Source organism: Coregonus clupeaformis, chromosome 36 (genome assembly GCF_020615455.1).
Source record: "Coregonus clupeaformis isolate EN_2021a chromosome 36, ASM2061545v1, whole genome shotgun sequence".
In the NCBI taxonomy this organism is placed as follows: Eukaryota; Metazoa; Chordata; class Actinopteri; order Salmoniformes; family Salmonidae; genus Coregonus; species Coregonus clupeaformis.
Genome location: NC_059227.1, coordinates 13,844,523 through 13,988,701, shown reverse-complemented (window position 1 = coordinate 13,988,701; position 144,179 = coordinate 13,844,523). Strand labels below are relative to the sequence as shown.

At 44.1% G+C, this 144,179-nt stretch overlaps 1 protein-coding gene across 2 annotated transcripts; it reads left to right on the top strand.

Annotated features, from left to right (window-relative positions):
- Positions 1–54,565: 54,565 nt before the first annotated feature.
- On the top strand, positions 54,566–129,934 carry prima1 (proline rich membrane anchor 1). Of its 2 annotated transcripts, none has more exons than XM_045211193.1 (4): positions 54,566–55,616; positions 63,007–63,157; positions 89,995–90,118; positions 128,528–129,934. In XM_045211193.1, exons 1-4 carry the CDS (start codon positions 55,524–55,526, stop codon positions 128,625–128,627), a joined length of 468 nt encoding a protein of 155 aa, XP_045067128.1. In that variant the 5' UTR covers positions 54,566–55,523; the 3' UTR covers positions 128,628–129,934. The 2 variants fall into 2 exon arrangements, with proteins under 2 accessions (XP_045067128.1, XP_045067127.1); XM_045211192.1 differs by having other exon boundaries at positions 89,992–90,118.
- The last annotated feature ends 14,245 nt before the right edge of the window (positions 129,935–144,179 follow it).

Sequence of the window (144,179 nt, the reverse complement as noted above, 5' to 3'; positions counted from 1 at the left end):
TGTGTAGGTGTAGTGTTTCATGACGTTCCTTTAGTATATTGTAGCTCATGCAATGTCAGGTCACAAAATGTCCTTGTTCCAACATTGCACTTTTCTTTCTGTTGATTATATTTAGATAGGAAAAAGGTCCTATGAAACTACTGTGCAAATTGGGATGATGGACAAGTTCCCATGGTACAAGCACTATCCCTGCTGGTGGAATAGAATAATACAAGAGCTGTCGATCACTCTTAATAGCGCTTGTAGTAGGGTTAAGTTGCCCCTAGATGCTGATCCTGGGTTAGTTTTGCATTTCCCCCCACTAAGTGTTAAGGTTAGGATTGTGGGAGTGGAACCTGATCCTAGATCTGTACCTAGAGGAAACTTTACCCCGGAGCTATTAGGCTTCTACCCCAGAAGCGGGACATGGGCCCTGTCTAGAAACACCCCAAGGCCCTACATCCTATGCAGTTTTATCTCTGTTTTGATGCATTGATTTATTAAACTTTAAGCACCTTTGGGATCTCTCAATGCTCCAATAGATCCAGCATGCAGACTCTGATACAATCTGCCTGATTTATATTTTATAAGTAAATGGGGGAAAATATGTATTTAATTATTTATTAATTTGCATGGCCTAATAAAAGAGAAAACACAAGGCAAAGATCAAGGTATGAATCATTAATGACGTTCCTCAGCATTTTTTTATTTTAATGGTAGGTTTATTTGAACAGTGAGAGACAGAATAACAACAAAAAAATCCAGAAAAACACATGTCAAAAATGTTATAAATTGATTTGCATTTTAATGAGGGAAATAAGTATTTGACCCCTCTGCAAAACATGACTTAGTACTTGGTGGCAAAACCATTGTTGGCAATCACAGAGGTCAGACGTTTCTTGTAGTTGGCCACCAGGATTGCACACATCTCAGGAGGGATTTTGTTCCACTCTCTTTGCAGATCTTCTCCAAGTCATTAAGGTTTCGAGGCTGACGTTTGGCAACTCGAATCTTCAGCTCCTTCCACAGATTTTCTATGGGATTAAGGTCTGGAGACTGGCTAGGCCACTCCAGGACCTTAATGTGCTTCTTCTTGAGCCACTCCTTTGTTGCCTTGGCCGTGTGTTTTGGGTCATTGTCATAATGGAATACCCATCCACGACCCATTTTCAATGCCCTGGCTGAGGGAAGGAGGTTCTCACCCAAGATTTGACAGTACATGGCCCCGTCCATCATCGCTTTGATGCGGTGAAGTTGTCCTGTCCCCTTAGCAGAAAAACACCCCCAAAGCATAATGTTTCCACCTCCATGTTTGACGGTGGGGATGGTGTTCTTGGGGTCATAGGCAGCATTCCTCCTCCTCCAAACACGGCAAGTTGAGTTGATGCCAAAGAGCTCGATTTTGGTCTCATCTGACCACAACACTTTCACCCAGTTCTCCTCTGAATCATTCAGATGTTCACTGGCAAACTTCAGACGGCCCTGTATATGTGCTTTCTTGAGCAGGGGGACCTTGCGGGCGCTGCAGGATTTCAGTCCTTCACGGCGTAGTGTGTTACTAATTGTTTTCTTGGTGACTATGGTCCCAGCTGCCTTGAGATCATTGACAAGATCCTCCCGTGTAGTTCTGGGCTGATTCCTCACCGTTCTCATGATCATTGCAACTCCACGAGGTGAGATCTTGCATGGAGCCCCAGGCCGAGGGAGATTGACAGTTATTTTGTGTTTCTTCCATTTGCGAATAATCGCACCAACTGTTGTCACCTTCTCACCAAGCTGCTTGGCGATGGTCTTGTAGCCCATTCCAGCCTTGTGTAGGTCTACAATCTTGTCCCTGACATCCTTGGAGAGCTCTTTGGTCTTGACCATGGTGGAGAGTTTGGAATCTGATTGATTGATTGCTTCTGTGGACAGGTGTCTTTTATACAGGTAACAAGCTGAGATTAGGAGCACTCCCTTTAAGAGTGTGCTCCTAATCTCAGCTCATTACCTGTATAAAAGACACCTGGGAGCCAGAAATCTTTCTGATTGAGAGGGGGTCAAATACTTATTTCCCTCATTAAAATGCTAATCAATTTAGAACATTTTTGACATGCGTTTTTCTGGATTATTTTTTTGTTATTCTGTCTCTCACTGTTCAAATAAACCTACCATTAAAATTATAGACTGATAATTTCTTTGTCAGTGTGCAAACGTACAAAATCAGCAGGGGATCAAATACTTTTTTCCCTCACTGTACATCTACAGTTGAAGTCGGAAGTTTACATACACTTAGGTTGGAGTCATTAAAACTCGTTTTTCAACCACTCCACACATTTATTGTAAACAAACTATAGTTTTGGAAAGTCGGTTAGGACATCTACTTTGTGCATGTAATTTTTCCAACAATTGTTTACAGACAGATTATTTCACTTATAATTCACTGTATCACAATTCCAGTGGGTCAGAAGTTTACATACACTAAGTTGACTGTGCCTTTAAACAGCTTGGAAAATTCCAGAAAATGATGTCATGGCTTTAGAAGCTTCTGATAGGCTAATTGACATCATTTGAGTCAATTGGAGGTGTACCTGTGGATGTATTTCAAGGCCTACCTTCAAACTCAGTGCCTCAATGCTTGACATCATGGGAAAATCAAAATATATCAGCCAAGACCTCAGAAACAATATTGTAGACCTCCACAAGTCTGGTTCATCCTTGGGAGCAATTTCCAAACGCATGAAGGTACCACATTCATCTGTACAAACAATAGTATGCAAGTATAAACACCATGGGACCACGCAGCCGTCATACCACTCAGGAAGGAGACGCATTCTGTCTCCTAGAGATGAGCGTACTTTGTTGCGGAAAGTGCAAATCAATCACAGAACAACAGCAAAGGACCTAGTGAAGATGCTGGAGGAAACAGGTACAAAAGTATCTATATCCACAGTAAAACGAGTCCTATATCGACATAACCTGAAAGGCCGCTCAGCAAGGAGAAAACACTGCTCCAAAACCGCCATAAAAAGCCAGACTACGGTTTGCAACTGCACATGGGACAAAGATCGTACTTTTTGGAGAAATGTCCTCTGGTCTGATGAAACAAAAATATAACTGTTTGGCCATAATGACCATTGTTATGTTTGGAGGAAAAAGGGGGCTGCTTGCAAGCCGAAGAACACCATCCCAACCGTGAAGCACAGAGGTGGCAGCATCATGCTGTGGGGGTGCTTTGCTGCAGGAGGGACTGGTGCACTTCACAAAATAGATGGCATCATGAGGAAGGAAAATTATGTGGATATATTGAAGCAACATCTCAAGACATCAGTCAGGAAGTTAAAGCTTGGTCGCAAATGGGTCTTCCAAATGGACAATGACCCCAAGCATACGTCCAAAGTTGTGGCAAAATGGCATAAGGACAACAAAGTCAAGGTATTGGAGTGGCCATCACAAAGCCCTGACGTCAATCCTATAAAAAATTTGTGGGCAGAACTGAAAAAGTGTGTGCGAGCAAGGGGGCCTACAAACCTGACTCAGTTACACCAGCTCTGTCAGGAGGAATGGGCCAAAATTCACCCAACTAATTGTGGGAAGCTTGTGGAAGGCTACCCAAAACGTTTGACCCAAGTTAAACAATTTAAAGGCAATGCTACCAAATACTAATTGAATGTATGTAAACTTCTGACCCACTGGGAATGTGATGAAATAAATCAAAGCTGAAATAAATCATTCTCTCTACTATTATTGTGACATTTCACATTCTTAAAATAAAGTGGTGATCCTAACTGACCTAAAACAGGAAATTTTTACTAGGATTAAATGTCAGGAATTGTGAAAAACTGAGTTTAAATGTATTTGGCTAAGATGTATGTAAACTTCCGTATTTACATCTTATCCGACTTGCCAAAACTGGAGTTTCCTCTGAAATAAAGCGATATTCTATTCTATTAATTTATATTATATTCTATTGAGTTGAAAAGAGAAAGAATGAGAGAATCAGGCGATGCAGAAAGGGCTAAAAATAATCTGACCCTACGGTAGAATGATCCTTTTTAGACAGATTTGTACCTGTGTTTATCAAACATTCAGATCCCTATTTTTAGAGTGCATTTTAAGAACAGTGCTCTATGATGTTTTATACAGTACTGAAGGCTAGATTTAGAGCTAGCTAACAATAGATTCCCGCTAGCATATTTAGATAAACTGTGCTGTTGGGTTGACAAAGTAATGTCTGGATTGAATTTGTCTGAAAGATATTCAGCAACTCTTGTAGGACAATGGAAGTTAAATATGTTGATTTTCTCATAATTATTTCCTTTTATATTTATATTATATATTTATATTATATTTATATTATTAAAGTGTTTTCATCATATTGTTTTATGTTTTGCTCTTTTATCTCATTTTATTATTTAACCTATATGTTTTATCATTTGTGTAGCACTTTGGGCTGCAATGTGTATAAGAAGTGTTAAGCAAAAAAAGCTATTATTATAATAATTATTAATAGTATTATTAATGTATTAAACGATGTATGAAGTATTGCTTTTGTCTATTAAACCTCTTCAGACTTGTCATTTCCTCAAGGATGTATGGAAGGAAGGAAGGATCCATTATAAGTATTCGAAAAGGCTGTTATAGAAGACTGTGGGTTGAATGGGGGTTGTAGTTCAGTCCAGTCCATATCTGTTTGATATGTGTAATCTTTACAGACATCAAATTCTGCACCAGAGATTAAAATAATATCAACCATAGGACATACATATACAAGGTTCAGAATGTTCATTCAGTGTAAATACAGCTCAGCACAAGAAATGCACTTATATTGCCCCACTAGAGGGCAGTATAATGCTGGGTTATATACAAGTGAGTAGTGTAGACGTTGCCCTAAACACTGACACAGGGTCAGATATTTTGCCATTCCATTAAATGTCAGGGTTAGAATTGAGGGTAAAGTTACCTGATCCTAGATATTTGTGTCAACTTCTGGTGCACACTTCCTACTGTTCCCTCGACAAAAAAAAAAAAGTTGAGAGGAGAGCTCTCTCTCAACTAGTAAAGGGCCTTGTGATGTGTTAACTAGGGGCCACAGTCTTCATGACTGACACCCTAGATGCCCAATACCAATTTGTCTGCTAAATCTGATAGGGTTGAATAGGTTAAGCAACATGGCAAAAATTACATTGAGCCTATCAGAGGGCACGGTGGAGCTACCCCCATATTGCTTTCACGAATCCAATCCTTTCAGAACTATACCACTCAGTGGGGGAAGGTAGGAGCCAGGTCATTAAATTAATCTAATAAAATTGTATTTGTCACATTCTTCATAAACCACAGGTGTAGACTAACAGTGAAATGCTTACTTACGGGCCCTTCCCAACAATGCATAGAGAGATTCTTCAAATAGCCACCCTTTGCCTTGATGACAGCTTTGCACACTCTTGGCATTCTCTCAACCAGCTTCCCCTGGAATGCTTTTCCAACAGTCTTGAAGGAGTTCCCACATACAGTGGCTTGCGAAAGTATTCACCCCCCTTGGCATTTTTCCTATTTTGTTGCCTTACAACCTGGAATTAAAATGGATTTTTTTTGTATCATTTGATTTACACAACAGCATTGTGAAACAAAGAAAACTTGAGCGTGCATAACTATTCACCCCCTCAAAATCAATACTTTGTAGTGCCACCTTTTGCAGCAATTACAGCTGCAAGTCTCCTGGGGTATGTCTCTATAAGCTTGGCACATCTAGCCACTGGGATTTTTGCCCATTCTTCAAGGCAAAACTGCTCCAGCTCCTTCAAGTTGGATGGGTTCTGCTGGTGTACAGCAATCTTTAAGTCATACCACAGATTCTCAATTGGATTGAGGTCTGGGCTTTGACTAGGCCATTCAAAGACATTTAAATGTTTCCCCTTAAACCACTCAAGTGTTGCTTTAGCAGTATGCTTAGGGTCATTGTCCTGCTGGAAGGTGAACCTCCGGCCCAGTCTCAAATCTCTGGAAGACTGAAACAGGTTTCTCTCAAGAATTTCCCTGTACTTAGCGCCATCCATCATTCCTTCAATTCTGACCAGTTTCCCAGTCCCTGCCGATGAAAAACATCCCCACAGCATGATGCTGCCACCACCATGCTTCAATGTGGGGATGGTGTTCTCGGGGTAATGAGAGGTGTTGGGTTTGCGCCAGACATAGTGTTTACCTTGATGGCCAAAAAGCTAAATTTTAGTCTCATCTGACCAGAGTACCTTCTTCCATATGTTTGGGGAGTCTCCCACATGTCTTTTGGCGAACACCAAATGTGTTTGGTTATTTTTTTCTTTAAGCAAAGGCTATTTTCTGGCCATAAATCCCAGCTTCGTGGAGTGTACAGCTTAAAGTGGTCCTATGGACAGATACTCCAATCTCCGCTGTGGAGCTTTGCAGCTCCTTCAGGATTATCTTTGGTGTCTTTGTTGCCTATCTGATTAATGCCCTCCTTGCCTGGTCCGTGAGTTTTGGTGGGCGGCCCTCTCTTGGCAGGTTTGTTGTGGTGCCATACTCTTTCCATTTTTTAATAATGGATTTAATGGTGCTCCGTGGGATGTTCAAAGTTTCTGATATATTTTTTATAACCCAACCCTGATCTGTACTTCTCCACAACTTTGTCCCCTACCTGTTTGGAGAGCTCCTTGGTCTTCATGGTGCCGCTTGCTTGGTGGTGTCCCTTGCTTAGTGGTGTTGCAGACTCTGGGGCCTTTCAGAACAAGTGTATATATACTGAGATCATGTGACAGATGATGTGACACTTAGATTGAACAAAGGTGGACTTTATTTAACTAATTATGTGACTTATGAAGGTAATTGGTTGCACCCAATCTTATTTAGGGGCTTCATAGCAAAGGGTGTGAATACTTATGCACGCACCACTTTTCCGTTATTGATTTTTTTATTGATTTTTTTCATTTCACTTCACCAATTTGGACTATTTTGTGTATGTCCATTAAATGAAATCCAAATAAAAATCAATTTAAATTACAGGTTGTAATGCAACAAAATATGAAAAACGCCAAGGGGGATGAATACTTTTGCAAGGCACTGAGCACTTGTTGGCTGCTTTTCCTTCACTCTGCGGTCCGACTCATCCCAAACCATCTCAATTGGGTTGAGGTCGGGGGATTATGGAGGCCAGGTCATCTGATGCAGCACTCCATCACTCTCCTTCTTGGTAAAATAGCCCTTACACAGCCTGGAGGTGTGTTGGGTCATTATCCTGTTGAAAAACAGATGATAGTCCCACTAAGCCCAAACCAGATGGGATCACAGACAGTGTCACCAGCAAAGAACCACCACACCATAATACCTCCTCCATGCTTTACGGGGGGAAATACACATGCAGAGATCATCCGTTCACCCACTCCGCGTCTCACAAAGACACGGCGATTGGAACCAAAAATCTCCAATTTGGACTCCAGACCAAAGGACAAATTTCCATCAGTCTAATGTCCATTGCTCGTGTTTCTTGGCCCAAGCAGGTCTCTTCTTATTATTGGTGTCCTTTAGTAGTGGTTTATTTGCAGCAATTCGACCATGAAGGCCTGATTCACACAGTCCCCTCTGAACAGTTGATGTTGAGATGTGTTTGTGACTTGTACTCTGTGAAGCATTTATTTGGGCTGCAATTTCTGATGCTGGTAACTCTAATGAACTTATCCTGTGCAGCAGAGGTAACTCTGTGTCACGGATTCTGCCGAGGCTGCTCCTCCTCCTTGCTCGGGCAGGCTTCGGCGTTCGTCGTCCCCGGAGTACTAGCTACTGCCGATCGATGTTTTCGGTGTTTGTCTTGTTTTGTCTAGATTAGTACACCTGTTGCCTATTAGTTTTGATTGTTTAGCCTATAATTTCCCTTGTTTCACGTTTGGGTTTTGTGTGTTATTGTTGTATGTCTAGTTGATGTTTCGGCCTAGCTACTTCTCCAGATTACGCATATGGGGTTTTTCCCTCCAGTGTTGGAGACGTTTGTTTTGTGCGTAACTTTCAGTAAAGTAGTCAACCTGATTCTCTGTGTCCTGCGTCTGACTTCACTCGCCGCGTACACATCACCTCCTGACAGAATAACACACCAACATGGAGTCAGCAGGATCAGCGGTACCGACGGAGTCATTGGAGGAACGCGTCAGCAGCCAAGACGCCATGATCCAAAGACTCGGCACCGCCATGCAGGATGTAATGGACACTTTGAGCCGATGGTAAAGAGGAGGTTTGCCCACACCTCCTCCTACAATACCACCACCATCGGCCAGACCCATCGTTCCATCTCCGGAGTCCAGTGGGATTCGGCTCTCGCTCCTGAGGGCTTATGATGGCACCGCAGCCGGGTGTCAGGGTTTCCTGCTTCAAGTCGAACTCTACCTGGCAACCATTCACCCGGCGCCCTCGGGATACGAGAGCGTTTCCGCCCTCATCTCCTGTCTGTCCGGCAAGGCATTGGAGTGGGCCAATGCTGAATGGAGGGGAATAGACGCCGCCACCGTCAGTTATGCGGAGTTCTCCCGCCGCTTCAGGGCGGTTTTCGATCATCCCCCAGAGGGGAAAGCGGTGGGGGAGCGTCTGTTCCACCTCAGACAGGGGAAGAGGAGCGTGCAAGAGTTCGCACTGGATTTCCGGACTCTGGCGGCCAATGCGGGATGGAATGAGAGGGCCCTCATCGACCACTATAGGAGCAGCCTACGGGAGGACGTTCGCCAAGAGTTGGCCTGCAGGGACACCAACTTGAGCTTCGATCAGTTGGTGGACATGTCGATCCGTCTGGATACCCTGCTGGCTACCCGCGGACGTCCGGAGCTGGGGCCGTCCATTCCATCCCCCAGCACCTCCGAGCTGAGCCCTATGGAGCTCGGGGGTGCTGGTGCTAGAGAGAGGAGGAGAGAGACCCGGAGAGAGGCCGTCCCCTGCACCAACTGTGGCCGTAGAGGACACACTGCGGTTCGGTGCTGGGGAGGGTCTCCTAGGGATCGAGGCAGCAGGTCACGCACTGATGAGTCATTCCAGGTGAGTAAGCGCCCAACTCACCCAGAGCTCTCTGTTGTCCACTTGTGTATCCAAGTTGAGTTTCCCCAGGTTTCATCTCATTCCCAGCATAAGGCACTAGTCGATTCAGGAGCAGCTGGGAATTTTATTGATCGTAATTTCTGTTATAAGTTAGGGATTCCCCTCATACCAGTAGATGTGCCTTTCCCTATCCATGCCCTAGACAGCCGTCTTTTGGGGTCAGGATTGATTAGGGAGGTCACGGCGCCAATTAAGATGAAGACGCAGGGGGGTCATGAGGAAATTATACAGTTGTATCTGATCGACTCTCCTGCGTTTCCCGTGGTGTTGGGGCTTCCTTGGTTAATATCTCATGACCCCAACATTTCGTGGCAACAGAGGGCTCTCAGGGAGTGGTCTGATCAGTGTGTCGGGCGGTGTATAGGTGTTTCCGTAGGGGCGACAATGGTGGAAAGTCCGAACCAAGTGCCCGCACTGCACATTCCTCCTGAGTATAATGATTTGGCACTCGTCTTCAGTAAGAAGAGGGCGACTCAATTACCACCTCATTGACAGGGGGATTGTGCGATAGACCTCCAGGCAGGCGCTGCACTTCCGCGTAGTCATGTGTATCCTCTGTCTCAAGAGGAGACGGCGGCTATGGAGACATACATCGCCGAATCTCTGGGACAGGGATACATACGGCCCTCCACTTCTCCTGCATCCTCAAGTTTCTTTTTTGTGAAGAAGAAGGATGGAGGTTTGCGCCCGTGTATTGATTACCGTAGTCTCAATCAGATTACTATTAAATACAGTTATCTGCTCCCTCTGATTGCGAGTATGACGGAGTAATTACACGGAGCGTGAGTCTTCACAAAATTGGATCTCTGGAGCGCTTACAACCTGGTGCGCATTAGGGAAGGAGATGAATGGAAAACAGCATTTAGTACCACCTCGGGTCACTATGAGTATCTCGTCATGCCATACGGGTTAATGAATGCTCCTTCAGTCTTCCAATCATTTGTGGACGAGATTTTCCGGGATTTGCATAGGCAGGGTGTAGTGGTGTATATTGACGACATTCTAATATTGTCACGCCCTGGCTCTGGGGACTCTTATATGTTGAGCCAGGGTGTGGATTTTCTATGTGTTATTTTCAATGTTTTGTTCTAGTTCGTGTATTTCTATGTTGGCCAGGGTGGTTCCCAATCAGAGGCAGCTGTAGCTTGTTGTCTCTGATTGGGGACCATACTTAGGCAGCCTGTTTGGCACTGTTATTTGGTGGGATCTTGTTCCGGAAGGTTTGTGTTCAACCCAGGACTTCACGTATCGTTTGTTTTGTTGTTTTTGGTTCGTGTTGTTGTACATTTAATAAAGGAATGTACGCATATCACGCTGCACCTTGGTCCGCATCTATCGACGACCGTGACAGAAGATCCCACCATAAAAGGACCAAGCAGCGTGCCAAGCAGGAGGAGTTGGCGATGTCCCTGGTGGGCGAATGGTGGTCTTGGGAGGACATATTCGCGGGCAGAGGGCCCTGGGCAAAGGTACAGGCCCTGGCAAGAGAGGAGAAACGGCACCAACCGTGCCGACGACGGACACGCGAGAGGCAACACCAAGACATTTTTTGGGGGGGGCACACGGCATGGACGACGGGGCTGCTGGAGGCAGCTACAGGGCGCATCGGCGATTTAGGAGAGGAGGCCACCAGGTTTGGGGGGCTGGAAGGGTGGTTGGCGGAGCCTAGAGGTAGAGCAGAGCCAACTTCCCGTACTCAGGCTAGGCAGCGTGAGACTGGGCAGGTTCCGAGTTATGCGGAGCTACGTACTGTGCCGCGAGTGTTCCGGCACAGTCCTGTACGTCCTGTGCTAGCACCACGCACGTGTCGTGCTAAGGTGGGCATGCAGCCAGGACGGGGTGTGCCGGCTCAACGCTCGTGGCCTCCAGTACCCCTCCTCGGTCCCGGATATCCTGCGCCAGTGCCACGTGCTGTAGTGTCAGTACGAGTGCACAGCCCTGTACGTCCTGTGCTGATGCCTCACACAGAGTGTGTGGAAATAGGCATTAAGCCAGGACGGGTTGTGTCAGCTCTCCGTTCCAGACCTCCAGTCCGTCTCCACAGTCCAGCCCGGCCTGTTCCTGTCCCTCGCACCAAGCCTGTGGTGCGCGTCATCAGCACGGTCCGGCCTGTTCCTGCTCCCTGCACCAAGCCAGTGGTGCGCGTCGCCAGCCCGGTCCGGCCTGTTCCTGCTCCCTGCACCAAGCCAGTGGTGCGCGTCGCCAGCCCGGTCCGGCCTGTTCCTGTCCCTCGCACCAAGCCAGTGGTGCGCATCGCCAGCCCGGTCCGGCCTGTTCCTGCTCCCTGCACCAAGCCAGTGGTGCGCGTTGCCAGCCCGGTCCGGCCTGTTCCTGCTCCCCGCACCAAGCCAGTGGTGCGCATCGCCAGCCCGGTCCGGCCCGTTCCTGCTCCCCGCACCAAGCCAGTGGTGCGCGTCGCCAGCCCGGTCCGGCCCGTTCCTGCTCCCCGCACCAAGCCAGTGGTGCGCGTCGCCAGCCCGGTCCGGCCTGTTCCTGCTCCCCGCACCAAGCCAGTGGTGCGCGTCGCCAGCCCGGTCCGGCCTGTTCCTGCTCCCCGCACCAAGCCAGTGGTGCGCATCGCCAGCCCGGTCCGGCCCGTTCCTGCTCCCCGCACCAAGCCAGTGGTGCGCTGCCGTCAGCCCGGTCCGGCCGTTCCTGCTCCCCGCACCAAGCCAGTGGTGCGCGTGTCCAGTCCGGCACGGTCCGTGCCTGTTCCACCCGGTGGCTGGTCCGGCACCGGTCAGCTGCTCCACACCGAGCCAGAGCAATCCGCTCCACCGATGTCCAGTCCAGCTCCGGCCAGCGGGGCCAGACCAGACCAGGGGCGCTACGGGGGGGTAGAGAGAGAGTCCGCGTCTTTGGGGGGGGGGGGTACTGTCACGCCCTGGCTCTGGGGACTCTTATATGTTGAGCCAGGGTGTGGATTTTCTATGTGTTATTTTCTATGTTTTGTTCTAGTTCGTGTATTTCTATGTTGGCCAGGGTGGTTCCCAATCAGAGGCAGCTGTAGCTTGTTGTCTCTGATTGGGGACATACTTAGGCAGCCTGTTTGGCACTGTTATTTGGTGGGATCTTGTTCCGGAAGGTTTGTGTTCAACCCAGGACTTCACGTATCGTTTGTTTTGTTGTTTTTGGTTCGTGTTGTTGTACATTTAATAAAGGAATGTACGCATATTACGCTGCGCCTTGGTCCGCATCTATCGACGACCGTGACAAATATACTCTGCTACACGAGCCGAGCATGTGGCCCTGGTGCGTCGGGTGTTGGGTAGGCCGTTGGAGCATGACTTGTATGTGAAGGCGGAGAAATGCCTGTTTTTCCAGGAGTCCATCTCCTTCCTGTGACATTGGTTGTCCGCGTCAGGGGTGGAGATGGAGATTGACCGCGTTTCAGCCGTGCGTAATTGGCAGACTCCCACCACGGTTAAGGAGGTGCAGCGGTTTTTGGGTATTGCCAATGACTACCAGAGGTTTATCCGGGGTTTTGGACAGGTAGCAGCTCCCATCACCTCCCTGCTAAAGGGGGGCCCGGTGCGTTTGCAGTGGTCGGCTGAGGCGGACAGGGCGTTTAGACATCTGAAGGACCTGTTCACCTCGGTTCCGGTGCTGGCACATCCGGACCCCTCTTTGGCGTTCCAAGTGGAGGTGGACGCGTCAGAGGCGGGAATTGGGGCTGTACTGTCTCAACGCTCGGGCACACCTCCTAAACTCCGTCCCTGTGCCTTTTACTCTAAGAAGCTCAGCTCGGCGGGACGTAATTATGACGTGGGGGACAGGGAGCTGCTAGCTGTGGTTCAAGCCCTAAAGGTGTGGAGGCATTGGCTTGAGGGGGCTAAACACCCTTTTCTCATTCTGACTGACCATCGTAACCTGGAGTACATCCGGGCAGCTAGGAGACTGAACCCTCGTCAGGCTAGGTGGGCCATGTTTCTGGCCCGGTTTGTCTTTAAGCTCACGTATATACCAGGGTCACAGAACGTTAAGGCAGACGCCCTGTCCCGGCGATATGACACAGAGGAGAGGTCCATTGAGCCCACTCCCATACTTCCGGAGTCTTGTCTGGTGGCACCGGTGGTGTGGGAGGTCGATGCTGAGATCGAGCGGGCGTTACGTACCGACCCTACTCCTCCTGAGTGTCCGGAGGGGCGGAAGTACGTGCCACTCGAGATCCGTGATCGACTGATTTATTGGGCTCACACGTCACCCTCCTCTGGTCATCCTGGTATTGGCCGGACAGTGCACTGCCTTAGTGAGAAGTACTGGTGGCCAACATTGGCAAAGGACGTGAGGGTTTATGTCTCCTCCTGCTCGGTGTGCGCTCAGTGTAAGGCACCTAGACACCTGCCCAGGGGGAAGTTACAACCCCTACCAGTTCCACAACGGCCGTGGTCTCACCTATCGGTGGACTTTGTCACGGACCTTCCCCCCTCCCAGGGGAATACCACTATTTTGGTCGTTGTGGATCGGTTTTCTAAGGCCTGCCGTCTCATTCCAATGCCGGGTCTCCCTACTGCCCTACAAACTGCTGAGGCCCTGTTTACACACGTCTTCCGGCACTACGGGGTACCTGAGGATATAGTGTCTGATCGGGGTCCCCAGTTCACCTCTAGAGTCTGGAGGGCGTTTATGGAACGCTTGGGAGTCTCGGTTAACCTTACCTCGGGTTTCCACCCTGAGAGTAATGGGCAGGTGGAGAGAGTCAACCAGGATGTGGGTAGGTTTCTGAGGTCCTATTGCCAGGACCGGCAGGAGGAGTGGTCGGGGTATATCCCCTGGGCAGAGATTGCCCAGAATTCACTTCGCCACTCCTCCACTAATCTGACTCCTTTTCAGTGTGTGTTGGGGTATCAGCCGGTTCTGGCACCCTGGCATCAGAGCCAGATCGAGGCTCCTGCGGTGGATGAATGGTTTCGGCGCTCAGGGGAAACATGGAACGCTGCGCATGTCCATCTGCAGCGGGCTATCCGTAGGCATAAGGCGAGCGCCGATCGCCACCGCAGTGTGGGTCCAGTGTATGCACCTGGAGATCGAGTCTGGCTCTCGACTCAAAACCTACCCCTTCACCTGCCCTGCCGGAAGCTGGGTCGGCGGTTTGTGGGGCCATTTAAAGTCCTGAGGAGATTGAACGAGGTATGTTACAGGTTACAACTGCCCAATGATTATCGCATTAACCCCTCGTTCCATGTGTCTCTCCTCAGGCCGGTGGTAGCTGGTCCACTCCAGGAGAATGAGATACGAGAGGCTCCTCCACCCCCACTAGACATCGAGGGGGCTCCGGCGTACTCAGTCCGGTCCATCGTGGATTCGAGACGTCGGATGGGGGGTCTGCAGTATCTCGTGGAGTGGGAGGGGTATGGTCCGGAGGAACGGTGCTGGGTGCCTAGGAGGGACATCTTAGATCCCTCCCTCTTGACGGAGTTCTACCGGAGTCATCCCACTCGCCCTGCTCTGCGTCCTCCTGGCCGTCGCACGGCTGGAGCCGCGCGTCAAGGGGGGATACTGTCACGGATTCTGCCGAGGCTGCTCCTCCTCCTTGCTCGGGCAGGCTTCGGCGTTCGTCGTCCCCGGAGTACTAGCTACTGCCGATCGATGTTTTCGGTGTTTGTCTTGTTTTGTCTACATTAGTACACCTGTTGCCTATTAGTTTTGATTGTTTAGCCTATAATTTCCCTTGTTTCACGTTTGGGTTTTGTGTGTTATTGTTGTATGTCTAGTTGATGTTTCGGCCTAGCTACTTCTCCAGATTACGCATATGGGGTTTTTCCCTCCAGTGTTGGAGACGTTTGTTTTGTGCGTAACTTTCAGTAAAGTAGTCAACCTGATTCTCTGTGTCCTGCATCTGACTTCACTCGCCGCGTACACATCACCTCCTGACACTCTGGGTCTTCCATTCCTGTAGCGGTCCTCATGAGAGCCAGTTTCATCATAGCGCTTGATGGTATATGCAACTGCACTTCAAGAAACGTTAAAAGTTCTTGAAATGTTCCGTATTGACTGGCCTTCATGTCTTAAAGTAGTGATGGACTGTCGTTTCTCTTTGCTTATTTGAGCTGTTCTTGCCATAATATGGACTTGGTATTTTACTAAATAGGGCTATCTTCTGCATACCTTGTCACAACAACTGATTGGCTCAAACGCATTAAGAATGAAAGAAATTCCACAAATTAACTTTTAAGAAGGCACACCTGTTAATCTTTTTATTTTTACATTTTTAAAGCAATACAAATACATTAAGTTTCAGAAGGTCCAGCAATGCAATGAAATTGAATATTACACAGGGCTGTGAATCGTGTAGCCCTGAGCTGGTGGATGAATGGTTCTTGCGTTTTTGCTTGCTGGAAGTACTGCATGTATTACTATGAGACGTGGCTGTATCTAGGGGCATTTTTATTTAGCTGAGCCTGCTAGCTAGCTAAATTTGTTAGCTAGCTAGCTAGCAATTGCTGTGAAGTCTCCGAAATTATTTGAAATAACGATTGAGGTTGCTATGTAATCTAACTCAACACTTAACTACTACAAATTCATTTAAATTACAATAAATAAAGGTTAACTTACTCATTTTTCTCTGTCCAGTGGCACCACAAGTGGGCATTTGATTTGCAAACCATCACATGTGCGCTTACTGCACAACAGAAACAGAAACATCACTAACCAAACAACAGAGCAGGGCATGCACACTGAATTAAAGGGCAACTACACTCTCTTAGATTTTTCCCAGAACTCAAAATGTATGCCCTGATATGGTTAAAGCATTGTTGTGAACACAGAACATCAAATTTGGTCGTTTTTCTATTACAAACGTGTGAAAACACTGGGGGAAAACCAGAAATCCGAAACCTGGAAAAACAAAACCGAGAAAATGGAATTTGAAAAAAAAAATATATATATATATTTTAAAAGGCCAACATTGAGGTCAGGTCCAATATTGGCTATGCACCCAAGAGGGAAAGAGGTTGGGCCTTCTTATAAATGTTTTAGAGTAATATAATATGTACAATTTAGCAGACGCTTTAATCCAAAGCGATTTACAGTCATGCGTGCATACATTTTTACGTATAGGTGGTCCTGGCAATCGCACCCACTATCCTGGCATTGCAATGCTCTACGAAGATGCATGACAAGGTTATAAATGCTTTGTGAAGCCTCAATTTAATATGATTTATAAAGCCTTTATTAAGCGGTGCTTATGCCAAACTTTATAAAGCACAGATTTATGTCATATTTGACATAGTGGGTTATGTCACATTTGACATCGGTGGTTATGCAGTTATAGAGCATGACATACGGTTATAGAGGATTTGTGACACACTTATGTAGTGTTTGTCTAAGGCACTGCATCGCAGTGCTAGCTGTGTCACTAGAGATCCTGGTTCGAATCCAGGCTCTGTCGTAGCCGGCTGCGACCGGGAGACCCATGGGGCGGCGCACAATTGGCCCAGCGTCGTCCAGGTTAGGGGAGGGAATGGCCGGCAGGGATGTAGCTCAGTTGGTAGAGCATGGCGTTTGCAACGCCAGGGTTGTGGGTTCGATTCCCACGGGGGGCCAGTATGAAAAATATAAATGTATGCACTCACCAACTGTAAGTCGCTCTGGATAAGAGCGTCTGCTAAATGACAAAAATGTAATGTAAATGTAAAATGTGTTTATGAAGGCTTTGTGAAGGCTTTATGAAGCCTTTATAAGCTGCACGTCATTTAAAGCGGGACCAACTGTTCTTGTGCCTGTGTAATAAAACTGTAATTACTTTTGGATCAACATTTTATTGCCCTCAGAACATCCTCAAATCGTCGGGGCATGGACTCTACAAGGTGTCGAAACAACTATGGGAAGCATTGGAGTCAACATGCTGGCCCATGTTGACTCCAATGCTTACCATAGTTGTGTTAAGTTGGCTGGATGTCCTTTGGGTGGTGGACCATTCTTGATACACACGGGAAACTGTTGAGCGTGAAAAACCCAGCAGCGTTGCAGTTCTTGATACAAACCGGTGCGCCCGTCACCTACTACCATCCCCCGTTCAAACGCACTTAAATCTTTCGTCTTGCCCATTCACCCTCTGAATACACAATCCATGTCTCAATTGTCTCTAGGCTTAAAAATGATTCTTTAACCTGTCTCCTCCCCTATCTGAAGTGGATTTAACAAGTGACATTAATAAGGGATCATACTGTAGCTTTCACCTGGATTCACCTAGTCAGTCTATGTCATGGAATGTTAATGTTTTGAATACTCAGTGTATGTGTTAGTCATTTTGAAGCTGCAAAAGTGGTCTACTCTAATGTTGAGGTGATTCCATGTCCGTCATGTATTTCATTCTAGGCTATAGGCTATAGTACGATTAATATCTAAGAGCCCTCCAAACCATGTGTTTATGATCATATATTTAGACTAATTCAACTAACTGCTGTAGTTTTTGTTTGTAGTTCGTCAAATATTTGGCAGCCATTAAATAACTTAAAATATTATTTGGTTTTCTGAGAGGTATTCAAAATACTTTCAAATAATATTTGTTTTACTGAAACCTGTATTTGAATATCAAAGAAAATAGTTGCCTTTTAGTTGAAACTCTATATAAACTATACCTTGAGTATTTGAAAAGTTGTTATTTTCAAATAAACTACAAAATTCAACAATTTTCTGCCCAGGTCTTCTACACACCAGACACCAAATCCCTTACTAATGAAGCCTAGATGTGTTTCAATATATAATAGTGAACTCAATTCTAGTGACATTGCCATCAGAGTATTCAGAACAGGCATTATGGCTATGTCCCAAATGGCACACTAGTCCCTATTAAGTGCATTACTTTTGATCAGGGTCCAATGTCCTAGTCTGCAAAGGATTCACCCCAAAAAGTACTCAAGAAAATATTATATTCTGCTCCACAACAGGCAACCTGATTGAGGCAGAAGTTGTTCCTAACCACACACAGATTATCCTTCCTCCAAGCCTAATCTCAACCATTAGGGAGATGAAAACATACAGTGGGGAGAACAAGTATTTGATACACTGCCGATTTTGCAGGTTTTCCTACTTACAAAGCATGTAGAGGTCTGTAATTTTTATCATAGGTACACTTCAACTGTGAGAGACGGAATTTAAAACAAAAATCCAGAAAATCACATTTTATGATTTTTAAGTAATTAATTTGCATTTTATTGCATGACATAAGTATTTGATCACCTACCAACCAGTAAGAATTCCGGCTCTCACAGATCTGTTCGTTTTTGTTTAAGAAGCCCTCCTGTTCTCCACTCATTACCTGTATTAACTGCACCTGTTTGAACTCGTTACCTGTATAAAAGACACCTGTCCACACACTCAATCAAACAGACTCCAACCTCTCCACAATGGCCAAGACCAGAGAGCTGTGTAAGGACATCAGGGATAAAATTGTAGACCTGCACAAGGCTGGGATGGGCTACAGGACAATAGGCAAACAGCTTGGTGAGAAGGCAACAACTGTTGGCCCAATTATTAGAAAATGGAAGAAGTTCAAGATGACGGTCAATCACCCTCGGTCTGGGGCTCCATCCAAGATCTCACCTCGTGGGGCATCAATGATCATGAGGAAGGTGAGGGATCAGCCCAGAACTACACGGCAGGACCTGGTCAATGACCTGAAGAGAGCTGGGACCACAGTCTCAAAGAAAACCATTAGTAACACACTACGCCGTCATGGATAAAAAATCCTGCAGCGCACGCAAGGTCCCCCTGCTCAAGCCAGCGCATGTCCAGGCCCGTCTGAAGTTTGCCAATGACCATCTGGATGATCCAGAGGAGGAATGGGAGAAGGTCATGTGGTCTGATGAGACAAAAATAGAGCTTTTGGTCTAAACTCCACTTGCCGTGTTTGGAGGAAGAAGAAGGATGAGTACAACCCCAAGAACACCATCCCAACCGTGAAGCATGGAGGTGGAAACATCATTCTTTGGGGATGCTTTTCTGCAAAAGGGACAGGACGACTGCACCGTATTGAGGGGAGGATGGATGGGGCCATGTATCGCAAGATCTTGGCCAACAACCTCCTTCCCTCAGTAAGAGCATTGAAGATGGGTCGTGGCTGGGTCTTCCAGCATGACAACGACCCGAAACACACAGCCAGGGCAACTAAGGAGTGGCTCCGTAAGAAGCATCTCAAGGTCCTGGAGTGGCCTAGCCAGTCTCCAGACCTGAACCCAATAGAACATCTTTGGAGGGAGCTGAAAGGTGCGACAGCCCCGAAACCTGAAGGATCTGGAGAAGGTCTGTATGGAGGAGTGGGCCAAAATCCCTGCTGCAGTGTGTGCAAACCTGGTCAAGACCTACAGGAAACGTATGATCTCTGTAATTGCAAACAAAGGTTTCTGTACCAAATATTAAGTTCTGCTTTTCTGATGTATCAAATACTTATGTCATGCAATAAAATGCAAATTAATTACTTAAAAATCATACAATGTGATTTTCTGGATTTTTGTTTTAGATTCCATCTCTCACAGTTGAAGTGTACCTATGATAAAAAATTACAGACCTCAAAATGCTTTGTAAGTAGGAAAACCTGCAAAATCGGCAGTGTATCAAATACTTGTTCTCCCCACTGTATATGACCCTGTGTCAGTGGTTAGGGGCATCTTCTACTACTCCATAAAACCTTGCACGGGGCCCCGTGTAGCTCATTTGGTAGAGCATGGTGCTTGCAACGGCAGGGTTGTGGGTTTGTTTCCCACGGGGGGCCAGTATGAAATAAATAAAATGTATGCACTCACTAACTGTAAAACGCTCTGGATAAAAGCATCTACTAAAATGTAAATGTCAAAAATGTAAGAGAACAATGATACTTGTAGATTGTCAGCCTGGTCACAGATCTGTTGGTGATATCATGTCAACTCCTTGTCATGCCAAACATGCCTTGTAGTAGCTTATCTCTGAACTTTCTGTCATCTGTCATCTGAAACCTGCTTGCTTGGGAATAGGGAGGAATTTGTTCTACAGATTACAATAGACATAAGTAATCTACAGTCTAAATTCTGGCAATGGATTACACATGGAAAATGCTATTGTTGAAGGTCTCTATGGCTTATCATTTGATTATTAATACATTATTAACATTTACTCAGCTGCCTAATTGCATCTGACAATGGCAATTAAGTGTTTAGACATAACATATGTATAAAATACCTTACCCTGGTCCACAGTGGTGGCCAGTAGTAACCCAATAAGTAGGACAGACGCTGGGGAAACAAACAATATGAGAAGACAGCCTTGTCAGCCTCTCTCTCCACCCCTCCATCCCTCTGCTGCAGCAACAGTTAGAGGACCATAGGCTGCCATTACTTCTAAGCCTGATTTCATTAGCCCTGATAAAACCTGCTTGTAAGATTTCATTTAGATCGGAGTAGCCCATTTGTCTGGGCAGGGAGGAAGACATTCCGGCCAGGCTATATACAGTTGAAGTCGGAAGTTTACATACACCTTAGCCAAATACATTTAAACTCAGTTTTTCACAATTCCTGAAATTTAATTCTAGTAAAAATTCCCTGTCTTAGGTCAGTTAGGATCACCACTTTATTTTAAGAATGTGAAATGTCAGAATAATAGTAGAGAGAATTATTTATTTCAGCTTTTTTTCTTTCATCACATTCCCAGTGGGTCAGAAGTTTACATACACTCAATTAGTATTTCGTAGCATTGCCTTTAAATTGTTTAACTTGGGTCAAACGTTTCAGGTAGCATTCCACAAGCTTCCCACAATAAGTTGGGTGAATTTTGGCCCATTCCTCCTGACAATAGCTGGTGTAACTGAGTCAGGTTTGTAGGCCTCCTTGCTCGCACACACTTTTTCAGTTCTGCCCACAAATTTACATTTTAGTCATTTAGCAGACGCTCTTATCCAGAGCGACTTACAGTTAGTGAGTACATTACTTTTTTTTTTATTATTCATACTGGCCCCCCGTGGGAAACGAACCCACAACCCTGGCGTTGCAAACGCCATGCTCTACCAACTGAGCTACATCCCTGCCGGCCATTCCCTCCCCTACCCTGGACGACGCTGGGCCAATTGTGCGCCGCCCCATGGGTCTCCCGGTCGCGGCCGGATACGACAGAGCCTGGATTCGAACCAGGATCTCTAGTGGCACAGCTAGCACTGCGATGCAGTGCCTTAGACCACTGCGCCACTCACAAATGTTCTATAGGATTGAGGTCAGGGCTATGTGATGGCCACTCCAATACCTTGACTTTGTTGTCCTTAAGCCATTTTGCCACAACTTTGGAAGTATGCTTGGGGTCATTATCCATTTGGAAGACCATTTGCGACCAAGCTTTAACTTCCTGACTGATGTCTTGAGATGTTGCTTCAATATATCCACATAATTTTCCTTCCTCATGATGCCATCTATTTTGTGAAGTGCACCAGTCCCTCCTGCAGCAAAGCACCCCCATAGCATGATGCTGCCACCCCCGTGCTTCACGGTTGGGATGGTGTTCTTCGGCTTGCAAGCAGCCCCCTTTTTCCTCCAAACATAATGATGTTCATTATGGCCAAACAGTTATATTTTTGTTTCATCAGACCAGAGGACATTTCTCCAAAAAGTACGATCTTTGTCCCCATGTGCAGTTGCAAACCGTAGTCTGGCTTTTTTATGGCGGTTTTGGAGCAGTGGCTTCTTCCTTGCTGAGCAGCCTTTCAGATATAGGACTCGTTTTACTGTGGATATAGATACTTTTGTACCTATTTCCTCCAGCATCTTCAGAAGGTCCTTTGCTGTTGTTCTGGTATTGATTTGCACTTTTCACACCAAAGTACGTGCATCTCTAGGAGACAGAACGTGTCTCCTTCCTGAGCGGTAGGACGGCTGCGTGGTCCCATGGTGTTTATACTTGCGTACTATTGTTTGTACAGATGAATGTGGTACCTTCAGGCATTTGGAAATTGCTCCCAAGGATGAACCAGACTTGTGGAGGTCTACAATTTGTTTTCTGAGGTCTTGGCTGTTTTCTTTTGATTTTCCCATGATGTCAAGCAAAGAGGCACTGAGTTTGAAGGTAGGTCTTGAAATACATCCACAGGTACACCTCCAATTGACTCAAATGATGTCAATTAGCCTATCAGAAGCTTCTAAAGCCATGACATCATTTTCTGGAATTTTCCAAGCTGTTTAAAGGCACAGCCTACTTTGTGTATGTAAACTTCTGACCCACTGGAATTGTGATACAGTGAATTATAAGTGAAATAATCTGTCTGTAAACAATTGTTGGAAAAATGACTTGCGTCATGCACAAAGTAGATGTCCTAACCGACTTGCCAACACTATAGTTTGTTAACAAGAAAGTTGTGGAGTGGTTGAAAAATGAGTTTTAATGACTCTAACCTAAGTGTACGTAAATTTCCGACTTCAACTGAATCTATCGAATGGAATCTGGGCCTCATTTCGTTATGCCGCTCCCCTTGTCTGCTGCTATTTGCATGACATTGCCGCATATCGGTGATGACTTTCAAATACGGCCTTTTGCAAGCTAAGGCTTTGTCCGAGTGCTTCTCCATCCTTTGCCTATTGTATGGATAGATGGACAACAGATAGAATTTGAGAGTTTGTCAAATATGATTCTATTGAAATGTATCAAGAAGAGAGGGAAATGGAAGATAAGACAAGGCAAATGTGGATGCCCTTTACCAGGTCTATCTGTATTTATTAACCATTATTCATCCAGTTTAGTCTTTTTGAGATAACGTATTTTCTTGCGAGAGAGACCTGACCCAGAATTTGATCTCTGTTATTTGCCGTGCTTCAGTGACTCAATTTCCTAAATAACCCCAAACCCATTAACCAGCCGTCCAACAACATCTCTAATTGGATATGAAACAGGCTGATACAGTCCAGTGCTGTCCAAATCACTGCAACAAGAACAACCATATTTTATAATGACAAGATTACTCTTCAACCCCCCCTCCTTTAACCGTTAGGGGGATACACAAAAATGACCTTAGATCAGTGGCTACATTCCCATTATCCCGAAGTGTATACTTGTACACTCCCCGTCATTGATTTAAAAGTAATGGGGTGCTGTGAGGAATATGGTGGAAACTCAGCCATGCTTGCATCGATCAGATGCTTTTAAATGCATGAGGGGGAGTGAATGAGTGCACACTTCTGGAGAATGGTAGAAAATTGGAACGCACCCAGTGTCTATACACAATCTCCGTCATCCTATCCCATGATACTCAGGTCTTATCAAAAGGTGGTAGAATTGAGCTGTTACTACTGGTCCATCCGTGTAATGGTAAAGCACATGATTTGGGGTTGGGTAATCTGATCCTAGATCTGTGGTTAGGAACTTTTACCTTCTGTTTTTCTTAATGCCAGAGGACATCAGCCTCTCATGCACAGCCTTCCTCCTGTAACCATGAGCCATTGCTCTTTGCTCCATCCATTGGGCTGTCCTTTGGTCCTGAAGCTGAGGTGACATCTGCACATAGGCTCATTAACCAGCATTTTATGTAATCGATGTCACAGGAGGTACTCTGTCTGCACCCCTCCCTCCCCCATTGAACACCCACCCCACTCACCCCTCTTGCATCCTCCTCTGTATACAGTGTGGCAGACAGACTGGCAGTCAGACTGGCTGCCGCTGGAAACTGCCAAGATATCCTGAAGGGGACCTGAAAGCACTGAGCACCAGGGTTATTCCACCTGGTTATTTGATTGTCCAATGCAGCCCTTTTTAAAATCTCAATATCAAATAATTTCTGGGTAACAATTAAGTACCTTACTGTGATTGTTTTCAATGAAAATAGCTTCTTAGCAAAGCACAATTTCTCAAGCAAGAATTTAGCTAGGACTGTCTTGGAGTGGTTTGGAAAACTGAAAACTGGCTATTGGCAGAGAGGTTTGGAATTCTCTTTCTTATTGGTCTATTAACTAATTTACCACCTGGTGATGTCACCAGGCAGGCCAAAACTCCATCCCACCAAAACAGGCAGACATTTCAGGCAGTCTTTTCAAACAGCTCTTACACTAAAAGGGCATTATCATCATTTTCACAATTTCACAGTATTAGTCAACAACACAGTGTGGAAATATATAGAAAACACAGGGAAATCACGTTTTTTTTTTACTGCACTGGGCCTTTAAGAATCAGATAGGGCTGGGGTTGCAGTTAGATGCTGTATTTTTTTGTGCACACAGTACAGCACGGCACATCAATCGCCTGGGGAAAAACCACCTGGGGAAAAATTGTTTACTGAAATAACAAATGTGACGCATCCTCATCATCACTAGGGAAATAAAAAATATATGTTCTGTAGGCTAGTGTAGGAATCTGTAGGAATACGTTCTGTTAGCAATATGGAGGCAAAAACGAAAAAGGCTTGTTTTTTCTTGTTTTGGACAGACATTTTTATGGTAAGCAGACTCTCATTCCCCCCCTCATTTGCTCAACAGTTAAGTATGGCATCCAAGTTAATTAAGTCTTGAGAAAAGAGTCCAGCTCTTTCTATGAGTCTCATGTGCTAATTTACGATTTACTGGGACTAAGAAGGAATTTTCAACTGTGTTGTCAGCAATCGACTGCTTGAGAAAGAGCAATTAATTTTTTTCCCAATAACCTAGCTGTCAAACTTTTGTGGTGACCCATTGCCTTTCTAGGGAGTGGCTGGTGCTTCACTCTTAGAAATAAGGGTACGGTTAGGGTAGTGTATTGTTCCCTGGGGTACAAAAATATCAAAATACACATAATGTACCTTCATAGGTACACATAATGATTTCACATGGCACTCTTCAATACATTTTAGGGTACATGTGCGGATAAAGAGGATAATGGTACATTTTTGTACCCAATATTTTGAACATAAAGGTACAATAATCACACTCTCACTCTCAAAAAAAGGGGTACAGTCTGAAGGTACATTTCTGTTTCCCAGGGTACAAACGTATTTTGTGTACCCTCAATACCCTCAATTCCCACCATAAGTTACAATGATGAATGTTTGCCACCTAAAAGGAACTAATGGCTTTGTAACTGGGGTGGTACCCTAAAAAGTCTAATTGTTTTTAATATCTGTGTTTTTGCATGTACATTTATTGATTGATTAATCTTATGCTATCCAAAGATAAATCAATCAAATTCTAAACTAATCCAATCAGTTAGTTAGATCTTTTGCACCCATTACTAAGGTAGTCTCCTCACAATGTTACTAACCCTGGCAGTCATTCTGAATGCAGGTTGCGGGTGAATACAAATTCCAACTGTTGGATATCCTAACTCTGACTGGATTCCAATAAGAATTACACATCACTTTGCAAACCAGCAAAATGTGACTTGCAGGTAGGTTTGCAAAATTCTGGTAACTTTCCCAAATTTCCCAGGTTTCAAGAAATCCCGATTCCTGGAAATGGGAGGGAATAAGCAGGAAATCCTTCAACCAGGATTTCTTGAAAATCTGGGAATTTTGGGAGTTACTGGAATTTTGCAACCCTACTTGCAGGTCTGATGTGGCCTGTAAACCATGAGTTTTAGGCTACTGTATTAGGGTAAAATTAGGCTTCAAAATAAGGCCTTATGAAATATTTAATGTATTGTCATATAGAGTTTAAATTAAATGATAACATACACCTAGGAACTCACTTGGTGAAGTGAATTAATGAATTAATTCAACAACCATGTCTCTGTCACTATCAAATACAGTCATGGGTGGTAACTCTACAATTCACTCAAAATGGCAAGGCACACTGCGAAATTATATTGGTGGGGGCTTGGCTTTCAGTTAGTTTTTTTGCCCACCCGTGAGTGGAAGTGTTGTACCAGTTTAAGTGGTCTATGGTAGAGGTACATTTTTGTCACTTACTAGGTACATATGGCTTTGTCACTGTGGTGGTACCCTATAAAGGCTACATTTACCTTTTCTAACAAAACATTTTGTACCTGTGGACTATATGTAAGAAAGGTACTATCTGAGGTATCAACTGGGGTACAATTATGTACCTATAACTAAAGGTACAAAGGATGACCTTACACGGTACCACCCCAGTGACAAGCGGTTCTACCCCTCTAAGAACAAATGTAAACCTTTATTTCTGAGAGTGTATGCTATATAGCAGGGGTATTCAACTCTTACCCTACGAGGTCCAGAGCCTGCTGGTTTTCTGTTCTACCACGTAGTCCCGTGTAGCTCAGTTGGTAGAGCATGGTGTTTACAACGCCAGGGTTGTGGGTTCGTTTCCCACGGGGGACCAGTATGAAAAAAATATAAAACATTTATGCACTCACTAACTGTAAGTTGCTCTGGATAAGAGCGTCTGCTAAATGACTAAAGTGTAAATGTAATTAATTGTACCCACCTGGTGTCCCAGGTCTAAATCAATCCCTGATTAGAGGGGAACAATGAAAAATAGCAGTGGAACTGACTTCGAGGTCCACAGTTGAGTTTGAGGGCTATATAGAATGCTGTGCTGCTAGTAACATACAGTAGTACTGTATCTCCATCATAATAATGCAGGCTTTGGGACGACAAAAGTCATTGTTTTATGTAGGAGTGTAAAAAGACTGAAAAGTTAAAGATAACTTTTGATCCCCATTTTAACTCAATGATGGTGTTTGCAAGAGAGACGAGAGATGGGTGATACACATCAGCTAACAATGACGCATCTCTCTGTTTCGGTAACAATTCTCTACCCATCCCTCTTGCCCGTGCTCACTTTCTCCATCCAAAAGGAGAGAGAATGTTGATAAATTCTCATATTAGGCCATGCAGGGTAAACTCCCCTGGACCCTGGAGATCAATGGTGAGTGGGTTGGTGTGTGTTTGTGTGCGTGCGTGCTTGCTTGTCTTTGTGTGTGTGTGTGTGTGTGTGTGTGTATGTGTGTGTGTGGGTGTGTGTGTGTGTGTGTGTGTGTGTGTGTCTGTATGCATGCATTTGTTCTGTAATTTACCTCCCCAATACAGGGTTTCATTGATCGGGCCCCGGCAGAGACCAAAATTAAGACAAAGTGATGAAGTGGAGGCGGTGGGTTGTCAATGTCCCTGTGTGAGCCTTATGGCCTGTTGTCCTGTCACAAACAAATGACAGGTGGGGGACTCTGGAATGATAAACACAATCTGTTCCCAAAACACACTCCATCATGGTTAATGGGGGAAGTTGGCGGCTTGAATGGGGAAAGCAAAGCAGTTTTGGCCTCAGTGCTATCGCTCAGAAGAAGTGGTAAGTAAGGAGCGGAGATTGCTAATCTAACCATTAAGGCGATAGGAATACAGGGGCATCATGCATATGGCATTTTAGAAGATTTTGACATCAATTTCAATGTCTTTGTATGTATTCTATTATACAATTCTAGCTAGATCTGGGTTCACACTCTAGCTGTGCTTGATTGAGGTTGCCTGTCTGGTGCAATTTGGCACTTCACTTGCCTTCCCATTTGTACTTCAGGCAGGCAAGATTTCAAATACTTTTTGAACACAGGAGATCTTATACTAACCATCCCTCACTTTTTTTCCAGCTACGGATGGATGAAACAGAGGGACATGAGTGACAAAAGAGGAGCTAAGTCTGGTCTGGTCAAGTGTTAGCACTGCAGACTCTGGACTAACTCTAGCGTAGCGGCAGAGGGTTCGATCCCAGTGATCACTACTTTCATGTCTTCTCCCTATCTGCTTTCCCCAATCATTCATGACTTCCTAAGAAGTGCTAACTAGATGTATTATCAAATGTATGAAATGCTTATCATCGGCATTGGTATACAAAGTCGGACTACCTGATTCCGTCGTTACAAAGCCAGTCCAGCATTAGGAGAAAAGTCTGGTCCATCTGCATTTAGCTAGTGTGTGTCACAAAAGGACTTGTAATAGACTAGCGTCCTGTCCAGGAGATGTACTTGTATTTCAAGCTGCCTCACGCTACAGAAACAGGAGATAGGCTCCTGCTTTATGGGTCGTTCTGGCCTGGAGAAGGCTACTTGTCACCGAAGAGAACCATTGATTGAAGGTTTTTATTCGGAATAAGAGAACAAATGACAAACCCCAATGAATAATCTAATTCAAGTAACAAGGTCACACCTTTGAATAAAAGGGCAACTTCTGAGGAGACCTAGCACCATAATTCAAAATGAAATTGGACCGTTCCTAATCTAAATGTTAATCGAGCTAAGGTTTGATGTTTTGGTTTCAGTTTTATGAATTGGCGATGGACGACATTTTGATTCTGTTGTTTCCTGTCTGGCTCTGTGATGCAAATGGTGGTTAATTGGTCGAATCGTTTACAACCTTAAACATTAAAGAGATAGAGCTTTGATCCTGAACCCGGACTTGTGGACATTTCCAATGAGTTCTCGTTGCCAACAAGCAAATCTGTCCTTTTGCATTGAAGTCTTACTGAGGGGGTTATAAATGTTTCACTGCGGTTCCTTTCGTTTTGGCCTTGCGTCAAAAACTTGGATGGCCTTTCGGTTAAAGGGTTTGTTTCTCATTGCTTTGAACCCACAGGATCAAATAAAGGAGGAAACAGGAGAGAGAGGAACATAAGCTTCAGTCATCCAGGATGGCACTGACTTCACCAGTATCCTCTGCATACATTAAAGTTACAGCAGCAGCCCCATGACAAGAAGTAGGTACTTTTCTCAAACCACTGATCCACGGTCAGATGTCTCCTCTGCCCAATGGTTAGGTTTGAGGTGGAGGGAATCTGATCCTAGATCTGTGGGGCAACTTCTACTTTGTGCTAAGGACAGCTATGTTTTACAATGGCTGTCAGGATGTGCCAAACCTCATTATGTCTCCTGTTAGTTATAACAATTTCAAGGGTATTCTGCTGGTGGCTGGGCCCCATCCTCTCCAAGTAGGCAAAATGTAGCAGCCATAATGTCATCATTTTCTGGGCTGTAGAGAAATCAGATATATAACCTGAGGTGCGTTCAGCAAGGGAAATAGTTCATGAACGGTAGCTAACGTTAGCTACAAACTTTCGCTAATGTTAGCGAACAGTCTGAGAAGTTAGTGTGCGGCGAACGTAAGTGTCTGTTCTGGGTCTGTCTACCACTACAAATAATAATGTGGCCATGTAGGGTTTCTATTACATGTAGTATGAATAGCAAAGTAATTTGCAGTTTGAATATTACTGCTAAAAACCACAGTAATGCTTACAAAAAGGAGCTATTTGGGGCTTCACTGTAACATTTTTGAATTTTCATTCAAATCCTTCAAATGAAATTGTTATTAAGTAACATGTTCGCCGCAAACAGTACCCTTGTTGAACTCACCTCTAATGTCATAAAAGATGTCAGAATGATGTCATTGCAGCCAGTTTTGCCTGCTGGGCTCCCTGTTCTAAGGTTAGCTTTTTGTAGGTCATTGGTAGTCTGTCCACATTTAAAGGGATAGTTCACCCAAATTACAAATGTATATACATGATTTGTTTTCTTACCTTTACATAAGAGACTGCAATCTAAGTGCATGTTAATTTGCAGGCATATGCAGATAAAAGTAGCCTATATCTTTGTGTCTATTGATATTCATGAGTATGTTTATGACTCCTTACTGTGTGTGTGTGTGTGTGTGTGTGTGTCTTGTGTCAGTTCTACTGTCCTTCAGGGTACGTAGTTATTTGCGGTCAGGTCACTTTGACATTTCAGAACATTATGCCTATGTCTCAGCCTACCTACTTCCTCATCCATGACCTTTCCACTCACACACACATACTGCTGACAATGCGTTGAGTCAGGGAAGGCCAACACCAAGGGCAATGGTGAAGTGCATTCCACAAGCATCTTATACACTCAATCTCAAATTATCAGGATGTTTTTTTCTGAAATTGTGTCTCAAGAGATACCAATCATCGAGCAGCAGACATTTTTCCCATCAGGCAGTATGTTATGGTCTGTCGTGTTAAAGGCACAATCTGAAATAATTTCCCATATACAGTGCCTTCGGAAAGCATTCAGACCCTTTGACTTTTTCCACATTTTGTTACATTACAGCCGTATTCTAAAATTGATTAAATAAATAAAAATCCTCAGTAATCTACACACAACACCCCATAATGACAAAGCAAAAACAGGTTTTTAGACATTTTTGCAAATGTATTAAATATAAAAAACAGAAATACCATATTTACATAAGTATTCAGACCCCCTTGCATATGAGACTCGAAATTGAGCTCAGGTGCATCCTGTTTCCATTGATTATCCTTCAGATGTTTCTACAACTTTATTGGAGTCCACCTGTGGTAAATTCTATTGATTGGACATGATTTGGAAAGGCACACACCTGTCTATATAAGGTCCCACAGTTGACAGTGCATGTCAGAGCAAAAACCAAGCCATGAGGTAGAAGGAATTATCTGTAGAGCTCCGAGACAGGATTGTGTCGAGGCAGAGATCTGGGGAAGGGCACCAAAAAATTGCTGCAGCATTGCAGGTCCCCAAGAACACAGTGAACTCCATCATTCTTAAATGAAAGAAGTTTGGAACCACCTTCCTAAAGCTGGCCGCCCGGCCAAATTGAGCAATCGGGGGAGAAGGGCATTGGTCAGGGAGGTGACCAAAAACCAGATGGTCACTCTGACAGAGCTCTAGAGTTCCTCTGTGGAGATGGGAGAACCTTCCAGAAGGACAACCATCTCTGCAGCACTCCACATGTCAGGCCTTTATGGTAGAGTGGCCAGACAGAAGCCACTCCTCAATAAAAGGCACATGACAGCCTGCTTGGAGTTTGCCAAAAGGCACCTAAAGATTCTCAGACCATGAGAAACAAGATTATCTGGTCTGATGAAACCAAGATTGAACTCTTTGACCTGAATACCAAGCGTCACTTCTGGAGGAAACCTGGCACCATCCCTACGGTGAAGCATTGTGGTGACAGCATCATGCTGTGGGGATGTTTTTCAGTGGCAGGTACTGGGAGACTAGTGAGGATCGAGGCAAAGATGAACGGAGCAAAGTACAGAGAGATCTTTGATGAAAATCTGCTCCAGAGCTCACAGGACCTAAGACTGGGTGAAGGTTCACCTTCGAACAGGACAACGACCCTAAGCACACAGACAAGACAACACAGGAGTGGCTTCTGGACAAGTCTCTGAATGTCCTTGAGTGGCCCAACCAGAGCCCGGACTTGAACAAGATCGAACATCTCTGGAGAGACCTGAAAATAGCTGTGTAGCCACGCTCCCCATCCAACCTGACAGAGCTTGAGAGGATCTGCAGAGAAGAATGGGAGAAACTCCCAAAATACAGGTGTGCCAAGCTTGTAGCGTCATACCCAAGAAGATTCAAGGCTGTAATTGCTGCCAAAGATGATTCAACAAAGTACTGAGTAAAGGGTCTGAATGTACATTTGAAGTCTGAAGTTTACATACACTTAGGTTGGAGTCATTAAAACTCGTTTTTCAACCACTCCACAAATGTCTTTTTAACAAACTATAGTTTTGGCAAGTCGGTTAGGACATCTACTTTGTGCATGACACAAGTCATTTTTCCAACAATTGTTTACAGACAGATTATTTCACTTATAATTCACTGTATCACAATTCCAGTGGGTCAGAAGTTTACATACACTAAGTTGACTGTGCCTTTAAACAGCTTGGAAAATTCCAGAAAATGATGTCATGGCTTTAGAAGCTTCTGATAGGCTAATTGACATCATTTGAGTGAATTGGAGGTGTACCTGTGGATGTATTTCAAGGCCTACCTTCAAACGCAGTGCCTCATTGCTTGACATCATGGGAAAATCCAAAGGAATCAGCCAAGACCTCAGAAAATAAATTGTAGATCTCCATAAGTCTGGTTCATCCTTGGGAGCAATTTCCAAACACCTGAAGGTACCACGTTCATCTGTACAAACAATAGTACGCAAGTATAAACACCATGGGACCACGCAGCCGTCATACCGCTCAGGAAGGAGATGAGTTCTGTCTCCTAGAGATGAACATACTTTGGTGCGAAAAAGTGCAAATCAATCCCAGAACAACTGCAAAGGACCTTGTGAAGATGCTGGAGGAAACAGGTACAAATGTATCTATATCCACAGTAAAACGAGTCCTATATCGACATAACCTGAAAGGCCGCTCAGCAAGGAAGAAGCCAGTGCTCCAAAAAAGCCATAAAAAAGCCAGGCTACGGTTTGCAACTGCACATGGGGACAAAGATCATACTTTTTTGAGAAATGTCCTCTGGTCTGATGAAACAAAAATAGAACTGTTTGGCCATAATGACCATCGTTATGTTTGGAGGATAAGGGGGATGCTTGCAAGCCGAAGAACACCTTCCCAACCGTGAAGCACGGAGTGGCAGCATCATGCTGTGGGGGTGCTTTGCTGCAGGAGGAACTGGTGCACGTCACAAAATAGATGGCATCATGAGGAAGGAAAATTATGTGGATATATTGAAGCAACATCTCAAGACATCAGTCAGGAAGTTAAAGCTTGGTCGCAAATGGGTCTTCCAAATGGACAATGACCCCAAGCATACTTCCAAAGTTGTGGGAAAATGGCTTAAGGACAACAAAGTCAAGGTATTGGAGTGGCCATCACAAAGCCCTGACCTCAATCCTATAGAATATTTGTGGCCATTATTATTCTGACATTTCACATTCTTAAAATAAAGTGGTGATCATAACTGACCTGCATTTTTTACTAGGATTAAATGTCAGGAATTGTGAAAAACTGAGTTTAAATGTATTTGGCTAAGGTGTATGTAAACTTCTGACTTCAACTGTAAATGTAATATTTCAGTTTTTTTGTTTTTATAAATCAGCAAAAATTCTAAAATCCAGTTTTTGCTTTGTCGTTATGGGGTATTGTTTGTAGCTTGATGAGGGGAAAAAACAATTTAATCAATTTTAGAATAAGGCTGTAACCTACCAAAATGTGGAAAAAGTCAAGCGGTCTGAATACTTTCCGAAGGCACTGTACAAATATACCCATTGATTTTTTTGTTCTTGAATTTAAATTCCAGTTATATCTTATCAATGCCTCATGAGCTTAGTACAACTGTCTTTTTTTAACCGAAATTATAAGGTTGTATAGTGTGGCTTTAAACCAGCTATATGGAGTCCAGTTGTATTCCTGCATGGTCGGAGAAGCTCTACTTTGGCCTGGGCTGTGTGGGTCATCTATAGGGCTTAGCATTAGTGTTGACCAGTGACAGTATTTTAATGCCTAACACTGACCTATAAAGATAATACCACACAGCAAGTTGACCTGGCAGAACAATAATGGCCGTGGGCAATGCCACTGAGCATTGAGGCAGAAAAACACTGGTGTCCTTTGACCTGAAAGTACATCATCACTCAAGTACGCTGACATGAATAGAACGATTGTCCATTTATGTAGCGTCTTACGCAAACCCAAGGACACTTCACAAGAGTCTTGATTATAGAGCACAGAATATTAAATGCAACAAATATAGTCTACATTGAAAAGATGAAGTCAAACAAAGATGAAAAGGTAAGTAATGCGAGACACTTTGTGGAAAGCACATTGTGGAAAGAACATTATCACAAAGTGCTGAAGCGTTGACAGATTGTGTTTCAGAGTCACAGTTAAAAGGGAAGCTAATTCAAAATCCTAATTCAAAACTGCAGTGACTGGGTGTGTGGAAGCAATATGGTGGAAACACCACTTGTAGCTGATCGTCACCTGACCCTAGGTAACCCTGTAGATCTGAGAGGATTGGATGAGTATTAGCATTTTGGTAACAGTTTCATCATGCCTTGTGGCTGAGCAGATGTCACCATTAGGGTTGCAAAACTACCGGTAATTTACCAAAGTTACCAGCATTTTCTGTAATTTGGGTAATAAACATGTAATAGGCCTATATGGCAATCTATGTAACTTTGGTCATTTATACTTGAATAACAAACTAAAAAAGTACTCATATAAAATGTTATTTTGTTCTTAATCTTTATATCTGTTTGTTTAGTCTGATTTTTTGTTTTGACTCCTGTTTTTCTTCTTCTTTTTTCTACAATTGTAAAGCGACTTTGGGTCCTTGAAAAGTGCTATATAAGTCCCATGTGTTACCTATTTATTGCCTTACCTCCATAACTTGCTACATTTGCACACACTGTATATTTTCTGTTGTATTTTTTTGACTTTATGTTTTTTTACCCCATATGTAACTCTGTGTTGTTGTTTTTATCGCACTGCTTTGCTTTATCTTGGCCAGGTCGCAGTTGTAAATGAGAACTTGTTCTCAACTGGCTTACCTGGTTAAATAAAGGTGAAATTAAATAAAATAAAATAAAATCTGTGGCCATATTGTCCATTAGTTCTAGTGGATAGACCATATGGTTCAAGAGAAAATAGCCTAATTAATGAAAAAAGCATCTAATAAAAAATTGCATCATATTCAATTAGCTCTGCAACTCTTCCAACTGTTGACTTTTTTTCACAACTGCAACCAGTGTGGCACCAAAACATGTACCTCAGACATACTGACATAGTAAAATAAATAAAAGTGTGTAAAATATTATTTAATAATTATGAAGTAGACTATGGATTTATGATTATTTAATTATTATTATTTATTATTACTATTTATTTTATTAGAAATAATATTATTGTATGTATTATTATTTAACATATTATTTTAATTAATAGTAATAATATATGCCATTCATTAGAAGCTTGGTATTTAATGCCGAAACCCTCAATTTAAACATCAAAAGTATTCACAAGTTAATGGGTTATATTTAGGATAATGTTTTACAAGTTTGTCATACATTTATTTTATTTTAAAGTCCTCTTATTTTATTATTTTACATGTCATGAAAATTCCATAAAATAAAGTTACCAGTAATATACCCTCCCTTTGTAACCCTAGTCGCCATATTGCGTTCACTTATCCAATGCTCTCATACTGTATCTACAGGAGTGGAAACAAAGTAGAGAGGGGAGAAGTGTCTGTTTGGAATTCAACAAAAGTGTGTGTGTGTTACGTGAAACTTCTTCACTTGTTTGACACAAAGTGATAATATTTCATTGACTAAAATAAAAAATGGAATTGAACCTAAACTTGGTCAGAATGGCTCTGAACAGTGACTTATGCAGCCCAATCCAATGAAGACAAGTTGTTATTATGTATACCCTGTGAAAGTGATGGCCACTTCCGCTTCCGTATCATTTCCCATGCTGTTTGAACGGGCTTCAGAATTCTATAACAAAATTCATGACAACTTAGTAATTTAAGACATACAGTGAGGGAAAAAAGTATTTGATCCCCTGCTGATTTTGTACCTTTGCCTACTGACAAAGACATGATCAGTCTATAATTTTAATGGTAGGTTTATCTGAACAGTGAGAGACAGAATAACAACAAAAAAATCCAGAAAAACGCATGTCAAAAATGTTATAAATTGATTTGCATTTTAATGAGGGAAATAAGTATTTGACCCCTCTGCAAAACATTACTTAGTACTTGGTGGCAAAACCCTTGTTGGCAATCACAGAGGTCAGACGTTTCTTGTAGTTGGCCACCAGGTTTGCACACATCTCAGGAGGGATTTTGTCCCATTCCTCTTTGCAGATCTTCTCCAAGTCATTAAGGTTTCGAGGCTGACGTTTGGCAACTCGAACCTTCAGCTTCCTCCACAGATTTTCTATGGGACTAAGGTCTGGAGACTGGCTAGGCCACTCCAGGACCTTAATGTGCTTCTTCTTGAGCCACTCCTTTGTTGCCTTGGCCGTGTGTTTTGGGTCATTGTCATGCTGGAATACCCATCCACGACCCATTTTCAATGCCCTGGCTGAGGGAAGGAGGTTCTCACCCAAGATTTGACGGTACATGGCCCCGTCCATCGTCCCTTTGATGCGGTGAAGTTGTCCTGTCCCCTTAGCAGAATAACACCCCCAAAGCATAATGTTTCCACCTCCATGTTTGACGGTGGGGATGGTGTTCTTGGGGTCATAGGCAGCATTCCTCCTCCTCCAAACACGGCGAGTTGAGTTGATGCCAAAGAGCTCAATTTTGGTCTCATCTGACCACAACACTTTAACCCAGTTCTCCTCTGAATCATTCAGATGTTCATTGGCAAACTTCAGACGGGCCTGTATATGTGCTTTCTTGAGCAGGGGGACCTTGCGGGGGCTGCAGGATTTCAGTCCTTCACGGCGTAGTGTGTTACCAATTGTTTTCTTGGTGACTATGGTCCCAGCTGCCTTGAGATCATTGACAAGATCCTCCCGTGTAGTTCTGGGCTGATTCTTCACCGTTCTCATGATCATTGCAACTCCACGAGGTGAGATCTTGCATGGAGCCCTAGGCCGAGGGAGATTGACAGTTCTTTTGTGTTTCTTCCATTTGCGAAAAATCACATCAACTGTTGTCACCTTCTCACCAAGCTGCTTGTCGATGGTCTTGTAGCCCATTCCAGCCTTGTGTAGGTCTACAATCACAGATTGCTTCTGTGAACAGGTGTCTTTTATATAGGTAACAAGCTGAGATTAGGAGCACTCCCTTTAAGAGTGTGCTCCTAATCTCAGCTCGTTACCTGTATAAAAGACACCTGGGAGCCAGAAATCTTTCTGATTGAGAGGGGTCAAATACTTATTTCCCTCACTAAAATGCAAATCAATTTATAACATTTTTGACATGCGTTTTTCTGGATTTTGTTGTTGTTATTCTGTCTCTCACTGTTCAAATAAACTATAGACTGAGTGGGCAAACGTACAAAATCAGCAGGGGATCAAATACTTTTTTCCCTCACTGTACATTTTTAAAATAAAAGTTTGTGGATGAATTTACTTCTACCAGATGCCTTTTTCAAGTTTCAAGTTTCAAGTTTTAATGTCACATGCACAAATACAGTGAAATGCCTTTCTTGCAAACTCAAAACCCAACAATGCAATAATCAATTACAATGTATTTGTCACGTCTCCTCCCGTTGCTCCCCTCCGGCGCTCTGATTCGCCGGTCTACTGAGCCACCGGTCTGAGTGCACCACCTCGGCAACACCGGAATGGAAACCCAACGCACCCTAATCACCTCCAGCGCACCTGCACCTCAACATCTCATCACCTCCCCTATATAGCCCTGGACTGTTCAGTGTTGTGTTGTTTGTGATTGTTAGTGTCTTGTCGTGTACTCGCTCTTTGTTGTTCTCTTGCTCAGTGTTACGTAAACATTGACATTGTTGATTCCTGCTTCTGCGTCCTGCCTCTTCGTATCCTCAGTACTCGTCACAGTATTACTAGAAAAAACACACAAGAAATAAGAATAAGAAATATGAAATGCACAATAAAGTAAGTAAGTAAACATACTATATACAGGAAATATTTAAAGTCAGTTCCAATACCATATTTACATGTGCAGGGATACTGGAGTGATGGAGGTAGATATGTATAGGGGTAAGGGGACTAGGCAACAGGATATAAGATAAACAGAGTAGCAGCAGCTTGCATGTGAGTGGGTGTGTAGAGTCAGTATAAATGTATGTTTGTTGTGTATGAAGTTTTTGCACTTAAAGACCATAGCGCTAAGTTTTAGGCATTGATGATGCAATCTCTATAGCACTCCACACTTTCCCACCTGGACAAGAGGAACACCTACGTGAGAATGCTATTCATTGACTACAGCTCAGCATTCAACACCATAGTGCCCTCAAAGCTCATCACTAAGCTAAGGATCCTGGGACTAAACACCTCCCTCTGCAACTGGATCCTGGACTTCCTGACGGGCCGCCCCCAGGTGGTAAGGGTAGGTAACAACACATCTGCCACACTGATCCTCAACATGGGGGCCCCTCAGGGGTGCATGCTCAGTCCCCTCCTGTACTCCCTGTTCACCCATGACTGCATGGCCAGGCACGACTCCAACACCATCATTAAGTTTGCCGACGACACAACAGTGGTAGGCCTGATCACCGACAACGATGAGACAGCCTATAGGGAGAAGGTCAGAGACCTGGCCGTGTGGTGCCAGGATAACAACCTCTCCCTCAACGTGACCAAGACAAAGGAGATGATTGTGGACTACAGGAAAAAAAAGAGGACTGAGCACGCCCCCATTCTCATCGACGGGGCTGTAGTGGAACAGGTTGAGAGCTTCAAGTTCCTTGGTGTCCACATCACCAACGAACTTTCATGGTCCAAACACACCAAGACAGTCGTGAAGAGGGCACGACAAAGCCTATTCCCCCCCAGGAGACTGAAAAGATTTGGCATGGGTCCTCAGATCCTCAAAAAATTCTACAGCTGCACCATCGAGAGCATCCTGACTGGTTGCATCACCGCCTGGTATGGCAACTGCTTGGCCTCCGACCGCAAGGCACTACAGAGGGTAGTGCGTACGGCCCAGTACATCACTGGGGCCAAGCTTCCTGCCATCCAGGACCTCTATACCAGGCGGTGTCAGAGGAAGGCCCTCAAAATTGTAAAAGACTCCAGCCACCCTAGTCATAGACTGTTCTCTCTGCTACCGCACGGCAAGCGGTACCAGAGTGCCAAGTCTAGGTCCAAAAGACTTCTCAACAGCTTCTACCCCCAAGCCATAAGACTCCTGAACAGCTAATCATGGCTACCCAGACTACCCAGCTAATCATGGCTACCCAACTACAAAAGTTGAAAAACTACAAGGCTGAGGGGGTAGTCAATTCCTGGTTACTTTCACAGCGTACAGTATTATAGCCTTTTCTCAATTGGATTTTCTCAACTCCTGCGTCCTCTCTCCTCCGTCCTCTCTCGCCTCCTTTTGAAAAAGGTCAAAGGTTATCGAGGAGAGGCGGCAAGGAGAGGGAACGTGGATGAAAATGCGTTTTTCTGAAATAAAACTCTCCTTCTCCACTCCCGTGTCATCAGGCAAATTATGTTTACATGGGTGGATGTGTAAAGTGATAAAAACGAATTAAGTTAGTTGTGCAAGACATTTCATAGATAAAATGATAAGTAGCATATTGTTTTTAAATGTGTGCATGCTTTTCTCCTCCTACAAAACAAAAGTTGATTCAAAGAGGGTGTAGCAGGCTTAGTTAGGAAGGACTTACGTAGGATACACATTAGGCTTGGGCGGTATACCGTATATACCATATACCGGGTATATGGAAAAAGCCACGGGATCAACTATGTCTTTGAAGAGTCACTCACTGTTGTGCGGTATGCGCCAGGTGATCTAATTATAGTATGGAATTCACAACTAAATGTTTGCCAGCTAGATATCTTATAACTATTAAGTTAACTGTCTAAAATGTGCTAAATGCTCTGCAGTTGTGCATTTGGTTTGCTAATTTAATAGCTAGTTAGCTATCTAGCTAAGTGGTAAGCTTCTTCCCAAATCAAGTATTTGCTTGGTAACAGCAGAGAATCCCCTCCTGGATCAAGAGCTAATATTTGTTTGGTGCGTGCCGCAAACTGTGAGTAGCATTTTTTTGTTACTTGTATACTTAGCATTTAGTTAGCATTCTCTATGGGATTTGACATGTACTTCTTAGCATTGCTAATCTTCGGATTACAGAGTATCAGTGGGGTTTAAAAACAGCGCCCCCTGTGTTCAGTGCTGGTATTACAGAATATCCCGGTATGGCACAAGGTCGGTATGAAGGTATAATAATAATAATATGCCATTTAGCAGACGCTTTTATCCAAAGCGACTTACAGTCATGCATGCATACATTTTTTTTGTGTATGGGTGGTCCCGGGGATCGAACCCACTACCTTGGCGTTACAAGCGCCGTGCTCTACCAGCTGAGCTACAGAGGACCATGACAATCTGGATACCACCCAAGCCTAATACACATGACTATCCTCGATGAAAGGTGGCTATTGAGGAGGGGAGGACACTCTTCCATTCGCCTACTAACAAACGGACAACTCCTTGATCACTCAACCAGTTATCGGTTTCCGGGTCAAGGAGGAGAGAGGGTGGAGGACAGACTTTTGGCCAAATGAGAAAACGCCTATGTGATTGTGATACTTTCTCACAATTCCTTGTTAGGAACGTAGCTTTATTCAGTTGACCCACTGACTTAAAAAAAAACTCTGGCCCACTTTTTTATGCCAAGTCCCAAGAACTTATTACAACTCGCAAGCCTGCGACTCACACAATGTAAACATTCTCCAGGGTCTGGTCTCTAATTTAACCATTCTCCTATTTGTTTAAAATGTGATTTTGTACTGCTACAGTGATAAACATGAAAATAAAAGCTTATTCCCAATTAAACAAATATACCCTGCCTTTCTGTCATTATTAAAACCAGTGACAGTTGGTTCAGGTTCTTTCAATCGCATTAATCTCTCTACTCCACCTGTCTGTCTTGAGCTTTCGCTAGCAAACTTGCAAACTTGCAACATTGTATTGACTGGTTTCAGCCCGCTAGCGAACTTGCAACATTGTTTCAACTGTGCCCTCACAGTTTCCTGCGCTGATGAGCTTGGGACCAACACAGCTGTATTTGTGTCCCGTATCAGCCCCATTTCAGGTGTCCCGACTTTTCCTTTGACAGAAAATCCCCATTTGTCAGCAAGACGCATCAATTAATTTAGGACACAAGAGTGTAGGCCTAATGACAATCGCAGAATGTCATTACACTTTTGGGTGTTTTTTAACAAATGTCTCTTTCCCTTCATCAAATGGCGGGTGCACAGTGCACTGTTTGGATGCTGGAATTAGGCCAATTTTGGAGTGGACGAACATGTGCAGGTAGCCTGCTTTCTGAAGTGATTTGTTTGACAATTAGATAGGAAGTCCCGTGAAAAAAATAGAGACCCCCCCCCGAATGTCACAGTATAATTCGCAATCTGTGTGAGAGTCAGAAACCATCACCGTAATGTAAGGACTTTGATTTGAGAGGTGGTGCCTGGAAACAGTGTTGAGGGTACCCTTCTCCCCCATAGTAATTCTAAAAGCACTCAGGTCCCCATTGTCAGTAAAGAGCCATTATCTGTATCTCTTGTTCACAACTTGACCATGGAGGGCTTTAGCGGCAGCACTTGCAAGCCATTTTCTGCCTAGATGTAATTTAAACATGACATTGGAGCTGAAAGAGATAGATAAACCCACTCCAGGGCCTAGCCATGGTGGTCAAATAGGGGAGCTTAATAACCTGATAGGAGGGATTCACCAAGATGAGACAGGCAGTTTGAAGGGCAACACTAGCCATTAGAAATCCTCTGCATAAGCCCACTTCAATAGAGTCTGTAATTGCTTAATAACGTCAACAAGCAGAACCACAACTGTACATAAGCCAGTATAAGAGCAGGTTGCCATTGCACAGGATACACACAAGAGATCTGTGAGCTGAATCAGGAGGGAGCGGCACTCGCTTAGCAAGCAGCATGACGTCGTTACAAATGGTGCCTTGACTGCAGTTGCGCTCAGCTCATTGCTGGGGTCGCTGTGGAGTAAGTTTGGTGGGTGAATGTAACACATGGGGATGTGTGTCAGCCTGAAGTGTTCCCACTTGCGCCGGCGAAAAGCTAGCTTTTCACCTGGCGCGACTGGTAAGACACTTCGGGAGGACGATCACGTGCTAGCAAGGCAGAGGTCCTGGTTTGTGCCTCGGTGTGTGCTGAATCAGGAGGAAGCGGTACTCGCTAAGCAAGCAACCTGACGTCCATTACATAAGCAGTCTATGGACAAGGTAAGACAAGAATTCATGCTTTGGCCACTGTCACAATTTGTAATTTGGGTGAACTATCCCTTTAAACATGCCCTGAGGCTCAACCATGTCCCAGTCCATCTTCGCCCCAAGGAGATATCCAGTCAGCAGATATGTTCACTGTTACTGTCCCATAGCCTCCGGCCACTCAGTCTCACTTCCAGGGCCCCTAATTCTATTTGGATGGGGTACTTTGATGTTCCAGTCCCTTTGCATCCTTGCATTTGCTTTACACTGCGCCAGAGAGAGGAATGAGGCTTGGCTTGATTAAAAAAGAAGAGCTCACTTCAGTGGCTTTAGGTACCTTTCTGGGCTGAGTAATGAATTCAGACTTCAGAGAGATGATGAGGCGGTGAGGGGGAGATAATATTACTAGTATTAATGTATTCAAATATATTATTATCTTTCTCTCCTGTTTAAATTATTTCAGGAGGAGCTAAGGGTAAAAATAAACCACATGACATGACACAGTTTGGTCCATGAAACTAAGCTGGTCTAGTTAAAGCCCACGATGAAGATATTATATAATAACACAGTGCATTCGGAAAGTATTCAGAACCTTTGACTTTTTCCACATTTTGTTACGTTACAGACTTATTCTAAAATGGATTAAATTGTTTTTTCCCCCCTCATCAATCTACACACAATACCCCATAATGACAAAGCAAAAACATGTTTTTAGAATTTATAGCAAAAAATTTTGCGACTGCACTTGAAGAAACTTTCAAAGTTCTTGACATTTTCCGTATTGACTGACCTTCATGTCTTAAAGTAATGATGGACTGTCGTTTCTCTTTGCTTATTTGAGCTGTTCTTGCCATAATATGGACTTGGTCTTTTACCAAATAGGGCTGTCTTCTGTATACCGCCCTACCTTGTCACAACACAACTGATTAGCTCAAATGCATTAAGAAGTAAATAAATTCCATAAATTAACTTTTAAGAAGAAATGCATTCCAGGTGACTACTTCATGAAGCTGGTTGAGAGAATGCCAAGAGTGTGCAAAGCTGTCATCAAGGCAAAGGGTGGCTATTTGAAGAATCTCAAATATAAAATACACAGTATTTGGACACTTTTTTGGTTACTACATGATTCCATAAGTGTTATTTAATAGTTTTGATGTCTTCACTATTATTCTACAATGTAGTAGGGCGGCAGGTAGCTTAGTGGTTGAGAGCGTTGTGCCAGTAACCGAAAGGTCACTGGTTCTAATCCCCGAGCCGACTAGGTGAAAAATCTGTTGACGTGCCCTTGAGCAAGGCACTTAACCCTAATTGCTCCTGTAAGTCGCTCTGGATAAGAGCGTCTGCTAAATGACTAAAATGTAAAAAATTGTAAAAATAAAGGAAAACCCTTGAATGAGTATGTGTGTCCAAACTTTTGACTGGTAGTGTACGTATGGTTTTATAGTCATGTATATTGTTTCCTTGAAAAACACTTAATCCCCAAATTCTACTACTACCTTCATGTGTTTTTATGAGTATATAACTCCCATTGGCGCACGTCCACTCTGAGCGCAAACTAAGTGAGATACATAAAACTGTCAGCTGATTTCACTTACACCAAAATGCAGCTGTAAGTCTTAGCTGCACACTCCATTACTCGCTGATGGAACGGCCTGTCTGGGCCCACGGAGACCCATAGCTTATCTAGGAGGAGGCAGCGAGCCCGAGCCAACCTTGTGCAAACCCTCAGAGGGTGGTGAAGGAGCTGTGATGGGAGAAAATGTCCTGAGGAAAGGGTGCGTTGGTGATAGATGGTGTTGTGACAGGTCCTCGTTTCTCTCGCAAGCTTTTTGTCAAGTCGTGGACTTAAGAGGGAGTCAGCAGGTCAACAGCTCTGTGATTTACGGCCTCATTCGGGCAATCGATTCCGACCAAGGTGGGGGCAGGAGGGGGTCAGCCAGCCCAGCAGCCACCAAAAAGCCAGCTCCCCTCTCTACATCTTCTCAGAGAGCAAAAGCATACCATTTCTGAGAAGAGAGAGTAGCACTGCCAAAGGCACGTGTAATCTTATCAAGTGGAACGATTATGCTGGAGCAGAGCCCACTCCGGCTCCTATGACAGCACCCTGAAGTAATAAATAACATAAATTGAACCGTAGGTCCCTAAAAATTGGTTTCCCTGTTAACTGCACTTCAGAATTACACACGACGTCTGGTTGCTCCTTACAAAAAAGTCCCACTCATCATACTTTTTAAAGATTAGTTTGATAGATAAATGCCTTTCTTTGTCCTCAGACTAAATTAAGCTCTCTTCTAATCTTCCCAGTTTGCCACAGACAAGTTTTAATTACATTTCCTTCGGAAAAGAAAGAGAAAACAAAAGACTTGGCAATAGTCTTGCATGGGTGGTCAAACCAATTGTGTGAGTGTAGGTGATAACAAATGTAATTTCTCCTCAGCATTCTAGCTTAGTGTGCTTCAAGATGGTGCTTCTTTCTTTCTTTCTTTTCTGTCTTCCACATCAGGACAAGCTTGAGTCAAAGAGAAAAAAGCACTTCAAAGAAAGACAAAATAATGCGCAAATGTCTGGTTTGGCGAGACAATTTTATCTCACATTACAGAAAAGTGATTTGAGGTGCATAATTTTTTATAATGCAGTTCAGTAGCACCTAAAATGGCACTCTTTTCCCCCAGCAGCCTACTTCTCACAGAGCAGCGATCAGATTGCCATTTAAGGCCTCAGCTGCCCATGCTTCCATTACAAACACGGCTGGCTGCTAGGAGAGGCAACCCGTAGCCGAGGTGGACACGGAGTGGGAGTATTGATTGCATTGACATTTTAGTCATTTAGCAGACACTCTTATCCAGAGCAACTTACAGTAGTGAGTTGATACATTTTCATAGTGGTCCCCCGTGGGTATTTAACCCACAACCCTGGCGTTACAAGTGCCATGTTCTACCGTACCAACAGATCCACACAGGACCATATATATCATATATTGATCAAAACAAAAGGCAGTCTGCAGAGCTTGATAGCGCCATTCAGATCCGTCCAATTTCAGTTGTAATTGTAATTGGTCAGTGTAAAAAGTCTTAAAAAACAGGAGCGCTCAGCCAAGTGTAGGCAGTTAGTACATCTGGGCAACCCTACTCTATTGTGACACTTCTCTTGTAATGTAGTGACACAGCAGATAACGAGTTAGCTCACAGTAAATCTACAGTAGTGTCCAGTGAAAGAGAGGTCAGACTGAAGGTTGTCATGTGAAAATACCTCCTAACGTTATTATAACGTAAGACAAACCACTTCTCCAGGGTGTACTAACAGACATCTTGGTCGACCAGACCTCATTTACAGCTAATGATGTCACTGGGGAGCAATTGAGACGGTGAAACTATTTAATCGCCTTAAATCCACTTTTCTTTCACCTCATCATTTTGGCATTTTCAGTGTCATTAAAATGGTTTATTTACCGTCGGTAAACTTGGTTGACGGTTATGGTCTCAGGGCAGTCATCACAGGAGTTACGGCAATGATTTCATTTGGACTTCTCCCTCATAAAACAGACCCGAGGAGACATTTAAAAGGTCCGTCAGCTTTATAGCTGTAAAGATGGCGCCAATGTCGTGGCACGCAGATACTTCACTGGTGCCATACAGTTCTCCCCATCGTCATCTGTATCAGCTAGAGTCACCCTCCGTGGCATCATCGGTTTCGGAGAAAACTTGACTCGTACCTTCTGAGGGATGTCAAGGGACATTTTAAGGAGAGAGAGTGAGATAAAGTATTAACATTGACAAACAGGTTTGAGAGGGGGGGAGTGGAGGGAGGAATGAGAGGAAGAGAGACGCCGATCTTAATTGAGCCATGGCCTAATGGCCTCTACTCAATTGAATGAACTATCAGTCAAATCTACCTTAAAGGTGCAAAATGCAGAAATCGCTCCGCCATTTCCTGGTTGCTAAAATTAAAATAGTTTGCCTAATTTCAGTTTATGTGACAAAACAAGCAGTCATTGTGTAGAGAATCATTGAACCATCTAAACCGCTGTGAAATATATTTTCCATAACCAAAATATTATATTTTCAGCTGCTTGAAGCTGGTATGCAAAACCAAAAACGAAAGATGCAAAAACAAAACTTAAGAATGGGAAGCGAATAAATAGCGCACATAGAACATATCTACAGCTTCTTAAACTTGCTTTCAATGAGAACGACAAATTCTATGTGAATTTGGTCAGGTTGCCCAAAAAGTGACATATTGCCGCTTTAATGTACACATCACTCTTCAATCAGATTATGTCACTCTTTCAGCTGGGTCAGCAGCGCAGACAGAGGGAGGGAGGGAATGTGGGAGGAAGGGCTTGAGAAAAAAGGGCCCTCGCTGCAGACCCAAGCTCATCTCGGGTTCCTGGCAACGTTTGAGCAGCGCCAAGCTGCCCGTCTCCTATCCGTCTCCCTCCTCGACTGCCAGCTTTTAATCTCCCCCGGAGTCCCCCCATGCCTCCCCTAATGAAATGGCATTGACTCGGCCTCTTGCCTATCACTAATGGCAAGCCCTCATTTGCCTTGATGAAGGTCAGCAGCTTCCACTTTACTTTCTACCGGGGGGAGGGTCCAAGCAAAGTAAAGTAGGTTGTCTAGTGTCTTTGACGCTTTACATTTGAAGAGAGCAGAAACCAATAACAGAAAAATTGCTCTCTCACTTAGACTAGCCTTGGCAAGTTTGGGAATAGTGCTAAATGTTTTGGCCCCACTGCTTCAGTCTGAGTCTAAGCTTGGGGCTATAGACTCGACAACTCTGTCCAGCAAAGCAGCCGGTGCAAGTGAATTTCTCATGGAGCCGTTGTAAATCCGTCCCTTAATGATTGCAGAAACAACCAATTCCCAAGATGTTGTTCTTTTGGGTGTGTGTGTAGGCAGCTTCCACTGCTCGGTCCATAGAACAAGGCCAATACAATCTTCTTGAGAGGATTTACTGCCACTGCTATCTAATGGAGCGACCTCGTCTGGGATAATCACATTGAAGGGCGCCTCTGACTAATTAAACTAAAAGGGGGAACAGGTTGCAGCCCTACCCGGTGCAGTAAAACTTCAGCTGTCTACACTAGCTTGCTGCCGCTGTGCCTTGGCAGCAGTATGTGTGGGGGGAGGTCTCCTTCTTATGATAAATCACTGGCCATGAATCTTTCATTTGAGAGGGAGAAAGAAAGGGCTGGCACTTTTATCGTTAGCAGATATCATAAGTTATGGACCACTTGTTTTGCTCATGTATTCCTTTTGAGCACTGATCTAACATAACGTTACGTCATGGCTCCATCGGTTAATGGCGGTGAGTGACCCTTCACCTCATCTTTGCTACTAGAGTGAGATAATGCCCATTGTTTAAAATAATTGTGTGGTGTATAGGGGTTTAAAGCATAGGATTGGTGTAAGCATTGGCTGAAGGGAATGTCCACCATTTCTAAATAGAGAGTGTGCAAGTGTATACTTTGTGCGGGCAAGTGTATACTTTAGTTAGCTCATGGCTGCAGGCCTACAGCTGTGGCAGTTCCAGGAGATTATCTGTGGAATACGAGGACGGCATCTGGCGGGGCGGGGAACATGCGCCACTTTAGAGTGATGAAAAGTCACAGTGCTTTAGGGATCGTCTCTCCACATTGCCCTGCTGGCCTGGCAACAGCTTATACTGTCACATCCTGATCGGTTTCACCTGTCTTGTGCTTGTCTCCACAACCCACCAGGTGTCTCCCATTTGTCCCCATTATCCCCTGTGTATTTATACCAGTGTTTTCTGTTTGTCTGTTGCCAGTTTGTCTTGTCTCGTCAAGCTTACCCGCGTTTTTTCCTGTACTCCTGTTTTGCTCGAGGCCCTGTTTTCCCGGTTTTGACCATTCTGCCTGCCCTGACCCTGAGCCTGCCTGCCGTTCTGTACCTTTTGACACTGTTCTGGATTACCGATCTCTGCCTGCCCCGACCCTGAGACTGCCTGACATTTCTGTACCTTTCGGACTCTGCTCTGGATTACTGACCTCTGCCTGCCCTTGACCTGTCGTTTTCATGCCCCTTATTTCTGTAAATAAACATTTTGCTATTTCGAGGAGCCACCATTGGGAGGCACGAGGAGTTGCTGCATGGACTAATGCAGGGTTTCCAGACCTTATCTGAACGCCATGACCGCGGGTTGAATACATTGCTGGAGCAATTCCGCGGGTTGTCTGTTAGGCAGCCTACCACGACGGTAACCTCCCAGCCCCTCAGTAACCCGGCTGTCAACAGTGCGTCTCTCCCGGCCACCCCGGCTAACCCGAGAACCCCGCTTACCTCCACCGGAACGCTTCGCTGGAGAGTTGGGAACCTGTCGGGTGTTTCTCGCTCAGTGTTCCCTCATCTTTGAGCTACAGCCCTCCTCCTTCCCCTCAGACCGCTCGCAGATAGCGTACCTCATCACTCTGATGTCCGGGAGGGCTCTCGCCTGGGCTACGGCAGTGTGGGAACAACAGTCTTCCGTGTGCTTCAGTCTGGAGGAGTTCGTGGACGAGGTGAAGAATGTTTTCGATTCTCCATTGTCTTGGAGAGAGGCTGCCTGGAAGTTACTCCAGCTTCGGCAAGACTCCCGCAGTGTGGCAGACTATGCAGTGGATTTTTCCGCACGAGAGTGCATAGAACCCGGAATCGCTGTTCGACGTGTTCCTGCACAGGTTATCAGAGGAAGTTAAGGACGAGCTAGCAGCCCGGGAACTACCTACGGATCTCGACTCGCTTATCGCCTTGACTATCCGGATCAATGGGCGGCTGCGGGAACGTAGGAAAAAGAGGAGATCCGATTCCACTCACCCGCCCAAGGATTCCACCTTGCCTCCGATGCATCCCAGAAGTCCACGACGTCTCCGTCTCCGAGAGAATCCGAGGCTACCCGAGTTTCCCTGAGAGTTTCCGAAGTCTGCCGATTCGCCTCTTCCCGAGCCGATGCAACTAGGCAGAGCTAAGTTGTCTCCAGCCGAACGTTTACGCAAGCTTAACACTAAGAGTTGTCTGTATTGCGGGACTACTGGTCATTTCGTGTCCTCCTGTCCACTAAAAGACCAGGCTCACTGGTAGGGGACAGTCCTCTGGTGGGCCATACGGATAACTTTCCCTTTCCCCTTACTGTTACCCCTCTCCATGCCACCCTATTGGGGGGGGAACCAGTCAAAATCTCTCTGGGTACTCATAGACTTAGGGGCCGATGAGAGTTTTATGGACGCTACCCTGGCGTCCGAGCTGGACATCCCCAGTCAGCCCCTCTCCATTCCCATGGACGTTAGAGCACTGGACGGGTGCTCTATAGGCAGGGTCACCCAAAATACCACTCCCATCAACCTACGAGTGTCAGGGACACACAGCGAGGCTATCCAATTCCTGCTTATTAAGTCCCCTTAGGTTCCTGTGGTATTGGGATTGTCTTGGCTCCAGCAACACAATCCCTTAATCAACTGGATTGCTGGTGCCATCATGGGCTGGAGCCCGTTCTGCCATGTCCATTGCCTGCAGTCGGCACAGCCTGCCCCGGGACGTCTTCCTGTGGGCTTGGAAGTTGCCCCGGACCTCTCCGCCATTCCTGCAGAGTACCAGGACCTCTGGGAAGTTTATAGTAAGGCCTGGGCCACTTCGCTTCCTCCGCACCGGCCCTATGACTGCGGGATCGAACTTCTCCGGGGCACCACACCACCCCGGGGATGCCTGTATTCACTGTCGGGTCCGGAGACCAAGGCTATGGAGACCTACATCGAGGACTCCCTGGCTGCAGGGTGTATCCGGCCTTCTGCCTCCCCCGCTGGCGCATGGTTCTTCTTTGTGGAGAAGAAGGACAAAACCTTGCGCCTGTGCATTGACTACCGGGGCCTCAATGACATCACGGTTAAGAACCGCTACCCGCTACCACTCATCGCCTCGGCCTTCGAGCCACTCCAGGGGTCCACCGTTTCCTCCAAGTTGGACCTGCGGAACGCCTACCACCTGGTGCGGATACTGGAACGTTACGAGTGGAAGTCTTTTGGTCTTACCAACGCTCCAGCTGTGTTCCAGGCCCTGGTTAATGACGTTCTCCGCGACATGTTGAACCGGTTTGTCTTTGTTTACCTCGACGACATCCTTGTTTTCTCCCGTTCAGCCCAAGAACACGTGCTCCACATCCGACAGGTCCTCCAGCGCCTCCTGGAGAACCAGCTTTTTGTGAAAGCAGAAAAATGCTGGTTGGAGGGGGCGGAACATCCTTTAATTGTGTGGACGGATCATAAGAACCTGGAATATCTCCGCACCAATAAGCGTCTCAATTTCAGGCAAGCTAGGCGGGCCCTGCTTTTCACCCGGGTTAACTTCTCCCTCTCCTACCGCCTGGGTTCCAAGAATATGAAGCCAGATGCGCTCTCACGCAACTATAGCCCCGCAGCTACCCCATCGGACCGCGAGACCATCCTCCCCACCTCGTGTCTGGCGGCGGCTCTCAGCTGGGGAATTGAGAAGCAGGTCCGTGAGGCTTAGAGTTCCCAGCCGAACCCCGAGGAGGCCCAGATAACCGGATGTTTGTTCCTGATGCTGTCTGCCCCTCGGTCCTGGAGTAGGCCCACTCCTCCAGGCTTACCTGCCACCCGGGTTCCCGTCAGACTCTGGCCTTTGTGCGACAACGCTTTTGGTGGCCTACCATGATCCCTGACGTCTCCGTGTTCGTCGCCGCCTGCACGATCTGTGCGCAGAATAAGACTCCTCGGCAAGCTCAGGCTGGTCTCCTTCAACCCCTTCCTGTCCCTCACCGTCCTGGTCACACATATCCCTGGACTTAGTCACTGGTCTCCCCCGTCTGATGGCAACACCGTCATCCTTACTGTGGTTGACCGGTTTTCAAAATCCCCCCATTTCATTCCTCTCCCAAAACGACCCACTGTCAAAGAGATGGCCCAGCTCATGGTAAAGCACGTCTTCCGGATCCATGGACTCCCGGTGGACATGGTGTCCGACCGGGGTCCTCAGTTCTTGTCCCGGTTCTGGAAGGCGTTTTGCACGCTCATTGGGTCGTCGGCCAGCCTGTCCTCCGGGTTCCACCCCCAATCTAACGGCCAGTCGGAGCGAGCCAATCAGGACCTGGAGACGACTCTTCGCTGCCTTGCCCCGTACCCTCCGTATACATCCCACTTTTCATGTGTCTAGGATTAAACCTATCTCACAGCCCTTTGTCTCCTGTTTCCAGGCCCACCCCTCTCCCCTGTCTCATCGACGGCCAACCGGCGTACACGGTGAGGCGCCTCCTGAAGGTTTGACCGTGGGGCAGGGGATTCCAGTACATGGTTGACTGGGAGGGTTATGGCCCGGAGGAGAGGTGCTGGGTCCCCGCTAGGGACATCCTGGACCCAGGCCTCATCACTGAGTTCCACCGCCGGCACCTCGGTCAACCAGGTACAGTGGGCTCCAAAATTACTGGCACCCCTGACTGGCAATGCACAAACAATACTTAAAAATATATAAACAATATAATTATAGAGATAAACTCAAAATACCAACATGTGAGAAATACTGTACTATATTAATGTTCCAATGGAACCCACCAAAATAATTTATTGATTTAATTTAAAATCAATGTCCTCCAAATCAAGGTTTCACAATTAATGGCACCCTTAAAGATTATTGTAAATAACATCTACCAAAATTAAACCAGGAATTAAATTCCACTTAATTAAGTTGATCTAAGTCTTAAGGAACTATATTGAGCCATTACATCACTTCCTGTTTCACTAGGGTATAAAAATGAGGTAACACGCATGCAATATCCCTTTGACATCCAACAACATGAAGAAAACAAAAGCACTGGCAGTTCAAAAGAGACAGATGGTCGTAGACCTTCATAAATCTGGTAATGGCTACAAGAAGATCCACAAACGATTGAATATACCACTGAGCACTGTCAGGGCAATTATTAAAAAATGTAATGGATATGGAACAGTTGAAAACCTCATGGGTAGAGGATGCAAATGCATTTTGCCCTCCAGGATAGGGAGGAGGATGGTGAGAGAAGCAACACAATCCTCAAGAATCACTGTGAAATAATTGCAGGCCTTGGTGGCGTCTTGGGGTCAACAGGTTTCAAAAAGCACCATCAGACGTCACCTCCACAATCACAGGCTCTTTGGAAGGGTTGCCAGAAGAAAACCCTTTCTGACCCCAAAACACAGATGCAAGCGCTTGGAGTTTGCCAAACGTCATTTAAATTATGACTGGAAGAAGGTGGTCTGGTCAGATGAGACCAAAATTGAACGTTTTGGTCAGATATAGCATCGGCATGTTTGACGTTGAAACAGAGATGCATACAAGGAGAGGCACCTCATACCCACAGTGAAATATGGTGGTGGGTCAGTGATGTTTTGGGGCTGTTTTAATTCCAGAGGTCCAGGGGCAGTGGTTAATATTGATGGCATAATGAATTCCACCAGGTATCAGGCAATTTTGGCTGACAATCTGGTTGCCTCTGCCAGAAGGCTGGGACTTGGCCATATGTGGACTTTCCAACAAGACAATGACTCAAAACATACCTCAAGATCCACACAGAAATGGTTCTGTGACAACAAAATCAATGTTCTGCCATGGCCATCTCAGTTGCCAGACCTCAATCCAATCGAAAATATGTGGGTTGAATTGAAGAGGGCAGTTGATAAGCGCAAATCCAAGAATGTGAAGGATCTTGAAAGGATCTGCATAGAGGAATGGTCCAAAATCCCTCTAAATGTGTTCCTTAACCTTGTCAAACATTACAGGAAATGACTCCATGCTGTTATCCTTGCCAGAGGTGGTTGCACTATGTACTAAATGAGGAGTGCCAATAATTATGAAACCTTGATTTTTGTGACATTTAGCTCTAGTCCCTGTTTTCCCGTTTTTCCCGTTTTTGACCATTCTGCCTGCCCTGACCCTGAGCCTGCCTGCCGTTCTGTACCTTGTGACACTGTTCTGTATTACCGACCTCTGCCTGCCTCGACCCTGCCTGCCGTTTCTGTACCTTTCGGACTCTGCTCTGGATTACTGACCTCTCCCTGCCCTTGACCTGTCGTTTGCCTGCCCCCTGTTTTTGTAAATAAACGTTTTGCTATTTCGAACTGTCTGCATCTGGGTCTTATCCTGAGCCTTGATATATACTACACTAATCAAACACTAGGAGCCCTATAGACTAACAACACTACAAGATATAGTATGGACACTTTCAATTTAAATGCTGGGCCACTCATTCTGAAAGTATACATTGATGTAACAAATTTTTAATATTATCAGAATTGTTTGTTATTACCAATATCAATATGAACGATGAACTTCTCTAAGTGTGAGAGTCTCATCAAGGGTACTCGTGGACTACACCTTGTCCTGGACTCACTTGTTTTTTATAAGTTAGATGTTCATACAAGTGGAGCAAGCCAATAAGTGAAGTGTGGGTAATGTGAGTTGTAGGGCCATATCACGTAGTAACCACACCATAACGCCAGACAATTTGTGATGTGACTGACGATCACACAGTTTGACTGTGTAAAAACAAAATATAGTTTATCTGTGTTTTATTGTAGGGTTTTAAACATATCAAAGTGTAACAGATATCCTACAAAGACAAGAACACGGGTCTCGGACCAGTGTAACAGATGTGATCGTACTTCGTAACTGTCTTGCTTTGTGTTTTTAAATAAAGGACTGCCCAGCCTGCGATCCCAGTTGATTGGTGTTTATTCTGACAATAGAAGGAAGCACATTAAATGTACTGGACAACAGTATGTTGATGGCTGTAGATTCGTGATTCATCGCTTGCATGTCAATATCAGACTGGTTATTTTGTAATCAAACATCAAAACAATGACAAAAATAGTATAAAATAAAATAAATGTAAGTACCTGACAATAGAAACAAGAAAGCTGTGCCGGACAACAGTATGTTGATACCTGTAGATTCCTCTGTTAGCATGGAAATAGCTGTGATTTAGCATGGAGCTAATGCGACCATTACAATTAGAGCATGCTAGCTAACTCACTCTTACAGCAATAACATACAAAAGCACATCCCAGGAAGCCCCCAATATCTATCTATCTATCTATCTATCTATCTATCTATCTATCTATCTATCTATCTATCTATCTATCTATCTATCTATCTATCTATCTATCTATCTATCTATCTATCTATCTATCTATCTATCTATCTATCTATCTATCTATCTATCTATCTATCTATCTATCCATCTATCTATCTATCAGGAAATGTACATAGTGAACTCATACACATTGTAAATACGTAAATAGAATGCACTATTTCAGAACATGACCATGTCATTATTAGACTGGGAAGAATTGAAGTTCGTGTTCGCCCCCTATCTGCAAGCGTAGCCAATGGCATAACACCTTATTGAGGTCTGACTTGAACCAACCAATAGAAATACATAAATATTGAATAAATATTTCTGCAATGATAAGTGGAAACATAACCAACCTTGTTACAAAAGCATAGGAAACTCAACTGATTGGCCTAGTGCTAGCTAGTAGTTACAGTACTGCCTTGCATGAACTTTGGGGTGGTGCATTTTCCTCTCCCCTTCTTAGCAATTCCACTACACTTACATTACCAGGCATTAACAATACAAATAAATAAACCTCAGTTGAGCGTCAGCATGCCTTGTTAGTAATGGAAGAGTGCTGAGGTGCCCTTATCAAGTTATGTATTTACAGAACTATACAAGACATGGTAATGCACACAGGGGTTTCATAATTAATTGAATCCAGAGTTATTATTCAAATGAATTGTGCCTGCTTCTAGGATGCACCAAATATAAATGGACATTATATTGACACACTATATGCATCAAAATAAATATTCAAAACAAGAGCAAATGTAAGGAGCATGCACCTCTCACACTAACTGCAGGAAACCAAGATAACCCTATAGAGAGACATGACAAATCTCCCTCCCTCTCTCCCTCTCTCTCTCTCTCTCTCTCACACACACACACACACACACACACAGATCTCTCTCACTCCCCCCAACGCGGTCTTACAGTATCTTCTTCATTTAACATCTCTGTCTGTCTCGCTCAAATCGCTGAATGTGTGTGTGTGTGTTTGCTGACTTAAATTACGCTGTAACTTACCCAAGCAATTGCAGATTCCCATCATTACAGGCGGAGTTCATATTGATACGCGCGCACCGTCGCTCTTCTCTACACAGTTATTTTTAGCATGTTCAGTCGCACTTTGCTGAGAGTGAATGTGGATTGATTTGATGATAGTGCATTAGAGTCGTTTTAGGCAGAATTTTTGCTTTTTTCAGCACCGCATTTAACGCGCGGGACCAATGTTGCACGTATTTCTCCTAATGCGCTTTTACCCAAGTGTAGCTTATGTGTACAGGCAATGTTCACTCTCTGGCTTCTGAAGATGCCTCCGCAATTTTTGCCTCAATATACCAAGACATATTACCAAGTAAGAGCTGCGTAGCTCATTCAGTAGACATGTACACGGAATTATAAATTATAGGGATAAACGGCGTGCGTTTATTTCCAGCATTTCGAACTTTCGTGGCTCATCCCTGGCCGTCATTCGAGTTAAATGCAAGGAGAGGGATGACTCCAAAACTGCGACTCCCACCTAAAACATCATGGCCCGCTGATATATATCGGAGAACTTTGGACTTTTCCGCTGTGGATACCAACCAAAAAGCGCTGCAGCTTTGCGCAGTCATTCCAACTTTCTAGTAGGCCTAATTAAATTAATTAGGTTTGTGAATGCAGGACGGATGGTGTTTCAAGCTCTCTCATGCCACCAACAATTGTGAAAACAGGACAAGAATGTGGCAGAATCCCTTTTTGGAAACGTCTGATAGAGATTTCGTTGTCGAGTCGAGAAGACTGGATTAAGTTCTTGAAAATAGTGTTATGCCTCTCATGCTTGTTTCCTTGACACGACGGCTGTGAGAGCGACGGAGGAATGCTGGTCCGAGAGATATTGCCGCTCATTTTAGGTTTTTCGCCTTTTGTTTTTGGTCACTGCTTTCTAACATCGTTTTTACTTTTATTTCAGGTGGGTTTATTACGTTTTCTATTATAGCACACCATACTCGTTTACGCCCAGTTCTTATACCACAATGCTTTGTCTATGTGATGTTGGGAAGGGGGTTTGTGTAATGGGAATAATGATGGTAAATTGCCAAGTTATCGGTTCATGCACTATGAAATGAGTGTGTACATTGTACTGACAAGATACACTGCATCAGTGGTGAAAGTATAGTGGCCTTAAAGTTGACTGCCACTTATCATGGCTCCAATCTTTGGAGTTGAGAATCTGGAAGTAATTAATGTAAATTGATTGATGATGTAACTCCACTGTCTCACTGAGTAAATTGGGAATGTGTAAGTGAGGGTGCATGCATTCTTGAGTTAGTGCATGTGTTTGGTGTTCTTGTGAGAGGGAGCGGGAGTGGGCGAGAGAGGGGATAGGCACTGGAGAGAGGGGTTGCTGGACAAGACAAAATATGCTTATGTATACTTGACCAACTTGGCCATTGAGCCATGTGTTAATTATTATTTAATTGCCTCTCTCTCTCTCTCTCTCTCTCTCTCTCTCTCTCTCTCTCTCTCTCTCTCTCTCTCTCTCTCTCTCTCTCTCTCTCTCTCTCTCTCTCTCTCTCTCTCTCTCTCTCTCTCTCTCTCTCTCTCTCTCTCTCTCTCTCTCTCTCTCTCACACAGACACACATACACTATACCATTATGACAATAACCATTGCTACAAGTTCCCTGTTATCAAGCTATGTAGGATGTGTAACAGAGGTGGTTCCTGAACACAGGAGGTTGGTGGCACCTTAATTGGGGAGAATGAGCTCGTGGTAATGGCTGGAGTGGAATAGGCAGGATGGTATCAAACACATGGTTTCCATGTGTTTGATGCCATGCCATTTGCTCCATTCCAGACATTATTATGAGCTGTCCTCCCCTCAGCAGCCTCCTGTGTTCCTGAACTATGTGATAGGTAACATTCTTTGAGACCTGTTAGCCTCTGAGCTAAAGCCTAGGCATAAGCTTAGCATGCTAACAAAGGATAATGTACGTGGACAATCCAGGTTTGATACCCGATAGAATGGTCACATTGGTAGAATACCTAGCTCCTATGCACAATTATGACTAGCACAATGCGGGGGAAGGGGTGCGGGCGATTGTATTTTGATTTGGATCAGTGGCGAGAGAGCTAATGCGTTTAGACGCCGCATTCAACTGGGCGCGTGGCTAATGCTAGGTGCTCACTCGGCAGCGTGGGTGCAGGAGGGAGCTTCAGTTTGAAGTGTCCCAGGCAAAGAGCTTTGCTACCCACCATGCACTAGCTCGCTACTCCAGAGCCCCTGAGCTCTCCAGCGCTCCGCTCTCCTCTCCCGATCCACGGGGCTGCCCACCAGGCTCACCGCTGGGGGAGGCAGTGTCAGGGTTCACCTCTGGGTGGTGGGGAGGGAGGGAGTGGGGGCGGGAATTCTCCTAGACGAGCCCTTAGCCTTTTTCTTCTCTCCTACCCTTCTTGTAAGTGGGTGGGAATCTCCTCTCTCGACCATTGTGTGAAGAGCGAGAGTGTGTGTGTATGTGTTCCTGCGTGCGTGCATGTGTGTGAACTGTGAGGGAGTGCATGTTGTGCATGCATGCGTGTGTGTGTGAGGGACTGAGTATTTGGGTGCTTGCCGGGCATATCTGTGTGCAGATGTGTGTGTGCGTGGATGAATGTGTGTGCATGAGTGTGTAACAGAGAGTGTGAGGCCTTGGGGTTCAGGTGTGAGACTCATCTGTGGTGGAAAGCTGGCCACATGGCTGCCTGGCACTGAGGATGGGATCTCCTACAGTGGGCCCTATGGATACTAATGAAACGTCATCAGAGTCTGACTTAGGGTCTTTTCACATCGTGCCGTCTGTCTCAGATACTGGATGGAGCCTTTGGTATCTTATACCCTTTTCATACTATCATTACGATGTTCAAATGGTGCAGTTCCAGCAACTATGGTTATAATATAATATAATAATATACAGTATGCTATTTAGCAGGTGCTTTTATCCAAAGCCTGTGCATACATTTTTGGTTGATGTACGACAGTGACATGCGGTGTGGTCGGTGGCTGGATAGACACTGGCAATAATCAAAGCCAGATTTACTTACAAATAAACCTTGATGAAGCCCAAGTTCACCATACAACAGATAGCTCCAACAACCAGAGTGACATTGGCTAAAAAAAAATTATTTTTAAAAATCACCAAATGCAAATACCAATGTAGCCACTGATGGTGGCATATTTTATATCATCCGACAAAATGACACACTGCTCAACTCAGCTCAGCCATAGACCGATGTAGCATCCACAGCTACAACCAATATGTGGCACTAAAATACCAATATATGGACACATTTCATCCGAATAGTTTGCATTGCAAACTCCATAGCCTTTCACAATGGATTTATAAATGTTCCATTGCACCGCGCAAAAATACACACACACACACACACACACAAACATACAATAATATTATTATGTGAAATATTATTACACACACATATATAATGAAAAAGCTTATAACGAAATTTCCATATCAACAATCGAAATGACTGAAAAATGCAGTTTAAAATAAAAAATATATAAATTCTCAGCAAATCGAAATTCTAGCTTGATAAATCAAATGCATCAAAGGGATGTTGTCTATTCTAATGTTCATTCGACAGTAGTCTAACACACAAATTGCTAAGGAAAATGCATTTAGCCTACCTTAGTCCATTCGTCTGTCCTTCAGGGTGAACCTCTCTGTGACAACGTTGTAGAAGCACACAGAAGGCCCTCGGTCGTGTGGGAGAGTCATCCCCAAGGTCTCCTTCGGTTCCATTTTCACACTGACATAAAAAGTCACACACACACAAACATTAGCTGGTAGCACAGTTCTCCCACGCAGCAAACACGATACCAGAATTTTGACTTCGATACCGATACCAGGTTTAGTATCACGATACTCAATACCATCACGATACTTGATACCTAAATGATACCAAAATGATATGACGGCAAAAAAAGAAGGCGTATTAGCCAAAGTCACAGAATGGCACTTGATCCAGACAGATCTTTTGAGTTCAATATCATTACATTTGAAATGTAGGATTTATTTATGTATGCATTAATGAATCAATTATAAAATCATACAATCATAACAACATAATGGTTATAATTTATTTGTACGGTAAATCTCAATTGATAAACTGGGTAAATCAAGATGTAGCCTAGGCCTATTCACAATACAGGTGAATGCATATTGAATAGGAGTGTATTGAGTTATTGAGTGCATTGAGTTATTGAGCTTGTTTTGGCTGATTTCATGAGGCTACATGTTTACCTTCCATTTGGGACTTATTTTATTGTTCTGATCAACAACATTTGCATAGAAGAAGCAATCACTTTTTTTTATAAAAGTGTGCGCCGTCTCTTTAAGACCCATGAGGTCATTCACACACAAAGTCCATTCCAGGCTTGAGCAAAGATGACCTTGATGATTATTCAAGTGTGTTAACTTCTGTGCAGCATAACATAAGTGGTGATGCAGCCCAGACTCCAAGTGAGTTCAGTGGTTTCTCATGGCAGGCTAGAGCTAGCAATGAGTAAGCTGCGCTGATAGACAGATTTGATCTTCTCTTAATCAGTAGACGACATGTGACACATTTGACAGAAGTACCGAAAGTAAAATAAATTCTAGTACCAAACCGTTTTTCATGTTCTAGTATTTGAAAAAGTACAGAAGTTTTGGGATACCGTGCAACACTACCATCCATAAGGGCATCCAGGCGGTCGGAGACCAGAATCCTCCAGCGTGAGTGCGCCCCCATGCAGCAACACAGCTAGAATCCTTGTAGTTAGTTGCATCCATCTTGTAGAAACCCAGGCTCGCATTGAGTGGCAGGAGAAGCCCCATTCCCATTATGTCCACAAAGCGAAAGTACAGTGCATTAGGAAAGTATTCAGACCCCTTCACATTTTCCACATTTTGTTACATTACAGCCTTATTCTAAAATTGATTACATTGTTTTTTTCATCATCAATCTACACACAATACCCTATAATGACAAAGCAAAAACAGGTTTCTAGAAATGTTAGCAAAAAACAAACCAAAAAACCCTGAAATATCACATTTACATATATATTCAGGCCAAAGGCGCACACTTTTATTTTTTTATTTTTTTATTTTTTTTACTCAGTACTTTGTTGAAGCACCTTTGGCAACGATTACAGCCTCGAGTCTTCTTGGGTATGACGCTACAAGCTTGACACACCTGTATTTGGGGAGTTTCTCATATTCTTCTCTGCAGATCCACTCAAGTTTTGTCAGGTTGGATGGGGAGCGTCGCTGCACAGCTATTTTCAGGTCTCTCCAGATATGTGAGATCGGGTTGAAGTCCGGGCTCTGGCTGGACCACTCAAGGACATTCAGAGACTTGTCCCTATGCCACTCCTGCGTTGTCTTGGCTGTGTGCTTAGGGTTGTTGTCCTGTTGGAAGGTGTACCTTGGCCCCAGTCTGAGGTCCTGAGCGCTCTGGAGCAGGTTTTCATCAATGATCTCTCTGTAATTTGCTCCGTTCATCTTTCCCTTGATCCTGACTAGTCTCCCAGTCCCTGCCGCTGAAAAACATCCCCATAGCATGATGCTGCCACCACCATGCTTCACCGTAGGGATGGTATTGGCCAGGTGATGAGCGGTGCCTGGTTTCCTCCAGACATGACGCTTAGCATTCAGGCCAAAGAGTTCAATCTTGGTTTCATCAGACCAGAGAATCTTGTTTCTCATGGTCTGAGAGTCCTTTAGGTGCCTTTTGGCAAACTCCAAGCGAGCTGTCATGTGCCTTTTACTGAGGAGTGGCTTCCGTCTGACCACTCTACCATAATGGCCTGATTGGTGGAGTGCTCTAGAGATGGTTGTCCTTCTGGAAGGTTCTCCCATCTCCACAGAGGAACTCTAGAGCTCTGTCAGAGTTACCATCAGGTTCTTGGTCACCTCCCTGACCAAGGCCCTTCTCCCCCGATTGCTCAGTTCGGCTGGGCGGCCAGCTCTAGGAAGAGTCTTGGTGGTTCCAAACTTCTTCCATTTAAGAATGATGGAGGCCGCTGTGTTCTTGGGGACCTTCAATGCTGCAGAAATGTTTTCGTACCCTTCCCCAGATCTGTGCCTCGACACAATCCTGTCTAGGAGCTCTACGGACAATTCCTTCGACCACATGGCTTGGTTTTTGGCACTGACATGCACTGTCAACTGTGGGACCTTATATAGACAGGTGTGTGCCTTTCCAAATCATGTCCAATCAATTGAATTTACCATAGGTGGACTCCAATCAAGTTGTAGAAACACCTCAAGGACGATCAATGGACACAAGATGCACCTGAGCTCAATTTTGAGTCTCATAGCAAAGGTTCTGAATACTTATGAAAATAAGGTATTTCTGTTTTTTATTTTTTCAAAAGTTGCAAAAATGTCTAAAAACCTGTTTTTGTTTAGTCATTATGGGGTATTGTGTGTAGATTGACGAGGAACAAAATGAATTTAATCAATTTAAGAATAAGGCTGTAATGTAACAAAATGTGGAAAAAGTGAAGGTGTCTGAATACTTTCCGAATGCACTGTAAATGTCCAAGATGTCTAAATGTCTGGGTAAAAAGTATTAATTGGTTTTAGACAAGTGGACAGCAGTACTCACTGTTCGCCTGTAACAAATGAAGCAACTTCAAGTTCCGTTCAAAGCTGAAAATCAGCAACGCCTATAGGTGCCTATATGCTGACCCTGTCCATTAACAGTGACTGGAGTCAGGAATGGCCGCGCGTGTCAACGATTGAATGGATTTGAATGTATGGAAAGGTTATGCTGGCATGAGATTTTGAGCAAAAAAATCGTTGAGAAAAAAACAGTAGATTACAAAAAAGAATGACAATTTGTTATATATATTTTTTTTCATAACAGCTTTTCATATTAGATTATCACTGGGTAAGTAATGCCTACCCTGACTGCACGTCACTGATATGCGACCAGGTAAGCACAGTATAGCTTAGTTCGGCACGGCTCGGCTCAATGTATTAAATGTATGTAATTGTTCGGCTGAAATATAAAACTAGGTTAGATGTTCAGAAGACTGAGGCAAGTTTTCCTCTAACTTTTTGCCTGGACTTTGCTTCTTTCATATTTACTTTGATTCGGACAAACTCCCCAGTCCCTGCCGGTGACAAGCATACCCATAACATGACGCTGTCACAACAATACTTGAAGATACACATCTATGATATGTTGTTTTGGATTTGACCCAAACCTGAAGTTTTCAATTTAAGACAAAACAAATATTTATTTGCCATGTTATCTTGCAGTATTACTTAAGGGCCTTGTTGCAAACATAATGAACGATTTGGAATGGATTCTTTAACACCGGCTTCCTTCTTTTCACTTTGTCATACAGGCCAGTAATGTGGAGTGAATGCAATGTTGTGAAACCCGCTGTATTTTCAAGTATTGTGTTGGCAGCATAATGTTGTGTGTATGCTTGTCACCAGCAGGGGAGTTTGTCAGGATCAAAATAAATAAGAAAAGAGCAAAGCCCACATAAAAATGTAGAGGAAATCCTGAGCGCTTCAGTCGCGGTCCTGACTTGAATCTGCTTGACAATCAAGGACAAAGTTTGAATATTGCTGTCCATCAATGATTCCCAACCAAATTTACTGAGCTTGAGCAATTTTGACAAAAACAATGATTATATGTTTCCCTACTAAGAGTTGTGCAGATTTGGTAAAATCTTATTCAAAATGATTCACAGTTGTAATTGCTGCCAAAGGCGCTTCCACAAAGTATTAACTCTGGGGTGTGAAGACATATGCAATCAAGACATCTTTGTTTTATATTTGTTATTAATTAAGACAAATTTATATCATTTTTCTTTCACTTTGAAAATGTGGAGCAGTTTGTGTAGATACATAGAGAAAAAAAATATATAATCCCTTTTTAGATTTAATTTTAAGGCAGAAAAATTAGAAAACTGTGCAAGGGGTGTGTAGACTTTCACCAAGCACTGTATGTGCCTTTTATAGTGCATCCATTTTAAGTATGCATTTTGTGGAATTCTTACCAACGCACCAACCAGGGTACCAAATACATATTCTTGAACGTCATAAGAGATTCCGCTCCCTTTCCTCCGGCTCCCATCCACCCACACTATCCAGTCCTAGACTAGCCAGAACAATAGATACCCTATTTACTTACATTTTACTTACGAATGAAATGGTGATATGGTAATTATGTAATACTTACTAATTACTATTTTGTTGGGATTTGTTCAATAAGCACTGCTATACAATGGTGTTGCATTACCAATTGGCTTGAATTCTCTCTCCCTCTCTCTCCCTCTCCCACTCTCTCTCCGTCTGCTGTGCAGTTCACCCAGGGAGAGCTTCAGAGTTCATGTGCGCGGAACGTGGCAGAGAGGGCGGGTGAGAGCTGCCAGCTGGCGTGCCAATGTAGACCCTACCCTCCCCTGCCGCCCCCGCCCCCACCTCCTCCACCCCCCAGACTTCTGGTCTTCACTGGTAAGTATTGGACTTTCCTACATGATGACTTGACTCGTGAGGTGCTTTCAGCCTTGATACTGATACAGGGATCAGAGGTTGTTGCCAAGTCTCACCCAAATCAACCCACCACATACTCAAAGGAGTTCAAGTGATAGCTGGATGGAGCTACACAACAGATCGGGTGGGACGGGGGCTAGTCTCAACTAGAAACCCTTTTTGAAGTTTGAAAACATCAAACTTTTGACATTTTTTTTATTTTGGAGTAAATTATCAGTTGAACTCATTGAAAATGAGTAAGTGAGGATGCTTCGTGAACTGGAGCTGTGAACTGCCTGTGGTCACAAACTACACTGCCTCGCCAATAGCATATCGTTATTGCAGGCAAAACGGATAAGTAATCTCACCCCAGGATGTCTAAAAGGCCCCTGTTTGACTCACGTCAGCTATGGGTGGTTATGCAAATTATATTCTTATGCTTCAATTTGGCTGTGCATACTAAATGCTACTATCAGAGCTTGGGAAAGGTGGCAGAGTCTATGGGCAGCTTAAATGGATAGTTCAGCCAAATTACAAATGTACATATTTGTTTCCTTACTTCTAAAGCACTATATGGCCAACGAGAGACTGCAATTTAAACTTTGAATTTGTTAAACTAGCCAATGCCATCAACTGCTTATAATGTCATTTTCTAACCAAAAACACGATGTAAATGTTACCCTATTAGCGTGCTATACAATATTTTCAGGCTCAAATGCCAAATACCCAATTTCATGCTAATCTGGACCTGAGCAGGATGATGTCAACCAGTAGAGGCCAGCAGCACTGTCTGTTTGACCACAACATGGTTCGCTGTTTCCTGGTGGGGAGTGAATTCACCGTTAACCAGTCTGGGGATATAGGCCAAAGACAATCACAGTCTAAGTTCTTGGCCCCACAGAGTGAACACTGAGATTAAACCTGCAGTGCAGTTTCCGTTATCTACAATTGATTGACTAAGAACAGATATAGCCCCTGGCTCTCCTCAGACTTGACTGCCCTTGACCAGCACAAAAACATCCTGTGGCGTACTGCATTAGCATCGAATAGCCCCCGCGATATGCAACTTTTCAGGGAAGTTAGGAACCAATATACACAAGCAGTTAGGAAAGCAAAAGGCTAGCTTTTTCAAACAGAAATGTGTATCCTGTAGCATTAACTCCAAAAAGTTTTGGGACACTGTAAAGTCCATGGAGAATAAGAGCACCTCCTCCCAGCTGTCCACTGCACTGAGGCTAGGAAACACTATCATCACCGATAAATCTACAATAATCGAGAATTTCAACAAGCATTTTGCTATGGCTGGCCATGCTTTCCACCTGGCTACCACTACCCTGGCCACCAGCTCTACACCCTGCGCTGCAACTTGCCCATGCCCCCCCCGCTTCTCCTTCACACAAATTCAGACAGCTGATGTTCTGACAGAGCTGCAAAATCTGGACCCCTACAAATCATCTGGGCTAGACAATCTGGACCCTTTCTTTCTAAAACTAGCCGCCGAAATTGTCACAACCCCTATTACTAGCCTGTTCAACCTCTCTTTTGTAACGTCTGAGATCCCCAGAGATTGGAAAGCTGCCGCGGTCATCCCCCTCTTCAAAGGGGGTGACACTCTAGATCCAAACTGTTACAGACTTATATCCATCCTGCCCTGCCTTTCGAAAGTTTTTGAAAGCCAAGTTAACAAACAGATCACCGACCATTTCGAATCCCACCGTACCTTCTCCGCTATGCAATCTGGTTTCCGAGCTGGTCATGGGTGCACCTCAGCCACGCTCAAGGTCCTAAACGATATTATAACCGCGATTGATAATAGACAGTACTGTGCAGCCGTCTTCATCGACCTGGCTAAGGCTTTCGTCTCTGTCAACCACTGCATTCTTATTGGCAGACTAAATAGCCTTGGTTTCTCAAATGACTGTCTCGCCTGGTTCACCAACTACTTCTCAGATAGAGTTCAATGTGTCAAATCGGAGGGCCTGTTGTCTGGACCTATGGCAGTCTCTATTTGGGTGCCACAGGTTTCAATTCTTGGACCGACTCTTTTCTCCGTTGTGACGTCACGAGAGGCTACACAGCTTTCAGCGGGATTGCTCAAGTAGTGCAAGGAGACAAGGTTCAAACAAAACAAGGATTTTATTATAGGTCTTGGGAAATTAACGAAAATATAACAAAATTCTGTTCTCTTGTGGCTCTTTAAGGGTTAACAGTTCAGGGATGTCTCTTCCACATCCAAAATCATAATTCTCACTCGCTCAGATAACTTTTCCCCAGCCTTACTGTATTCCACGTTGCAGCTAGTGGCCAACCCAGCAAAAAGTCCTTCCAAATGTCTCTCACGTATTTCCACAGGTGCATATATCCAAAGGTGAGTATTTCCCAAAGGTAAGTATCTCCAAATCCTTATATTCCTCATGGAAGTGGACGTGCAGCACTCTTGTCCTCCAGAGAGCCCAGGTTGGAGACTGTGTCTCTTCCCTTCCCAAACCTTCAGCTCATCAGCTCCTCATTTGTTTCAGCTGCGTGGGAAGATTGGCCATAGAGGGGTGGAGTTCCCGACCATACCAGCAGATGGAGCCATAGCTGTCTGGGTTTGCAGCCACCTCAGGGGATGTAACGTCCCTCCAGGACACAGCCTCTCGTGACATCACACATCCCCCTCCTCGGGACCGACGTCCTCGTCGGGGTAAAGGCAGCGAAGAAGGCATCACGCCGGGAGAGGGCGTCCCGCATTGCCGTGGTGCTTGCCAGACTGCTCTCTCTTCAACTCCTCCAACTCTAGGACCAGGGACTCAGCCTCCTGTTGTCTCTCCTTGAGTTTCTTACTGAACGCATCAGCCTTGGTTTTAGCAGAGTTTAGCTTCTGTTGAGCAGCTTTCAGTTCCTTCTCTCTCTCTGCCTCCGCATTCTTCATCTTGTTCTCCAACACCTTGTACTTCTCCTCTGCCTTCTTCTGGACCTCCTTACTACTGTGCAGGGTCTCCTCACACTCCTCGATGGTCCTGCGCAGCCTCTCCAGCTCCTCCTGTTGCTTAGGGAAGGAGCTCTGTTGAGTTTAGCCTGGAGGATATCTAACTCTTCTGTCTTCATGTCTAACTGTTGCTTTAACAAACGATACCTCTCAGCGGTCCCCTTCAGACCAGACAGTTCTTTGTCCAGATTCTGTAGCTCCGTCTCTGTGTCGGTCTGGGCACCTGCCATCCCTATCAGAGCCCGGGCGGGAGTGAGTAACTCGGAGGATTGCACCGGAGCCTTCCCAGGATGAGTCTTGCCTCTCCGTTTCCGAGGTACTCGGGTTATCCTCTCCTGAGACTCTCTCCAGAGTGGGTAAAAGGCTGGGCAGTCTCGTCCAATTAGGACAGGGGACGGGGAGGGAATCAACCACCCCCGCCGTCGTGTGTATGGTTCCCCGTGTGCTGGTCATTGTAAGTTCAGTAATGGGGTACTCTCTGGTGTCCCCATGGACACAGGAAACTGGGAGGACTTTCCCCGGGGTCAGACACGTTGGGCCCACCAAATCCTTACGCACCAGGGTGGCCCGGCTACCAGAATCCAGTAAGGCCTCCACATCATGGTGATTCACAGTTACCGGGCAGGTGGGGGGTCGATCTGGGCCGCCATCTACGACTCCCAAGAGCGAGGCAAAGCGGTGTGTGGGTGCTGAGCTGGAGGACTCCGCAGTGGGCATAGGTTCATCGGCTGGTTTCCCACACTGCCAGGAGATATGTCCCATCTCCCCACACCGGTAACACTGTCGAGTTTCCCCCCTCCTGGTGTACTCTTCTTGGACCCGCCTGGTTTCTGGCTCCCCCTGGAGCCGGGATAAGTCCTGACGTGGCTGGGTTCGAGACCTTGGGGTCCCTTTGGACGGGTTCTTCCCATTTGTGGTGGGGCCGCCCTCCTGGGGTCTTTTCGGGAAGCATTCAGCATCTCCGCTGTGGCCTGGTACTTTTTCCACAGCTTCCACGGTCAGATCAGCCGTGGTCAAGGCCTGTTGACTGATGAACCGTTTTGCCTCATAAGGCAGGGGCGCGTGAGGTAACGATCCACCACAACGGCCTCCACCACCGCCGCTGCTGTATTCCTCTGCGGATCCAGCCATTTCCTTGCGATTCGGACAAGTTCATGCATCTGCGCCCGAGGAGGTTGGTCTGGTTGGAAGGTCCAGCTGTGAAAGCGCTGGGCCATACCAAACTTTGTGAGTCCATATCTGCTGAGGATCTCAGACTTCAGGGCATCATAGTCAGTAACCTGGTCAGGGCCCAGGTCCCGGACAGCATTCAGCGATTCCCCGGTTAGAAAGGGGGGCTAACAGACCAACCCACTGTTGCTTGGGCCAGGCTTCCCTAGTGGCCGTGGCCTCAAATGCATGCAGGTATGCCTCAATGTCATCGGTAGCTCCCATCTTAGATATAAAGTCACTTGCCTTTATTGGGCGGGTATTTTGGACCACCCTCTGTCTCTGCAACTGCAATTCCTCTCTGCCTTCAGAAGGTTGCCTTTCTTTTGCTCCTCCAAGAGAGCCACGTTTGCTTGCATCTGGGCTTGCTGGCCAGCAACAAGGGCTTTCAATATGTCCTCCATTTCAGTCGGCGGGAGCCTACGGCCAACTTGGAAAACTGGGTGATCAAACCTTCGGTATCCTCCTCTGACATGCACTATTAACGCTTGAGCGTGCCTGTATTCTCCACCATCTGTGACGTCACGAGAGGCTACACAGCTTTCAGCGGGATTGCTCAAGTAGTGCAAGGAGACAAGGTTCAAACAAAACAAGGATTTTATTATAGGTCTTGGGAAATTAACGAAAATATAACAAAATTCTGTTCTCTTGTGGCTCTTTAAGGGTTAACAGTTCAGGGATGTCTCTTCCACATCCAAAATCATAATTCTCACTCGCTCAGATAACTTTTCCCCAGCCTTACTGTAGTCCACGTTGCAGCTAGTGGCCAACCCAGCAAAAAGTCCTTCCAAATGTCTCTCACGTATTTCCACAGGTGCATATATCCAAAGGTGAGTATTTCCCAAAGGTAAGTATCTCCAAATCCTTATATTCCTCATGGAAGTGGACGTGCAGCACTCTTGTCCTCCAGAGAGCCCAGGTTGGAGACTGTGTCTCTTCCCTTCCCAAACCTTCAGCTCATCAGCTCCTCATTTGTTTCAGCTGCGTGGGAAGATTGGCCATAGAGGGGTGGAGTTCCCGACCATACCAGCAGATGGAGCCATAGCTGTCTGGGTTTGCAGCCACCTCAGGGGGATGTAACGTCCCTCCAGGACACAGCCTCTCGTGACATCACACCGTGTATAGCAATGATGTCGCTCTTGCTGCTGGTGACTCTCAGATCCACCTCTACGCAGACGACACCATTTTGTATACATCTGGCCCTTCATTGGACACTGTGTTAACAAACCTCCAAACAAGCTTCAATGCCATACAACACTCCTTCAGTAGCCTCCAACTGCTCTTAAACACTGGTAAAACTAAATGCATGCTCTTCAATCGAACGCTGCTGGCACCCGCCCACCCGACTAGAATCACTACTCTCGACGGGTCTGACCTAGAGTATGTGGACAACTACAAATACCTAGGTGTCTGGTTAGACTGTAGAATCTCCTTCCAGACTCACATTAAGCATCTCCAATCCAAAGTTAAATCTAGAATCGGCTTCCTATTTTGCAACAAAGCCTCCTTCACTCATGCTGCCAAACATGCCCTCGTAAAACTGACTATCCTACCGATCCTTGACTTCGGTGATGTCATTTACAAAATAGCCTCCAACACTCTACTCAGCAAATTGGATGTAGTCTATCACAGTGCCATCCGTTTTGTCACCAAAGCCCCATATACTACCTACCACTGAGACCTGTACACTCTTGTTGGCTGGTCCTCACTACATATTTGTCGCCAAACCTACTGGCTCCAGGCCATCTATAAATCACTGCTAGGCAAATCCCTGCCTTATCTTAGCTCATTGGTCACCATAGCAACACCCACCCGTAGTATGCGCTCCAGCAGGTATATCTCACTGGTCATCCCCAAAGCCAACACCTCCTTTGGCCGCCATTCCTTCCAGTTCTCTGCTGCCAATGACTGGAACGAATTGCAAAAATCTCTGAAGCTGGAGACTCTTATCTCCCTCACTAACTTTAAGCATCAGTTGTCAGAGCACCTTACCGATCACTGCACCTGTACGCAGCCCATCTGAAATTAGCCCACCCAACTACCTCATCCCCATATTGTTATTTATTTTGCTCATTTGCACCCCAGTATCTCCATTTGCACATCATCTCTTGCACATCTATCATTCCAGTGTTAATACTAATTGTAATTATTTTGCACTATGGCCTATTTATTGCCTTACCTCCATAACATGCTACATTTGCACACACTGTATATATATTTTCTGTTGTATTTTTGACTTTATGTTTTGTTTTACCCCATATGTAACTCTGTGTTGTTGTTTTTATCGCACTGCTTTGCTTTATCTTGGCCAGGTCGCAGTTGTAAATGAGAACTTGTTCTCCATTGGCTTACCTGGTTAAATAAAGGTTAAATAAAAAAATATTGAACTAGGACCCTTATGAGTCCAGCCCCACAGCCCAGCGTCACTAAGTCGACATGTAGGTGACATACACCATATGTTATCCGACTCAGGAATGATCAAGTTTTCTGAAAATGGAGATCACGTAATAAAGTCACTAAATATTCATATTGTAACTATTCCTTCCTCACCCCTCCTGCCAATGTTAGCCATCAACATTAGCTAAGCGCTAAACCCATAGAATAGCATTGAACGCACATACATTTTGGCCAGTCAACAGATTAGCAAATTGCTTTCCTTCTTTACGCAATATTTTTTTTTCTAGAACTGGCCTCTCGGTTTGAATTGTGGGCCCGGCCATAAAGTATGAGGCTGTTAGCAGTGACAGCCTGACAGCTCCATCCCATCTAGAGGTTTATATCTTAGATCTGTCTTTGAGCCTCTATCTAGCCTGGCCTCATGCACTGAAAGACTACTGATCAGTGATACTTCGCGGGTATGGCACGGTGAAGGTTGCGCCATCGATCTGCTATAATGCTTTTGACAGCCATTCATTCCAGGCTTTTGTTTAAACCTTGGGCGATGGATGGAGCGAAAAAGCTAACAAGCCAGTGAGAAGTGAGGGAGAAGCTGGGGTTTGTTTTATTGATGGTGTGTCGGGCTCCTTGCTCCAGTCAGAAGAGGGCTTTTATCCTCCTACCTTTCTCTCTCTATCATGTCTTTCTTTCTATTTTTCTGGTAAGTAAAAGGAAACATTCATTTTTGGTGTTCAGATTTACTCTGTTGACATGACCTGGGATTCTGAGGGCTTGCTACTTTGTGACTTATAAACAAACATGGTTCTGTGAGACCATCCTCTGCAGAAGTATGACTTCTCACTAAGCTTGTGTGGATGAGGGTGTGTTGTATGATATGGCCTGAATGGTATTGAAGTGAAGATTCGACTTGAGGGCTTTTTGGTGAGAAAATCTAGTAGGCCTCTTTTTAGGCGTAAGAACATAAGTATATCTAAAAATGAATACCTCAAATATGCATGAGAAAGTTAGGTGGCCAACAAAGACTCCTGCACCTGTCTGTACAGAGAGGGAGAGAGTGATAAAATATTTAAAGGAGAGAAAGCGCCGTAAAAAAAGAGTATCTTCAACAAAAAAAATGTGTTTTAAACGTTCAGCGACCGGGCTACTTAGCCCTGATTTTATTCAACCCTACAGCCATCCCCCAAAACTGAGGATTAAAACTGAAGTTTGGCTCAGGCTGCAGTGAATTTTAACATCCAAAGTGACTTGCCGGTGCCTTGCTCATGCCTTGTCATGCACGAGGTCTGAGAGAACCGCCGACTGCAGAGCGAGTGCATCCCCTTGGGTGACCACGGGAAACCTCAGCTCAGCAGTGCTCCGACTCAAACAAACTTGAGTGGGTCTAACGCGTGGCGGCCACCTCATCTCCCACTAACTCACCGACCACCTCCCTTTCCTAGCTCAGTGGAAGCAGTGAGGCAGCAACACGCAGTTACAAGCCCGGCTCGAGCGGTCGAGTAAGCGGAGGGTGCACAATCAATATCTACCTTTGTAACATGGATGAAGCCTGAGTTGGAATGTGAAGCTAACTGAAGCTAGCTAATTTCAGAAAAGCCTGAGTACATCTAGCTAGATACATAGTATACCCCTCTGATATTGCCAGCTGTGTGCTCTAACCCACTGAGTCATTGGAACAATGGCCATATCTAAAGGGAGTTGTTACTTATACATACACTGGGCATTTGGACCATTGGGTGTCTGAGCACCCATAATTCATCAAGGATTTTACTTAGGAATTTATTTAAATAACAGTGTTTTATCAAACTATCCTGTTGGGATTTTAAAAGAGGTTATAAATAGATTGGAATATATTTAGATAGCCATATTCAATCCAGGGTGTTCTTTTCCTTAAAGAGCAAAGATTTATCTCAAAGTACACGGATCACAAAAGTATTATCTCTCATCTTTCCAGCAATTTGAAGATTAATGATGGTCTTTGAACAGATATGTAGGCTATCTATATTTATCCCCTGGCTTTTCTTTGGGGCGTTTGTTGTTCATCCTTGCTAAAATAAGGCGCGGTTGAAAAAAGCCCGGTGATCATTCAGCCCTTGTTTATTTTCAATTAGTCTCAGACCCACCCAAAAAACTGAATCCCGTCCCTTCATCTGTGCCGAGACATGATGAGGTTTGAAGTGCATGTGTGAGTAAGTAACGGTGTGATGTGCACCGCTTTGATATGACAAGGACTCTTCTTTACTTGTCAGCTTCCTCCCTGGAGGCCTGTCAGCTTGACTCCCCCTCCTGTCAATCAATGTTACAGAGGAGAGGGAGGTAGAGAGAGAGAGAGAGAGAGAGAGAGAGGGGGAGAGAGAGAAGGAGAGAGAGAGAGAGAGAGAGAGAGAGAGAGAGAGAGAGGGAGAGGGAGAGAAAGACTAAGAGCCCATCGAGCCTGCCGGGCTATCCATCCGCAGGGGCTTTGCGAGTGATTGTGCTAGCTAGCGTAGCATTCATACGCCTGTTTATGCTAATTCAGAACATGTCAAGACTAATTAGGCAGCCAGTTCATGTAGGAAGTCAGAGAGAGAGAGAGAGAGAGAGAGAGAGAAAGAGAGGGAGAGAGAGAGAGACTGTGTGTGTGTGTGTGTGGGGGGGGGGGTTGTTTCGCCATTTGGCTCAACTGTCTCTCAACCCAATCAGTCAGGTGCTGCGGTCTATCATGGTCAGAACAGAAAAAATCTATTTCAAACATGCATGAGCATTTTGCCGGATAACGCAGGATGGGGATTGGGACTTATCCCCATTTCCGCGGCTGCCTGTAACCGATTGCTGTATCCCACCCCCCACCCCTATCATTCTCCTTGTTTAATTATTCAGGAATGTGTACAGGAACGACACTGTTTCCTTTCCCCACCTACGGCAAAGTGGGAACAATTGCGAAGTCAGAAGTGGAAATTGGTCTCGCATTAGCTTTTGCCGGAGATAACACGCTAACACTGTCACACTTAAATGCCGCATCGGCGCGGCGTTACGCAACTGTGTAAGTTAGATCATGAAGTATTTCGGCACTGGAGTGTTTGCTGAAGTGAGCCCACGTGGCTTACTAGTCCAGGCCTGTATGTTGACATGCGGCGCCCACAACACTGAAGTGGTTAGCTGATGTGGGCTGTGCCATGTAACTGTACACACTGATGATGAGAAGTCTCTCATAGCAGCACCGCTGAAAGCAAGGTGTAACGTAACGTCTCCATCTCTCCCGGGCCCAGTTACATAAATGCATAATAAGTCCTAAGGTGTACAAAAGTAACCCATCTCTAATAGTGCTGGGTTTAGTTTGTGGTGGCATTAGATGCCCCTTGTATCTACAGTGTCTGTGTCCCAAATGGCACCCTATTCCCTATATAGTGCACTACTTTTGAACAGGGCCCATAGGGATCGGGTCAAAGGTAGTGCACTATGTAAGGAATAGGGTGCCTTTTTGGGATGTAGCAAGTGTCTCTGCCTTATACAGCTGACTCTGTGCCTTCAGCGTACAGCTGTCATTTGAAATGAAGGGAAAAACATGTCAGACAGTACTCACTACCCAGTACCAGGATATTGTTGTGCCACACTAGCTTGTTAGTAGCACTTAACACTAAGTTGCTCTTGCAATATGTAGCATCGTAGTTGTTTTCATAACAAAGAGTACTGTATTATTGATTCCTATTTGCCAGTTACTACTGAAAAGTGCAGTACTGAAAAGTGCAGTTACTAATGAAAAGTGCAACAAAAAAAAAGACATTTTAGTCATTTAGCAGACGCTCTTATCCAGAGCGACTTACAATTAGTGAGTGCATACATTTTTCATACTGGCCCCCCGTGGGAAACGAACCCACAACCCTTGCGTTGCAAGCGCCTTGCTCTACCAACTGAGCTACAAGAGGGCCAATAACATGTAATAGCATAGATTCCATTTGTAGCCAAATAACCTTTTAAGGATCTTATCTAAAGTAGATGTCTGATTGGGTTCCTTCCCTCTAAACTGATCACAGACCCCATTTACTTATTTAATCTTTTAACAAGTCATTGAGAACACATATTCATAATACAAATTGTCATAATGTGTATAACTAATACATAATAACCAGAGGAATATAGAAGAGCCTAACCCCCCACTGCATATGCACGCACTGCACACAGACACACACACACACACACACACACACACGCACACACACACAAACACACACACTTCCTCGAGTTCAGATTTATCCAGCAGCCAATCTGTTGATGGGATCCCCCAGATTGACCTTGACCTCAGGTCTAGATTATTCAGTCCCCATTAGTAATGGGAGGGCATTAGAAGATTGGCAGTTATTGGCTAAGGTACATTTTATCAGTCAGTAAGTAAGAAAGTAAATAAATTAGTCCGTCAGTAAGTGAATGGAGGATAGGTTAAGCAAATGTGAGGGACCTGGACTTTTAAAGTCAGTGAAATTATTGATTTATTTACGTACTGGCTAATTTAAGGTGAATTACCTTGATAATGTGAATGAGTGGGAGGGCTTTGTCAGCAACTTGCTTACAATCTGTTGATGAATCCTACTGTGTGTGTGTGTGTGTGTGTGTGTGTGGGCATGTGTGCCACTTAGGGCTGGCACGGTAATTTTATAATCGTGTAACCGACGAATATGGATGAAGACCGTCATATAAAATAAAAACTTCATATTTAAATTGAAAAACTTTACCCAAAATCAACAGAGTAAAAATAAGCCTAGTTTACATCTAATAAACAATATAAGGAGAGACGAGAGGATGCCAAACTAGCCAGTTTTAGAAGGTGACAGCGGTCATTTGGTTGACAAATAACTGTTGTCCAAAATTCCATGACCATCACAGCCCTGATGCCACTGCGACCTGCCTCAGCTACCTACCTCAGAAGATGGGAGATGGGAGATAAGGGATGGAATGGGGGCAATCCTGGTGTCCTAACTGTCTGGCATAATGCCCGTCTAAGGTTGCCCCTTTTCCGAGGTACCCCAGTGAGGGTAGTGTACTATAGGTGTTCACCTCATTCCTGAAAGGAGGTCAGAATTTCTCCTAACCTAACCAATGATCCAGGGTCAGATATATTTTAATCCCCCTAATGGTTACGGTTAGTATCGGTGGTAGGGTAACCTGATACTAGATCTGTGGTTAAAAGGGCACCAATGCGAGTATCCTTCCAGTATGCAGGCTCCCTCTCTGGACCTGCTCCAGCACCTCCACTTTAATTAAAGCAGGATTTAAGAGGTGGGCCAGGGATTTGACTGAACCATCGACTGTAGATCTCTCTCCTGCTGCCCCAGCCAGCCACGGCACCCCAGGAAGCTTTCATTGGTTACATTGGTAGGCGCCTAGGCGGCAATATTTCTCTGACTATTATTTAGCCCTCTTCTGTGTCTTTGCACAACCAGTACAGACACACATACACTCCTCCCTCTACCATGTATAGGCAGCTCTCTGTTCTTTGCCATTTTGCTCGTTTTAACTTCCTTTTACCTTAATGAGAAAAGCTGGCCGTGATTCGACAAATTCAATTTATGGTACATGACAACAGGATGCTCCAGGTCGAAGTCACCTCTATTCACAGATCTAGGATCAGATTACCCTGCTCCCATTCCTAACTTAAACCATTATTTGGAGGACAAAACATCTGACCCTGTATCAATGGTCCAGGAAAAACTCCAACCTACTCCCAAGGGGACCACTGTCTTTGATGTGGGTTGAAAATGGCCTCCACTCATGGCATGCTGCGGTTGGTGGATTGGGGAGATGGAGATGGCGATAGTAGCGAACCAGTGGTTCTCATTCGCTCTGTGATGACTAAGAGAGTGCGGACTGGGGGAGGCTAGCTGGCTGTGGAGCAGCGGGCGCTGAGATGACCTTTGACGCCGCTGCACGCTGGCAGGCGAGCGTGTGGATGAGCCACCTACGAGACAATACCAATCCCCCTTTATGTGGGAACCACAGTCACACAAATAGTTATATTTTCTCTCCCTTATCAAGCTCCCTATGAACATATTTTGGAATATTTTTGGGGTCGATCAGTATTGCTGATGGGCTGCCCTCAGGTGGTGAGGGTAGGCAACAACACATCCGCCACGCTGACCCTCAACACGGGGGCCCCTCAGAGGTACATGCTTAGACCCCTCCTGTATTCCCTGTACTCCCACACACGACTGCATGGCCGCACACGACTCTAACACCATCAGTTTGCTCATGACACAACGGCGGTGAGCCAGATCACCAACGACTATGAGACAACCTATAGGGAGGAGTACAGTAAATGGAGGGCCATAAATGTTGCTGTAGTGGATAGGCTCCAGAGTGGATAGGCTGTAGTGGATAGGCCCACATTGCTAAGGACCTATCATGGTCCAAACACCACCCCCCAGGAGGCTGAAAATATTTGACATGGGCCCTCAGATCCTCATAAAGTTATACAGCTGCACCATTGAGAGCATCTTGACTGGCTGCATCGACGCTTGGTATGGCAACTGCTCAGCGTCCGACCGCAAGGCGTTACAGAGGGTAGTGCGTATGGCCCAGTACATCACTATGGCTGAACCTCTATACCAGGCGGTGTCAGAGGGAGGCCCTAAAAATGGTCAAAGACTCCAGCCACCCAAGTCATAGACTGTTCTCTCTGCTACCACATGGCAAACGATACCGGAGCACTAAGTCTGGACCAAAAGGCTCCTGAACAGCTTCTACCCCCAAGCCATAAGACTACTAAATAGTTAACCAAATAGCTACCCGGACTATCTGCATTAACACTTTTTGACTCTATACACACACACTGGACTCAACCCACACACTCACACATACTTACACTGACACTCCAACACATAACCTCACTCACTCACTCACTCACTCACACTCACTCACACATAACACGTACACACATTCGCCACACACACTTCCACACACGCTGCTGCTACTGTTTATTATCTATCTTGTTGCCTAGTCACTTTACCCCTACCTATATGTACATATCTACTTCAATTTCCTCATACCCCTGCACATTGACTCGGTACTAGGACCCCATGTATATAGCCAAGCTGTCATTGCTCAATGTGTATTTATTTTTCTATTATTATTTTATTTTTTATTTTTTTGTATTCCGTAAGTAAGCAGTTCACTATTAGTCTACACCTGTTGTTTACGAATTTTAATGTCACAATTGGAAAATAGCTATTTATATTTTCAATGAGGATAGTTTCATTCTTTTAGAATTTATTAGAATTTCAATGTATTACAATTTCAATTCAGTTCCTGAATTGGCTGAATTGAAAATAAATGGAATAAATAAACCCCTGAAGAGAATATTACCTGACATTAAGCAAACATCCTCTGTTTACTGGGCCGATGACACACACACACACACACAAATACACACACACACACACACACACACACACACACACACACACACACACACACACACACACACAGACCCCTGTGGCAGTGACTCAGTCTCTGGGCTGGAGGCCTGTCAGCTTGATGAGCAACCGTCTCAGTCAGGGAGCCAGAGCCCAGCAAGGGATTCTGGGATGGCCAAGTGGGACCACTGGGGGGCGTATTACCGCAAGGTCCAGCTCTTCCACTGTCCACCCCAAAGCCCTGGGCAGACAGACAGTCACAGCCATATAATGACATATAGGATCTCGATGGTCACAGCCCCAATCCAACCAACATGGCACTGCCATTGAAACCAACTACCCTCATGCCCTCGGTCATTAGGCACTCAGATGGGCAACGTTGATATTCAGTTGTTGATATTCAATTGTCACCAATATGAATGGTTGCCACCGGCTCACCAGCACTCCTAGTGCCTGGGAGGTGCTACTTCATGCCAATGATTCGCCAATCGTTACCCAGTAAACGAATGTACTGGTTTGGTCCAAAGGTGGTACTCGGGTGGTCCTCTGTAGCTCAGTTGGTAGAGCATGGCGTTTGCATGTGGGTTTGATTCCCGGGACCACTCGTATGTAGAATGGATAAAAGTGTCTGCTAAATGGCATATATTATTATATATTATGTTTGATATTGTTGCCACTACCTCTACAAACTGAGCTACTTAGCTACTGTGTGATGCAAAAATATACTGAAAAAAATATGCACGCAATATGCAACAATTTCAAAGATTTTACTGAGTTACAGTTCATATAAGGAAATCAGTCAACTGAAATTAATTAATTAGGCCCTAATCTATGATTTCACATGACTGGGAATACAGATATGAATCTGTTGGTCACAGATACCTTTTTAAAAAAGGTAGGGGTGTGGATTAGAAAACCAGTCAGTAGCTGGTGTGACCAGGCTGTTGATTGTGGCCTGTGGAATGTTGTCCCATTCCTCTTCAATGGCTGTGCGAAGTTGCAAAAGTTGTTGGATATTGGTGGGAACTGGAACACGCTGTCGTACACGTCGATCCAGAGCATCCCAAACATGCTCAATGGGTGACATGTCTGGTGAGTATGCAGGCCATGGAAGAACTGGGACATTTTCAGCTTCCAGGAATTGTGTACAGATCCTTGCGACATGGGGCAGTGCATAATCATGCTGAAACATGAGGTGATGGTGGCAGATGAATGGCACTACAATGGGCCTCAGGATCTCGTCATGGTATCTCTGTGCATTAAAATTGCCATCGATAAAATGCAATTGTGTTCGTTGTGTGTAGCTTATGCCTGCCCATACCATAACCCCACCGCCACCATGGGGCACTCGCCCACACGACTCCATACATGCTGTCTGTCATCTGCCCGGTACAGTTGAAACCGGGATTCATCCATGAAGAGCACACTTCTCCAGCGTGCCAGTGGCCATCAAAGGTGAGAATTTGCCCACTGAAGTCGGTTACGACGCTGAACTGCAGTCAGGTCAAGACCCTGGTAAGGATGAAGAGCACACAGATGAGCTTCCCTGAGATAGTTTCTGACAGTTTGTGGAGAAATTATTCGCTTGTGCAAACCCATAGTTTCATCAGCTGTCCGGGTGCTGGTCTCAGACGATCCCGCAGGTGATGAAGCCGGATGTGGAGGTCCTGGGCTGGCGTAGTTACACATGGTCTGCGGTTCTGAGGCCGGTTGGGCGTACTGCCAAATTCTCTAAAACGACGTTGGAGGCAGCTTATGATTAACAATCAATTATCTGGCAACAGCATGCCAATTGCATGCTCCCTCAAAACTTGAGACATCTGTGGCATTGTGTTGTGTGACAAAACTGCACATTTTAGCGTGGCCTTTTATTGTCCCCAGTACAAGGTGCACCTGTGTAATGATCATGCTGTTTAATCAGCTTCTTGATATGTCACACCTGTCAGGTGGATGGATTATCTTGGCAAAGGAGAAATGCTCACTAACAGGGATGTAAACAAATTTGTGCCAAAACATTAGAGAAATCAGTTTTTTGTGCATACAGAACATTTCTGGGATCTTTTATTCCAGCTCATGAAACATGGGACCAACACTTTACATGTTGCATTTATATTTTTGTTCAGGATACAAATATATTTCGGTCTTAAAGAGAACTTCGCCAGACAGAGTTGGACTAGAACAACGGGCCAAAAAGGACAAGTTTGAAATGTGTATTTGTATTGTATTTATTAAACTTCCCCATTAGCGGTTGCCATGGCAGTAGCTACTCTTCCTGGGCTCCAGCAACATTAAGAAAAAGTAGGGCCTTGCATTCCATGGTGAACATTTAAAAACCCTTGTTGGCCAAGGACTGTTGTTTGTTTTTGTATCCTGCATGCTATCAGTTTCCTCGGTTCTGCAATCAGTTTGGCCTGGCAATGCAGAGCCTCATAACTCCATTAAGGTCCAGGGCAGGTATAAAAATAGCCTAATCTAATAGCCCTGCTGTCTCACTGAAGTCATGGTGCTGCCCTGGCTCCTTACCGTATGGAGACTTTTGTTGTTCTTTTCTTAGAGAGAAGGGGGTTATCTGTCACAGTCATCCGCTGTGAAGTGTGTAATGTGTATTCACTGTGCAGGACCATACACACACACACACACACACACCCACACACACACACACGTAGACACACTTCAGCGACACACACAGTATACTTCATGGATATGGATACTACCAGAGTAACACTCACACGCACACACACACTCACAATCACACTCACACACACATACAACTCACCCCCCCTCTCACACACACACACACACTCTAACACACTTTTACAAACATCGAACAAACCCACAGCAGTGTGAAGTCAAGTCCCATGGGTTATATATTCTGGGATGTTGTTTTCACCAGTCCATGTCTCCGGGGTCTTGCTCCGGGGTAAAAGGGCTCATGATGATAGCTAGCGTTAACAGGAAATTCTCAGCTGTGTTTACACCATGGTTTCTTGGAATGGACCTACAGGGATTGGTAATGTCCTCAGAGCTTTTCATGCTGGCAACACTTTACATTCGAATTTTGAGTAAACTTTATTGATCCCCAGAGGGGGAAATTGTGGTTGTCTTGTCAGCCAGCAATAGACAAAGACAGGGACTATACTATAGTCTATAAGGGAATAAACTTAAGAAGGGAGTTACTGTACGTATGCTGTTGTACTACTTACCATTGCTAATGTTGTTTTCCAAGTAAAGCAACAAAAAAGTTATAAGTACTGCATAACTAGCCTGTTACAGCCTATTACACAGCTATTTGTTACGTTACAGTTGTATGGATTAGGCAGAGAGATGTGAGTCAAGTGGAGGCTATGGTTCGGATCCCACTTCTGACACCATGTGACGTTATAGTTAAATGGGTGAGCCAGATCATATGGCAACAATACAGGTCCTACATCCTGGTCCTTGACCATTACAGCTTTAAACCTATTACTCACTTACTTAGGCATTTATATTCCTTGCGGAACCATCAATGAATCGCATTGCCAATGCTAGACCCCAGCTTGAACCCTATACAGGACAGTATGTCATTCATGTAAAGGGTGACTGAGTCACTTATCCAAACAAAAGCAGATGGCAGTGACATCAAGAGAGCAGGTTTGGTTTTCTGTACTCAACAAATAAATAATTTACTATTTATTGTTTTCTAATCTCTAGCTATGAAATGAAAAGTTTCTCTCTCATTTTATGTTAGTCACTATAGGGAAGGGTAAGGAAACAGTGAAATAGCGTCAGATAGAGAGTGATGTAATTGTAAATGCAACATTTTGAAATGTTGACACTCATGTTGACACACATGAAATAGTTTGTATGCACAGCAGGGACAGTAATCCTAGCGGTTTAACCCATGTATTACAATGACGTTGAAGAAGACGTGATATTGTAGGTGGCAGTGGGCACCTCTCTTCCCTACTCTCTTCTGTTCCTCCCTTGGTATCTCCCCTTTTGTCACATCCCTCCCTGGAAACATATGACAGTCCAATTATCAGGTTCTTTAGCCCGGAGGCCTGCAGGGCACTGTGGAGGCGGCCACATTGCTTTGGTGGCGGCTGAACAGCGTTGGTTGGGGCAGTTGAGGTTGAGGAGTCTTCCGAGGACAGACTGCGTATCGTGTGGAGTAGTCTGAGGCTGCAGCCGGAGCCTTAGGGGCCCTCGGCCTCGCACCCTTATTAACCAGAGATTATTCACGTCAGTCCTCGCTCTGGGTCCTTCCTCACCTCAGCCATAACATATGCACAAGTCACTCCAAATAAGTGTAAGAATCAAACTTGCAAGAATGTTGCTGTGGAATAATCATTTTTATGGGTCCTTTATGTGTGCATGTGTGTGCTTGTCTTTATGTGCAAGTGCCATGTGTGTGATCGTGTTTGTGTGTTTGTGCACGCGTGTGTGTGAGTGAGTATTGGTATTGTTTTTAGTGGTAAGCACTAGGGATGAGATGGACAGTGACATCCCTGCTTGTCTAAGGGACTGGGAATGTGGTGGCAGGGAGCTCAGCGAGCCCATGCACTCTCCCTTTTGTCATCCCCACTGCCCCTCTCTATGTCTCTGTCTGTCTGTCTCTCTCTCTCTCTCTCCCCCTCTCTCTTTCGCACGCTCTCTCTCTCTCTCTAATGCTGGAAATAAATACTGGCCATTCATTCCCTATCTTTGGGTCGTGCAAATTTGGGGTTTCTTACCTAATAAATCCAAGTGTGTGTCTGCACCGTTTGAGTGCACTTGCCTATGATTGTGTGTGTGTGTGTGTTTGCATGCTCATGTAACTGTGTGTGTGTTGTGTACGTGGGCTTGTGTGTGTGTGTGTTTTTGAGTGTTTGTAGTACTTGTGTTTGGGTATGTGTGTGTTTTAGTCACCTGGGATCAGAGCCATCTGGTGATTTCCTTCATACAGATGAAATGGGGGATGTGTTGTTACACTAAAGGCCGAACTCAGCTAGGTGAACTGAACGAGTGTGCTCGCATACTCCCTTCAAAGACCTTCGCTTGAAAACGAGAAAAAAGCGGCAATAGCACTGTTACTCCATCTTGAGATGCCTTATTCAGTATACACTTCCTCGACATAGTCAGAATTAGTCCGAGTTAATCTAAGAAACTCTAACTCAAGAAACCTGTCATTAATGTTGACGTTTTTGCTGAGGAGATTTTAGTTGCACAATTTTACATCTAACGAAGATGTTTGGTGCAGTATTTCGCAAGTGAAGAAATGTGCATGAAAACAAGCCAAACAAACACTTCATTGAAAAATCCCTACTGACCAATAACCGACGAAGGGGCGTAAACTTTGGCTTCTGAACTTCAGCTTGCCTCAAGAAAAATTTGTGTGCACGAACAGCCAAAAAACCCTTGCCAAAATGAACAAAAACGTCACAAAATGTCGTCATAATATACACTGCTTAAAAAATTAAGGGAACACTAAAATAACACATCCTAGATCTGAATGAATGAAATAATCTTATTAAATACTTTTTCCTTTACATAGTTGAATGTGCTGACAACAAAATCACACAAAAATTATCAATGGACATCAAATTTATCAACCCATGGAGGTCTGGATTTGGAGTCACCCTCAAAATTAAAGTGGAAAACCACACTACAGGCTGATCCAACTTTGATGTAATGTCCTTAAAACAAGTCAAAATGAGGCTCAGTAGTGTGTGTGGCCTCCACGTGCCTGTATGACCTCCCTACAACGCCTGGGCATGCTCCTGATGAGGTGGCGGATGGTCTCCTGAGGGATCTCCTCCCAGACCTGGACTAAAGCATCCGCCAACTGCTGGACAGTCTGTGGTGCAACGTGGCGTTGGTGGATGGAGCGAGACATGATGTCCCAGATGTGCTCAATTGGATTCAGGTCTGGGGAACGGGCGGGCCAGTCCATAGCATCAATGCCTTCCTCTTGCAGGAACTGCTGACACACTCCAGCCACATGAGGTCTAGCATTGTCTTGCATTAGGAGGAACCCAGGGCCAACCGCACCAGCATATGGTCTCACAAGGGGGTCTGAGGATCTCATCTCGGTACCTAATGGCAGTCAGGCTACCTCTGGCGAGCACATGGAGGGCTGTGCGGCCCCCCAAAGAAATTCCACCCCACACCATGACTGACCCACCGCCAAACCGGTCATGCTGGAGGATGTTGCAGGCAGCAGAACATTCTCCACGGCGTCTCCAGACTCTGTCACGTCTGTCACATGTGCTCAGTGTGAACCTGCTTTCATCTGTGAAGAGCACAGGGCGCCAGTGGCGAATTTGCCAATCTTGGTGTTCTCTGGCAAATGCCAAACGTCCTGCACGGTGTTGGGCTGTAAGCACAACCCCCACCTGTGGACATCGGGCCCTCATACCACCCTCATGGAGTCTGTTTCTGACCGTTTGAGCAGACACATGCACATTTGTGGCCTGCTGGAGGTCATTTTGCAGGGCTCTGGCAGTGCTCCTCCTGCTCCTCCTTGCACAAAGGCGGAGGTAGCAGTCCTGCTGCTGGGTTGTTGCCCTGCTACGGCCTCCTCCACGTCTCCTGATGTACTGGCCTGTCTCCTGGTAGCGCCTCCATGCTCTGGACACTACGCTGACAGACACAGCAAACCTTCTTGCCACAGCTCGCATTGATGTGCCATCCTGGATGAGCTGCACTACCTGAGCCACTTGTGTGGGTTGTAGACTCCGTCTCATGCTACCACTAGAGTGAAAGCACCGCCAGCATTCAAAAGTGACCAAAACATCAGCCAGGAAGCATAGGAACTGAGAAGTGGTCTGTGGTCACCACCTGCAAAACCAGTCCTTTATTGGGGGTGTCTTGCTAATTGCCTATAATTTCCACCTGTTGTCTATTCCATTTGCACAACAGCATGTGAAATGTATTGTCAATTAGTGTTGCTTCCTAAGTGGACAGTTTGATTTCACAGAAGTGTGATTGACTTGGAGTTACATTGTGTTGTTTAAGTGTTCCCTTAATTTTTTTGAGCAGTGTATATTATATGCACAAACTGTTCCGAACTGTTTCGGGTGGGAATCATGCGGACGCCTTAAGAGAGATCGTGTCATGTCCTGATTACTGTGCATTAGGTGATTCAATTAAAGTTATGGAAGCATTGTGCATCCATCCTTGGTCTGTCTATGGGCTTGTTCAACATCGACTGCATTGCAGTCGGTGACTGTCGACTGACTGATCTACACATCACCTTGCATGATAAATAACTACTCATTATTATTTGTAGATCAGCCAGTCATTCACAATGTACCCTCGATGCATCACGGATTTGATGCTCTTGATGGAGCTACACTGTTGTAACAGTTTGGGAAAACACTGAAAAGCACTGCCCTCTCCCCCCATGAGGAATAATAAAATGTGTCTGTAAAAAAAAGAAAATCCACTATTCTGAATGATTACCATTGAAAAGTTATTTTTGTTTTTGGCTATTTAAACCATTCCTAATATGGGAACATTCAAATCTTAAATTGTAGATGACCTGCAGGGATGTACCGGGTCTAATGCTCAGGAGATGATGTATTGTTCCATGTTCTGGAATCAACATGGAGTTAGCAGGGACACACACACACACACATCCCACAGTAAATCAGCCATAGAGTTTTGAAAAGCCTCTGCCAGGAGTTGGAGTGGTGTGACGCAAGTGAACAACAGGTGGGTCTCGTCACAGACTCGATTAAGGTGTTCCCTCCAGTTCCCTTTTGTCGGTTTATCCGAGGAATCTTATCGGCTGTCACAGAGGAGACAGAGATGCATTACTTATCCGTCCAGAGAAGTGCTTATCAGCCGGAGAACCAGGCCTGAGTGTTCCCGGAAACAATTAACCCCAAATGGGGAGGGGGTAGGGGATCGTCTGACTATCCATCTCAGATTCCCCCTCCCAAATCAATACTACATTTATAATACGGCCAAAGGACAACTCAAGTTATTTTTGGCCTTGTCATTTGTATCAACTTTAATCATTGTTGGACAGTGCAAGGAAACATTATTAAAATAAAGAAAGAAACATATACTATAGAGTGTAGACTGAGTATACAAAACGTTAAAAACACCTGCTCTTTCCATGACAGACTGACCAGGTGAACCCAGGTGAAAGCTATGATCCCTTAATGATGTCACTTGTTAAATCCACTTCAATCCGTCTAGATGAAGGGGAGGAGACAGGTTAAAGTAGGATTTTTAAGCCTTGAGACAATTGAGACATGTTTTTTTTATGTGTGAATTTATCAGAGGGTGAATTGACAAGACAAAAGATTGAACAGGGTATGGTAGTAGGTGCCAGGCGCACCGGTTTGTGTCAAGAACTGCAACTGTGCTGTTTTTTTCACAGTTTCCCGTGTGTATCAAGAATGGTCCACCACTCAAAGGACATTCAGCCAACTTGACACAACTGTGGGATGCATTGGAGTCAACATGGGCCAGCATCCCTGTGGAACGCTTTCGACACATTGTAGAGTCCATGTTCCAACGAGTTGAGGATGTTCTGAGGGCAAAGGGGGGTGTATAATGTGTATAATAGTGTATAATAATAATATATGGGAATCAAACTCACAACATTGGTTTATTTGTTAATTTGGATCCCCATTAGCTTTCGCAGAAGCAGCAGCTACTCTTCCTGGGGGTCCACATTGGCTTTGCAAGCTCCATGCTCTACCAACTAAGCCACACAGGACACTTACATTGCTGTCTGGAAGTCAGGGAGGTGGAGGGAGGTATGTATGTGGGGGTTGGGTGGCAGGGGGTTCTGCTGCAGATTTGCTATGGACATCAGTGAAGGGATATTGAACACAGGAAAGAACCAAAGTGGTGGGGCTATGCTGTGACATAACAGGCCAAAACATTAGGGGATCATTCACTTTCACTGTGTGCCAGTTTAGGTGGTCTGTTGTTACTGCAAAGATTTATGGTCCGTATAGTAATAAACATAATTGTGCGTATGGGTTCATTTCAATAGGAAAAAATACTCTTGAGGGCCTGATTCCAATAACATACAAATAGTATTCAGACCCCTTGACTTTTTCCACATTTTGTTACGTTACAGCCTTATTCTAAAATGGATTAAATAAATCATCAGCAATCTACACACAATACCTCATAATGACAAAGCCAAAACACGTTTTTAGAAATAAAAAACAGAAATACCTTATCTACATAAGTATTCAGATCCTTTACTATGAGACTCGAAATTGAGCTCAGGTGCATCCTGTTTCCATTGATCATCCTTGAGATGTTTCTACAACTTGATTGGAGTCCACCTGTGGTAATTTCCATTGATTGGACATGATTTGGAAAGGCACACACCTGTCTATATAAGGTCCCACAATTGACAGTACATGTCAGAGCAAAAACCAAGCCATGATGTCGAAGGAATTGCCCGTAGAGCTCAGAGACAGGATTGTGTTGAGGCACAGATCTGGGGAAGGGTACCAAAACATTTCTGCAGCATTGAAGGTCCCCAAGAACACAGTGGCCTCCATCATTCTTAAATGGAAGAAGTTTGGAACCACCAAGACTCTTCCTAGAGCTGGCCGCCCGGCCAAACTGAGCAATCGGGGGAGAAGGGCCTTGGTCAGGGAGGTGACCAAGAACCAGTTGAGGACCTGTGAGGCGCCTGTTTCTCAAACTAGACACTCTAATGTATTTGTCCTCTTGCTCAGTTGTACACCGGGGCCTCCCACTCCTCTTTCTATTCTGGTTAGAGCCAGTTTGCGCTGTTCTGTGAAGGGAGTAGTACACAGCGTTGTACGAGATTAATTTCTCAAAACAAGAATAGACTGACGAGTTTCAGAAGAAAGTGATTTGTTTCTGGCCATTTTGAGCCTGTAATCGAACCCACAATTGCTGATGGTCCAGATACTCAACTAGTCTCAAGAAGGTTATTGCTTCTTTAATCAGCGCAACAGTTTTCAGCTGTGCTAACATAATTGCAAAAGGGTTTTCTAATGATCAATTAGCCTTTTAAAATGATAAACTTGGATTAGCAAACACAACGTGCCATTGGAACACAGGACTGATGGTTGCTGATAATGGGCCTCTGTACGCCTACGACTACGTACAGTTGAAGTTGAAGTTGGTAGAGCATGGCACTTGCAACGCCAGGGTTGTGGGTTCGTTTCCCACGGGGGGCCAGTATGAAAAAATGTATGCACTCACTAACTGTAAGTCGCTCTGGATAAGAGCGTCTGCTAAATGACTGAAATGTAAAATATAAATTAAAACTAGTTTTTCAACCACTCCACAAATTTCTTGTTAACAAACTATAGTTTTGACAAGTTGGTTAGGACATCTACTTTGTGCATGACACAAGTAATTTTTCCAACAATTGTTTACAGACAGATTATTTCATTTATAATTCACTGTATCACAATTCCAGTGGGTCAGAAGTTTACATACACTAAGTTGACTGTGCCTTTAAACAGCTTGGAAAATTCCAGAAAATGATGTCATGGCTTTAGAAGCTTCTGATAGGCTAATTAACATCATTTGAGTCAATTGGAGGTGTACCTGTGGATGTATTTCAAGGCCTACCTTCAAACTCAGTGCGTCTTCACTTGACATCATGGGAAAATCAAAAGAAATCAGCAAGACCTCAGAAAAGAATTGTAGACCTCCACAATTCTGGTTCATCCTTGGGAGCAATTTCCAAACGCCTGAAGGTACCACGTTCATCTTTACAAACAATAGTACACAAGTAAAAACACCATGTGGAAGGAGACGTGTTCTGTCTCCTAGAGATGAACGTACTTTGGTGCGAAAAGTGCAAATCAATCCCAGAACAACAGCAAAGGACCTTGTGAAGATGCTGGAGGAAACAAGTACAAAAGTATCTATATCCAAAGTAAAACGAGTCCTATATCGACATAACCTGAAAGGCCATTCAGCAAGGAAGAAGCCACTGCTCCAAATCCGCCATAAAAAAGCCAGGCTACGGTTTGCAACTGCACATGGGGACAAAGATCTTACTTTTTGGAGAAATGTCCTCTGGTCTGATGAAACAAAAATAGAACTGTTTGGCCATAATGACCATTGTTATGTTTGGAGGAAAAAGGGGAACCCTTGCAAGCCGAAGAACACCATCCCAATCGTGAAGCACGGGGGTGGCAGCATCATGCTGTGGGGGTGCTTTGCTGCAGATGGGACCGGTGCACTTCACAAAATAGATGGCATCATGAGGAAGGAAAATTTTGGATATATTGAAGCAACATCTCAAGACATCAGTCAGGAAGTTAAAGCTTGATCGCAAATGGTTCTTCCAAATGGACAATGAACCCAAGCATACGTCCAAAGTTGTGGCAAAATGGCTTAAGGACAACAAAGTCAAGGTATTGGAGTGGCCATCACAATCCCTGACCTCAATCCTATAGAAAATGTGTGGGCAGAACTGAAAAAGCGTGTGCGAGCAAGGAGGCCTACAAACCTGATTCAGTTACACCAGCTCTGTCAGGAGGAATGGGCCAAAATTCACCCAACTTATTGTGGGAAGCTTTTGGAAGGCTACCCGAAACGTTTGACCCAAGTTAAACAATTTAAAGGCAATGCTACCAAATACTAATTGAGTGTATATAAACTTCTGACCCACTGGGAATGTGATGAAAGAAATAAAAGCTGAAATAAATAATTCTCTCTACTATTATTCTGACATTTCACATTCTTAAAATAAAGTTGTGATCCTAACTGACCTAAGACAGGGAATTTTTACAAGGATTAAATGTCAGGAATTGTGAAAAACTGAGTTTAAATGTATTTGGCTAAGGTGTATGTAAACTTCCGACTTCAACTGTAGATATTCCATAAAAAATCCGCCGTTTTCCAGCTACAATAGCCATTTACAACATTAACAATGTCTACACTCTATTTCTGATCAATTTTATGTTATTTTAATGGACAAAAAAATTGCTTTTCTTTCGAAAACAAGGACATTTCTAAGTGACCCCAAACTTTTGAACGGTAGTGTAAATCAGATATATAAATCAGATATCAGTGCGGGGCCACAAGAAACCTGGTTGTGGGCCAGATGTGGCCTCCGGGCCTTGAGTTTGAGACCCCTGCCACACAGATAACAGAGAATAACATAGCTATAGAACCCAAATCCAAACAGAGAACAGACAAAATAACACAGCTAGCACTCCATACATCCATTCAGAAAGGCCCTTGGTGGGCCCGTGGAACAGGCTGCTCCCCCATCTGATGCTTCCGGGCGATTAAGCCGCGAATGAGCCGTCCCCTTCTGGATGATCCTGCCTTTTATGGTTCCATTCAAACCCATGCTCGATTAAACACTGCTGCTCATAATGTCCCCACACTGAAAAAGGAGAAACTAATCCAAACTTTGAAGTGGCACAGGCAAAGTCCAAGACCCCCAAAAGCGCTAAGTTAGCTGTGTAATGATCCTATAGAATCCTCTGTCTCTCATTGTAAGGTATGATGGATGGTCTGGAGTAGGGCACCATTTACTATTGAGCCATGCAAGCCATCGGGTAATTTAATTGTTAGACTATCTGGCTGTTTCATATTTTGTCTCTACTGTTTTATCTCATCTATCTTTGTTTTTATCATATAATGCAATTTTATGTGGTTGTGATCTGGTTATCTGACCAGATAACAACCGAAACAGGACGGCTTTCCCATGATGCCTTAATCTCGTCATAAAAAAGCCGGCTTTACCTGGTTGTAACAGAGATCAGTTGGTTGTAAACGGGTTATGTGACTCACTGGGTACTACTATCTCCTCTATGTGTTTGAGGTGAAATGGAGCTTGAACGAAAATTAGCTTAAAATTGAATAAGGTCATCTCTAAAGTGACTTTTTTTCTTCCTCCCTTCTGCCTTTCTCTGCAGTAGCTCCCTCCACAGTGCCTCCCATGAAGCCATGGTGGAAGGAGATCGTGGTGTTGGGGACGGTGGGCTGTGCCTCGGTTGCCTTCCTCCTGTTGATGGTCATCATCTGCTATAAGGCCATAAAGAGGTAGGCCTCACTCTATCTAACTCGGACTCATACCCTTGCATTGAACTTGCATTGGGCTATTTACGCAGTAGCTCTTTCCTCCCATGGTCAAAGAAAATTACAGAATGGTTAAACATGAGTGTTACAGTATGATACTTAAAAATATATATAATCCTACCAGGTAAACCCACCTCACAGGTTGATGCTTCAAGTTGACTGCAGAAGAAGTGTGTGTGCACTGGCAGTAGATTGTGAAGAAAGGCACTGTGTAAACATTTAAGACACAATCTATAACCTGATAGTCTGGAGAAATCCAGTCTGTTTGTGCTAACATTCCTTTCCTTACCATTCCTTGTCATGCCAAACATGTTGGGGATACATTTAGGATAATCTATGTTCAGTTTGACCCAGGTAACATTGTCTTCACCTCTACTTCCATAGAAGGGGCCTTAGTGTAATACAACATGATTCCACAGATCATGTGGATAATCCCTTATATACAGTATTTGTAAACCCATTGTAAAGATCTTATAATCAGCTTTCATTTATTACATTTTAGTCATTTAGCAGACGCTCTTATCCAGAGCGACTTAGTTAGTGAGTGCATACATTTTCATAAGGGTGATTGGTCCATAGTTATCTTTGTCCATTGTTCCCCTGCCAATACTTGATTTGATCAGTATTGAACATAATATTTGGCTTTAAAAATGTGTTCATGTTAACATACAATGTATACACCACAAAGACATACTCAGAGCCATTCCTATCATGTTACTAGCCCTAACATGGTTATCAGAGTGATACTTTCAAACTGAGCATGCCGACACCTCAGGCTATTGGAGATGGGTTCAATGTCAATCAACTCAGTGAATGTGGCTCTCCAGTAGAAGCTTTTCCTCTTCAATTCTCAAAATGGGTGAAAAGATCACGGCTGACAGCTGGGGCAAGAATGCAGTATGTCAGCCTGATCCAGCTACAGTATGTCAGCCTGATCCAGCTACAGTATGTCAGCCTGATCCAGCTACAGTATGTTACCCTGATCCAGCTACAGTATGTCAGCCTGATCCAGCTACTCTTTGAGGTGAGCTAGGAGCCAGAAGAGTGGTGTGTGTGTGTTTGTGTCAGAGCATATGTGCCTATGTGTCCTGAGCTGCACTTGAGTCTAGCTAACATTGACAAACCGTTAGGGAAGTAGATAAAAGACTTGCCAAAAAAGAGCTTCAAGGGGAATGGCCCCAAACGGATGCATCATAGCAGTCAAAATCGAAGGAGGCTCCTGGGATTTGGATTGAGTGAGTAATTATGTACAGTGGGGAGAACAAGTATTTGATACACTGCCGATTTTGCAGGTTTTCCTACTTACAAAGCATGTAGAGGTCTGTAATTTTTATCATAGGTACACTTCAACTGTGAGAGACGGAATCTAAAACAAAAATCCAGAAAATCACATTGGATGATTTTAAAGTAATTAATTTGCATTTTATTGCATGACATAAGTATTTGATCACCTACCAACCAGTAAGAATTCCGGCTCTCACAGACCTGTTAGTTTTTCTTTAAGAAGACCTCCTGTTCTCCACTCATTACCTGTATTAACTGCACCTGTTTGAACTCATTACCTGTATAAAAGACACCTGTTCACACACTCAATCAAACAGACTCCAACCTCTCCACAATGACCAAGACCAGAGAGCTGTGTAAGGACATCAGGGATACAATTCTAGACCTGCACAAGGCTGGGATGGGCTACAGGACAATAGGCAAGCAGCTTGGTGAGAAGGCAACAACTGTTGGCACAATTATTAGAAAATTGAAGAAGTTCAAGATGACAGTCAATCACCCTCAGTCTGGGGCTCCATGCAAGATCTCACCTCGTGGGGCATCAATGATCATGAGGAAGGTGAGGGATCAGCCCAGAACTACACGGCAGGACCTGGTCAATGACCTGAAGAGAGCTGGGACCACAGTCTCAAAGAAAACCATTAGTAACACACTACGCCGTCATGGATAAAAATCCTGCAGCGCACGCAAGGTCCCCCTGCTCAAGCCAGCGCATATCCAGGCCCGTCTGAAGTTTGCCAATGACCATCTGGATGATCCAGAGGAGGAATGGGAGAAGGTCATGTGGTCTGATGAGACAAAAATAGAGCTTTTTGGTCTAAACTCCAATCGCCGTGTTTGGAGGAAGAAGAAGGATGAGTACAACCCCAAGAACACCATCCCAACCGTGAAGCATGGAGGTGGAAACATCATTCTTTGGGGATGCTTTTCTGCAAAGGGGACAGGACGACTGCACCGTATTGAGGGGAGGATGTATGGGGCCATGTATCGCGAGATCTTGTAAGGGACGACTGCACCCTCAGTAAGAGCATTGAAGATGGGTCGTGGCTGGGTCTTCCAGCATGACAACGACCCGAAACACACAGCCAGGGCAACTAAGGAGTGGCTCCGTAAGAAGCATCTCAAGGTCCTGGAGTGGCCTAGCCAGTCTCCAGACCTGAACCCAATAGAAAATCTTTGGAGGGAGCTGAAAGTCCGTATTGCCCAGCGACAGCCCCGAAACCTGAAGGATCTGGAGAAGGTCTGTATGGAGGAGTGGGCCAAAATCCCTGCTGCAGTGTGTGCAAACCTGGTCAAGAACTACAGGAAACGTATGATCTCTGTAATTGCAAACAAAGGTTTCTGTACCAAATATTAAGTTCTGCTTTTCTGATGTATCAAATACTTATGTCATGCAATAAAATGCAAATTAATTACTTAAAAATAATACAATGTGATTTTCTGGATTTTTGTTTTAGATTCCGTCTCTCACAGTTGAAGTGTACCTATGATAAAAATTACAGACCTCTACATGCTTTGTAAGTAGGAAAACCTGCAAAATCGGCAGTGTATCAAATACTTGTTCTCCCCACTGTATGCCTGATCTACTCAGGCATAGAAGTTGGCTGATCTGAGGACAGACGGATTCATTAATTCACACTGAACTAGAAAGGTATGTGCCAGTTTTAAGGCTTTCCCCATGAATCCACTGGAGCTTTTTGGAACTGGCTGCTGTCCCCATATCACCACACCACTCGATTTTATTATCCCAAATTATTCAGGCCTGGCAAATATATTTTTCTTATCAAATCCCTCTATCCCTTTCTCCCTCTGTCTCCCCCCACTCATTTCCTCCATCCCTCCATCTCTCTCTTTCTCTTTCTCTCTCTTTCACCTGTCTCACCAGTCTCTCCCCCACCTCTCTCTCCATCCCTCTGTCTCTCGCTCTGTCTTTCCCTCCCTCTCTCTTTCTGAGGCAACGCCATAGTTCAGGGAAATGGAGTGAGAAGGGTATCTGATTTGTGAGAAGGGTATCTGATTTGTTGGGTTCCACCCTCAGAGGCAAACAGTGATCAGTGAGGTTGTGACAGACAGGAAGGAACATGGGGAATAAATAGAGGGAGGCACACAGGGTCATGCAAAGGCAATGAAAAAAAACAATGACATCACACCACTCACACTTTTCTAACAATCTTTGTCCTCTGCCAAACTTTTCTCTTGATATTGACTCCTCAAGAAACATCCTGTAAATAAACCTGTGTGTATAATGTGTTTTTGGCTCATTTTCACTTTCCAAGGATTGAGCCATCCAGTGACAGGGTAGCTACTACTGTGGCTTGTTATGGTTAGTCATACGCTTGTTCCTCCCATAAAGGGTCAGGAGGATTCTAAATATAACTCCTTTCTCTAGGTCTCGGCAGACTCAAAGTAAATGTTTGTTGATATTTTTAGCAGCCGGTTTGATGTACTGTAGTAGGCCACAGTTTTTGCATTGCAAAACTGCTGCACTTTTCTCACAACAACAGATTGCCAAGCACCTGAAATTGAGAAAATGCATATAAGCTATATATTTGGGATATATATATTGTGGTATCCCGGGAGGTCTACCCCGGGGGTTGGTGATAGAGGGGAGGTACGTGTCGCGACGTTGGCTCCCTCTGCTGGGAGTACACGGGCTGGGCACCCTGACGCTGATGGACCCAAGTAGAGGTGATTAGAGGAGAGTGCCAATCAGCCGTGCAAGCCACATTAAGGGACCACCGTGGCACACGACAAGGGAGAGAGAGGCAAGGAGTGAGCCTACGTAGGGGAACGATGCTCCCGGAGTCACAGAGCCGAATCTGAGAAGAAGGATCGAGCCAAACCTAAATTATTGTGTTGGTATGTTTTATTTTGTTGCCTAGTAAAGTCGCGTTTTCTGACTAGAACCTCCCTGTCTCTGTTTTCATCCCTGCACACTTAACCCAACACCCCACGGTTTACCACATATGGTGGAAAATACGGGCAGGCCAGTATATTTGGGTGCCGTGGGGTCAAGCGTACAGAGATTACCATGGAGGAACTGGTGGCTCAGTTTATCCTCAGCCAGCAGAAGCAACAGGCACCCCAGGAGCAAGCGCTGGAGGAGCAGCGTCAACAAAACCTCAGACTGGTAGCGGAGGTAGCCCAGTTGAAGGGTGGGATGGCTCAGGAGTCTAGCCCGAATCAGTTCCTGGTCAAGCTAATGGAGGAAGATGACGTGGAGACGTATTTGTGCACCTTCGAGAGGACTGCGCAAAGGGAAGGATGGCCCAAGTCCAAGTGGGCCAGCCTTTTGGTACGCTACCTCTCCGGGAAGGCACAGAAGGCCTACTTCGACTTGAACGCCGACGAGGCAGCAAATTATGAGGGACTCAAACATGAGATCCTGAGCCGTTATGGATTCAGCCTCGCACGCTGTGCACAACTGGTCCACGACTGGGCCTTTGACTCCACCATCTCTCCCCGTGCTCAGATGAGAAACCTGGTGAGCCTTACCAAGGCCTGGCTACTGACCGTCATACCGTCTCTCCCGATAATCGATAAGGTCGTCCTGGATCGCGTCGACACCAGCACTCTGCTGGACTCCGGCAGCATGGTGACCCTGGCCCAACCGCAGTCACTCACACGTGAGGGGAAAGACGAACCGGGGGACGAGGAGATGACAGTGTCCTGTGTACACGGGGACACGAAGAGGTACCCAACCATGCCAGTGCGGATAACCACCCCAAGGGGGAGTGTCAGATGCGCGTGGGGGCTGTTCCTAACCTGCCCGTGCCCATTCTCCTTGGTAGAGATTTCCCTCTTTTCCAGGTAGTGGAGGAGGGACCTGGGGAGGCGCGCGAGGTAGGAAGGAGGCAAACCACGCCCCACTATGAGAGGTATCCACTGGGCCCGAGTCGGACCAGGAGGAGGGAGATGATCCCACGCCGGGAAGCGAGCCACCGTCCGAGGAGGACCTTAGGCTCCCCTTTATGGAGGTGGAGGCACCAGATGGGCCGCCCTACACAGGAATCCTCACGGGCCAGTTCGGGACGGCCCAGTTAGAGGACCCCAACCTCCAGAATGCGAGGGGCCAGGTGATCGCGGTCGACGGCGTGCTATTACCCGGGGTAAGTGAGTGGCGCTACCCACACTTCGCCAACAAGCATAATTTATTGTATCAGGTAGTAAAGCACAATGGGGAGACGAAATACTTGTTACTCATACCCACCCAGTATGTTAGGACTGTCTTGCAGCTCGCCCACACCCACCTGCTAGGGGCACACCTGGGGATGGAGAAAACCAGGGAACGGATCGGGAATCGGTTCCACTGGCCCGGAGTCAAGCGCGCCGTGGAGGACTACTGCTGTACTTGCCCGGAGTGCCAGATCACAGCCCCGAGGGCACATTATAGAAACCCTTTGGTTCCCTTGCCCATCATAGGGGTGCCGTTTGAACGGGTGGTGATGGATCTGGTGGGTCCGTTGGTGAAGACTGCGAGGGGACACCAATACTGGTAATCGTGGATTACGCCACCCAGTATTCGGAGGCGATCCCGTTATGCACGGCGACAGCGAAAGGTATCACACGGGAGCTCTTCCATTTATTCAGCCGGGTGGGTATTCCGTGGGAAATCCTGATGGACCAGGGCACCGCATTCATGTCTCGTGTAATGAAAGATGTCTGCAACCTTTTACGAATCAAACAGGTGAGGGCCAGTGTGTACCATCCACAAGTGGACAGACTAGTCGAACTCTTCAATAAGACCCTAAGGTAGATGCTAAAGAAGGTCATCGAGAGAGACTGGAGGAACTGGGACCAGCTGCTGCCCCACCTGATGTTCTCGGTGCGTGAGGTACCCCAAGCGTCCACTGGGTTCTCCCCCTTTGAGCTCCTGTATGGCCGTCGACCCCGCGGACTGATGGACCTAGCCAAGGAGGTCTGGGAGGACCAACCGACCCCCCTTCGCAGCGTGGTGGAACACGTGGCGGAGATGAGGGAGAGGATGAAGGCATGCAACTGGGGGGCCCAACCATGAGAGCGCACATACAACCGGGGGGCCCAACCACAAGAGTTCCACCCGGGTGAGAAGGTCTTGGTGCTGATCCCCACAACAGAGTGCAAATTCCTGGCAACGTGGCATGGGCCCTACGACATCGTCGAGCGGGTAGGCAATGTCAATTATAAGATCCGCCAACTGGGGCGGAGAAAACCCCTCCATCTTTACCATGTGAACCTACTGAAAAAGTGGCACGCACAAGAGGCACTGTGCGCAACGTAGACCCGGCCACAGCCGAACCCGCCCTCTGTCAAAGTTTCCATGGGGGAAGACCTCAGCCCAACCCAACGACAAACACTCAGAGAGTAGGTTCAGCGGAATACGTCAATGTTCTCCGAGGTGCCGGGGCGCACGGATCTCGTGGAACATCATATCCGGGAGAAAAAGTGCGTAAACGGCCATACCGGATACCAGAAGCCCGTAGGGCGGCGGTCCAGCGGGAAATGACGACAATGCTGGAGATGGGATACTGGAGGAGTCCCACAGTGAGTGGTCTAGCCCTATAGTGATGGTACCGAAACCGGACGAACCCGTCCGCTTCTGCAATGACTTCCGGGGCCTGAACGAGGTCAGTAAATTCGATGCCTTCCACATGCACCGGGTGGACGAACTGATCAACCACTTGGGGAAGGCAAGATACGTCAGCACCCTGGACCTGTGCCGCTGGTGCCTTCTCTACTCCAGGGGGATATACCACTACTGGGTTCTTCCTTTCGGGCTCCACGGGCCCCCAGCGGCCTACCAGCGACTCATTGACTGCGTCCTGCACCCGCACCGTGAGTACGCTGCTTCTTATTTGGATGCACAGTGACAGTTGGGAGTCCCATCTCTGTAGGTTACAGGCAGTGGTGGATGCGCTAAGGGATGCGGGGCTGTCCGTGAACCCCCACAAGTGCAAGCTGGGCTACGCCGAGGTGGAGTTACCTGGGCTATCGAATCGGGCGGGGAAATGTGAAGCCCCAAGAAAAGAAAATCGCCGCCATTAAGTAATGGCCGGTCCCCCGAACCAAGAGGCAGGTGAAGTCGTTCCTGGGGTTAGCAGGCTACTACAGTCGATTTGTGCCTAACTTTGTTGCAATAGCTTCTCCCCTCACAGACATAACGAAGGCACGCCTACCCCAGACGGAGCGATGGACAGAGGACACAGAGGAGGCGTTCCATGCCCTGAAGGACACGCTATGTTCGCACCCGGTACTCGTCACCCCGGACTTCTCAAAAAACCTCCTGGTCCAGACAGACGCGTCTGACACAGGGGTAGGGGCCATCTTGTCCCAAGAGCAGGAAGGCGAGGAGCACCCCATCATGTATGTCAGCAGGAAGCTCCTCCTGAGGGAGAAGAAGTACTTGATTTGGGGGCCCAGCACGGCAATGCGGACGACCTCTCCAGGAGGGATGCAAACAATATATATATTTTTGTCATAAATGATAAATGTGAATATATTTTCACAATACATGTTATCTGACCAGCACTGAGGCAGGTTTATCAGAAGTATTGCTCCTGAATTATGGCATTAGATATCCAGTATGCAATATACAGTATATAGCTACTGTATATTTTGTTGTCACATCTGTAGTGGCATTCTCTCTCTTTCTCTGTGCCTGAGAATTTGAGTGGGGGCAAATAAACTCAGGATGGGAACCCCAGCTGGCAGCAATTTTCTCCCTAATGAGCATGCTAAGTCTAGCAGAGTCTGTATTTCTTTTTTTTTATGTCTCCCTTTATGGGCATTTAGACCCATTATTCAGTGACGCTCAGCGAACAGAGGAATAAAAACAGTGCCACGGGGTTCAGTTGCTCCCACACAGAGCACACCATCTAAAAAAACACTTCAACCATTTACCTTATCACCGTTTTACGGCCGCCATAGTCTAAAAGCTTAGGAGAATTGCTATGGTAATGACATGTCATTAAAGGAAATGGTGACTGGTGAGAAAGAGCAGAGGCAGCCCTGAGGGGAAGGCTTGCACTGTGTTGTTGTGACATGTGGATGATTTAATCATGAATCTGGAAGTCACCAAGGGTTTTAATTTGTTTGTGCAGGGGGATTTGTTTAGCCCATAAGTCATTTTGACTATAGCCCTTTGTCTTACTCAGTCTTGGCTCCATTGGCGAATGTAACATGAACGTAGCTCTAATTGCACGTTCCTTACTACATGCTGAATATGCAGCGACTTTAGATACACGGAGTTACAGTACACTCAGCTACATGGCCTGAAGTAAGTTTTGGCATGAATTAGGGTCCCATTTTTAATGCAGATGAGACTGTTTGTGGTCAGGATTATTTAGGCTGTTAAGACTGAAGTAAATATATTCTACTCTAAAGTGGTCCATTGTTTGTTTTGGTGAGACACTTCCTTATTGGGAGGATAGCACCAGGGCATTTGGCTATCAAACACGGTGTGGGTGTGTGTGTGTGTGTGTGTGTGTGTGTGTGTGTGTGTGTGGGCATGCGTGCGTGCATGTGCATGTGGCATTGAATGTATAGTATGTGTCCTACCCTCTGTAATTGTATTAGGCCAGTCAAATGGACTGGCTCAATCAATAACAATATGTAAAAGGTTTGGCCATGGGAGAGTTACATAACTCTGCAGAAGTGTCAAGTAAAAAAGAGAACAGGCTATCGCCTTGCCAGGGTGCCTGAGGGAGAGACTCCTGTCCTGATGGAGGGGAAAGAGGACACAGAAGAGGAGGAATGAAGGAGAAGGGCTGGGTTTTTCTGCGAAAGGATACCTCTACCGTGTCTGGCTGTATGATAACAAAATTAAAACGACCACAAAAACAGTTATGTCTCTCCCATGGATCATTTGCCAGAGAGGTTAAGTAACTTAATTGAGCTACACAATCAATTTTAGATACTTTAGGATGATTTGGACATGAAGCACGAAAAATTATAATATTGGTACCATTGACTTGCATTGGATTTGTGCCACAAATGATCAAAGTTATCATTTGGAAACAATGGCCAGGTAAACAAAACCAAAGCATGGGCTGTTGTCATACCATGTCCATAGACTACTTTAGGGGTAAGGAAATCAATATATCATTGTTTTATTTGGGGGAACTATGCATTAACGGGGCTATCAATGTTATTTTCAGGGCACGTCAACACAAACTATTATCTGTTTGTTCCTATGGAGTGCTAGTCGATTTAGGAGTGGGCAACACACCTGATTCTACTGGCTCTCGCAGGGATTGCCCATGCCTGATTTGGATAGGGTTATGGTTTCGTTAATACATGGTTAAAGCAGTCAAACCTTTCACATGGTTTTGTCAAATATATGCCATTTAGCAGATGTTTTTATCCAAAGCCGCCTAGTCAGGCATACAGTTTTCGTATACAGTGAGGGAAAAAAGTATTTGATCCCATTTACATTTAGCAGACGCTCTTATCCAGAGCGACTTACAGTTAGTGCATACATTATTCTATTATTAAATTTTTTCATACTGGCCCCCCATGGGAATCGAACCCACAACCCTGGCGTTGCAAACGCCATGCTCTACCAACTGAGCTACCTCCCTGCCGGCCATTCCCTCCCCGACCCTGGGCCAATTGTGCGCCACCCCATTGGTCTCCCGGTTGCGGCCGGCTACAGCAGAGCCTGGATTCGAACCAGGATCTCTAGTGGCACAGCTAGCACTGCGATGCAGTGCCTTAGACCACTGCGCTACTCGGGAGGTTACGCCTCCCCTGCTGATTTTGTACGTTTGCCCACTGACAAAGACATGATCAGTCTATAATTTTAATGGTAGGTTTATTTGAACAGTGAGAGACAGAATAACAACAAAGAAATCCAGAAAAACGCTGTCAAAAATTTTATACATTGATTTGCATTTTAATGAGGGAAATAAGTATTTGACCCCCTCTCAATCAGAAAGACTTCTGGCTCCCAGGTGTCTTTTATACAGGTAACGATCTGAGATTAGGAGCACACTCTTAAAGGGAGTGCTCCTAATCTCAGCTTGTTACCTGTATAAAAGACACCTGTCCACAGAAGCAATCAATCAATCAGATTCCAAACTCTCCACCATGGCCAAGACCAAAGAGCTCTCCAAGGATGTCAGGGACAAGATTGTAGACCTACACAAGGCTGGAATGGGCTACAAGACCATCGCCAAGCAGCTTGGTGAGAAGGTGACAACAATTGGTGTGATCATTCGCAAATGGAAGAAACACAAAAGAACTGTCAATCTCCCTCGGCCTGGGGCTCCATGCAAGATCTCACCTCGTGGAGTTGCAATGATCATGAGAACGGTGAGGAATCAGCCCAGAACTACACGGGAGGATCTTGTCAATGATCTCAAGGCAGCTGGGACCATAGTCACCAAGAAAACAATTGGTAACACACTATGCCGTGAAGGACTGAAATCCTGCAGTGCCCGCAAGGTCCCCCTGCTCAAGAAAGCACATATACAGGCCCGTCTGAAGTTTTCCAATGAACATCTGAATGATTCAGAGCAGAACTGGGTGAAAGTGTTGTGGTCAGATGAGACCAAAATCGAGCTCTTTGGCATCAACTCAACTCGCCGTGTTTGGAGGAGGAGGAATGCTGCCTACGACCCCAAGAACACCATCCCCACCGTCAAACATGGAAGTGGAAACATTATGCTTTGTGGGGTGTTTTTCTGCTAAGGGGACAGGACAACTTCACCGCATCAAAGGGACGATGGACGGGGCCATGTACCGTCAAACCTTGGGTGAGAACCTCCTTTCCTCCGCAGGGCATTGAAAATGGGTCTTGGATGGGTATTCCAGCATGACAATGACCCAAAACACACGGCCAAGGCAACAAAGGAGTGGCTCAAGAAGAAGCACATTAAGGTCCTGGAGTGGCCTAGCCAGTCTCCAGACCTTAATCCCATAGAAAATCTGTGGAGGGAGCTGAAGGTTCGAGTTGCCAAACGTCAGCTTCGAAACCTTAATGACTTGGAGAAGATCTGCAAAGAGGAGTGGGACAAAATCCCTCCTGAGATGTGTGCAAACCTGGTGGCCAACTACAAGAAACGTCTGACCTCTGTGATTGCCAACAAGGGTTTTGCCACCAAGTACTAAGTCATGTTTTGCAGAGTGGTCAAATTCTTATTTCCCTCATTAAAATGCAAATCAATGATTTTTGACATGCGTTTTTCTGGATTTTTTTGTTGTTATTATGTCTCTCACTGTTCAAATAAACCTACCATTAACATTATAGACTGATCATTTCTTTGTCAGTGGGCAAACGTACAAAATCAGCAGGGGATCAAATACTTTTTTCCCTCACTGTATGGATAGAGGGAATCGAACCCACGATCTAAGCATCTATGTTGATCAAGGTATTTGGAGATACTCTCCCACATTAAAAAATACTATAGTAAAAATACTCTATGGTATAAATACTGTAGTATTACTATATTTATATACTATAGTATTCACTAGTGATGGGATGGTTGATACCAGAGCTCTGACACGCCGATGCAGTTTTCAAAGCATTACTGATTCCACACAATGTATCGATGACTCATTAAAGAAAAAATCTTTGTCCAGTTCGAGGTGAGAAATCGCTGTTCTGATATCCAGAAGCTCTTTTTGGTCATAAGAGACGGTAGCAGCAACATTATGTACAAAACAAGTTACAAACAATGCGAAAAAACACACAAAATAGCACAGTTGGTTAGGAGCCCGTAAAACGGCTGCCATCCACTCCGGCGCCATTGAAACTAGGCTACACTGCTTACACACTGCAATGGATAGGTGTTCTTAATCATGAGCCTCGGTCTGTACTGCTCTTGCTGATGTAAACACTTTTGTGCTGCCTAACCAATGAATGTGCTGTGTACAGTGGCACTTCAGGAGGTGAGTCAAAGGCTTCTTCCAAAAATAATTGTTTATTTGTCCAAATTATGCAATATCTGTGTACTGATGTCCTGTTTAGTTTGAGAGGGAGAGCGCGAAGATGAGACGGAGGACTGGAGGTAAGCTTGCTACTGCTATAATTGATTTTAATAAAAACAATATGTTTCATTGCCCATAAGGAAGCTATTTATCAGACTTATTGACCTCACAATAAGCGATATTCGAGTAATTTACATAATTTACCTTACTATAAAGCAGCAGCCACGGAGATGGACAGCACATGGGTGCTGAATGTAGGCTAATTCGAGAAGGCATAATTCATTTAAACAGCCTTCATTTAAATTTGATTTTAGGCTGCTAACAAGAGGGCTTTGTGTTGGAGCCTATTTCTTCCTATTCAAGAAATAAGAGGTAGGCCTACCTACTTGACAGATGAAATTATAGTCTGCTATCCATAGAATTTGTCAGCCAATTCCTTCAGTCACCATGCACTCCTTAAATATCTCAGTGTCAGTGAAGAGCTTGGTGTGTTAAGTTAAAACCAGGGCTCTGTTTGAGGGGGCATGTGAAGGTATTGTGGCTTTTGTTAAAGAAAATGGCTAAAAGCATAGGCCTACCCCTTGTTAGCTTACGATTTTGAAAACAGTTAAATGGACCTGATTATATCAAGTGATCTGTAACTTCCCGAGTGGCGCAGTGGTCTAAGGCACTGCATCGCAGTGCTAGCTGTGCCACTAGAGATCCTGGTTCGAATCCAGGAATGGCCGGTAGGGATGTAGTTCAGTTGGTAGAGCATGGTGTTTGCAACGCCAGGGTTGTGGGTTTGATTCCCACAGGGGGTATGAAAAATAAATAATGTATGCACTCACTAACTGTAAGTTGCTCTGGATAAGAGTGTCTGGTAAATGTAATAACAACGCTTTAGTCTGCAATGCTGTAAAAAGCAGGGGAAAGACATGACTCTGATGCATATGGGATATCTTTGGTTTGTCTCTATGACATTCAGAGGCTATGCTACAACCTTCTATTGCCCAGGAGACAAAAAATGTAATGTGTGATTCGGTCACTATCAATTGACGTTTGACATTTCAACAGGCTATTAAACAACAAACTAACTCTAAATCACTCAGGAGCAAGCTAGATAGCCACAGAATGAACGAAAATGAATTATTTAGGCTATATATATATTTTTTTTTCAAGGATATAGCCTGCCATTTAAGATATCAATTGTGAAGCATTTGTGACGTGCTACAGGCTAGCAGTAGCTCTCAGCATTAAAATTACAGGCTATACAGTCATTCTACAGTGCCTTTGAATTCACTTTTAGAAACACAAGTTTGGCCAGTCTTTGATTTGAGGATCATGCGGTGAGCTATGCATTCCTAATTTGTTAATTTAGCCTAGCAAATGTTCCTATATTCCTATGCCCTAATCACACTCAACACAAATCTACTTTGTAACAACAATATCATGGAATAAAATAGAATAAATTAGAAAATGATAGTTTCCCAAATGAAAAACAGTTACACGTGCATATAGGCCTACCTGCTGTGTTAAACAACAAATGGCTTTTAATTCAAATTAATTGATGATCAGATTATTTTGTTGTGCAAATTTGTTACATTTGATCGAGCAACATTAGCACTGTTCCAAACATATACTATTTTATTTGTATAGAAATCAAAACGTCTCTGGTGCTGCAGCATGCGCTCATTCATTGTCATGCTCTATTGTGGTATTAAAAAAGATTGTGCTTGTCTCCGGTCATGTAAAATGGCGTAGAATTGCATGAAATGCGTTTATAAAAGGCAATTTTTTCTCAGACCACAAATAAGATGATAGATTCATGCAGTGCTTTTATTATAATGGATATCTTTTCACCCCTACCCTTGTCCGCGGTGGTCTGCGAATCCACAACCTTCTGGCTACTTTGCCATGCAATGCTTACAAAACGAAGATCAGTTTCTAAAACTGCATATCTATGGCTCTGGTCTGTCCTAGGAGTGAGGGTAAACGTTAGGCATGTTCTCTGTTATCCACTTTATCCACTTGTTTTTTTCAAGTGTTCAGGCAGGGTCTGAACACTTGGGCTATACATTTTCAATTTCAGGGCTATACATTTTCAATTTCAGAGAGGTCAGATTTTCTCCAGGTATTGTACAGTGCTTTCGGAAAGTAGTCAGACCCCTTGACTTTTTCCACATTTTGTTAAGTTACAGCCTTATTCTAAAATTGATTAAATATTTTTTTTCGCAGCAATCTACACACAATACCCCATAATGACAAAGTGAAAACAGGTTTTTAGAAATGTTTGTAAATGTATTACAAATAAAAAACGGAAATACCTTATTTACATAAGTATTCAGACCCTTTGCCATGAGACTCGAAATTGAGCTCAGGTGCATCTTGTATCCATTGATCATCCTTTAGATGTTTCTACAACTTGATTGGAGTCCACCTGTGGTAAATGCAATTGATTGGACCTGATTTGGAAAGGCACACACCTGTCTATATAAAGTCCCACAGTTGACAATGCATGTCAGAGCAAAAACCAAGCCATGAGGTCGAAGGAATTGTCCGTAGAGCTCCGAGACTGGATTGTGTCGAGGCACAGATCTGGGGAAGGATATCAAAACATTTCTGCAGCATTGAAGGTCCCCAAGAACACAGTGGCCTCCATCATTCTTAAATGGAAGAAGTTTGGAACCACCAAGACACTTCCTAGAGCTGAGCAATCGGGGGAGAAGGGCCTTGGTCAGGGAGGTGACCAAGAACCCGATGGTCACTCTGACAGAGCTATAGAGTTCCTCTGTGGAGATGGGAGAACCTTCCAGAAGGACAACCATCTCTGCAGCACTCCACCAATCAGGCCTTTATGGCAGAGTGGCCAGACGGAAGCCACTCCTCAGAAAAAGGCACATGACAGCCTGCTTGGAATTTGGCAAAAGGCACCTAAATCCTCTCAGACCATGAGAAACAAGATTCTCTGGTTTGATGAAACCAAGATTGAACTCTTTGGCCTGAATGCCAAGCGTCATGTCTGGAGTAAACCTGGCACCATCCCTACGGTGAATCATGGTGGTGGCAGCATCATGCTGTGGGGATGCTTTTCAGCGGCAGGGACTGGGAGACTGATCAGGATCGAGGCAAAGATGAACGGAGCAAAGTACAGAGAGATCCTTGATGAAAACCTGCTCCAGAGCGCTCAGGACATCAGACTGGGGCGAAGGTTCACCTTCCAACAGGACAACGACCCTAAACACACGGCCAAGACAATGCAGGAGTGGCTTTGAGATAATCTCTGAATGTCCTTGAGTGGCCCAACCAGAGCCCGGACTTGAACCTGATCGAACATCTCTGGAGAGACCTGAAAATAGCTGTGCAGCAACCTCCCCATCCAACCTGACAGAGCTTGAGAGGATCTGCAGAGAAGAATGGGAGAAACTCCCCAAATACAGGTGTGCCAAGCTTGTAGCGTCATACCCAAGAAGACTCGATGCTGTAATTGCTGCCAAAGGTGCTTCAACAAAGTACTGAGTAAAGGGTCTGAATACTTATGTAAATGTGATATTGCAGGTTAAAAAAAATATATAAATTAGCAAAAATGTCTAAAAACCTGTTTTTGCTTTGTCAATATGGGGTATTATGTGTAGATTGATGAGGGGGGAAAACAATTTAATCCAGAATAAGGCTGTAACGTAACAAAATGTGCAAAAAGTCAAGGGGTCTGAATACTTTCCGAAGGCACTGTAAATACTGTACAGTCCCTAATTTGAGTCAAATGTGTTTTTTCAAACCCAAAGTTGACAAGCAGTTGATGTACAAAGTTTGTTTGATCCCTCACGTTCATCTGCCTCACATAAAGCCCATTCTGGTGGGAAGCTGCTATAGACCACCAAGTGCTAACAGTCAGTATCTGGATAACATGTGTGAAATGCTTGATAATGTATGTGATCTCAATAAAGAGGTATACTTTCTGGGTGATTTAAATATTGACTGGCTTTCATCAGGCTGCCCACTCAAGAGAAAGCTTCAAACTGTAACTAGTGCCTGCAACCTGGTTCAGGTTATCAATCAACCTACCAGGGTAGTTACAAACAGTACAGGAATTAAATCATCAACATGTATTGATCAAATCTTTACTAATGCTGCAGAAATTAGTTTGAAAGCAGTATCCAAATCCATCGGATGTATTGATCACAATATAGTAGCCATATCTAGGAAAACCAAAGTTCCAAAGGCTGGGCCTAATATTGTGTATAAGAGGTCATACAATAAGTTCTGTAGTGATTCCTATGTTGTTGATGTGAATAATATTTGTTGGTCCGTGCTGTGTAATGACGAACAACCAGACGCTGCACAGTTATGAAATTGCTTATCCCAGTTACTAATAAGCATGCACCCATTAAGAAAATGAAAAACTGTTAAATCCCCATGGATTGATGATGAATTGAAAAATTGTATGGTTGAGAGGGATGAGGCAAAAGAGATGGCAAATAGGTCTGGCTGTACAACCGATTGGCAAACATACTGCAAATTGAGAAATCATGTGACTAAACTGAATAAAAAGAAGAAGAAACTACACTATGAAACAAAGATAAATGACATAAAGAATGATAGTAAAAAGCTTGGAGCTCCTTAAATTAAATTCTGGGCTAAAAGGCAAACTCCGCTCCATCATTCATTGAATCAGATGGCTCATTCATCACAAAACCCACTGATATTGCCAACTACTTTAATGATTTTTTCATTGGCAAGATTAGCAAACTTAGGCATGACATGCCAGCAACAAACGCTGACATTACACATCCAAGTATATCTGACCATATTATGAAAGACAAGCATTGTAATTTTGAATTCCGTAAAGTAAGTGTGGAAGAGGTGAAACAATTATTGTTGTCTTTTAACAATGACAAGTCACCAGGGTCTGACAATTTAGATGGAAAATTACTGAGGATAATAGCAGACGATATTGCCACTCCTATTTGCCATATCTTCAATTTAAGCCTACTAGAAAGTGTGTGCCCTCAGGCCTGGAGGGAAGCAAAAGTTATTCCCCTATCTAAGAATAGTAAAGCCCCCTTAACTGGCTCAAATAGCCGACCAATCAGCCTGTTACCAACCCTTAGTAAACTTTTGGAAAAAATGGTGTTTGACCGGATACAATGCTATTTTACAGTAAACAAATTGACAACAGACTTTCAGCACGCTTATAGGGAAGGACATTCAACAAGCACAACACTTACACTATGATTGGCTGAGAGAAATTGATGATAAAACATTGTGGGGGCTGTTTTGTTATGGCTTTACACCCCCTGCTACATTGTGGATAAAGAGTTACCTATCTAACAGAACACAGAGGGTGTTCTTTACTGGAAGCCTCTCCAAAAAAATCCAGGTAGAATCAAAAATTCCCCAGGGCAGCTGTCTAGGCCCCTTACTTGTTTCAATCTTTACTAACGACATGCCACTGGATTTGAGTAAAGCCAGTGTGTCTATGTATGCGTATGACACAACACTATACACGTCAGCTACCACAGCGACTGAAATGTCAGCCACACTGCATTTAGTTTCAGAATGGGTGGCAAGGAATAAGTTAGTCCTAAATATTTCAAAAACTAAAAGCATTGTATTTGGGACAAATCATTCACTAAACCCTAAACCTCAACTAAATCTTGTAATGAATAATGTGGAAATTGAGCAAGTTGAGAAGACTAAACTGCTTGGAGTAACTGTGGATTGTTATTATATCATTATTGATACAACAGTAGCTAGGATGGTGAGAAGTCTGTCTATAATAAAGTGCTGCTCTGCATTCTTAACAGCACTATCAACAAGGCAGGTCCTACAGGCCCTAGTTTTGTCGCACCTGGACTACTGTTCAGTCATGTGGTCAAGTGCCACAAAGAGGGACTTAGGAAAATTGCAATTGGCTCAGAACAGGGCAGCACGGCTGACCCTTGGATGTACACAGAGAGCTAACATGAATAATATGCATGTCAATCTCTCTTGGCTCAAAGTGGAGGAGAGATTGACTTCATCACTACTTGTATTTGTGAGAGGTATTGACATGTTGAATGCACCAAGCTGTCTGTTTGAACTACTGGCACACAGCTCGGACACCCATGCATACCCCACAAGACATGCCACCAGAGGTCTCTTCACAGTCCCCAAGTCCAGAACAGACTATGGAAGGCGTGCAGTACTACATAGAGCCATAACTGCATGGAACTCTATTCCACATCAAGTAACTCATGCCAGCAGTAAAATTAGTCATAAAAAACAGATACAAATACACCTTATGGAACAGCGAGGACTGTGAAGAAACACAAACATAGACACATGCATACAAACACACGATACCATATGCACTATACACACATGTACACATGGATTTTGTGTTATAGATATGTGACTCGTTTCAGGAAACTAGGCGTATGTCGCGCGTCACTAATTCACAGGAGAGCCATTTTAACATAACGTTATTTAATTTATCAAAATGCGTTTTTTGTCAGGAATGCCTTCTGGAACATGTGACATTTCATGTGCCTTAATAACAAACTTGTATGCCATCTGTAAATACGAATAAAATTGTTAAATTATGAGCTTAGTTTGTTTAGCCACCGGAAAAGACAGCAATCTTCCCACTAGTCATGATTGGCAGAGATAATGAGTGGGCTGGACATGCCGAGAGATTATTTTGGATTGGTCTGCCATGTAGCACGCTTCTGTCTATAACATGACCTGGTCAGTATGTGTTGGTAATCCTTTCTAACGCAGATTTTTTTAAATATATCAGGTAGTAGAACTACGTAAGTGTTGCTCTCCACTTTATGGAGGACCAAGTTTTGAAATCAGTGGAATTAGAGTATGATAGCTAAGGAGATGGAAAAAATTCTGGTGTTTGATTGCAAATATGCAGACGGAGTCGAAAAGAGAACACACAGAAGGCTGTTGTATAAAACACCTGTCTCCGGATTACATCTTCAAACTAAGGGCAACCATGACATCCGTGAAAGAGAGGGAGAAACGTCATTCCATGTATACGGGCAAGATAGTCTAGCTAGCTACATTTTCAGATATTACACATTTCTAATTTTGTCAGAAAGTTGTTTTCATTTCAAGTTAAAGTGTACTGTTAGCTAGCTAGCTAACGTTAGCTGTCTGGCTCGCTAGCTAAAGTTACATGTATGATCTGTGTAGTAATATTATTCGTATCTCAGAGCCATTTGCATTGCTAGTTATAGCCTAAGGTTAGCTACCTGCAGAGCCATGCAGGGTAGTAACATTATGAGTTGGGATTATGGTTCATTGTTTAGCTAGCTAGCTACATGTCTAAACAAAAGACTCCACTATGCAAGTAACCATTTCAATAGAATATTCATGATGTCACTGCGACAACTGTCGATAGACGTAGCTGGTAAATTCGCTCTGGCTATCTACTCTGATTTCAGAGCACTCTCGTCTGAGTGTGCCAGAGCACAGAATAACTTACACATTTGCGAACGCTCAACACCCATTGAATATGGCCAGTGTCAGTAAACGTTGGCAAAAAAACATAATGAAATTGTTGCCAGCAGCACAGTTGCAGTCACCAACGCTCTGGATAACATAAACACAGCCTAACCAGCTCTGCTAGGGTGAGTAAAATGGTCAGAGAGAGCTGTTCTCTCATTTGTGTCTGGAAGTACAGTGAGGGAAAAAAGTATTTGATCCCCTGCTGATTTTGTACGTTTGCCCACTGACAAAGACATGATCAGTCTATAATTTTAATGGTAGGTTTATTTGAACAGTGAGATACAGAAAACAAACAAAAAATCCAGAAAAACGCATGTCAAAAATGTTATAAATTGATTTGGATTTTAATGAGGGAAATAAATATTTGACCCCTCTGCAAAACATGACTTAGTACTTGGTGGCAAAACCCTTGTTGGCAATCACAGAGGTCAGACGTTTCTTGTAGTTGGCCACCAGGTTTGCACACATCTCAGGAGGGATTTTGTCCCACTCCTCTTTGCAGATCTTCTCCAAGTCATTAAGGTTTTGTGCCTGACGTTTGGCAACTCGAACCTTCAGCTCCCTCCACAGATTTTCTATGGGATTAAGGTCTGGAGACAGGCTAGGCCACTCCAGGACCTTAATGTGCTTCTTCTTGAGCCACTCCTTTGTTGCCTTGGCCGTGTGTTTTGGGTGATTGTCATGCTGAAATACCCATCCACGACCCATTTTCAATGCCCTGGCTGAGGGAAGGAGGTTCTCACCCAAGATTTGACGGTACATGGCCCAGTCCATCGTCCCTTTGATGCGGTGAAGTTGTCCTGTCCCCTTAGCAGAAAAACACCCCCAAAGCATAATGTTTCCACCTCCATGTTTGACAGTGGGGATGGTGTTCTTGGGGTCATAGGCAGCATTCCTCCTCCTCCAAACACGGTGAGTTGAGTTGATGCCAAAGAGCTCGATTTTGGTCTCATCTGACCACAACACTTTCACCCAGTTCTCCTCTGAATCATTCAGATGTTCATTGGCAAACTTCAGACAGGCTTGTATATGTGCTTTCTTGAGTAGGGGGACCTTGCAGGCGCTGCAGGATTTCAGTCCTTCACGGCGTAGTGTGTTACCAATTGTTTTCTTGGTGACTATGGTCCCAGTTGCCTTGAGATCATTGACAAGATCCTCCCGTGTAGTTCTGGGCTGATTCCTCACCGTTCTCATGAGCATTGCAACTCCACGAGGTGAGATCTTGCATGGAGCCCCAGGCCGACGGAGATTGACAGTTATTTTGTGTTTCTTCCATTTGCGAATAATAGCACCAACTGTTGTCACCTTCTCACCAAGCTGCTTGGCGATGGTCTTGTAGCCCATTCCAGCCTTGTGTAGGTCTACAATCTTGTCCCTGACATCCTTGGAGAGCTCTTTGGTCTTGGCTATGGTGGAGAGTTTGGAATCTGATTGATTGATTGCTTCTGTGGACAGGTGTATTTTATACATGTAACAAGCTGAGATTAGGAGCACTCCCTTTAAGATTGTGCTCCTAATCTCAGCTCGTTACCTGTATAAAAGACAACTGGGAGCCAGAAATCTTTCTGATTGAGAGGGGGTCAAATACTTATTTCCCTCATTAAAATGCAAATCAATTTATAACATTTTTGACATGCGTTTTTCTGGATTTTTTTGTTGTTATTCTGTCTCTCACTGTTCAAATAAACCTACCATTAAAATTCTAGACTGATAATTTCTTTGTCAGTGGGCAAATGTACAAAATCAGCAGGGGATCAAATACTTTTTTCCCTCACTGTAGCTAGCAAGCTAGCCAACGTTAGCCAGTTAGCTTGGGTGCTTGACTGCTGTTGTTAGATCAGAACGCTTGAATCAACCCTACTCCTCGGCCAGAGCATCCAGTGTGCGCTCTGAACGCTCCGAGAGCGAAATGCTCTGAATTTACAAACGGACAATCTGACAATGCTCTGAGTTTACGAACGCCCAGAGAACACTCTGGCACTCCAGATTACATTTACGAACACACCCGTAGTATAAACCAGCCTTTAGTCTTGAAATCTTTAGTTATTTAGTACATGGCCTCACATGTGAATCCTTAAAGAAATGGGTGGGGCTAAAGCTTAAGAGGGAGTGAACGATGCTGAATGGGTGTAGACCAAGAAGAGTTCTCCAGTATGTGTACCAAAACATTTAAAGGCCATTTTCTCAAAAGTGATTTTAAAAGTGTATCAACTTTCAAAGCAGAATTACTTTCCCATTGTTCCTCAACTGTAGTGTATGATATAACATTTTCTAACTCTGAGTCTCTACTTTTATCCAATGTAAAAATAAAAACATTTCAAATTTTGCTGCATAAGACGAATCGAGACTGTCGGTCACATACAGTGGGGAAAAAAGTATTTAGTCAGCCACCAATTGTGCAAGTTCTCCCACTTAAAAAGATGATAGAGGCCTGTAATTTTAATCATAGGTACACATCAACTATGACAGACAAATTGAGAAAAAATCCAGAAAATCACATTGTAGGATTTTTAATGAATTTATTTGCAAATTATGGTGGAAAATAAGTATTTGGTCACCTACAAACAAGCAAGATTTCTGGCTCTCACAGACCTGTAACTTCTTCTTTAAGAGGCTCCTCTGTCCTCCACTCGTTATCTGTATTAATGGCACCTGTTTGAACTTGTTATCAGTATAAAAGACACCTGTCCACAACCTCAAACAGTCACACTCCAAACTCCACTATGGCCAAGACCAAAGAGCTGTCAAAGGACACCAGAAACAAAATTGTAGACCTGCACCAGGCTGGGAAGACTGAATCTGCAATAGGTAAGCAGCTTGGTTTGAAGAAATCAACTGTGGGAGCAATTATTAGGAAATGGAAGACATACAAGACCACTGATAATCTCCCTCGATCTGGGGCTCCACGCAAGATCTCACCCAGTGGGGTCAAAATGATCACAAGAACGGTGAGCAAAAATCCCAGAACCACACGAGGGGACCTAGTGAATGACCTGCAGAGAGCTGGGACCAAAGTAACAAAGCCTACCATCAGTAACACACTACGCCGCCAGGGACTCAAATCCTGCAGTGCCAGACGTGTCCCCCTGCTTAAGCCAGTACATGTCCAGGCCCGTCTGAAGTTTGCTACAGTGCATTTGGATGATCCAGAAGAGGATTGGGAGAATGTCATATGGTCAGATGAAACCAAAATAGAACTTTTTTGGTAAAACTCAACTCAGTCGTGTTTGGAGGACAAAGAATGCTGAGTTGCATCCAAAGAACACCATACCTACTGTGAAGCATGGGGGTGGAAACATCATGCTTTGGGGCTGTTTTTCTGCAAAGGGACTAGGGACGACTGATCCGTGTAAAGGAAAGAATGAATGGGGCCATGTATCGTGAGATTTTGAGTGAAAACCTCCTTCCATCAGCAAGGGCATTGAAGATGAAACGTGGCTGGGTCTTTCAGCATGACAATGATCCCAAACACACCGCCCGGGCAACGAAGGAGTGGCTTCGTAAGAAGCATTTCAAGGTCCTGGAGTGGCCTAGCCAGTCTCCAGATCTCAACCCCATAGAAAATATTTGGAGGGAGTTGAAAGTCCGTGTAGCCCAGCGACAGCCCCAAAACATCACTGCTCTAGAGTAGATCTGCATGGAGGAATGGGCCAAAATAACAGCAACAGTGTGTGAAAACCTTGTGAAGACTTACAGAAAACGTTTGACCTGTGTCATTGCCAACAAAGGGTATATAACAAAGTATTGAGAAACTTTTGTTATTGACCAAATACTTATTTTCCACCATAATTTGCAAATAAATTCATAAAAAATCCTACAATGTGATTTTCTGGAATTTTTTTTCTCATTTTGTCTGTCATAGTTGACGAAGTTGATGAAAATTACAGGCCTCTCTCATCTTTTTAAGTGGGAGAACTTGCACAATTGGTGGATGACTAAATACTTTTTCCCCCCACTGTATGTGGTAGTAGAGTAGAGGCCTGAGGGCACACACTTAATATGTTGTGAAATCTGTTATGAATGTATCGTAATGTTTTTAAAATGTATAACTGCCTTCATTTTGCTGGACCCCAGGAAGAGTAGCCGCTGCCTTGGCAGCAGCTAATGGGGATCCATAATAAATACAAATAAAATACAGTCAGTGGATCCCACTGTGGCTTACAAAACATTGACTTCTGCTGAATACTACTTACAGGCTTAGTCTAGTTATTCTTCTCTACAGTATTTCTAACCTGGCAGGTGGCTCTGCCTCTACAGCAGTGGAGAGTGAGTGTCTTGTCTTGTGGAGGCACAGGATCAAATCCCTGTAATGTTTTTATTTTCTTTGAAACACTGGCTACATTGTATTTCTAACTTTTAAAGTTAGAGTTTTGATAACCATAGGCTGTTCCGTTTTTTATTTAACATCCTAAATCATGCAATGGAGCCACAGTCTTATGTAAATGTTTTGTTTGTAACAAAAAATCTGTTGCTCATTTCAAAGCATAGACTGATAGTTTCAAAGTAACATTACCATGTGATCAATGACATCCGAAGCTTAGTTTGAGCACGTGCTTTTTTGAACCGTGTGTTGCAAAATGTGAGATCCCACTGATTTCGCTGTGGTGCCAGTGCTTTTTTCGATGCAAAGTTGCTTTCAATCACCGACCTCTACTGGACACCTTATTTACAAACGTAGTTAGATTTTTTTCAGTTTATAGCACCTGAACATCAGCTCAGCAGGGAGGGACCGGGATTTGGGATTAGACACCATCATAGGCTATGGTTGAAAAATAACTTTCTGTGAAACCACACTATCTTCCCATTGTTGTTCAAATAATTCCTTATATTTAGTGTAGCCTATGATAATATTTTGTGATAACAGCCAATGGTTATCGAAACCTGGTGACAAAAAGGGTAAGTAGGATGTGGGATGCGGGCTGCGAACCCCACATTCTAACAAAATGTAGTTTACCAACGCTCACAGCTACCCACTGCACCATGATGTTTTGATGGATGCAATTGGAAAACAAGTCTATATAAACATCAAACATGCTGATATTTATTCCTGACCAGAAGATAAATCTAATGTGCACTGTGTTGAAAGCTCTGCGTAAAGCCTCGGTTTCCCATCACTAATATTCACTGTAGTGTTTTGGCTGACATTACTGTAGTATACTGTACTATTTACTGTAGTGTTTTTGCAGACATTACTGTAGTATTTACTATAGTGTTTTTGTTTTATTATCTTTGACATAGAAGTGTGGGCTTTCTCCTTGAGGAAACCTACTGGACAAATACTAAACGTTTTCTAGTGATGTTACGTTTGATGCCAGAGCTCCGAGGCATGCGTCGGAATCACTAAGCAGTGTACTTTGAAGCAGTGTGCCGATGTCTGTATCCCTTTATTAGAAGCACATGATCAATGACGTCCGAAGATTTGTTTAGTCGAACAACCAGCTGATTGGTTTGGTAGAAGACAAAAAGGCTACACTGAGCACGCATGTATGATGGTGTTAACCATGATTTATTACCATGAATACAATTATTTTATTCATGGTATGATTTCCAGCTTTCCACCATGATACAACATATTTTTTAAATGGCTACATATTTACAGTACAACATATTAATTGTGTACATTATTTTTATTGAACAGTAACAGTGAGTAATATGGGTAAATAAATGCTATTATTTCTAAAGTTATCATAGTACACATACATTGGGGTCCAAAATGATTGACTCCATTGATACAGATGAGCAATAATGACTGTATAAAATAAATAATTCAAATACTGAGCTATATTTTATGCTCAAATTTTTTGGGGATATTGTATTATTTTATACACACTTCGAAAAAAAGGTGCTATCTAGAACCCACAGAAGGTTCTACATGGAACCCAAAATAGTTATACCTGGAACTAAAAAGGGTTCTACCTGGAACCTAAAAGGGTTCTCCTATGGGGACAGCCGCAGACCCCTTTTGGAATCCTTTTTTCTAAGAGTGTACTAATACAACTGCTCAGATAAAGAGATTTTGTTTAACAAGTTATATTTTTTCTCTCAAAAAGGTAGGGGTAAAAAAAATCATTTTGGAGTCACTTTTATTGTAAATAAGAATAGAATATGTTTCTAAACACTTCTACATTAATGTGGATGTAACCATGATTACGGATAATCCTGAATAAATCGTGAATAATGATGAGTGAGAAAGTTACAGAGGGACAAAGATCATACCCCCAAGACATACTAACCTCTCACCATTGCCAATAACAAGGGAGGTTAGTATGTCTTGGGGGTATGATCTTTGTCCCTCTAACTTTCTCATTCATCATTATTCACGATTTATTCAGGATTTCCAAAAGCATACAATATACAGTGGGGAAAAAAAGTATTTAGTCAGCCACCAATTGTGCAAGTTCTCCCACTTAAAAAGATGAGAGAGGCCTGTAATTTTCATCATAGGTACACGTCAACTATGACAGACAAAATTAGAAAAAAAATCCAGAAAATCACATTGTAGGAATTTTTAATGAATTTATTTGCAGATGATGGTGGAAAATAAGTATTTGGTCAATAACAAAAGTTTCTCAATACTTTGTTATATACCCTTTGTTGGCAATGACACAGGTCAAACGTTTTCTGTAAGTCTTCACAAGGTTTTCACACACTGTTGCTGGTTTTTGGCCCATTCCTCCATGCAGATCTCCTCTAGAGCAGTGATGTTTTGGGGCTGTCGCTGGGCAACACGGACTTTCAACTCCCTCCAAAGATTTTCTATGGGGTTGAGATCTGGAGACTGGCTGAGCCACTCCAGGACCTTGAAATGCTTCTTACGAAGCCACTCCTTCGTTGCCCGGGCGGTGTGTTTGGGATCATTGTCATGCTGAAAGACCCAGCCACCTTTCATCTTCAATGCCCTTGCTGATGGAAGGAGGTTTTCACTCAAAATCTCACGATACATGGCCCCATTCATTCTTTCCTTTACATGGATCAGTCGTCCTGGTCCCTTTGCAGAAAAACAGCCCCAAAGCATGATGTTTCCACCCCCATGCTTCACAGTAGGTATGGTGTTCTTTGGATGCAACTCAGCATTCTTTGAGTTTTGACCAAAAAGTTCTATTTTGGTTTCATCTGACCATATGACATTCTCCCAATCCTCTTCTGGATCATCCAAATGCACTCTAGCAAACTTCAGACGGGCCTGGACATGTACTGGCTTAAGCAGGGGGACACGTCTGGCACTGCAGGATTTGAGTCCCTGGCGGCGTAGTGTGTTACTGATGGTAGGCTTTGTTACTTTGGTCCCAGCTCTCTGTAGGTCATTCACTAGGTCCCCACGTGTGGTTCTGGGATTTTTGCTCACCGTTCTTGTGATCATTTTGACCCCACGGGGTAAGATGTTGCGTGGAGCCCCAGATCGAGGGAGATTATCAGTGGTCTTGTATGTCTTCCATTTCCTAATAATTGCTCCCACAGTTGATTTCTTAAAACCAAGCTGCTTACCTATTGCAGATTCAGTCTTCCCAGCCTGGTGCAGGTCTACAATTTTGTTTCTGGTGTCCTTTGACAGCTCTTTGGTCTTGGCCATAGTGGAGTTTGGAGTGTGACTGTTTGAGGTTGTGGACATGTGTCTTTTATACTGATAACAAGTTCAAACAGGTGCCATTAATACAGGTAACGAGTGGAGGACAGATGAGCCTCTTAAAGAAGAAGTTACAGGTCTGTGAGAGCCAGAAATCTTGCTTGTTTGTAGGTGACCAAATACTTATTTTCCACCATAATTTGCAAATAAATTCATTAAAAATCCTACAATGTGATTTTTTGGATTTTCTTTTCTCAATTTGTCTGTCATAGTTGACGTGTACCTATGATGAAAATTACAGGCCTCTCTCATCTTTTTAAGTGGGAGAACTTGCACAATTGGTGGCTGACTAAATACTTTTTTTCCCCACTGTAGCTCAGTATTGAATTATTTATTTTATACAGTCATTATTGCTCATCTTTATCAAGGGTGTCAATAATTTCAGATCCGCCTGTACATTTATTTGTAGACCTACCTTAGTACACACCACAGTATACTATGGTAAACTAAAGTATGTGCTATAGTACCCTATGGTATAATGTATTATAGGACAGTCTATTGCAATGTAGTACAGAATTCTATAGTAAGTTTTTAATTACAGTTTTTCTCAATCGGGTACAAGCATTGTTTTTGGAACAATGTTGTCAATTTTCAAAACAGAGTTCACAAGACACAGAACTTTGTGGCCTTTTGCAAAACAGTAAATTCATTTTCAAAATGTTTTTGCCTTCTCAAAACATAAATACATTCATCAAAACTATATTATACCGTCAAACCTGCAAATAGATTTATCAAAAGAACACGACTGCCTGTGAAAAGATTAATGCAACCATACTTATCTCTTGAGTCCAAGCAGTTACAGTCACTAAATCATGATGATCATAATTGGAAGAATAACTATCAAAAGGGGCAGAATTATGGGCAATTACTCTCCTTTTATGCATATTGAAACAAACAATTTCATACACATCAAATCAAATATTGTTCCTGAAAAAAACAAAAATTAAAAGCACATTGTCTGCAGGATTCATTCATTGGTATCATCACAATCATATTCCATGTATTCAATACAAGGTCAGGTTTGCTCATTGTATTGTAGACTTTCCATTGGTGTACAGAAACAGTATCCACAATGGTAAAGATTATGTTGAAGATGATGAACCCAAAGTTACTTAGAAGAAAACAACTGTATTCTCTGCATCTCAGCATTTACGCAATATTGTAAAAAATGACAGTCACCATTGCCTAGCTCTTTCCATATATTGTACAGTGCCTTGCAAAAGTATTCATCCCCCTTGGTGTTTTTTCCTATTTTGTTGCATTACAACCTGTAATTTAAATGGAATTGTATTTGTATTTCATGTAATGGACATACACAAAATAGTCCCAAAAATATCTTGTTTCAAAAAATTCTAAAAAATAAATAACAGAAAACTGGTGCGTGCATATGTATTCAACCCCCTTTGCTATGAAGCCCCTAAATAAGATCTGGTGCAACCAATTACCTTCAGAAGTCGCATAATTAGTTAAATAAAGTCCACCTGTGTGCAATCTAAGTGTTACATGATCTCAGTATACAGTTGAAGTCGGAAGTTTACATACACCTTAGCCAAAAACATTTAAATTTTCACAATTCCTGACATTTAATCCTAGTAAATTACTTTATTTTAAGAATGTGAAATGTCAGAATAATAGTAGAGAGAATGATTTATTTCAGCTTTTATTTCTTTCATCACATTCCCAGTGGGTCAGAAGTTTACATACACTCAATTAGTATTTGGTAGCATTGCCTTTAAATTGTTTAACTTGGGTCAAACGTTTCGGGTAGCCTTCCACAAGCTTCCCACAATAAGTTGGGTGAATTTTGGCCCATTCCTCCTGACAGAGATGGTGTAACTGAGTCAGGTTTGTAGGCCTCCTTAATCGCACACACTTTTTCAGTTCTGCCCACAGATTTTCTATAGGATTAAGGTCAGGGCTTGTGATGGCCACTCCAATACCTTGACTTTGTTGTCCTTAAGCCATTTTGCCACAACTTTGGAAGTATGCTTGGGGTCATTGTCCATTTGTAAGACCCATTTGCGACCAAGCTTTAACTTCCTGACTGATGTCTTGAGATGTTGCTTCAATATATCCACATAATTTTCCTTCCTCATGATGCCATCTATTTTGTGAAGTGTACCAGTCCCTCCTGCAGCAAAGCACCCCCACAGCATGATGCTGCCACCACCGTGCTTCACGGTTGGGATGGTGTTCTTCGGCTTGCAAGCTACCCCCTTTTTCCTCCAAACATAATGATGGTCATTTTGGCCAAACAGTTCTATTTTTGTTTAATCAGACCAGAGGACATTTCTCCCAAAAGTACGCTCTTTGTCCCCATGTGCAGTTGGAAACCGTCTGGCTTTTTTATGGCGGTTTTTGAGCAGTGGCTTCTCCTTAATGAGCGGCCTTTCAGGTTAGGTCGATATAGGACTCGTTTTACTGTGGATATAGATACTTTTGTACCTGTTTCCTCCAGCATCTTCACAAGGTCCTTTGCTGTTGTTCTGGAACTGATTTGCACTTTTCGCACCAAAGTACGTTCATCTCTAGGAGACAGAACGCGTCTCCTTCCTGAGTGGTATGACGGCTGCGTGGTCCCATGGTGTATATACTTGCGTACTATTGTTTGAACAGATGAATGTGGTACCTTCATGCGTTTGGAAATTGCTCCCAAGGATGATCCAGACTTGTGGAGGTCTACAATATTTTATTCTTTTCTGAGGTCTTGGCTGATTTATTTTGGTTTTCCAATGATGTCAAGCAAAGAGGCACTGAGATTGAAGGTAGGCTTTGAAATACATCCACAGGTACACCTCCAATTGACTCAAATGATGTCAATTAGCCTATCAGAAGCTTCTAATGCCATGACATCATTTTCTGGAATTTTCCAAGCTGTTTAAAGGCACAGTCAACTTAGTGTATGTAAACTTCTGACCCACTGGAATTGTGATGCAGTGAATCATAAGTGAAATAATCTGTCTGTAAACAATTGTTGGAAAAATGACTTGTGTCATGCACAAAGTAGATGTCCTAACCGACTTGCCAAAACTATAGTTTGTTTACAATAAATTTGTGGAGTGGTTGAAAAACTAGTTTTAATGACTCCAAACTAAGTGTATGTAAACTTCCGACTTCAACTGTATATACACCTGTTCTGAAAGGCCCCAGAGTCTGCAACAGCACTAAGCAAAGGGCACCACCAAGCAAGCGGAACCATGAAGACCAAGGAGCTCTCCAAACAGGTCAGGGACAAAGTTGTGGAGAAGTACAGATCAGGGTTGGGTTATAAAAAAATATCAGAAACTTTGAACATCCCACGGAGCACCATTAAATCCATTATTAAAAAATTGAAAGAATATGTCACCACAACAAACCTGCCAAGAGAGGGCCGCCCACCAAAACTCACGGACCAGGCAAGGAGGGCATTAATCAGAGAGGCAACAAAGACACCAAAGATAACCTTGAAGGAGCTGCAAAGTTCCACAGCGGAGATTGGAGTATCTCTCCATAGGACCACTTTAAGCTGTACACTCCACAGAGCTGGGCTTTACGGAAGAATGGCCAGAAAAAAGCCATTGCTTAAAGAAAAAAATTACCAAACACGTTTGGTGTTCGCCAAAAGGCATGTGGGAGACTCCCCAAACATATGGAAGAAGGTACTCTGGTCAGATGAGACTAAAATTGAGCTTTTTGGCCATCAAGTAAAACACTATGTCTGGCGCAAACCCAACACCTCTCATCACCCCGAGAACACCGAAACATGGTGGTGGCAGCATCATGCTGTGGGGATGTTTTTCATCGGCAGGGACTGGGAAACTGGTCAGAATTGAAGGAATGATGGATGGCGCTAAATATACAGGGAAATTCTTGAGGGAAACCTGTTTCAGTCTTCCAGAGATTTGAGACTGGGACGGAGGTTCATCTTCCAGCAGGACAATGACCCTAAGCATACTGCTAAAGCAACACTCGAGTGGTTTAATGGGAAACATTTAAATGTCTTGGAATGGCCTAGTCAAAGCCCAGACCTCAATCCAATTGAGAATCTGTGGTATGACTTAAAGATTGCTGTACACCAGTGGAACCCATCCAACTTGAAGGAGCTGGAGCAGTTTTCCCTTGAAGAATGGGCAAAAATCCCAGTGGCTAGATGTGCCAAGCTTATAGAGACATACCCGAAGAGACTTGCAGCTGTAATTGCTGCAAAAGGAAGCTCTACAAAGTATTGAGTTTGGGGAGGTGAATAGTTATGCACGCTCAAGTTTTCAGTTTTTTTGTCTTATTTCTTGTTTGTTTCACAATAAAAAATATTTTGCATCTTCAAAGTGGTAGGGATGTTGTGTAAATCAAAATGATACAACCCCCCAAAAAATCCATTTTAATTCCAGGTTGTAAGGCAACAAAATAGGAAAAATGCCAAGGGGGGTGAATACTTTCGCAAGCCACTGTACATGGTATGACACTGATGGAATGATTTAGAATTTTGTGCAGTAATATTTTACAGATTTTCTGAAACATTGATCACAATTGCACATATTTCTCTTTTGATGAAAACAATGTGTTATATTCTGTGAACAGAACACTTAACAGTGAATTTTGTACTCACTGATGAGATTTGTATTTAAAGTTTTGCAAATGTTGGTCTAAGATATGCAAGTCAGGTACTAAGGTAAGACTATCAGAAGTTCTGTAAATGTATTTGAACAGTGCTGTTCTGCTATAGATACATTTTAACACAGATCCAAAGATTGCTTGTACGCGATTGAGAAAAACAGTAATGACTGAAAGGTACTACAGTGTAGTGTATTCTACAGTATACTACAAAATTCTATAGTAAGCACTTCACGATCGAGGGATACTACATTGTGAGTACAGTATTCTACAGTATACTACAAAATTATATAGTAAGCACTACACGATTGAGGGATACTACAGTCAGGAGTATAGTATTATACAGTATACTACAGTTTACTACAGAATACTATATAATTATATAGTAAGTACTATAGTATTCTATAGTCAACTGTAGTACATTTTTTTGTGGGCTTGCTTGTTACCGGAGTAACCGCCAAAGACAGTACTTTAGCAAATGTAAAAAAAAAAATGTGCAAAAACACAATCTCACAAACACAGTCCATTCGGTTTCTACAAAGTGAGAGGCCTGCATAAAAGAGCCTGGCCTTGAAATATTTATGTCCACCTTCAATGTGTTATGAGCCACCTGTCATGTGTGTACTACACACTATCTATTATTGAGGGGCCAGAGCCAAGGGCCCATTGAGGGCCCGTCTGTGTGCAGCCCTATGAGGGGGGCCAGCTGGGTTATTTTAGGCCCCTAACCCGGCTCCGCAATGAAACATCCCCATGGTGCCGTCCTGCACGCAGAACGCTCTACCATCCAACACACACACGCACGCACACACACTCCAAGTCTTATGTGAATGGATGGGGATTGCAGGTGCTAGCGAAGGCATTTATAAATAGAAGGGGGAGAGTTAGCACAGCACATTCCAAACTGGGCCAGGCTAGGATGGGGGACATAGAAATATAAATACTAGAGTGGCCTTATTGGTTAGGTGTTCCTTGTCCATGGATACTCTGTAGGTAATGTGAAATGTGAGTGTACAGCCACACAGTAAATTACAGACTAAAAGGGCAGGAATAAACTTAAATAAAAACTCACAAACTCATTGCGGCTATAGTTGCTAGCTAAAGGTAGCTGCCAAAATAAAGGAAACACCCACATAAAGTGTCTTAATAGGGCGTTGGGCCACCACAAGCTGCCAGAACAGCTTCAATGCGCCTTTGCATAGATTCTACAAGTGTCTAGATCTCTATTGGGCAACTGGGCATTTTTATACAGTACATGACCCTAAGCATGATGGGATGTTAATTGCTTACTTAACTCAGGAACCACACCTGTGTGGAAGCACCTGCTTTCTACAATATATACTTTTTATCCCTCATTCACTCAAGTGTTTCCTTTATTTTGGCAGTTACCTGTAGTTAGCGGTGTGTGCGTTAGTAGCAGACATTGTGTGGTGACGACGTCACCCGCCCTGTGACCTAGACGTTCACTGGCTTTTCTAGGTCAGTGGTAGGACTGTACTCCTTGAGTATGAAGTGTTGTTGTGTCGAGTCACCTGGTTCAAGCCCAGGTCAAGACAGGGAAGGGATCTAGCCCAAAAGGCAAATCTGACACGTCTTAATGATGTATTTTTTGGTTGATCAAAATAGACAACCAGAATATGATGTCTTTCCCTGGTTGGTTGGTAAAGTTAGTTGTAATATGGTTATATTATGTCTTCTCAACAAGAAAACCATCTTAAACAGTTTGTGCAAAATTTGGACGAACATGGTTTTCACAGATTTGTCTGCTCAAACGTATTCAAATGTGGAAACCCATGTCATAAAAGTTGATCTGGAAGTTCTGGAACTTAGCAGAACTCTCACTTTGAGAGGTGTCTTGCAGTTCACCTTTGTTCAACCAATATCAATATCCCAATTTGAATTTCAACTTATCTCTGTTGGACATACTACATAAACATAAATGGTACCGTAGATCTGTCATGATACAACGGGATGTGTGTGAAAACAAGCAGAATTAGTTCCGGTGCATTGGACAAATCACGATTTCACGGGTGTTAGCATCTTTTGAATTTCAGAAGGGGAGGGGACATTTGGCCCATAGACTTGCCCGTGACTCGCAAAAAGAGAGGGTGATGCTCTTCGTTACGGTTCCGATCTCTTCTCTTAACACATATGGACCCAGAACTTAATTGAGCATCTGACCAATTACGCAAGACTTTAGTTCTGGGTTAACCAAGATTACATTTCAACCTATTATTATCCTTGTGAAGAATGTGTCATGCAGTCAGATTTATTTAATTTATGCTTATTTTCCTTTTTATGCTGCTCTAAAAATTTTTTTTTAATAACGCTCGAAGTTCCATCTGTTTAATTGCTAGAAATGTTTATACAATCGAGCGCCAGGAAACATTAGTCTCTGTTTTGGGTCATAGTAGTATTTTCTGCATAGTGTATCATTGTTTACATAGAGATAAGAAGTGCTGTACTTGTAAATGTTTACTTGATCTCCATTAGCTGGTAATGGTGATTGAAGTCAGTGCTGTGACTGGAAGACATGTTTGCCTTACCACTTCCCTGTGAAGACACACACAAACACACACACACACACACACACACACACACACACACACACACACACACACACACACACACACACACGCACGCACGCACACACACACACACACACACACACACACAGTCAACCCAGGCAGTCGCCAAGTCCTCTTAAGGACTATGGGAAAGGGTCAGGTCGCTGCTAGAACCTCAGTCTCAAGGTTTTGCTGTCCGTCAGGGAAAGCAGGAGAGGAAGGTTTGTGTGTGTGTGTGTGTGTGTGTGTGTGTGTGTGTGTGTGTGTGTGTGTGTGTGTCTGTGTGTGTGTGTGTGTGTGTGTGCGTGTGTGTGCGTGTCTGCCAGCTGAGTCAGCCCAAACGAAAGGAGTGACACAGCGACTCTGCTGAAAGCTAATTTCTTGACTCTCCTCCTGGCTTGTTATGTAAGGCCCCAAGGCCCCGAGCAGAGAGCCACCACAGAGCTGCCAGTCACAATGGGTATGGCTTGACCAGTGGCCAAAACAACAAAAATTACTACAGACATCAAAATAACTACAGCACTTCTACTGCTGCCTATAGCCTACTCATCTTGAGAAGGAACTTGGATCATAAATGGCTTCTTTTGAAACAGATCAGTCAGTTTAGTCTACTTCTGACAGAGGCACAGTGACTTTCAACTTATGATATAGGCCCTACAACATTTGACTCACTACTTTGTAGCTGAAAAGGTGACAACCAACAGAGAAGTGGCTTTTGGCCCCCTCAGCAGCCATTTTGGGGCTTGATAGTTCTCAGTCGCTCACTTGCTCAGGATGATTCCTTGAAAAAGACTGAGGGCTTACTAGCAGAGGGACAGGAGTGAGGGTGTGATTATAGTATATGAATCACAGACCGATGGCTTCTACTTGAGAATATTTATTCTGTGGTTGTGTCACTGACTTCTCTGCCACTGAATGACAGGCCAACCCTGAAGACGTGATGGGGCTAGTTAGGCTATATGGTAGGCAGAAGGAATTAGCATTAGCCTTGACAATGAAAGATTGTGAGTTCCGTGCCCTGACTCATATTCAGCAATGATCCATGTTGTCTTCTCTGATGGACCCTGGTGTATGTATGGCATGGTAGCCTGTAGCAGCAGAGTGTTTGAAAGCATCTGGGACCCTCAATTCGTGTGCTGTGAATTTATTTGCTGTTAACGTCAGTCTCTGGTACTGTACCATGCCTTAAATCGGTGTGTGAAGAAGGGTGTGAAAGGGTAGGAGGCTGTTGAGGTCTGCAAAGATTGTCTCCTCACAAAAGATTTGACCTTTTAAATGGCTTACTGAGCTTACTGCATTTTAACAATACAGTTAGCTCATCGTAAAAAATCCTCATAGTTTCTTCTTGCATCGTAAAGGATGCTCATCGTGTAGACCCATTTCCTGACTGTGTCATGAAAAGTTGCGCGCGCAACTCAGAAACCTCTTTGTTTACCTAGCAGTGGATACGATCACATGCAATTTCAAATGCAACTCGTGCAAGTTAACAAACATGTAATCAAATGCTTATCGTCTACAACATTACAGATGTCATCAGAGGATTGATTACCTAGCAAGCCAGCGAGGCAAAGTAAAATATCACAAATAGAGTAATAGAAGAATAATATACTTGTTGAACATAGCTATAGCCATCAGTCCTGCGTGTTTTCATGGCCATCACTCACTCACTGTTAAGTTTGTCAAGGTCCCAGCGTTAGCTATCCTGCTACAGAGCTTTTTGATGTCGGGATACGTGCGCATCACTCGAACGTGACGTTTGATGATAAACAGAAAATGGCTCTATGCCCCTCATGAGTGTACATCCTCAAGTCCTTGAGGATGGGCCATATTCAATCAAAATCATGTTTGGAGGACAGATGGCCTGGCTACAGGACGTGTCTCATCCACCCATCCCTGAGGGACCCAGATTGTTTTTACAGTATCACGACAAACGACCAAAAGCATTCCCGACCATTGCTGAAACGTTGAGAGAGGTGCTACCCATGATAAGTAGTGGAGAAAGTGACTGGATTAATGTCTATGGGCTGAGTGGCTTCAGAACTGAGAAAAGTTTCCCATTAGTTTGTTTTAAGGGTTTCAGACTGAGGCCATGTATCCCAAAACCGTTGTGGTTTAGCACTGGCTGAGTTGGAGCTGTTTAGGTTTTGCAGTAAGGAATGGGGTGCTTAATACTGGGGAAAAATAGATGCTGAATATGTATTTTTTCAGTTTAATTAAAAGCATGAATATTAACCAGGCAAAGTTGAGATACCTCACCCTCCATATGCTGATTAAGTATGGGGCAGCAAAGGCGATTGGCTCACACTACAGCTACGTATGAGGAGCATATAGCCACTTTCAATGTCTTTCCCTGACAAGCAGACAGCATATCCAGCTGGTTGGAAAAGCCAAGAGATCTTAAAGAGATCTTTATGTCCATCTTATTTGTCTGTTACCGTTATGGACACCGTACGACGGTCCTCATCATCTAAAAGTGACATTATGGGGAGAACGATCACAGAGCCCTCCCAGGACCTCCTGGACATGTTGATCAAGCCCAGTCTTGCCATCCCTGCAGGGACCCATAATTGAGTTATTTGGGTCCTTTCCTGAAAGGGTCACATATCTTGGATCTCTTAATTAGGGGAGCGACAGGATGGGTCGGTTGAGTTAGGGAAGGAGGCCACTGCGTTCGCTCACGGGGCCATTAAAGGCGGCAGAAAGTCATTTGGAGAACAGGATAACTCACTTTGATGACCCTCCGCAGCTGTGAATCAGCCACTGCAATATACTGCTCACTGGCTGCATTATACCAGGGCCAGCTCTAAGCTCTCCTGGTCTATGCTCCCAAATGCTGGTGGCCATTTTTTATTCATATTTACAAATGAAAGCTGTTGTGTGGATTTATGTCTTAACTATCCGCAGGGAAGTAAACCTCTGGGGAGTGTCCTTGTCACATTTTCCATTTAGATTATATATTTTTATTAGATGAGTTTAATGTGTCTTAAACTCTGACTAAATCATTGTGCACAGCCAGTAACTTACACAAGAGTATGTTTATAGTTTAGATAAGCCTTCCTCTACAATCATAATATTTAATGGCTTTCGTACCAACTCCTGTGTGCATTTTGTTTTAATCACAATGCTTTTCAACATAATAGTAGGTATGGCTTGGATTCTATTAACTACTGATCTCAAGATCTTCAGATCAATGACCTATGCTTAAGCCAGATTTTTAGGTAGAAAAGACAAGTGTCGCAAAAGCGACCAAAACTAATGTGCGTATTGACTGCAGTGGAGGGCAATGGAAGATGTTACACACCTCCTCATTTCTGAAACTGCAGATTCTGCAGACTAGTGTCGGATGGTATGATTGGTTGACTGAGGTTTGCTCACTTCCATGCAGCTTGGCTACTTTCATTGCTAGCATTTGTTAGAATGCTAATGTATTTGATAGGCTATATGTAGTATTCTGTGCATGGCTAGCCAACTAGCTAGCCTTGTCTAGTAAGACGAGTGTTGCTGGCAAGCGAACAAGTTGGCAGGCTAGGTAGCTATTGTAGCTGCTATAATAGTAAGCTAATAGCTATAAGTAGTTGTAAACAATTTGAACCTATCTATCTAGCTAGCTTGCTGGCCTCATTGCATCCATCTGCGGTCAAAATAATCTTCTCCCCACTTGTGTAGTAAGCATAAATGCTTTGAAGCTTGTGGAGGGTGCGTGCACATTTCACTTTTGTCTTGCGACCCGTTGGCCAACGCTTGTCTTCTCTACCATAAATGTGGATTTACTCTTCAGAGCCAATTGATTTCAAATGAACCAACAAGGGAGTTAAAGGACACAGCCTCAAGACATAGAACAACTGTATGCATCAGATGTAGTCACAGGAGCAGTACTGTTCACATGTTGACATCTGATTATTTTTGTCACCTGTGTCATAGGAAACCCCTTCGGAAGGAGGAGAATGGAACAAGCCGAGGGGAGTACGCCATGAGCTTGCGCAGCAAGAAGACGGTGGACACCAACAACACAGGGGTGTAGGAAGTGCCCAGATAGAAGGACCACGGCAACCACAACCCCAAACCACTAGAAATGACAAGAAGCCCTCCTTGACTTTGAGAAGGCAGGGGGGCTGGTAGGAGGGAGAGTATGAACTTGCAACCTAACAGCAAATCATGCTTCAGGCCATTTTGGGAACATATAAAAGAGAGCTTGGCCGAAATAGGGCTTGAGGGATTAGCACTGGAAGCCTTAACGGAATGGCTGGTCTCGTGGGGACTCGCTGTCTAGCAGAGACACGATAACAGCTGCCAGCACATTGGCCAAATCTGTAAGTCCATACATCACCTTGGAGACCCCTATGTGGACAGAAGCAATGTGAAATACAGAGGATAAAAAATCGCATGCACATTCTGTTGAATGCAATGTTTTCTGTCTTTCTCTTTATGCACTCCCCCCAACACCCCACATTTCATTGTCTTGTTCCCCTCCTTCCCCTTCTTCTCCTGCCTCTGAAGGTTTCTTTGATGACTAAGGCACAAATCAGCCTTTTGTTAATTGACATTCTCCTTGAAACACAAAATCTTGTTGATGGACAAAGATTGCAGTGGTCTGTACACCAAAATATGACAAAAGAAGAACTGTCATCATGAAGAGTTCTGTGTATTGCTTTTGGTCTCTGACTATGTAATTTGAAAGGATATGAGATATGTTCCCAAGGGTTGTTTCCTTATTATGAAAATAGGACGTGAGAGTATCCAATGCCGATCAGTTATGGATTCTGTTTAGTGCTTTCCGACGCAGATCTGCATTTCAATTTCTGAAGTACGTGTACACAGTAAGTTTAGGATATATTAATCAATGAGAGAACTACAAATCAATTTCTTATTTTGGTCAGCCCATAGAAATACACATAAGTGATTCAAAGAAAGTTTCTACAGGGGCTATATTAAAGGTGGACTTAGCAATATGACATCATGATGCACAGTGGAGCGACTTCCTGCTTACATAAATGTGGGCATGCCTCAAGAGGGAGCTGTAATTGGGAAGAGCCAATAGTGGCAGTCTTTCAAGTTTGTTAGTTTGTTATTGCTCCGCTGTGTATGATGATACAATATAGCTGAGTCTAACTTTAAAAAAGGTAGAATTAACTTTTTATTTGTTTTATTTATAAATATATGTTTCCCCCAAAAATGCACTCCAAAAATGCATTCTGTACTTGTTTTGCTCTTTTGTCAAAGTCTCTATTGTAAAGTTTGGCTCTAGGATTTAGTCTTAGTGGTTAAGAGCATAGTGCCAGTAACCGAAAGGTTGTTGGTTCTAATCCCCGAGCCGACTAGGTGAAAAATCTGTCGATGTGCCCTTGAGCAAGGCACTTAACCCTAATTCCTCCTGTAAGTCGCTCTGGATAAGAGCGTCTGCTAAAATGACTAACAAAATAAATAATCTTAGATTTAATTATTTGCAAACAGCGACAGTTTAGTAGCAAACAAGACACACTGGTTTAGCATTGGAAAAATGTGGTAAGATTAATGCATATCTATCTGTCCATTCTTCCCTGAAACTTCTATTTTCTAAATCGGCCTTCCTTTTGGGACTTTTTGAGAGCGCAATTTTCTCTTGCAACCAAGCTGATTGTTATGAGCTAATAAAAAGTAGGGTAGGCATACCTGTTTTTCCCCAATCAACACAGAGAAAAAGACATAGGCTACAAAACTAATTTACTAGAGACATTTTGGGCTCTATTCAATCTGTAATGCTGAAGCGTGACAGAGTCTGTGATAGAAATGTAAAGGTAATTTCCGATTGAGCTGACAAATGAAGCGTTTACCGTGAACATTGCCTTTTAATTTCAATCACGATGTAAAGCTGAACTTCTGCGATGCAGATTGAATAGAGCCCTTTCTCTAAATGATTATGTTATTGTCATTGAATGAGTTATGTACTAACCAGATGTGTTAAAAATGGTGTTCAAAATATTGTAGGCCTATGAATTGGGCTGCTATTATATTATGTTCTGGCCCGCCGACTATTAGCTCAGAAAAACTGTGGTATTAAAGCATACATTTAGCTAATGTCTTCAGTCATGTAAAATGACTAGAATTGCATGAAATGTGTTTATAAAAGGTACATTTTTTATCTGACATGCAAATACGATGATAGATGCATGCAATGCTCTATTATAAAGATCTTTATTTTCCACCCCTAGTGGTAGTAATGAGGTAGGCCTACTTTGTCATTATTACTGTGGTTGTAATCATTATTTTGAGTTAATTCAATGAAGGGGGAAGGGGAGGGTCATGTGAAAATATTTTTTTAAGTTGGGGGGCGGTTAATTTTTTACAAATGTTTATGTGATCTTGAGTTGGATGTATTTGGGTGTACTATCCCTTTAATCTACATAAACATTGGGAGCATTTTGACGTATAATATATTTGTTGAAGTTATCTTCCAATCCCCGCTCCCCCTAAGGATACACAGCTTTAATGGACTGTAGGGTATTGGGTTATAACAGGTTAACGTGCTGAAATTCAACATACATTAAAATCAAACATTTATTCACATCAGAAGAAGAGTAAAATACAATGATGACAGAGCTTTAAGATCATCTCTTGCACACAAAGGTAACTGTCTGTATGTCCAAGCTATCCTTCCTTCTTCATTTCATGCTAAAAATGAACCATACTGAACACACTCCTTGCGTAGTCTGTACCTACAGCCCATACCTACAGTTAACTCCACTACATGAACATAGTTGTGTATTATAATGTACAAAATAAGTATAACAAATATTGCATGAATGTAAATATCAGTATTTAAGACTTGTCTTCTTGACTGTTTATCGTGTGTACAGAGTAAATAACATACTGTATGTTTATAGGGTTAAATATTAAGAAACAAATGTTAATATGCTACCAGTCTGAGTTGAGTAAATGTTGTTGTGTGTCTGGAACAAGCCATTAATGTATATTTGAGTAATTAAAGGTTGTTGCACAATGTATGCGTCACATACCAAAACAATAAATATATACATATATATTGTGCAGTGAACTAATTTAAATTGCAACTTGCTGACTTTTTTAGTTTTAAATAAAATGGTACTATTGAATATGATCTGTTGTCAGTTTGTTCCATATTGCTTCCTCAATGAATCCAAGACTGTATGGAACGTTGTTGGAGGGATTGTACTGTTTCTAATCAATCAGGGCTGAACCCTTTGAAAAACACATTTTTGCACAGAAAGACGTGATGAACACAACATTGAAAGGGCACAGACGTCAATTCAATGTCTATTCCATGTTTGTTCAATAGAACTTCATTCAAATGACGTGGAAACAACATTGATTCAACCAGTGTGTGCCCAGTGGGTACTTACTTTCAGTCCTCAAGGCCCTTTATATACAGGCATTCATTGCAACAGGCTTTTTATATGTGCTTTAATCCTTTGCTTTGTATTGCTTTACGACTGATTGCATTACTGCACTTCAAGGAAACCTGTACAGGTCACAGGAGTTAACCAGTTAAATGTAACTAAATGTAATCTAAAATGTAATCTATGTAATCGCCATGAACAATAACTAGTAATGCTGCATACTCTAAGAAAGGTACAAACCTTTCTGGTAAAACATTGGTTATAAATTGCAGAGGTGTAGTCACTTTTGAGTTCAAGTACACAGTACAAATATAATGAAAATATTAAATATTTTATTTGATGTATTTCCTATTCAACAAAACTGTATGAATAAGGCTTGAAATGACTTCTATGTTTTCTAAATAGAGTATAATCAGGGCCGGCTCCAGGCATAACCAACATAAACGGTCGCGTAGGGCCCCCAGCTGTTCTGAGGGCAAAAGAGGGTGCAACTCAATATTAGGAAGGGTTTCCTAATGTTTTGTACACTCAGTGTATTTTATGTTGTTGAAAATGAAATACTGTCAGCTTTTATGTTGCTGAACGAAATTGCACGTTTAGGCTACACAACAGGTCCCTAAGCGTGCAATCGCTTTCTCTCAAGATGATGAAAGGAATAAATCATGTTTCTCAACTCCTGCTCCCAAGACAAAATGTACATTTGGTCTATCATTTTACTGGGAGGAACACTTAATTCTGCAGGAGTTAATATTATAATAGGCTACATGTGAGGCTTACAATCAGTGTCTAGACTTCAGTTACTATACCAACTACTAGGCTATTCCACTGTAAAATAATTCCTGCATCCATACAGTGCCACTTTTTTCCCTCACTGTATATAGTGATGTTTAATTACTATTGGAATCCAGCCAGAGTGGACAATCTGCATTCAGAATGACTGCCAGGGATAGAAAGATTAATAAATGAGACTACCTAAACCAGAACAACCATTTTAGTAACGGGTGCAATTAGTCCAACTAACAGATTGGATTAGTTTAGGAGAATGTATGTTATTTATCTTTGTGTTGCAAAATATACAGCAAAAAAAACAATTTAATCCATTTTAGAATAAGGCTGTAATGTAACAAAATGTGGAAGAATTCAAGGGGTCCTTGAATACTATCTGAATGCACTGTAATTGCTTTGCCAATTTTTTTTGCAGTATTACTTTAGTGCCTTGTTGCAAACAGGATGCATGGTTTGGAATATTTGTATTCTGTACAGGCTTCCTTCTTTTCACTCTATCAATTAGGTTAGTATTGTGGAGTAACTACAATGTTGTTGATCCATCCTCAGTTTTCTCCTATCACAGCCACTCTGTAACTGCTTTAAATTGATCATTTTGATCCCTGAGCGATTTCCTTCATCTCTGGCAACTGAGTTAGGAAGGACGCCTATATATTTTAGCGACTGAGTGTATTGATACACCATCAAAAGTGTAATTAATAACTTCAACCTGCTCAAATGGATATTCAATGTCTTTTTTTTTTACCCATCTACCAATAGTTGCCCTTCTTTGGGAGGCATTGGAAAACCTCTCTGTTCTTTGTGGTTCAAATCAAATCAAATCAAATGTTATTTGCCACATGCGCCGAATACAACAGGTGTAGACATTAACGTGAAATGCTTACTTACAGCCCTTAACCAACAATGCATTTATTTTTTAATCAAAAAGTAAAATAAAACAACAACAACAAAAAAGTGTTGAAAAAAAGAGCAGAAGTAAAATAAATTTACAGTAGGGAGGCTATATACAGGGGGGTACTGGTGCAGAGTCAATGTGCGGGGGCACCGGCTAGTTGAGGTAATTGCGGTAATATGTACATGTGGGTAGAGTTAAAGTGACTATGCATAAATAATTAATAGAGTAGCAGCAGCGTAAAAAGATGGGGTGGGGGTGGGGGGTGGGGGGCAGTGCAAGTAGTCCGGGTAGCCATGATTAGCTGTTCAGGAGTCTTATGGCTTGGGGGTAGAAGCTGTTGAGAAGCCTTTTGGACCTAGACTTGGCGCTCCGGTACCGCTTGCCGTGCTGTAGCAGAGAGAACAGTCTATGAGTAGGGTGGCTAGATTCTTTGACAATTTTGAGGGCCTTCCTCTGACACCGCCTGGTATAGAGGTCCTGGATGGCAGTAAGCTTGGTCCCAGTGATGTACTGGGCCGTACGCACTACCCTCTGTAGTGCCTTGCGGTCGGAGGCCATACGGAGGTCATACCAGGCAGTGATGCAACCGGCCAGGATGCTCTCGATGGTGCAGCTGTAGAACTTTTTGAGAATCTGAGGACCCATGCCAAATCTTTTCAGTCTCCTGAGGGGGAATAGGCTTTGTTGTGCCCTCTTCATGACTGTCTTGGTGTGTTTGGACCATGATAGTTCGTTGGTGATGTGGACACCAAGGAACTTGAAGCTCTCAACCTGTTCCATTATAGCCCCGTCGATGAGAATGGGGGCGTGCTCAGTCCTCTTTTTTTTTCCTGTAGTCCACAATCATCTCCTTTGTCTTGGTCACGTTGAGGGAGAGGTCGTTATCCTGGCACCACACGGCCGGGTCTCTGACCTCCTCCCTATAGGCTGTCTCATCATTGTCAGTGATCAGGCCTACCACTGTTGTGTCGTCAGCAAACTTAATGATGGTGTTGGAGTCATGCCTGGCCATGCAGTCATGGGTGAACAGGGAGTACAGGACTGAGCACGCACCCCTGAGGGGCCCCCGTGTTGAGGATCAGCGTGGCAGATGTGTTGTTGCCTACCCTTACCACCTGGGGGCGGCCCGTCAGGAAGTCCAGGATCCAGTTGCAGAGGGAGGTGTTTAGTCCCAGGAACCTTAGCTTAGTGATGAGCTTTGAGGGCACTATGGTGTTGAACGCTAAGGTGTAGTCAATGAATAGCATTCTCACGTAGGTGTTCCTCTTGTCCAGGTGGGAAAGGGCAGTGTGGAGTGCAATAGAGATTGCATCATCTGTGGATCTGTTGGGGCGGTATGCAAATTGCAGTGGGCCTAGGGTTTCTGGGATAATGATGTTGATGTGAGCCATGACCAGCCTTTCAAAGCACTTCATGGCTACAGACGTCAGTGCTACGGGTCGGTAGTCATTTAGGCAGGTTATCTTAGTGTCCTTGGGCACAGGGACTATGGTGGTCTGCTTGAAACATGTTGGTATTACAGACTCAGTCAGGGACATGTTGAAAATGTCAGTGAAGACACTTGCCAGTTGGTCAGCACATGCTCGGAGTACACGTCCTGGTAATCCGTCTGGCCCTGCGGCCTTGTGAATGTTGACCTGCTTAAAAGTCTTACTCACATCGACTATGGAGAGCGTGATCACATACAGTCGTATGGAAAAGTTTGGGCACCCCTCTGAGGCTGCATAATAATTTACTCTGTCATCACAGAAAATGATCACAGTGGCATGCCATTCATTTTCTAATAAAAGCTGAGTACTGGGGTATTGTCCAGACAAATATTTTTAGTATAGCAATATTAAGTTGTATGAAATTAAATCAGATGTGAAAAATAGGCTATGCAAAAATTTGGGCACCCTTGTCATTCTGTTGATTTGAATACCTGTAACTACTTAGCACTGATTAATTGGAACACACAATTGGTTTGGTGAGCTCATTAAGCCTTGAACTTCATAGACAAGTGCATCCAATCATGAGAAAAGGTATTTAAGGTGGCCAATTGCAAGTTGTTGTTCTCTTTGACTCTCCTCTGAAGAGTGGCAACATGGGGGCCTCAAAACAACTCTCAGATGACCTGAAAACAAAGATTGTTCAACATTATGGATTAGGGGAAGGCTACAAAAAGCTATCGCAGAGATGTAAGCTGTCAGTGTCCACTGTGAGGAACATAGTGAAGAAATGAAAGACCACAGGCAGAGTTTTGTTAAGGCCAGTAAAGTGGCAGGCCAAGTAAAATATTGGAGAGGCAAAGGCGAAGGATGGTGAGAACGGTCAAAAACAGCCCACAGACCACCTCCAAAGACCTACAACATCCTCTTGCTGCAGATGGTGTCACTGTGCATCGTTCAACAATTCAGCGCACTTTGCACAAGGAGAAGCTGTACGGGAGAGTGATGCGGAAGAAGCCTTTTCTGCACACATGCCACAAACAGAGTCGCTTGAGGTATGCAAACGCACATTTGGACAAGCCAGCTTCATTTTGGAATAAGGTGCTGTGGACTGATGAAACAAAGATTAAGTTATTTGGTCATAACAAGGGGCGTTATGCATGGCGGCAAAAGAATACAGTGTTCCAAGAAAAACACTTGCTACCCACAGTAAAATTTGGTGAGGGTTCCATCATGCTGTGGGGCTGTGTGGCCAGTGCCGGTACTGGGAATCTTGTTAAAGTTGAGGGTTGCATGGATTCCACTCAATATCAGCAGATTCTTGGGAATAATGTTGAAGAATCAGTCACAAAGTTGAAGTTACGCCGGGGCTGGATATTTCAACAAGACAACTACCCAAAACACTGCTCAAAATCTAACCGGGCATTTATGCAGAGGAACAAGTACAATGTTCTGGAATAGCCATCACAGTCCCCAGACCTGAATATCATTGAGAATCTGTGGGATGATTTGAAGCGGGCTGTCCATGCTCGGCAACAATCAAACCTAACTGAAGTGGAGATGTTTTCTAAGGAGGAATGGTCCAAAATACCTTAATCCAGAATCCAGACACTCATTAGAGGCTATAGGAAGCGTCTAGAGGCAGTTTTTTTAGCAAAAGGAGGCTCTACTAAATATTGATGTCATTCTTCTGTTGCCTAATTTATGCACCTGTCTAATTTCGTTTTGATGCATATTGCACATGTTCTGTTAATCCAATAAACCTCATTTCACTACTGAAATATTACTGTGTCCATCAGTTATTTGATAGATCAAAATGAAATTGCTGATCCAAACACCCAATTATTTATAAATGGAAATCATGGAAATTGTCAGGGGTGCCCAAACTTTTTCATACGACTGTAGTCATCCGGAACAGCTGGTGCTCTCATGCATGCTTCAGTGTTGCTTGCCTCGAAGCGAGCATATAAGTGGTTTAGCTCGTCTAGTAGGCTTGTGTCACTGGGCAGCTCGTGGCTGTGCTTCCCTTTGTAGTCTGTAATAGTTTTCAAGCCCTGCCACATCCGACGAGCATCGGAGCCGGTGTAGTACGATTCAATCTTAGTCCTGTGTTGACTCTTTGCCTGTTTGATGGTTTGTCTGAGGGCATAGCGGGATTTCTTATAAGCGTCCGGGTTAGAGTCCCGCTCCTTGAAAGCTCTACCCTTTAGCTCAGTGCGGATGTTGACTGTAATCCATGGCTTCTGGTTGGGGTATGTACGTACGGTCACTGTGGGGACGACGTCATCGATGCACTTATTGATGAAGCCAGTGACTGATGTGGTGTACTCCTCAATGCTATATGAAGAATCCCGGAACATGTTCCAGTCTGTGCTAGCAAAACAGTCATGTAGCTTAGCATTTGCGTCATCTGACCACTTTTTTATTAACCAAGTCACTGGTGCTTCCTGCTTTAGTTTTGGCTTATAAGCAGGAATCAGGAGGATAGAGTTATGGTCAGATTTGCCAAATGGAGGGCGAGGGAGTGTTTGAAATTCACTGCTCAACTGAGGGACCTTATAGATAATTGTATGTGTAATTATAATCATGTTAAACACTATTATTGCACACAGAGTAAGTGAATGCAATTTATGATGTGACTTTTTAAGCACATTTTTACTCCTGAACTTATTTAGGCTTGCCATAACAAAGGGGTTGAATACCTACAGTTGAAGTCAGAAGTTTACATACACCTTAGCCAAATACATTCAAACTCAGTTTTTCACTATTCCTGACATTTAATCCTAGTAAAAAGTCCCTGTCTTGGGTCAGTTAGGATCCCCACTTTATTTTAAGAAGGTGAAATGTCAGAATAATGCTAGAGAGAATGATTTATTTAAGCTTTTATTTCTTTCATCACATTCCCAGTGGGTCAGAAGTTTACATACACTCAATTAGTATTTGGTAGCATTTCCTTTAAATTGTTTAACTTGGGTCAAACGTTTCGGGTAGCCTTCCACAAGCTTCCCACAATACGTTGGGTGAATTTTGGCCCATTCCTCCTGACAGAGCTGGTGTAACTGAGTCAGGTTTGTAGGCCTCCTTGCTCGCACACGCTTTTTCAGTTCTGCCCACACATTTTCTATAGGATTAAGGTCAGGGCTTTGTGATGGCCACTCCAATACCTTGACTTTGTTGTCCTTAAGCCATAATTTTCCTTCCTCATGATGCCATCTATTTTGTGAAGTGCACCAGTCCCTCCTGCAGCAAAGCACCCCCACAGCATGATGCTGCCACCCCCGTGCTTTACGGTTGGGATGGTGTTCTGCGGCTTGCAAGCTACCCCATTTTTCCTCCAAACATAACGATGGTCATTATGGCCAAACAGTTCTGTTTCATCAGACCAGAGGACATTTCTCCAAGAAGTATGATCTTTGTCCCCATGTGCAGTTGCAAACCGTAGTCTGGCTTTTTATGGCAGTTTTGGAGCAGTGGCTTCTTCCTTGCTGAGCGGCCTTTCAGGTTATGTCGATATAGGACTCGGTTTTATTGTGGATATAGATACTTTTGTACCTGTTTCTTCCAGCATCTTCACAAGGTCCTTTGCTGTTGTTCTGGGATTGATTTGCACTTTTCGCACCAAAGTATGTTCATCTCTAGGAGACAGAACGCGTCTCCTTCCTGAGCGGTATGACGGCTGCATGGTCCCATGGTGTTTATACTTGCGTACAACTGTTTGTACAGATGAACGTGGTACCTTCAGGTGTTTTGAAATTGCTCCCAAGGATGAACCAGACTTGTGGAGGTCTACAATGTTTTTCTGAGTTCTTGGCTGATTTCTTTGGATTTTCCCATGATGTCAAGCAAAGAGGCACTGAGTTTGAAGGTAGGCCTTGAAATACATCCACAGGGACACCTCCAATTGACTCAAATTATGTCAATTAGCCTATCAGAAGCTTCTAAAGCCATGACATCATTTTCTGGAATTTTCCAAGCTGTTTAAAAGCACAGTCAACTTAGTGTATGTAAACTTCTGACCCACTGGAATTGTGATACAGTGAATTATATAAACAATTGTTGGAAAAATTCCTTGTGTCATGCACAAAGTAGATGTCCTAACCGACTTGCCAAAACTAAAGTGTATGTAAACTTCCAACTTCAACTGTATAGGGTCAAGACATTTCAGCTTTTAATTTTTAATAAATGTTGTAAAAATTTTAAAAGTATAGTTCCACTTTGACATTATGGGGTATTTTGTGTAGGCCAGTGACAAAAAATCTAAATGTAATATTTCTTTTATTCAGGCTGTAACTGTCACGGTTTCGGCCGAGGCTGCCTCTCTTCCTTGTTCGGGCAGGCTTCGGCGTTCGTTGTCTCCGGAATACTAGCTGCCACCGTTGTATGTTTCATGTTCATTTGCTTTTGTCTGTTTGTTGTGACACCTGTTCTCATTTAGCGTAATTAGTGTCCTATAAGTTTCTCGTTGTGTTTGTCTAGTGTTTTGTGTGATTGATTTATGTCTGTCGTGTGTTGTGCTTGTCATTCGCATTTTCGCTCGGTTGAGCTTCACTCCACTGCGTTGGAGCATTTACGCACATGTTTAGTGCGCCTTTATTTTTGTCGCCTTCGTACGTAGTTTCGCCTTCGGGCAAGTGTGTTCGTATTTTCCTTGTTGGAAATTGAACTAAAGTATTTTGGACTATACTTCGGTGTCCTGCGTTTGATTCCACCACTACACCCGCCTACAGCACTCTTGACAGAATCACACACCATCAAGATGGAATCAGCAGGAGCCGCAGCAGCCCAGGCGACGCTGGAGGACAAGGTTCGTGAACAAGGTGACCAGATCCGGCAGATGGGGTCCGCTCTGCAGGAGGTGATCACCACCATCCGAGGCTGGGGGACTCCTCCACCGCCATCCTCCCTGCCAGAACCATCGGCAAGTCAGCCCATTCCTGCTCCGGAACCCCGAGGAGTTCGACTCTCGCTCCCGAGGGCCTATGATGGGACCGCGGCCGGGTGTCAGGGATTCCTTCTCCAGGTGGAGCTGTACCTGGCCACCGTGCACCCGGCGCCCTCGGGACATGAGAGCGTGTCCGCCCTGATCTCCTGCCTTTCCGGGAAGGCGTTGGAATGGGCCAACGCGGAGTGGAGGAGGATCGACGCGGATACCATCACCTACGACGAGTTCTCCCGCCGCTTCAGGGCGGTGTTTGACCATCCCCCGGAGGGGAAAGCGGCGGGGGAGCGTCTGGTCTTCCTCCGGCAGGGGAGGAGGAGTGCCCAGGAGTTCGCCCTCGAATTCCGTACTCTAGCGGCAGATGCAGGGTGGAATGAGCGGGCTCTCATCGATCACTACAGATGTAGTCTTTGCGAGGACGTCCGTCGGGACATTATGGGGTATTTTGTGTAGGCCAGTGACAAAAAATCTAAATGTAATATTTCTTTTATTCAGGCTGTAACTGTCACGGTTTCGGCCGAGGCTGCCTCTCTTCCTTGTTCGGGCAGGCTTCGGCGTTCGTTGTCTCCGGAATACTAGCTGCCACGTTGTATGTTTCATGTTCGTTTGCTTTTGTCTGTTTGTTGTGACACCTGTTCTCATTTAGCGTAATTAGTGTCCTATAAGTTTCTCGTTGTGTTTGTCTAGTGTTGTGTGTGATTGATTTATGTCTGTCGTGTGTTGTGCTTGTCATTCGCATTTTCGCTCGGTTGAGCTTCACTCCACTGCGTTGGAGCATTTACGCACATGTTTAGTGCGCCTTTATTTTTGTCGCCTTCGTGCGTAGTTTCGCCTTCGGGCAAGTGTGTTCGTATTTTCCTTGTTGGAAATTGAACTAAAGTCTTTTGGACTATACTTCGGTGTCCTGCGTTTGATTCCACCACTACACCCACCTACAGCACTCTTGACAGTAACACAACGAAATGTGAATACTTTCTGAAGTCACTGTATGTTATTGGTAATGAAGATGTACTGTACCTGATGGCACTGCTTAAACATGAATGCACTTCCACCCAAAATAAATCCCCAAAGCATTAATGCACACTTTACATCAAGTGTTTCCCTGAGCATTGCTATTTGTACGTTGGTGTTGTCAGATAATCAGACGATTATTGTCCTGATTCTGGGCAACTTTTAGCGAAGTGCAGAAGTGAATTCTTGCCATTAAATCTTTGACCAATCTCTCAAATGCCCACAGACATGGTGGCATAGCAGGAAATTCAGGTCATTAGTTCAGATCCCAAGTGAGGTATAGTCTCAATCATTCAACAGCATACTGTCCTTTTACAGCAATAACACCTTCATTCAGCTGTAAAAATTATGTAACTTGTTGTTGTTTACCTTACTTTCACTGCACTTTGAAATGTAGGTAGCATGTAGTGTACCGGTAACCAATAACATGTTGTGTACCGTAAAATTACAGGAACTTTTTAACAAATGGTGGGGAGGGAAAGAACAGCCTGGCTCTTCACAACCCTCACAGCAGTAAATAACCCTTCCTGATATGCCCCCCAAAAAAAAAAAGATGTTACGCATATTACCCTCATCCCTGACAAAGTGCCCCTCAATAACCTGTTTTTTGTGTATGCTGGTCATGCAGGTCTGCAAAACCACGCCCATCAATATTACATTTCCCAACATGCTGGATTGCAGTTGGATTTATTGCACCCGTTACTGAAATAGTTGTTCTGGTTTAGGAAGTTCCGATTGCTGGCTATCCCCACTCTAGTGATGGGAAATGTGGCTCTTTTTACTTATTCTTTCGATTAATTTGAGTCAGTAATGCCCAGAGCACTCGAAATAGTCATGATTCTACAAGCCTCTCATTCACATCTATACCAGGGTTCTTAAATCCCGTCCCCGAGGGCCGAAACACTTCTGTTTTTTATTTCTACCTGGTAGTTAATTGCACTCACCTTGTCACGCCCTGGCTCTGGGGACTCTGTTATGTTGAGCCAGGGTGTGTAGAGTCTATGTTTTGTGTTTCTATGTTCAGGATCTAGTTCATTGTGTCTATGTTGGCCGGGGTGGTTTGTGTATGTACCCAAGGACTTCACATATCGTTTTGTTGTTTTTGTTCGTGTGGTGAATATAATAATAGTATGTTCGCATTCCACGCTGCGCATTGGTCCAATCCTTTCAACGATCATGACACACCTGGTGTCCCAGGTCTGAATTAGTCCCTGATTAGAAGGAGAGGATGAAAAACAGAGGTGTTTCGGCCCTCCAGGACCGGAATTGAAGATCCCTGTTCTATACCATACTAGGGTTAATTGGAGCTGTCATTTGTGACTGAGACATGTAAAAGCATGCTTTAAACAATGCACATTTTTGATTGCTAGGCATACAAATACGATTATTTCTTGGTACAATTGAAACGAGGTCTAGTTGTGGCCACAACCAGACTAGATTGTGAATGACTCTTGGCGGAATGCATTGCTTGACTGCTGTGAGTGTCGTAAGCACAATATCGTTAGAGAACAGCAGCACCCCAAATGATTCCTTCTCAAGTTCGAGTTTGTTGAGCAGTCTTTGTATGTTTTGGTTCTACAAAGCTGTGTCCATCATAACATTAAATAATACTGTAATGACCCAGCGGGCGTCATAAAGTAAAAGAGAGACGGGCACCAGGTGTACAGGCAGAACACAGGTTTATTCCTAAATGGGCTATTGTTCAGGCCACAACCCACGCCGCTAAACCTCAAACATACACAAATAGAACATGTCAAATCCAGGGTCCCGAACAGAAGAGAGAGATGAGACCGTAACCCCTATTTAATCATTCCCAAAATCCCGCGGGATTACCCATCATACCCCCCAACCTTTCCATCTGTCCTGGCATATTTAACCCCTGCTAGTACCCATGAGAACGATAACACATCCATGAACACAGAACACAATACAGGGGTCGTTACATAGCCCCCTCCTTTCTAAACCCTAGCCCCTAGGGTTACAAAACAAAATCCTTAAAACGACCCGGAGGTCGCATCAGTCTCTTGTGCCTTCCCTTGACTCTCACTGGTGGACCCCCAGAACACTCATCTGCCCCAATGTCATTTCCAGCACCCCCGAAGAGGCAGCCCCCGTCCCAGGCTCAGCTTGCATTAGAGTCTCCTCGCTAGACTGTCCCCGTGTGCTCACATCAGAGTCCTCACTTCCATTCCCTACCGTTTTCCTCCCTCTTTAGGGCGCCAATCGGTCCCGGTGGACCACCACCTTCCTGCCCCGTGGGGGAACCTCCACCCGGTACGTCACCTCCCCACTCTCTCTATCACCAGGCACGGCCCCACCCAGGCACTGTCCAGCTTTGGGCACCGCCCCTTCTTGCGCGTGGGGTTGTGAAGCCACACGCGTTCTCCCGCTCCAAAGTGCCTCCCCCTAGCGCGTGAGTCATAGTGGCGCTTTTGGCGCATTCCTGCGTTCTCGAGTTGCTCTCTTGCGAAGGTGTGAGCCGCTTCTAACCGGTTCTGCAGTCGACGAACATAGTTCGGGCCAGGCAAAACCCCGTCGTCGTTATCAGGAGGGTGGCCAAACGTCAGTTCGGCTGGGGTGCGCAACTCACGACCTAACATTAGTAGCGCTGGGGAGCACGCAGTCGATTCCTGAACAGCCGACCTACATGCCATGAGAATAAACGGTAAGTGGGTGTCCCAATCTCTCTGGTGTTTTGAGGTAGCGATAGCCAGCTGTTGTGCTAATGTTCTGTTAAATCTTTCCACCAGCCCATCACTCTGGGGATGAAGCGGAGTAGTGCGCGTCTTCTCCGCGCCTAACCGTCTACACAACTCTGAGAACACCCGTGACTCAAAGTTTCTCCCCTGGTCGCTGTGTATAGACTGTGGCACCCCCGAACCGACTGATTATTCCCCCTACCAATGCATCAGCTACTGTTTCTGCCTCCTGGTCTGGGAGAGCGTAAGCCTCTGGCCACTTGGTGAAGTAGTCCATAGCAGTTAGAATCCACCTGTTACCGCTGTCTGTGATTGGAAACGGTCCAACTATGTCTACCCCCAGTCTCTCCATGGGCTCCCCTACTGGGAATTGTTGTAGGAGGGCGTGTGACTGACCTGGAGGTCCTTTCTTAGCAGCACACTCATCGCACTGCCTGCAAAAGTCCTCCACATCCCTCCTGTGC

Coding starts and splice junctions, on each gene's coding strand:
- prima1 (XM_045211192.1), top strand. CDS start 55,524: ATGCTGGTCCGAGAGATATTGCCGCTCATTTTAGGTTTTTCGCCTTTT. Junction 63,158..89,991: donor CAGACTTCTGGTCTTCACTG/GTAAGTATTGGA, acceptor CTTTCTCTGCAG/TAGCTCCCTCCACAGTGCCT. Junction 90,119..128,527: donor TGCTATAAGGCCATAAAGAG/GTAGGCCTCACT, acceptor CCTGTGTCATAG/GAAACCCCTTCGGAAGGAGG.